This window comes from Trichogramma pretiosum, unplaced genomic scaffold (genome assembly GCF_000599845.2).
Source record: "Trichogramma pretiosum strain Unisexual culture from Peru unplaced genomic scaffold, Tpre_2.0 scaffold118, whole genome shotgun sequence".
Lineage (NCBI taxonomy): Eukaryota > Metazoa > Arthropoda > Insecta > Hymenoptera > Trichogrammatidae > Trichogramma > Trichogramma pretiosum.
The window spans coordinates 87,168-215,114 of NW_019640840.1; the positions used below are offsets into that span (position 1 = coordinate 87,168).

At 37.1% G+C, this 127,947-nt stretch overlaps 9 protein-coding genes across 17 annotated transcripts in view; 2 read left to right on the top strand and 7 right to left on the bottom strand.

Moving 5' to 3' along the window:
- LOC106657471 (zinc finger protein OZF-like) overlaps nucleotides 1–1,009 on the top strand; it is a 1,662-nt gene extending 653 nt beyond the window's left edge. The window contains exon 2 of the mRNA XM_014379006.1: nucleotides 1–1,009. This exon is cut by the window's left edge and continues 283 nt beyond it. Coding sequence (XP_014234492.1) covers nucleotides 1–840 — 840 coding nt within the window. The 3' untranslated portion in view covers nucleotides 841–1,009.
- A 43,588-nt stretch (nucleotides 1,010–44,597) lies between these two features.
- On the bottom strand, nucleotides 44,598–46,263 carry LOC106657465. The gene is made up of 2 exons (XM_014379000.2): nucleotides 45,424–46,263; nucleotides 44,598–45,352 (listed from the first exon to the last, which is right to left on the bottom strand). Exons 1-2 carry the CDS (start codon nucleotides 46,226–46,228, stop codon nucleotides 44,793–44,795), a joined length of 1,365 nt encoding a protein of 454 aa, XP_014234486.1. The 5' UTR covers nucleotides 46,229–46,263; the 3' UTR covers nucleotides 44,598–44,792.
- Nucleotides 46,264–75,329: 29,066 nt separating this feature from the next.
- On the top strand, nucleotides 75,330–77,004 carry LOC106657468 (protein transport protein Sec61 subunit beta). Its single transcript, XM_014379002.2, has 4 exons — nucleotides 75,330–75,433; nucleotides 75,647–75,683; nucleotides 76,134–76,330; nucleotides 76,409–77,004. Exons 2-4 carry the CDS (start codon nucleotides 75,681–75,683, stop codon nucleotides 76,494–76,496), a joined length of 288 nt encoding a protein of 95 aa, XP_014234488.1. The 5' UTR covers nucleotides 75,330–75,433; nucleotides 75,647–75,680; the 3' UTR covers nucleotides 76,497–77,004.
- A 441-nt stretch (nucleotides 77,005–77,445) lies between these two features.
- Nucleotides 77,446–94,135, bottom strand: LOC106657523 (transcription factor Sp4). 5 transcript variants are annotated; one of them, XM_023463545.1, is made up of 9 exons: nucleotides 93,807–94,135; nucleotides 83,362–83,727; nucleotides 82,511–82,985; nucleotides 81,111–81,295; nucleotides 80,890–80,979; nucleotides 80,250–80,814; nucleotides 79,467–79,950; nucleotides 79,113–79,407; nucleotides 77,446–78,270 (listed from the first exon to the last, which is right to left on the bottom strand). In XM_023463545.1, the coding sequence occupies exons 1-9, from the start codon at nucleotides 94,035–94,037 to the stop codon at nucleotides 78,118–78,120; spliced, it is 2,844 nt and encodes a 947-aa protein (XP_023319313.1). In that variant the 5' UTR covers nucleotides 94,038–94,135; the 3' UTR covers nucleotides 77,446–78,117. The 5 variants fall into 5 exon arrangements, with proteins under 5 accessions (XP_023319313.1, XP_014234590.1, XP_023319312.1 ...); XM_014379104.2 differs by having other exon boundaries at nucleotides 80,890–80,982; XM_023463544.1 differs by having other exon boundaries at nucleotides 81,111–81,322.
- A 1,974-nt stretch (nucleotides 94,136–96,109) lies between these two features.
- Nucleotides 96,110–110,257, bottom strand: LOC106657513 (glycerol-3-phosphate dehydrogenase, mitochondrial). Of its 4 annotated transcripts, XM_014379085.2 has the most exons (10): nucleotides 109,929–110,256; nucleotides 102,467–102,592; nucleotides 102,225–102,375; nucleotides 101,919–102,141; nucleotides 101,667–101,830; nucleotides 100,628–101,574; nucleotides 100,191–100,538; nucleotides 99,833–99,931; nucleotides 99,678–99,779; nucleotides 96,110–98,299 (listed from the first exon to the last, which is right to left on the bottom strand). In XM_014379085.2, exons 2-10 carry the CDS (start codon nucleotides 102,554–102,556, stop codon nucleotides 98,165–98,167), a joined length of 2,259 nt encoding a protein of 752 aa, XP_014234571.1. In that variant the 5' UTR covers nucleotides 102,557–102,592; nucleotides 109,929–110,256; the 3' UTR covers nucleotides 96,110–98,164. The 4 variants fall into 4 exon arrangements, with proteins under 4 accessions (XP_014234571.1, XP_014234570.1, XP_014234566.1 ...); XM_014379084.2 differs by lacking the exon at nucleotides 99,678–99,779 and having other exon boundaries at nucleotides 109,929–110,257; XM_014379080.2 differs by lacking the exon at nucleotides 99,833–99,931 and having other exon boundaries at nucleotides 109,929–110,255.
- Nucleotides 110,258–110,604: 347 nt separating this feature from the next.
- LOC106657457 (DEAD-box helicase Dbp80) lies at nucleotides 110,605–113,469 on the bottom strand. The gene is made up of 8 exons (XM_014378993.2): nucleotides 113,240–113,469; nucleotides 112,347–112,552; nucleotides 112,173–112,265; nucleotides 111,882–112,099; nucleotides 111,636–111,813; nucleotides 111,334–111,577; nucleotides 111,088–111,250; nucleotides 110,605–111,004 (listed from the first exon to the last, which is right to left on the bottom strand). Exons 1-8 carry the CDS (start codon nucleotides 113,288–113,290, stop codon nucleotides 110,751–110,753), a joined length of 1,407 nt encoding a protein of 468 aa, XP_014234479.1. The 5' UTR covers nucleotides 113,291–113,469; the 3' UTR covers nucleotides 110,605–110,750.
- A 385-nt stretch (nucleotides 113,470–113,854) lies between these two features.
- Nucleotides 113,855–116,565, bottom strand: LOC106657461 (deformed epidermal autoregulatory factor 1). 2 transcript variants are annotated; one of them, XM_014378995.2, is made up of 4 exons: nucleotides 116,038–116,565; nucleotides 115,161–115,646; nucleotides 114,699–115,103; nucleotides 113,855–114,612 (listed from the first exon to the last, which is right to left on the bottom strand). In XM_014378995.2, the coding sequence occupies exons 1-4, from the start codon at nucleotides 116,308–116,310 to the stop codon at nucleotides 114,379–114,381; spliced, it is 1,398 nt and encodes a 465-aa protein (XP_014234481.1). In that variant the 5' UTR covers nucleotides 116,311–116,565; the 3' UTR covers nucleotides 113,855–114,378. The 2 variants fall into 2 exon arrangements, with proteins under 2 accessions (XP_014234481.1, XP_023319311.1); XM_023463543.1 differs by lacking the exon at nucleotides 116,038–116,565 and adding an exon at nucleotides 115,706–115,801.
- Nucleotides 116,566–117,808: 1,243 nt separating this feature from the next.
- LOC106657463 (choline transporter-like protein 5) lies at nucleotides 117,809–121,106 on the bottom strand. Its single transcript, XM_014378997.2, has 7 exons — nucleotides 120,798–121,106; nucleotides 120,203–120,359; nucleotides 120,014–120,101; nucleotides 119,662–119,934; nucleotides 119,286–119,582; nucleotides 118,736–119,009; nucleotides 117,809–118,666 (listed from the first exon to the last, which is right to left on the bottom strand). Exons 2-7 carry the CDS (start codon nucleotides 120,345–120,347, stop codon nucleotides 118,331–118,333), a joined length of 1,413 nt encoding a protein of 470 aa, XP_014234483.1. The 5' UTR covers nucleotides 120,348–120,359; nucleotides 120,798–121,106; the 3' UTR covers nucleotides 117,809–118,330.
- A 1,761-nt stretch (nucleotides 121,107–122,867) lies between these two features.
- On the bottom strand, nucleotides 122,868–124,231 carry LOC111694640. The gene is made up of 2 exons (XM_023463548.1): nucleotides 123,418–124,231; nucleotides 122,868–123,349 (listed from the first exon to the last, which is right to left on the bottom strand). Exons 1-2 carry the CDS (start codon nucleotides 124,229–124,231, stop codon nucleotides 122,868–122,870), a joined length of 1,296 nt encoding a protein of 431 aa, XP_023319316.1.
- Nucleotides 124,232–127,947: the final 3,716 nt, after the last annotated feature.

The following is a 127,947-nucleotide window of genomic DNA, read 5'->3' on the forward strand; positions in this document are numbered from 1 at the left end:
TGTCTCACGTGTGAAAAGACATTTACACGAAAAAGTACTTTGAAAACCCATATTGATTCAGTACACAATCGTAGCAAATATTCGTGTGATATTTGTAAAAAGACATTAAAAAGTAAAAAGGATATCAAGATGCACATGGATTCAGTTCACAATGGTACGACACATCACAATTGTGATGAATGCAGCAAGTCATATGCACGAAGAAGTGATTTAAAAAAGCATACCGATTCGGTGCATGATCTTATCAAACACCCATGTAACACTTGTGGGAAGACTTTCTCACGAAAAGGTTATGTAAAAATCCATATTGAATCAGTGCATAACGATCAGAAACCTCACAAATGTGTTAAATGCGACAAGTCATTTGCACAAAAAAATGATATGAAAATCCATATTGATTCGGTACATGATCGTATCAAATACCCATGCAACACTTGTGGAAAGATTTTTGCACGAAAAAGTTATTTAAAAACCCATATTGATTCAGTACACAATGATAGGAAACCTCTCAATTGTGATACTTGCGGAAAAACATATACATATAAAATTGCTTTGAAATATCATATCGATTCGGTGCATAATCTTATCAAATACCCATGTCAAACTTGCGGAAAGTTATTTGCACAAAAAGCTCATCTCAGAATCCACATTGCTTCAGTACATAATCGTATTACTTACCCGTGTGACATTTGTGATAAGACATTTTCACAAAAGAGTAATCTCAAAATTCATGTTGGTTCAGTGCATAATCGTATCAAACACCCATGTCAAAAGTGTGAAAAGATATTTACAACTAAAGCTTATCTTAAAGTTCATACGGATTCAAAGCATAAAGATTAGAAATCTTAAAAATGTAATTGATGCGGAAAGTTATTTTCGCAAAAGTGTAATCTAAAAAACTAGATTCATTAAAAGTATAATTATATGATTTACCTGTTGAAATCTAAAATTTCACAGCATATGTTAAAATGTAAATTATCGAAAATAAATTCATGTTCACACTATTTAATTTTTGTGGTAAGTTTTTTGCTACTTCATTATTCCTAGAGAACTAATAATCCCAAATACAAAGATTACAAAAATTAAAACAAATATTAAATCGTTGCAAAAAATAAGAAATCAAAGATAAACATCATTTTTTAGGATGTAACTTATTCGTCTTCAATTAAAGATTTACTGCTATAAAAATACAAGAAATAATTCTAGAAAATCCTTGAACAATATAAAACAACAGAAAATAATTTTTTGGAAAATTTAAAAAAAATTTCAAATATCGTGAAGAATGTTTTTCATTTGAATTACTAAATACATTTTTCCAGTTTCATAATTAAGACAATCGAAAATAAATACAATTAAAACTACTTTTCCGAGATATTACTATACACGCGAATACATACAAATCCACACACGCCAAATCATTTTCGGGCCTATAACAAATTGCTCTAGGCGAAACCAATAACAAAGCTGACATCAGTAATTTTTATATTTGTTTTATATTTTTTATTTAAATTATGAATGTGATTGTGGTTAATGGATTAAACTGTAACTAATTTATGTAACGATAACGTGTACATATAAACTAAACAAGTAAATGACAGATACGGGTAACATATAAATTAATTTTTTTATTTACTTCGTCTGCAAAAAATATTAACAGTCCTATACGCACACTCATAGCGATATTACTACACATTGCAAGCTCAATAGTACCTCACTGCGTCGCGTGGAATTTCAAAAACATTAAACCTTTGAGTAGAGTGAGAAATTGAGAAAGCTTTTATCATGTATTGTGTAAGCTGAAAAGTTGGCACGGCGAAGCAACCCTATGTTTAATCAAAGAAATTATTTATTAGACGCGTAAAGTGCATATATACTTTTCCCCGCGATCAAAATGACATTCATCCGCATAGCGTAATATGTGAGCCGTAGCGAAAAACCGATACGGTAGGAGCGTTGATGATATCTACCAGGACTCGTTCGATTATTTATCGTACATATATATTTGGTTACATTATTTATGCATTTAATTAACCCATGATAAATGAGATTATTGTGTTTATCTACAATTTATACGAAAATCGTGCCGCCAAACATTTAATAATTTTAATAAATATCCGCGAGAATGAGGTCAATTTGTAAAGCAAATACTTTCAATATTTCACGTAAATTTGCGGCTCGTTGATGATTGAAGGTGTATTATTTTTTCAATGAAAATTACATGTTATACATTTGCGCAAAAAATTCAGGTGCCTTCAGCGATAGTTTTTATTCCATGCAAATCGTTTTATCCGACAATATTAAATTTTTTCCGAGCTCATTATACAATGAGAAAAGAAAAAAGAGCGAAAAAAAAGGAACGCAAATACACGATGACACGAGCTTAAGGCCGAGCGCTTCTTTTATCAACTCTCATTTTATCAGCCTTACGTGGCTCAATCGTCGTCCTCGTCCTCGTCGTCGACTTGTTTATTTTAATCGCAACGTGGAAAAGTCTGCGTGTATTGCCACCCTAATCTCCTCTTTCTTTTTCTCGTCTCTCGAAGCTGTATACTATCTCTGTTTCAAGACCCGCTTACAATCTTCTCCAAACTCATCCTACTTTTTCTCCGTTTTTTTTTGCTGCTGCCTTCTTCAATTTCTATTTTTTTGCTTTTATACGCGCAACCACCTTCCTGCGCGACAACACACAGTCTCTCTAATTTATTTACGCTTCCATGCCCTTCATGCGATACACACAGATATATAAAGCATCGTAACAGCGACGTTTAAGAAAGCTTTCTCAGCATTTCGTACGTAAGTATAGAGGCCAATGAATTTTTTTGCTGTTGTACTTTTTACGGATAGGGGGCGAATTCGCGCTTGAAAAATTCAACGGGAGAGGGCAATAATTTGCTTGAGCTGATTTCAACTCCAAAGATCTCTAGGACAGCGAGATACGCTACTTTTTTTCTCTGTCGACAAGTTAATGATACACGACTAGGGATCACACATAATTTATGCGTCATCAAAAATATCAGGCATATTTAATTCAATAATCAATACGAACAAATGAGTCATTTCTCAACTTACGCTTTTGGTAAAAATCACATTCCGAGGCGCATCTCAACTTACAGCTGCACCTACCTGCAATCAGAAAAAATAGCAAAACAAGTTACAAAACGAAGCAGAGAATCATTTGGCTGGCAATAAATTAGTTAAGATAGCGCTCAATAATTCTGGTGCACAAATGGAGTCATAAAGCGCTCGAGGAATAAACAAGAGTGAAGAGCTCTTCAGACAGCAATAAAGATACCCTCTCTGGTCTGACCCGCGCGGTGCTACATAGTAAGAGCCGCTCGCGCGCAAGTAACCCAAGTAATGGCCCTAACGCAACTATACAAGTTCGCCGCAACGCTCGCGCGCGCGCATCCATTCGTTACTCCAGGAGCGAAAAACAATCAATGTTTCACATACATCTACCTAATACTTGCCCTTTCACGCACTTTGCCGCACGATGCGGGGGAGTAAGTATACACACGTATATAGTTCGTGGAGTACGCAGTACACACTAACGCACACCCTGCGCGCGCGATTCCACAGGCTGCCGCTACCGCGCGCGCAGTGCTTCTTTCATAATGCACGAGTCTCTCGTCTCATCAATACGCGCGACATAAATAAAGCCGGGCGTACTTGGGCGCCGCGTCTGCTTCAGCCACGCTCCTGTACTTACTCTTTCATGCTTCTCCGGAGAATTGTCTTCGGCACCTAAAATCATGAATGTTTCACTGTGTGAGGGATTTTCATTTTCTTCCTTATACGCGCGCGCGCCTTCCGAGCACACTGGCAACGCACGAATTCAGCAGCAACGAGGAGAAATAGATTCTGTGATTTTCATGCGAATATATTTGCAAAAATGTCCTGACGCGCAACTCCGTGCTCGTTACTGCCGCTTCGTGCGACTTGGATTTTTCGATACGTATGCGGTACATAATATGCACGTACGAAATATCAAGAGGAAGCAATATTTCCGTGAATTAAAATGTGACTTCGAGATTTGTTGTATATTAAACATTAACCAGCTGGTTATAAGTGGGCTCTTGCGTGGGGGATCGGTACGCGTCTACGATTGTGATTCCGGCACTGCGAGCGTATAATAGAAATTTATGACTGTCGTTACGAATGATCGATACACCGGAACCCTCATTATTTTCCCTTTTGTTTGGTGATCTTCTGCTCGAATGCTCGACAAAAAAAGCATCTCTCGCGTTAGATCATCAAGTTATTAACTACTTGCTGCGTTTGAAAGTTTCATTGTGCAGCTGGAGGGGAGGGCGTCGAACATCGACTCACACACACTAACTAACGGACAAAAGTCATCGCTACGCGATCATTTCACCCTCGTGCAACGTGAAAAAGTTCGCAAGAGCAAAAATATTCGAGCGCAACAAAAGTTCAGTAGTACACGCAAGAGCACGGATATTCGAGCAAAACAGCGCCACGGAGGATATGCACGCTGCCGATGTATATATAAGACAAGCACTTGTTTCGCCTAAGCGCGCGCTCGCTCAAAACAAGGTAACCATGCCGTCGTGTGTATTCCACTAAAATAAATCCCTCTCTCGGCTACACTTAAGCGCCGGCGCTCGTTGCGAGCATCTGATCTGCATTTTTTATAGCGCATCCTGTGTTCGTATGTGGGTGCATAGCGCTAGGCGATATACCAGCAGCCGAGGTGAAATGGAAATCGATGCCTTGCTGCATTATTCAGTATTGTAAGCGGTTTTTTTCTCTGCTTTCAATAAATGCATGTAAACACAATATCGCGATGTATGTATAACGCGTTGTCAAGCGAGAGGGAAATATTTAAGAGTTTTTCGTCGATGCGCTGTGCACGAGACGACTACGACGATGATGCACAAACGGCAGAAAATTCCAAGAGTCTTTGACTGCGCTTTCGATGCGCTTATGCCATATTTATGCAGAGCCGAGCAATGCTTTGCATCGGAGAGGCGAGGCTTTGCCGGAAATTTTCATACTTTCAAAGGATTTCATGCGAAAAAAGACTAGGATACTTATAAACGTTAGTTATACCGAATGATTTTGTGTATGACGTTTTTCGTGTCTCTGCGTTTTACTCTTCATGAATCTATGGTCTTCCTTTCAGCTTGATACCTAAAAGAAAGGGGGGAAAAATCGAAAGAAAGAATCCATTAAGATATAAAAAAGGTGAACACATACACAATTAGCCATAGACCGTACAGATATATTTCAAAAACGATTAAGTTTCTCATGACGAAACAAAAGGTCTACTGCGCATTTCGTTGCCTTCCTTCTCCATTTCTGGTTTTCCTTCCGTGCACTATTTACTTATTCCTCGAGGCATGGGTTGATCTTATTTCATTTTCTTCTGCGATGGTTTCCTCAACTATTTAGGATTATATACGACGCATAGGGGGAAAAGCGACTCTCTGCAGAGGTATGCCTCTTGTGTATATAGACATTACACGCAAGAGGGTTGCTGTGGCAATGAAGTCTTTTCTGAAAGGAATTCAGCGATACAAGTGATGCAGAGGGATGTGGTGTGTGTGTGTGTGTGTGTGTGTGTGTGTGTGTGTGTGTGTACGTGCGAGTATACATATGCGTGATTCGAGCACTCTTATCTTCGCAAGAGTGGAAAGGGAATCGAGATTTACAGCGAGTTTCTCACTGAAATTTTTATCACAAGCAAAAATAGAATTTCACGAATTTCATCGAAAGGGAAATCATCTCTACTTTTTTTTAATAATTTAGATTTTCTATTAAAATTTCATTATAAAAACTCCAATAGAGTTAACTCGCTAATGTAATAGAATAAGAAGTGTGAGAAACAAGTAATCTTTCCCCTTTCACAGGTATGTAGTACGTCATACGTGACGTTTATTCAGCGATGAAGAGAATCAAATGCTCGACCCATATACGATATGTATTACGATGCCATACGATGTACATTACAATCTCTCTGTTTTCGCGTAAGAAAAATCTCCCCAAGCTGCCCCAATAGAATACAACAATGAATGCAATCGATACCTCGACGGCCGCCCGAGCAACTACCCTTAACGCGATCGAGTCAAACGCATATAATGTTATAAAAGTACGTGGCATCGTCGACAGTACATCGAGAGTGTATATTGTACATCCGTAACCCGAACCCATGCAACACCGAAAGTGACCCAGGCGCGATCGTTTCGCGTTTCGAGGGGGGAATGAGAATTTATACGTAATACAGATAATGAGTCCCTCATGATATAGTCGGTGACGGTTCGGGCGTCGGGCGCGGCGCGCACGATGTGCACGCAGCGAATTGACTGCAGGAAATTTATATAATCAGCGTGGTGTCGCTCGAACGCATTGCGTCGACGAGCTCGGCGCTTCGACTCGTGTGTACTACCGATAGCATAATGCGCGCGCGTGCCCCGATGACAGGACAACCATTGAAGATGTCGCGCACGATGCGCTCGCGCAAAGTAATGCTCTTCCGAGAGCTAGGCAGCTATAACGCACGAGCGTATACCGCGTAAACAGATCCCTATAAGCCTACGTCAACAAGCGGCATAGAAATGATTCGGCGTTTCTGGACAAACCGCGCGATGATCGTTCGCGCGACTAATATACCTTATCGTCGTCGTCTATATTTATAACGTTAAGCCAGACTCATTGAACCGCGCGCGTTACATACACGAGATAAAGGTCTGACAGCTCCTCTGTAGTTAATGAAAAGTATATGTGTGTCTTCTCTGCGTGAGCTTTTATTGGAAATTCGCGCTCAATCGATTTAAGTTTAAAGGCTTCAAAGCTTTTATGCACTTGACCGATAATAACCTCCATTGAATTTTAATTTATGCATTTTAATATTGGTTTTATTGGGCGATGTTAAATCAGCTCGATTCAAAACAAATTATGTTGGCCGTGTTTATTTTAAGTTCTAATAATGGAACTATGCTTCATAAATTAAAATGAAAGTTTTATGGTGAACTTTGATCGAATCGAAATTTTGACTTGATATAATTATGAACTATAGCGCAAAAAGTCATCCTAAAATCGTGACATGAGAAAATAAGCTCTCAAAGAACAAATTTGCTTTTAGAAATAGCAGTAGGAATGGTAATTAGCCGAACCGGATGAAAAATTTTAAATATAATATTGTAAATTGTCACTAGTTAGACTACTTTACATTTTCATAGACATGTACTTTACTTTACTGATTATAAAATTAATTTAATCAGTATTAAAAATATTTAGGTCAGGCATAACAATTCAACAATATTTTTGCTCATTACACATTCTATTATTGGATTTCGTGTACTATTTGCTGGATTATAGTGGTTTTGTATTGAAACGCATAGGAATCACGGATTAAAAATGTTCTTTCATAAGTATAACATGATTTATTCCAATATTGTCTACTTATAAACAAATAATATTTAAATTTTAAATAATTAATAAATTTTTTATGAATATTTATACAAGCATCCGATCTATGTGATATAGAATAAATACATCTAATTTTTTTATGAAGAAGTTTCATACTTAGTGCAAACGTTTAGGTACATTTAAAAGTTATTCGCTTTAAGGTAAGGTTAAACATAGGACACTGCAAATTTCAATACTCATTACTCATTCCATTAAGCATGTTTTAATTTGCAAAAGTTATAAGTAAAGATAAAGAATAAGCCTGAGTTGAGTTCTATTTTAGCTGCGGTGATGATGAGAAAAGGGTGTGCCACGATGATCGATTATGTTGGCATTTGTACATACCTACCTGCTTCATGATACCGAAGCTAAACAAAAAAGTTAAAGAGAAACTTTATATTTGCAGTAGTCGTCTTCATTAGCTGGGGACGCCTAATGGCACTCGCTGGCTAATTACATAAAAATACTAATGGAAATTTTTGTCTCCTCAACTTTTTATTCTGACAAAGTATTGATTATTTTACGCATAAAAAAATTAAAATTCAATAAAAAATGTTACAATGTGATCAAAATTTCGATATCGACGGATAAAATTCCAAATAAAAATATTATTTGTAAATTTTTCAGGTGGCACAATTGCCAGAGTTTAATTAAATTATTGCAGTGAAAATTGCAGGGGGCAAATTATTGTACGTTATGAGGCAACTTTATTTTCGCTGAGCTAAACAAAAGCTCCATACGTAAAATTGAAGTCGATATTGCTGGTCATTTGTGTAGCGCATAATATACCCTACTTTCATGATAGCAAAAAATGCTCAGGTTGGCATAATACATGTCTGAGTTTTTACCCTGTTTGAAATTGAAGCCTATTTTTTTCCTCTTTTTTTCGTAAAATCAGAGGTCAAATTGATTATTATCTCCTTCGAAAGTATTTCAATTTCGTCCATGTATTGTTTTCTTTTGTGATGGTTATTTGGTGAGTTGAATTTGAAAATAATACACTGCAAGAGGGTCACTAGTCTTTACACGTACGACATTATACGTTCAGCATCTAGTTTTTCTATATTCTGGCATAAGCCGTAATAAACACTTTTTACTCAATTTACGTGCTCGACGAAACTGACCAGATATTACAAAAAGTTAAAATGACTTCTTCCCCAAAAAAGTAGTGAAACACTTCAAGATCAAAATGATCAATTATAAAGATCAGATTTCAGCAGTTTCAATTCGAATTTTGTATGCAATTAATTTTTTTCAAATAAAAGTTAATTATTCTATTGTCTTCAACTCGAGATTCCGAAATTTTACCCGCGCACAGAAATTCTCAACGAGCGTGTTAGTGGAGAATCCGAACTTGGTGAGGACTTTAAAAAAGTTAAGTGTCGAAGAAAGAAAAAGTGTGATTGCTGCCGCAGCGGAAAATGAGATGCAAAAACGAAACAGCCCCAAGGCCAAAAGACGAGAGAGAAGCTCTCGGAGTATTTTTTAATTTTTTTTTTCGACTTGTTCTCTCCTCCGCGCTCAACCCCTTTCGAGCCGGTCCTCGCGCAATGCCCCGCTTATATGCGCGGGCGTGTATGTGTAAGTATATACACAATATGCACGCAGACAAGGTGGAGAACGCTAGTTCGCACTAATTGCTGCACCCAAGTTTTACCCCGGAGCGGTGGCGCACCGGCAGCCGCTTGTTAATATGCGCTTCGTAACTTCCGCGAGCGTTTCGTTCCACGAGCGCAATAAATTCGATTACGCGAGAGGATGTACCGAGAGAGTGAGAGAGAGAAAGAGCGACTCGCCGTGTATATGCTTGGCCGATTAACTCGAGGCCGTCGCTGCTACTTGCACCGACCAAATTATGGACAACAGATGTATATTGCTGATGAGTGCATTTATTTTTCGTTGCGAGCTACTTCAGCTTTCGAGTTATCGTCATTAACGCCGAACGTAATTTAAACTTTACACCCGCGAATTTCCATGAGAAATTTTCGTACTCGTTTTTTTTTTCATTTTGCAAAACTTCGTATCGATTAATTGAATGAATTGGTAAATCATTAAAGCACGCTAGACGAGCGTTATATAGCTCTCGAGTATTCTCGCTCTCGAGTATCTTCGCGCTTATATACGCGTATAAATTCACCATTCGAAGCGGCATTAATAATTCGCGCGAATGTTGCCTCGTGCGACGCGCGCGGCCAACATGGATAATGCAGTGGTTGAGCTCGCGCGATATAAATACTGCGCGCACGTTGTATGATGCATTAAAAATTATTTCGAGCGTGATGGTAAGAAAAAAATACATGCCGCTCGTGTTGCATCTATAAATCCGTATACGGAGACGGAAGTAAATAGCCGAGGGTCATCGACTCGACGTTTCACATAAACACTGAATGTCTTTGACGTATTATACATATCTATGAATGTATACGTGTGGTCTATCGGCACATTCTGTGTATATATGCACGCTCGCACGAGCGCAAAACGTTAAAATGTATTCGTATATGAACGAGAGTATACGGTATACTTCGATGTCGGTGTATGTGCGAAGCGAGTAAAATTGTACGTATGATTTATAAATTAGAAAAAGTATGGTAATAAAACAATATGACAGGTTCTATTCTTTGTATCAATATTCACACTCAATAAAGAGGAGAAGAGAAAAAGGAGAAATGTTTCATCTAATTCGATTGAATATTTCAATTATTTTACAATGAAAAAATGAAGAATTTGATTTACTATCACTTACCCCAAATTCCAGATAAATTGCCACGATCATTGTCACGGTTTTAGAGCTATCGTAAATTTGAAATAAGAAAGTACTATTTATTACAGCGATTGCGCTTATAGAAAGCTGATGATGATGTTTCATGCAAACAAATTTTCACGTGTCTTGGCAAAATGGGTTATATCATTTATGCATTTATGACAGGATCTTGGGTGCCAAGCACGACTTTCTTATTGGATTAGAAGTTCCATAGATATTTGTGGAACCGTGGGCAAATTTTCAATTATTACTATCACCACACGAAATTTCAAATGTGTGCTAAACAGTGACGCTTACTCAATTAATTCGAAAGATTCAAAGGGCGTATGAGAAATGCAATTAACTCAGATTTGTATAAAAGCTCAAAATAAATTAAAAACAAATAATTTGTACGTTCAAACTATGTCATAAAGATAATTTACTCGATTGTTTTATTACTAATGGCCGTGTCGATAGATACTCAAAGTTTTCGATATATTTGTATGAAACCTGGCATGTTCGCGAATGCAATAAGCTATGTCAAATTTACTGGCAGCGGTTGGCCTTTGTAATGAAATATCACACTCACCATCGAATTCATTGCAACATTTATTTGATATTTCAAATATTTCACTTCAAAGTTAAATGAAAAGCAAATTGTGACATTAGAGCTAGATGTTGACTAGAAATATCTTGTTGCCAATCATTGAACTTTTCAAAGGGGGTGTTACTATTCGGTGTAGTACTTCACTGAAAATTGGATGGAAACCGTAAAAAATTAAAAAATATTTGAGGCAATGAATTTCAATTTCGTTTCTTTTAAATTTTTATAGTATTGGGTTTTATAATTTTATCGATGTGCATAGTTTAATTGGTATTTCGATAATGAACATTATTTCAATATTTTATCGATTAAATTAAGCGTTTGAAATTTCATAATTCTCTAATAATTCGAAATTTATGTATTAAGTTATTATAATTTCAAAATCTTATTTGGATTTTATTTGGCAATTAATTCATAATGAAAAATTTTTGAATACTGTCTAAAAGGTCATAGAAACGAAATGAAAAACTTCCCTCGTAAATAATTCGTTCATAAACGGTACAGAAATATTTTAAAAAACAACTAACGTATAAAGTTTTTCTCAAGAGCCTCTTTCGATAGTTTACAACTTATATTACTCTGTTCGTCTAAAAAAGTGCGCGAGTTTTTTTTAATAAATCTTCTATTAAATGTCGATCGCTCATACTTCGACAAATGATAAGTTAAATGTATAAATTTTATCCTACACACCCGATGGACAGCATTTATCATTTCGATGTCATCACCGTAACGTAACGATCTTAAAATATGCGTGATATCATTTTGACGCGACATGATGTCGATTTTTTTTGCGATCCTAGGCGTAGCACAATTATCATAGTGCGTAAACTATGCGTTATACGATGAAACTTCTTTGTTTCACTTTATATGGCAATGGTTGTTTGGAACGTAGAATTGCGTCGACACGCATCGAGCTTAACGACTCCCGAATGAATCATTCAACCCTCTACGAGTGTACGCTCGCATAATAATAATTGACCGTTCGTCATTTTTCATTTTTTTTTTCATACGCGTACTGAAGGGTGTGCGCGCCCGCGATGACAAAAGTTTCGAACGTCTGCTGCTAAAATGGTTAGGGTAGTATGGGTTGAAAAGTGACGAATTTAACGACTCGCCCGGCTTCAAAGTATCGCTATGAAAAATAGTTATTCAAACATAAAAATTGCTTGTCGAAGCAATGGAAATTTAAAAGAATTTTTCCATTGAATTCGTTGAAATAAAAAATTTAAATTATATTCTGCGCAGCACACGCGGCATTGAAAAAAATCTCCTTAGTTGAAAGTGCGAGTTATGTAATTATATGAAAATTCTGCGTGAGACAGCTAATAGTAACCGCAAACGTTGCACTTTTGCCGTAAGCTCGCACACACGAGCCATCCGCGCTCTTAAAGCGTGCACGCACATTTATACATTGTACATTTTTTGTACGCGTATAAGTTGCGGTGTGCGTATGCACGAACACATTTTATTCTTGTGCTTTGGCGCGTGAAATTCGCTCTCTTTCTCGCACGCGCGCACGAGCCTCGAACTTGTTTCAACCGCATTTCGTTGCGCGATATATCTATATTTTTCGCCGTTTGAAAATTATGTGTTTTTGCACTCTTTGTTCGCTGGCTTGTATACAGTCAGCTGTCATTCCGAAATTCGACTCAATGAAAATAAAATAAAACAAAATTAAAGCCGTACAATTAACATTTGTTTTCAGAAGTTATTCAATTAAAAGTTGCCAGTGCTCATCAAGAATTACAGTCTTTGAATTCATCATCCACCCATAAATAGCAATGGAAATATTCGTTGAATGTATTGGCGAAAAATTAAACCTTCTACATTCTGATTTTGAGAATGAATCTGAGAGTTCATAGCCACCTCGGTTGAAGCTGTTATTAAAAGGTACAAATGTGGTACAGCGAATTCACATCAAACAAATACAATATATGCGTATGGCAGCCGCGAGAGAGTTTGATGTTTAGCGTAAGTATATATAGACGCAGAAATATTTAGCGAAACTTTCGCGAAAATGCCTCTGGCAATGTTGTACGCGAAGGAAGGTTGAAAATGCTAGGAAAACAGTGAGTTGCCAAGCATTAAGGGAGGGCCCAAGAAAATGTTTATTCGTATTGTATATTCATATACGTGTGTGCTTACCGTACTTAAGAATATTTAAGCCGTGATGCATCTCTCTGGGAGGTCTTTTATGACTCAAATAAGTGTTTGTAGATGAATAGTAGATCATATTGAATACTATGTAGAAATCACTTACACAAAACTTAAAAATTAAAACTAAATATTTCTTTACGCTATTTGTATAAGTTTGATGGTACTTATAAAATGCTTTTTAATTCATCACTCCATTCATTCAATTTTTATTTTAATTCAAAGTAAATAATAATTTATTTATCTATTTGTGTTATGTTTCCCAAACAGATTCATAAATTAACAAAAACAGGCGGTCGGAATCCTCTTGAAAAAGAAGTAAAGAGAAAAAAAAAATAGAAAGTGGTAATGGGTCACGAGCAGACGCACACTTGCATAGAAAAAACGAGGGTGAAACAAAGCGCGCACATACGCAGGATAACCGACCGGCAGTATACAAAATGTCCGTTTTAGAGCCGTAAATATTTGGAATATCCAACGACAACAGAGGCCCATTGAGGGAAAAGGGGCGTCGTCTCTGAGTTATTTACAAAAGCTCGCCGTGCATGTCTTGTCCGAGGACAGGGTTGATCGCTACTGGGAATAATTAGCTCAACCGCTGTTCAGCTTAGTAGAACAATTCGGTAAAGCCTGCGCCTGATCTTTACATCTACATTCATCACTAGAATTTTCAACTTTTTTCATATGGGGAGCTTTTTTCAGATAAAGTTGTTCTTTAACTGTGGTTTTACTGTCGAGGCTTCTTTATTTTTAACGTTTGGATTATGAATTTCGATAAAGAATAAAACGTGATACAAGAAACATAGGCCAAAAGTAGTGTATTTAACAAATGAAAAAAACACACATTAAGCAAATAATTAAAAAAAAAAGAATTTCATGAAAAACTAATACACTGATATGCATTTTTACTTTCAATCGATTTCAGATTTTAGTAGTTCACGAAATCCAATTTTTTAACTGACCATATTTACTAATTAGATGTAAACTGACAATGTTTACTAATTAGATGGTTGTATTTCCTTAATTTATTATCGTGACTAAACGATTTAGAGGTCATCCATAAGTGCCAAAATAGTCAACATCAAGAAGAATCGAAAATATATAAAGATGATTTTTCAACTCCGCTATTATTTTCAAACACGATGGCCGATATTCACCACTTGTACAATTCCAATAATGGAAATTTTGAAGAAATTTCAATAATTTTTATTTCCCCGTTTTAAACTCAAGTTTTTTATTTTTCAATAATTTCTTTATAACTCAATACCATTACCAAAAAGAAATTATTCGGATTCTACAAATCGGTGGTTCTTTCTTTTCAAATTATTGATGGAATTTCATGATAAAATTGGCATATTTCTTAATGCTACCGAGTAATCTGACTACGCCGAAGTACAAACGAATATTTCACGTAGTACATCAGTATAAATGTACAAGGAAAACATCTCCCGAGCATGTTGCAACATATAAAAAGCCCGTAGGCTAATGCATAAGGAAAGAAGCATCGAGACTTGGTAAAAAAAAAAGTTTTTTCGGCATCTGATGACGGGGTGAAAAGTGTATAGTCGTATTTTTTTTTTGGAACGGAAAAGAAGAATAGTAAGCTGCGTGTCCTTAACGCGCCACTTTTCCCTTTTGTGCGTTTGCTACTGTACTTTCTCTTACTACCCCTACCCCCTATTTCTCCTCTCCCTTCATTCCATCAGTCGTAAACTCGTCTTTCCCGGGGCTATCCCTTTCAACTGTGCGAGCTTTATGGCAAAGACTAACCACCACTGCCTAGCGCGACCATGCCTCAAGCAAAAGTGTGCAAACGTGCATGTGTGGAAGGGATAATTCAATGTTGTCATTTTACATTTTAAATTATATATAATCCAGCGATCGTGCATATAATAAGGCAAATTTTGTGTAAATTTTGCAATCATTATTAATTAGGGAATAATAGTGTGCAAACGGTTATAATAATTAACTTCAGATTTGTATGTTTTGTTAGAATCAATGCTACAGTTAGAAACTGATATTTTAATAAAGTATAACCAAAATGTTAAAATACTACATTCGGCAAATTACAATAACTAAATTATTTCAATACTCTTATTCGATTATCGATTCTTAAATTACTATTATGATCAATTGATATGATTTTTAGCCAATATTGATCGGCTTTCAAAGCATTATAATGTAATAAGTAACCCATTGTTTCTTTTATTCTTCTCAAACATAAAAGTAGCTCGCACGCCCATTTTTTCTCTCCTTTTATGTGCATGTGACACGAATACGCCAGAGGCATTAATGCTTTTCAAGGTACAGCAACGAAATCAAAAACTGCGAGGACAATATCCTGGAAAATCAATTTTGTTTCTGACACACTGTTTTTTTTAAATATTAAAAAATAAATTATAAAAATTTCTTGAAAAATCGATGTTTTCGCTTGAACAGTCAGCAGATAAATTTTAAAAATGATTTATAACGTTTAATTACAATAATTCATAATTAGTAAAAAGTTCTATTAGTAACATCACATAATGTATACACATTATGTGACTCTTATTCCTTTTATAGTATTCTTGAAATTTGCAAAGTATCTTTTGCATCATAATACCCATCAGTTGGCTAAAATCATCTTCAGTTGATTTTTTTTATTTAGTTGTAGTACGATTGCTTTGATTTACTAATAACTTCAAATTATTTTACTTGTTGAACTTTTTATACATGTAGTTCAAAATATTAAATAATTTTTGTTGATGACTTTACATTATAATAAGAGAGCGGGGTTTCAAGTAAAAGTTATATAGCTGTTTTTTGGTATAGAAACTAATGTCTTTGTCATGTTCCACTGTTGTCTGGCAACTGTCGTCCCTTTATTCAGTACATTGTACGAATGTATTAGAAGAAAGATTGGGTATAAAACGACGTCTACGATATAGACTAGGGTACTCAGGGAAAAAGCAAGTAAAAAGAAACTCATCTGTGTGTGTGTCTCTCTTTTGAAATTCTCAAGCGTGTAATAAGCTAATTTTCCTAGAGCATCGTTCACCTTCTTCTTCTTTGGTCAATTAAACGTTCGAACTTTGAATAAAATTTCTTCAAGTTTCAAACTTTTAATTTGTATACGTAAAAGTAGCGGTTCCGACTAACCGAAAATGCATCTTAATTCTACTCTAAATGAAAATAAGATCACACTTTAATTTTTCTTTAAGGGGAGGCTCTCATGAGACTCGATCAAAAAATAAATTTTTTTTTTTTGCTTACTTAGTTAGCAAAAATCCCGTAGAATACATCCCCCGAAACCCTTTTTACCAAAATCGATTTAGTTAAAAAGTTATAGGCAAAAAACCGAAGCTGTCTTTTTACGAAGGAACGATGTATGTATGTATGTACATTCACTTTCTAAAACTTTGAACACGTTTTTCTCGAAACCAGGTTTTCTGAATCGGGCGGCAAGATATCTCGAAAAGTACTGCACTTGGAGATACGCTTCTTTTTTTAATTTAAAGCTAATTAAATTGTCTGGAGGTTGAACCTATAAAATTTTTAATTTTTTCATTATTATTACTTTTTACAGCCCTTAAAAGAGCCACAAAAGGGCAAAAAAAATTTTTTTTTCCGAAGTCCGCCATTTTATCAATTTTTAATTTTTTTGCAATTATTTAGGTTCAACCTCCAGCAAATGTCATCTAGTTTAAGAGGAGCTTTGAATTTTTAGTTTCGGGCAAAAACTGAAGGCGCTAGCTTGCCGCTCGTTGAGGTACCTTTTTTTAACACGACCGCCATCAAACGCTGCTAGGCAATAAATAATTCTATATTTTGGTCTGAAAAAATTTGTAAATATTGTTAAATACATACTTTATAAGTACCAAAAAAACTTGACTGCATTATTCACTTCCATCCACGAAAAAAAAATCACGAAAAACACGTCATTTTTGAGGCGCTAGATGAGAGCCTTCCCTTAATATACACGATGAAACGTACTTATCCGTAAGTGGAATTGTATCGGAATAAGCAGCTATTTGTATTTCAAAATTTACCATGAATACTTGAGGGTTTCAAATTTAAATTATTACTGCATCTCTGTGCTGGATCTTTACTTAGGTAAATAATTACTAATAATTCGCTAGTATATACTAATGAGTATCACGTAGAATTTTTTATTCCATCAATAACCAAGCACATGCATCGCTTGCCCTTACACATTATAGTTAGCAATATCTTTTAAAAGGTCAAACTCAAATGAGTATCAGCTTTTCTTGTAGTGAACTAAAATTATAAATCCAAGTGCTTTATCACAAAATTACTTCACCGCGGTTCAATATTTGATGTTAGAATCACCTACACCCGAGTAAACTGTAGCCTCCATTTTTCGCTTACGTCAGAATCAAGGTCACCGAGCCCCTGAACAACGTTTTACTGTCAATGTATTTGACCAGTATGTAATCCAGTCTTTAATTAAATAGTACTTTACGATACTACTGCCATAAGTAACATTTTTTAGCACGGTGTAGGGGCCGAGCGCAGCGAGGGTCCTAATAGCTGGGCCGAAAAGTGTCTCCTATGTCACGAGTATCGTACAACATTTTATAGCACTGTGCAAAGTTCACATTTATGCCCCCTTTTCCGAGCCATGAGTCGCACTTCTGGTAGCGCGAAGTGAGGTTAGCGCACGAGCGTATGCGATGCCACAGAAAAGCGTGCCATAAATGTGAACCTATGCCACACAGTGCTATAAAAGCTATTAATAAATCTTTTTGTAAGCTATTTCATAATTAATCATTGCAAGTTTTATTTCGATACATCTTCAAAACATAAAATTTGATATTACTTTTTATTTCAACTACAATTTTTGTTGCTTATATAAAATATTTGTTCATCATATCGCCGTTGCTTACGAGTAAAAACACAGTGAAAAACGCTACGAAAAAAAACATACTGATAAAATGCCCCGAAAAAAAACACAGCTCATTGAATGCTGTGAAAAAAAACACACCTCATCGGAGCGCCACGAAAAAAAACACACCTCATTGAATGCCATGAAAAAAAACACAGCACATTGGATACCGTGAAAAAAAACACAGCTCATTGGACGCCGCGAAAAAAAAACACACCTCAATGGATGCCGCGAACAGCAGAATAAAAACGCAACAAATTTCGATTCGGTGTGTTTTTTTTTTCGCGGCATCCAGTGAGTTGTGTTTTTTTCGCGGCATCCAATGTGCTGTGTTTTTTTTCATGGCATTCTATGAGGTGTGTTTTTTTTTCGCAGCGCTCCGATGAGGTGTGTTTTTTTTCGCAGCGTTCCAAAGAGGTGTGTTTTTTTTCACGGCGCTTCGATGATGTGTGTTTTTACTCGTAAGCAACAGCGATATATATTTCTCACATCCCACATGGTTAACGCAAATAAAATTAACACTATTGTAACATTTGCGACGATCGTAATTTCACGCGTTGGCCTACGAGCGAGAAATCAGCGCGTCACGCGACGAAAAACAGCTGTTTTCCGTCGACAGCAGAAGAAGATGCGTGAAAGGACAAAACCACATGCGCGCGAGGAGACGCAGCAGAGACGAGTGAGGCAGTCTGATCCAAGCAGCCGAAGTCGATTGATGGATCCGGACGTACGAGCCAAAGAGGCTTCCTTGTAAGTATAACGTACGTCCCTGGTGCGACGAGGCAGGTGTAATTCCACCGGAAACCAACGACTCAACGTGTGTCGAATTGGTACCGTGCCAGTGCGCCCGGACGTACGACCTATTCACTCAATGCAGGTTCCCTCGATCCGTGTGTGTGTTGGCAACGCGAATCGCGCCCCATTATATCTTCGCTAAACAATCTTAACTTCATTCCACGCGTGTGTGCGTTGTTCGTTTTATTTGTTGCAGCAAAATCGCGTTAACGACCAATACGGCAGAACCTCATCAATTCACGAACATAAAAATAGAGAGCCTTATTTCTTTCACTAATAAATGAATTACTTATTATAAACATGAATCTTGTTATTTCACGCTCCTCTCACATTTCAGGGTCCCAATTATTGAGAACTCTCAAAGAGGGAAATAAAAGGTAAAAGAACATTACAAATTATTAACGTTTTGTAGACATGTGCTTATAACTTTCTAAATAAAACAATACAGTCACAATAAACATTATGATCACAATGATCGTATTGTTTTGCTTAAAACGTTAGACACGTGTCTACGAAAATTTGCTTTTATAATATAATACATTTTTGATACAGACTTTTTATATGTTCTATGGCTTTTTTCCACGAATTATGTTTATTTTATTTGCATTCACTATATGGGTTGTTATAATCATTTATAAAGAACAAATATTTTATGATAACATCAAAAAAATAATAGAAGCCGAAATTTCTTACTTTTACTTTTTTTTGAACGATTTTTTTTCCGTCGGGGACTCTAAAATCAATCAAACACTGAAAAAAATGTTCACCTTTGGCTCAAGGAGACTAGTTCTGTTGGGATAGCAGAAACGAGATCACCTTGGATAAGTGAAATTTCTCTTTGTAGCAGGGAGAATCATCACTTGCCAATGAGTAGTTGTGTACGCGGCTAATTGATAAGTATCAACTTGCACTTGTGAAAATGAATTTTTTTATCAGACGAATTCAGACGCATTGGCTTACGACCGATGAACAGTTTCAAAGTTATGAAAAAGCAGCACTGGACCGCAAAAAGTGCCGCCCCCACTCAAACTTCCATTTGCTGTTCACATAATTCTAATACAATTATGAGAGCTTTTACTAATTAAGGAAAAATTTAGTCAACATTTTTTAGTTTAAATTAAACTGTTTAAGAGGTTTCCACGGTAGTCTTTTTCTGGATAGAACACATTGCTCTTATAGATCACTTATCTTGTAGCAAAAATAATCTGTCTGTCAGCAAATTTATCTAAATCTTTCGCTAGTACATGTTTGATCGATTCGGAAGTTTATCAAAAATTTAGAAGCCAATTAAATCCTCGCCCCATTCAAAACTCCAAACAAGACGCACAAGAACTCGGGGCTGATCATGGAACGAAGAACTATAGGAACTATGTAGTCAAAAAATAAACAAAGAACAGTGATTAGTAGTACGCAAAATCTGAAAACACCTCAACGTCAGTGTGCAAAGATGTAATTACATGTGAACGTCTGAGGTTCAGGTATTATATAATTATCATTTCAGTACAATTTTTATTGAAATTTTAGAAAAACATATGCATGAGCATCTATAAATATTTACAATTCTCAATTATCATTTCTTTTTGTATTTGTTTCAAGCAAAATCTTTGCGACTTTCATGGACCGTCCTTTGATGTAAGAGCAAAGACTGTTAATGTACATCCAATTTTTTCTTGCACTCTTCGCAAGCGTAATCTTTGCGACTTTCATGGACCGTCCCTTGATGTAAGAGCAAAGACTGTTTATATCCAAATGTTTTCATGCACTCTTGGCAAGCGTAATCTTTGCGACCCTCGTGTACTATCTTTTGGTGCTTCAGCAAATTTGATTTTAGTCCAAATTTTTTCTCGCAATTGTCACACGCGTAATCTTTGCGATTTTCGTGGACTACACGTTGATGGGAGAGCAAATTCGATTTATGTGCAAATTTTCGCTCGTAATGATAACAAGCGTAATCTTTGCGACCTTCATGGATTGTCTGTTAGTGAAAAAACATATGTGATTTTCGTCCAGATTTTTCTTCACACTTGGCGCACGCGTAATCTTTGCGACCTTCGTGTACTGTCTTTTGGTGCTGCAACAAAATCGATTTCAGTCCAAACTTCTTCTCGCATTTGTAGCAAGCAAAATCCTTCCGACCTTCATGTACTGTTTTTATGTGTAGGAACAAGCTCGATTTTTGTCCAAATTTCTGCTCACAATTATCGCATGCGTGATCTTTCCGACCATCGTGAACTGTCTTTTGGCTCTCTAGAGGGCTTTGCCCAAGTGCTAAAGCAGCCGTGTCCGAGTTTTTCATAACCACCCGAGAGTCGGTAACTTGTCGACTTTTGTCGACAAGGCTAAGTAGCTGGTTATTGCTAATAGTCGAATCTTGGGTTACCAGGCCAAGAGTTCGCTTTGTCGTTGGCTCAAGGAATAGTAATAGATACTTCTGTGGATCAAGTGATCCACCGCTGGCGGACCCTCGGGTCAATCGGATCGCCAGCCCAGCGGCAGCAAATACGCGAGATGATGCCGATGCAGCAGAGGCAGAAAGGGCATCAGTAAATTTCACCTGTACTGTCTGCAGCAGAGTTTTTACCACGCAGCGTGGTCTTAGTGTACATTTCCGACAACACCCGAATGCAGCCAATGCGCGGATTGAGATATCGAGTAGTGGAAAACATTGGAAAGAAGATGAGATGCAAATACTTGCAAAGGAGGAGGCGCGGGCGGCGATTGATGGAGTTCGCTTCCTCAATCAGCCCCTCTGCCGACGCTTTAATGTTGATCTTGTGAGGGTCCAAGGCCTTCGAAGGAAAGACACCTATAAGCAAATGGTACATGACTACAAAGCCGTGCTGCAGGCCTCAAGTGACGCAAATGACAATACCTTAGCGTCCTCCTCATCTTCTAGCGTAGAGGTCATCGTTACGCCACGGAACATCGATTCCAATAATAATGAAGTGGACGGCAGTTCGTCCGGCTGCGATTCTTTCAGGCAACGCTCGATCTTCGAAGCGATTGGTGCCTTGATTCGCAGATCGGCGAACATTACCACGCATAAGGCTGATGTAATTAGGGGCATCGCCGAAGCCGTCCTAAGGGAAGACCAAATTTCATCTGTCGACGTCTGTGTATGGCTCGACCAGGTCTTCCCTTCCGCTACTACGCCTTATCCTCGTCGTCGGTGTTATAGTCGGCGACAGAGGAAGAAGATCTCGAAGCGAAGGGCTTCTGACGGGTGGAGAAAGAGGCGAAGAGAGTACGCAAAGATGCAGGAGCTGTTTGGCAGCAAAATGTCAGCAGCCGCGAAATTAGTCCTGGATGGCCTTATTAGGTCGGTGTTCCCTTCGATGGAAGAGATGGTTTCTTTTTGGGAGCCAATTCTCACTACTCCTTTTAAGGAGCTTGACGGTGTCACAGCCGTCGAGAATAGGGACCTCCAGCGGATAGCGGACCCTGTATCGATGCGTGAACTCCTAGCCTGCGAGGTGCCTTTGTCATCTGCACCCAGTCCTGACATTTTTACGTCGCGTCAGTGGCGTTCTATTCCGATCTCTTTTAGAGCGTTGTTCCTGAATGTTATCCTCGCGCTTGGCAGTTTTCCATCAGACCCCCTGTTGAGCCGGACGATATTTATACCTAAGAAAGACGGCAGCTCACTACCATCAGAGTTCCGTCCCATTAGTGTCTCCTCTGTTGTCGTTCGTCATCTACACAAGGTCTTCGCTTCGCGTCTTATGCAAGCAAATCTTGTGGACGAGCGGCAGAGAGACATGCATGATGGCTGCGCAGAGAATATCACTGTGCTTAGCACAATTCTCCGCGACGCAAAGTCATCGTTGAAGGAACTGCACGTCATTTCGCTCGACGTTGCAAAAGCCTTCGACAGCGTCTGTCTTCATACGATAACATCGACACTCAAAAGGTTAGGCTTACCATCCGCTTTCGTCCGGTATATCGAGGATACATATAGGAGCAGCTCTACTGTGCTCACCATTAAGCGTTTGAAGTCGGAACCCATCAGGGTGACAAGAGGTGTTCGCCAAGGCGACCCTTTATCGTCACTCCTGTTTTCTCTCGTGGTTGATCGGGTTCTGACTTCCCTGCTTTCTTCGGTAGGATACCATCTGGGTGAGCACAAGATCGACGCATTGGCGTACGCAGACGATATCGTACTTTTTAGCTCGTCAATATTGGGTATGAAAGAAATGTTGCGAACCGCCGGGGACGAGGCTTCCAAATACGGTCTGCAGTTCAACGCGGCCGAGTGCATCGCGATGTCAATCTTGATTTCCAGTAAGCGGAAGACATATAAAGTGTCGACTGCTGAAAGCTTTCAGATTGGCGGAGAGCCTATTCGTCAGCTTGGCCCTACCGAGCACTTTAGTTACCTTGGGGTGCATTTTTCTCCCCGTGGTATCCGGAAGCCCGGGGGTACTTTAGTTCGGGAGTTGGCTAACATCGCCTCGGCTCCTCTAAAGCCCCAGCAGCGTTTAAAGATCTTACGCTGCTTCCTCGTGCCGCGATTTTACCATCAGTTAGTCTTGTCGAGATGCCATCTTCAAACTCTTAAGAGTCTTGACCGACAAGTACGCGCTGCGGTTCGCAAGTGGTTACGGCTACCAAAAGATGTTTCCATTGGATACTTCCACGCGCGGTGTTTAGACGGGGGACTCGGAATTCCATCTTTCCGAACAGCCATTCCGACCTTGGTTCATTCAAGGCCTTCGGATATGGCTGAGTCTTCCTGTGCCGCCGTTAGAGGTGTCTTTTGTCATCGCTCGGTGCAGGCTTCGATCCGATGGGCCGAAATGGTGCTGTCCTTTCATGGGCGGCCCCTTATCGGCCAGGAGACTCGTGGCAAGTACTGGGCTTCGCTACTTCATCAAGCAAATGATGGCAAGGAGCTCTCCGAGTGTGCTCGTGTTCGTGCGAGCCACTCGTGGGTAGACCGTAACAGCGCGGCCCTCTCCGGACGAGACTACGTACAATTCCATCGCGTACGGGTCAATACTCTCCCAACTCGCATTCGAACATCACGCGGCAGACGCGTAGTCGGTGGCCCGCCTATCGAGTGTCGAGCGGGCTGTGGTACTACTGAAACCGCAGCTCACGTCATTCAGGGCTGTCACCGCACTCATGGAGGCCGAGTACTGCGATACGATGCAATTTGCCGTATCGCAGTCAGTAGCCTCCGGCAGTTGGGATGGAGTGTCCGGCAGGAGCCGCACTTTCATACCAGAGGAGGCTTGCGGAAGCCAGATATCGTCGCTGTAAAGGATCAGGTTGTCAAGGTGATCGATGCGCAAGTCATCAGCGCTTCGTCGTCCCTTGACGACTCGCACCGTCGGAAAGTCGCCAAATATGATACCCCTGACATTCGTCATCAGGTCGCCAGTGAGTATGGGGTCGAGAACGATAACATCTCGTTCTCTTCGATCACGATCTACTGGCGGGGTATCTAGTCCGCTGCTTCCGCCGCGAGTCTGTGCGAACTCGGATTGAGCAAATGTTTGGATTCCATCCCGTTTAGAGCTCTCCGTGGTTTGTACATGAATTGGCTCCGGTGGAATAAAATGATCACGCACATCAGTGGTTATACAGGTATTGACTCTGCAGGTCGAAGAGAAGGCATAGGGTAGCCTTGACATCATCTCGCGCACATTTTTTGGAGAACGTGGTCTCCCACCATCTAGGACGGCACCACGAAATAAAGCCGCGTCCGAGCACTTCCATCGCTCGGGCAGATAGAGTTTTCGGGTCATGGATTTTGCCCAAACTTTTTTTGGTGATTCAGGATAGTTAGAAAACATGCCCTGTTATGTTAGTTTATGTGAATATGCCACAGAAGCCTTAGATAAAAAATAAAGGGCCAAATAATAAAAATAAGCGTATATAGTGCAATAAATATTCATTTCCTATCCTTACACTATTTTTGTCACTTATTTTAAACACTTGGTTCTGTTTAGGTACTTGAAGTGTTAAATTAGTTAGTGAAAAGTGTTTTGATAAGAACTTGTCGGATCTCCAGTGCTTGTATTAAAATAATAATTATTTGAAGCGTTTAAGGCCATACGTATTGAAATTAAGCGCTTTATAATGTCATAACTTACGCAATATTGCAATGTTTTGTGTCATGAGTGAGATCCAACAACTTCATAACAATGAAATGTAATGTTTCCAAAAACCAGGTGTTTAAAATAAGTGACAAAAATAGTTTGAGGATAGGAAATGAATATTTATTGCACTATATATGCTTATTTTTATTATTTGGACCTTTATTTTTTATCTAAGGCTTCTGGGGCATATTCCCATAAACTAACATAACAGGGCATGTTTTCTAACTGTCCTGAATCACCAAAAAAAGTTTGGGCCAAATCCATGACCCGAAGGTGAGAAGGTCTCCTTGTTAGTACTTCCAAACAAACGCCCGACAGGCAACATCGAGTTGAAGTTAAAAACATTGAGTAAATAGGTCCACGTCACGCCATGGCGTGATTGTTATGTCCCATAATCAACCACTGAGTGTTAATACTTATCAGTCAGCTGCATGAAAAACTGCTCATTGCCGAGTGGTCATTCTCCATGACACAAGGAGAACTTTCACTTATCCTAGGGAAACTCGTTTTTGCTATCACAACAGAACTAGTCTGCTTGAGCCGAGGGTAAACTTTTTTCTCAGTGAAAACATAAAAAAAGTTGCGGCTTCGCCTCATCCGATACTTACACGTGCTTTTAGGCTTACCAGTTTTTCGCTTCCTAAACACGTAATATACTATTACGCTCTTGTGCGCGCCACTGGGGCATCTATTTCGATTCTCCCTAATTATTATCAAGTACAAATTTATTATTTTCAGTTTTATTTCGAGCAGAACAAACAGTTACTTTTTTCAGTTAGTTGTCCTTTTCGGCCTACCAGTCTTAATGCAGACCAGTTTTGAATCGTTTTATTATCTCCTTTTACACCATAAACAATGTCGAGATCGGGTAGCCGAGATGGTCCACGATCAACCATTTCTGTACAATTAAGTGGACGACCAAAATTTGTTGACGTTTGATAGTCAACAGGCTTTAGGAGACATCGAGAATGCTATTGTTGTAGAAAATGCTCAGCTCCAAAATATGTAATTTTTACTCTTTTAGCAACACGGTCATCGTCGAGTGCCTCGGTATAATCTAGTTGACAGCGTAAAGATGGAGATCGCGTTTTGCAAACGATCTTCCTATGGAATAAGCGTGGGGTAGAAATTTGGGAATGAGAAAAATAAGTTATGAGCAGTTACTTGGAGCTATCGAACGCCTCCAAAGTGAGCCCTTCCGAAGTTTAAAAAGCTTTAATCGAGATGAAAATTTTAGCGTTATGACGAAAAGACTGTCAAGAGTCATTTAGGCAAATGTGCAAGCAAAAATTTATTAAAAATTTATCAACCAGGAAGTGTTGCCTATGGCCTTTACTTCATAAAATACTATAGTATTAATTAAGAAATAGTATTTTCCCTCGCAAAAACATAAAGTGTCTCATTTCATTGTGGATTTTGCATGTAATTAACGTCTCATCATTCACGGTGTGCGATGTTTTCACTGTCACACGGTATTTAAGTGCGAACAGCGTGTGACGTGCACGCTGCATTACTGCGCATGTGCTTAGTGAAAGCAACACGTGCGAGTCAGGTGATAAATTTTGAACTTATGCGAGGAAAAATCTATTTGCGACAAAGCAACGCTTTGTATAAACAAAAGCATTTGTTAAAAAAGAAATGAATTCTTTATTAAGTATGTATATGAGTCAGTTACTTTCAACGTACACCGACGTATAAAACGAACTGTATAATATCACGTATGGCAGTATCAACGAGCATTAGCTGAATTTTTCTATCAAAAAAATGGTATACAAAAAAATCATCGATAAGAATGAGATAACTTCAACAATGATAAAACAATTAAAACTACATCGATTTCCACTCGAAGTGAAAGTTATGCGGTTTTTTTCTATACTACCGGGTCAAGATAAATGTATTCATTGGATTGAGAGATTTTTAACTATCGTTCTACTTTTTATTACCTCTATTTGTACGGTGAGTATTTATAATACATTGAGAACAATCGCTATAATCGTGGATTTCTTTATCAGGGCATAAAAATATCTCAAGAAGTTAAAGAAGTTAAAATCAGCATCACCTGCTTGGGGGAATGTGTCGTTCAAATTACTTACGTGTTATGGTTCTTATTTTCTTATATTCATGTGATCAAAAATTCTGACAAGGTAATTACTCGTAAAATATTCGATTATAGCTATAAAAAAATGGACCAGTATTATCCTATTTTTTAGATGGCAAGAATTATGACGATAATTGTACAAGCATACGAAAGTAATGATAAAATAAGACGACAAATGCTTGAAAAAATAATTGGAACAGCATTTGAAATTACACATTATCCAGCTGGTAAAAATTTTATTTTATTGAAAAAATGTTTCACAAAAAAAACTCAATACATTTCTTACAGTGGTGTTTTGTTTATTTTGTGGTTGCTATGCCATTTCTCCAGTACTTGTTCCAATTTTATTATCATGGAAATCGTCCCAAAATCAAACATTTCAAATACCTTTACCTCTCAAATTAGAATTGTTTGTCGATGAAAATGAAAACTTTCATTTTATTTTCGCATTTCAGTTTATAATTATAGCACTTGTTTGTTTATTTCCAATAACTTTCCAATACTGTCAGTGCGTGGTTATTGGATTTATCATTGGTCAACTTCGTTGCTTACGGTTTGTTATGTATTTTTATCAATTTTTTAAATAAGTTTACCTAACTACTGATTAAATATTTGAAATCATCAAATCCTTACGAATATTTGGATGCTAGATATTTATTACATTTCACGCAGGAATTGAAAATATTCTTTATAAAACAAAAAATACGAATCTATTTGTAATGAGTTAAACTAATAAAAATTAACTTGAAAAAAATGAATAGGTTCGATTGAAACTTTTGAGATTGTTCCCAAAATCTCATTTATTAGGTCTAATGAATATTTCAATCTCCTGCTCATTTCATAATTGGCATTAATTTGCGTTTATAACTTATTCTTATTTAAATTACACTATGTCTTATCACACCTACATACCACATATGTCGAACTAACGAAATTTATGATTTAATCACGGTAAGAATAAAATGACTTTCTATTATTATTGTATCATTTTTTAAAGACAAGACTAGCAAACTTTTTCTATTCACTCCTTGTTCACATACCTTGCCGTTTATGATTCAATCTTAAAAACATATTCTGGCGGTACTTAAAATTGAATAAGAGTAGTCTAATATTTATAAAAGCCGTTCATTAGACACTTGGGCTTGCGTTCTATGATTTAGTTTTATAATTTTAATATTCCATTTAGATATAGTTTACAAGAAATAGATATTCAATATGACTTGAGTATTGGCATGAGAAAAAAACCACCAAGCAATTTAATTTACAGAAAACTAAAAGAAATAGTTCGTCAGCATCAAATTTGTATTGAGTGAGTAAATTTTTAAGTAAAAAATCTAAAAATAATAGTTATTTATGCAACGAGTGTGGATATGCTTTTTATGCAAAACCAGAGGTTGCAGCAGTATCCGAAGGTGGATCATGTCTTTGTCGCTCATATCAGGCATAGCCAGCACTCGTGCATACACTGCGTAAAAAAACGCTTTTTTGGCACTTGTGGCGTAAATAACTTATTTTATAATATACAAGTACTTAAAGTTTCAAATTTTGATCATATTTTTCATTAATATATGGATTTTTCATAAAAGTATTTATTCATTTGGATTCAAGGCTGTTAGAGCAACTGCAGTCCCTAGGAAATCTTCTATTTTTTGCTGCGATCATGGTCATTTCGTTTAACTTCGTTTTTGTTGGTACAGCAGTAAGTATCAAAATCATATACTCATCACGCCTAAGCAATCATACAAGTAGACTCGAAAAAATCAACATTTCGGTAGTTTAAACTAATAATTCGAAACTGTCTGGGTGGAATTAGTTACTACATCTCTAATCAAGTAATAAAAAGAATGAATACCCGCTAAACATTTTTTTGTTACGAAAATTAAAGATTTCACCCTTGAAGGTTGCAAGCCACTTGGTATTAAACAAATAAGCAAAAATAGCATTTATTAAATTCGTTTGTTTTTCTTCATTGTTGGTTGGAATTTGTTCTTCTTCGCCATTTTTTTAAAAACATAATTCAACGCGTAGAGAATACAAAAAAGTTTACGTAAACAGCTGTATTTCAGTAGATTATCAAAAATTTTGTATTTAAAAAACAATGGGAAGAAAAAGAAAAACCTCATTTAAAAATAAAATAAAAAAAATTCGATTTAAGGGTGTATGTAACCCCCCTTAAATCTAGAAACACATCTCTTATTATTTATATTTGGATCACATACAATTCTAATATATATTTCGAAAAAAGAAAAATTTTCATTCGATTAATTTTCAATATGTAAATGAAGATGGTCATTTTATTTGATTCGGATAAATATGGAGCTGCGAGAATGTTTGCTGCTTATTCATTTACAATGGTCATATTGCTTTGTGTTTCTATTCCAAGTCAATTAATTAGTAATGCTAGCTATGATTTGTTCATTAAGAGGTAAAAGAGCCGTTACAAAATCAATGGACAAATGATCAGAAAAAAATGCTAATAATTTTTCAATATATGACTTAGTTATTGTATCAATTGGTACAATTATCCCCCAAAATCCAGGCTCATGTTGATGTTGACGATGACGAAAGCAATGAAAACTCTGGTAATCCGAGCTGGACCGATATTAGATTTGAATTTTGAATCGTTCAGCGAAGTAAGTAGATTATTTGCATTGTAAAAAAGTCTAAGAACTACTTTTTAAGATATTTTTTTTATAGGTCATGAAACGATCAATGTCATTCATAGCAGCTTTTCGATCATTATATGCGCTATTTCAAGAAAAGGAGCGCGAGTAAGACGTTTTGTAAGCAAAATTTATTTTCTAAAAAATGTGTGAAAGTAAATATTTAATAACTGTAAAAATCATTAATCTTTTTTTTCTTGCAGTATTTATTTATAAAACAACTTTACAATTTCTAAGTTGCAAGTTTTCTGCATCTAATAAATTTTATATGTGTACATTCATGGTGTATACAAATGATATCATTGTTTAAGTATTCATACTATTCCTTTTTTTATTGCAAGTTTCAAGCATTATTGACTTTAAAGCAGTGCTAGTCGTACTTTTATCGTCCATTTCTATCTTTTCTAATTTTGCCATTTTATAATATTTGAAATAAAATAAAAGAAGATTATAATTTAAATTTTAAAAATATTCAATGAACCAGCTTTTTTGTACTAACATACCCTCTATACAATCAATTATGATTTGTCTAAAGCCATCAATAGACTAATAAACTACCTTTTCCCTTGACCTCAGAATTTATAAGCGCGTGCCACTAAACGGCCCATGAAATTATAAATGAAAATAACAGAAAAATTATTTTCCCCACTCTAACCTAAAATACGCAACTTTGCCGCTAATTTTAGGCTCTCGTAGGAAAAAATAGTATCTCAAACTGGTGCAGGTATGGTTTTTTAACAAAACTCGTTACAGCACTCTCCTTCGGCTCGTGCTATAATCCCTCGTTTTGCTAAAAAACCATATGGGCACCCGTTGAGAAATATACTATTCTTATATCCGAAATAAATTCTGAGAAAAAAATATTACAATAAAATTTTCTTTTAAATTCAAAATGACATTCTTTTTCAAGATATAAATTATATTATAATCGATCAATTGATACACGATTAAAAATTTCTTGATAAGAATCAACAGCTTCATCTCTGTTTTTTATCTAACAGAAAACTTCATTCAAAGGAAATGCAAAAGAAAGGGATGCGAAACATAAAAGTACTAAGAAACTATGATCGAATATATCTTTGTCTCTTTTCTTCTTGCAAGGAGGCCTCGCTCAGCTAAGTAGGGTTCTATTTCATGGAACTGACGTAAGTATTCTTTCTTTCGGCAAGCGTGCACAAGCATTTTTTCCTTTTTTTTTATAAGTGGGGAAAAAATTCACGATTATCTACTGTCACGACGCGCCGGCTAGACTGAGTGTTCTCTGACATGTGAGCTTTATCGTTTGAGATGACATAGTTTGGGTCATTTTTCTTTCTGCACTTTCATTTTTATTTTCATATTACATTTGGAAAATATTTAATGGATAAATCAGTTCCAAGTAAGTAATTTCATGAAAAAATTTTTAGTACTTTTTACCATTGTCATTAAATAATTGTAATTGAAAAAGGACCCATCACGAGATGAAAAGTATAAAATTGTAAATTATCTAGAAAATCATTTTCCACCGAATACATCTAAGTTCTTAATAATGGAATAATTGCTGCTGTAGCGATATCCAACTTAGCAAGTTAATGTATTTCCATCTCCGAACAAGTGTAAGGTTCATGCACTTAAAAAGCACATCACTTTTCACAAAAATGATGTTGCTCAATTAAAATAACGTTTAGACACTGCTGAACGACACCATGATTAAAATCTGAGATGTCCATGAAAATAAAACCATTATCCAATTAAATCATTTTCCAAGAAAGCGAGACTACTATCGTCGTTATCCGTTTGAATTACACGTTTCCTCTGCGTCCAGTATACGACGAAGACGAAGGAAAGAAATACACGTGCGAGTGCAGTGGTCGGAAGAACGCCGCAAAAGTAGGGAAAAAGAATTATTTGACGATAAAGACAGCGTCGCCGCCAAGGCGGCACACAACACTACTTCTGTACGTATGTATATATACGTTATATATATATATATGGTATATAGTGTGACGATGCTGATGCACCGGAACGCCAAGGCAGAGATAATGGCTCGCCCCCAAGATTTATTCTCTTAGAGCCTCTTATTCTTCTCTTACCCTCTGTCGCTCTCTCTCTCTCTCTCTCTCTCTCTCTCTCTCTCTCTCTCTCTCTTGTGAACTCGTTAAACTATTACGCTTTATACGAGGATTGAGTTGCGCTGCTTTTTCATTACCGAGAGAAATGCTGATTTATCGGCTCGCGCGCATGGCGCTTTTTGTGCTTTCGCACCAGTGGTATTAAGGAAAGTTGAGGCAGAAGTTTGTTTGGTCACGCGGATTTCTGCAACAATCGAAGGAAGGATTTGGTGATTCCTCGAGAGGTAAATATTGGGTCTGTAGAAAGATTAAAGGATTTCTCTCGAGTTGAGTGGGTCGTACGACGCTAAAGAACGCTTAAAATTAGATTATACTCGAACATTAAGTTTTTTCATCTTTACAATTTTCTGACGTTTTTAATATGAAAATAGCTGCATCCGATTTACAATGGCGCAATGGTAAGCCTTTATAATGAATCAAGTAATAACGAAATCTCCAAGCATCAGCATTGGCAGTTTACAATGGAAATAATTATATAATAGATGAACACGCGAGCGAGCAGCTACAGAAAACAGCAAGCTGCCCTTGCCCTCTCGTATACTCACCACCCGGGCACACGCAACAATTCTCGATGAATTTGCAATGAACTAATGAAGCGTTCTTGTTCAGTTCGCGTGTATATGTATTTTGTATATAAAGGTCGATTAAATTGAATACCTTTGTGTATATGGTAACCGGCATTTCGCGCAATACGTAAAAATCACGTTCCAGCGGACAGCGCGGCCCCCGGTAAGTTAACGAAAGCAGGATGAATTAACTGGTAACTCGGAAACACGCGATGCGCATGAAATCCGGCCAGTAACGGCAGCAGCAGCAGCAGATTTTTATATTCAACGAAGCGCTACATCGCACAGACCGGCGAGTACGAGCTTATGGAGGATTTGCGCGGAAGCATGCCATCGAAACGAATTCGACGGATTATAACCGATCTCTTTCTCATGGTCAGATTTGACATGTTTCACTCGTCCGAGTATGCGCGAGTCCGGGTGCTCGTGTATGCGCGACTGCGACTGTGTATGAGTAGCAGCACCACCGCTTGACTGCGTAAAAAATAATTTCACTTCTCGACCCCGCTGGGGGTGAGGGGGAATTTTTTTAACTTTTTCGTATATACACACTTTTTGAGATTATATTCGAGTTATAATGCCAATAAAACTTTACAATCAGCTTTTATGAATCGCTTTTTATAATTCAAATTCAATTCGTTTGAATTGTCCACATTATATCCGAGCAGTCTCCAGACAGTTGCAATACAACATGGAATCTCGAAAAAAAATAGACAGCTCGAAAGAGTCGCTGCAGTGATTGAATAAATAACATCTTTTATATAAATATAACACGTCTGACATAAAGCCGATTCATTCTACTACAATTACTTTCACATCATTTTATGTACTGGTGTACGTACGTAGTTCGGGTCCGTTATGCACGTTGGCAGAGAGAAAGGGTGAGACGTTCGTCGCCTACTTTCCTATGAATTCAGAGACTTGCCAAATCTTTTTTTCTCTTTCTCTCCCTCTCTCTCTCTCTCCCTCTTTTGCGCGTTCCAAGAAAATAGCCGAGCATAAAATGCTGCAATGCACACGAGTTGTTGTTTTTTCACGACGAGCTTTTACCATTCTCTCTCCGTATACACGCGTCTATTTGCATGTATATACTATATACCGGGATTACGCTCGGTGCGCGTAAATATATACCAATCGCAGCGCGCAGTCGTATAGCGTCTCGACGCCTCGCTTTTGGCTTATATAAGTCATGCATATATCGAATTAAAGCTCGAATAAAGCATTCCTATTCGACGACGATACTCGATAATTTAATGTCTTGCACTGCTGCCTGCGCAGTAAATGTATTCTTGAAATTTTTGTTGCTCTGGAAAGCGGAGATAATTTGTTCACATGATTTCCGATAATACACTCGTGTACGCGCGTTCGAATGTACATGCTATACGCTCTCAAAGGAGTGCACGAGTGCACGAGTATGTACGTGCCAGGCGTGTGTCGATCTCTCGAGATAGTTCGGTTACCTCTTGAATTTCCACGCTGATGAGCCGCGACGGCGTAGCCATATACACACCCACCCACATGCACACACACACACACACACACACATGGATGGAGCAAAGCTTAACGGAGAAATTTCAAGGTAGCAGTGGTCAGTTAGAGCTCGAAGAGTCCTCCTGCTGCTGTACTACTGTACCGTTAGATACAGGTATGGGATTCGCTGCGCGGTGCCTTCGTTGACCCCCGCACCGAGCCAAAACCGCTTTTCACGGCGGGTTAGTACGCTCGGTATGTAGCTAGCGCTTATCCTTGCTTAGTTGAACTTCACTATCTCCGGGCATGTCTCTCGTTTCGCCGAGGAGGAGCGCGTGATCCTATCGGGCCTCGTTTGAATTTCGGCGATTTCGCAGCGTCATGCGAATGTACAGCTTTCTATAGAGAAAAAAAGGCCGTGGCCGTGTACAGCGTCTTATTATCTCGTCCTTAGGTATACTTGCGCATCAAAGAGACACGGGCTTTATCAATGTTCGTGCGCTTGCGAGGGAGCTTTCGATATATTATATACATGAAATTAAACGATTTAAACTTTTTGCCGGATCTCCAAAGTAATTTGGACCGAGTTAATTGGATTTTGTTGCTTCGGGAAGAGTAAGATGAAGTAAGAAATGCACTGGCGGGTGCGCTCGATAAAAAAGACAGTGCAGTTGCAGCGAATAAAATTTATCCTAACGAGTATATGCAGTGATAAAGTAACAAATACGCGTGTGCACATAGCCACGTAGTTATGTGTACCTGCAAAAACGATGCAGTTATAACGTTGCATCGATCGACCACTATATATGGACAAAGTCGTCGATCCTTGTCGTTGTCGTTTCTCTGCCTCTCTCTCACTCACTCTCTTTCTCTCTTTATTTTTGTTATTTTTCATTTGTTTTGCCAATCGATTTCTCATTCGAAGCTGGGTAAAGAAGACACGCGTTATATTCCATCTACCTTTTTTTCAACTTTTTGTATAATACGCTCGTACGTGTACTATAATACGCGTTTTGAGGTCGTAGTCCAGTTGTGCTTGATGCTTACTTTTTCATTCTCTCTCTCTCTCTCTCTCTCTTCCCCATGCACTATATATATATGTGTGATCTTTATACGAATCTCTATCCTTTTTATGCCCTCGAGAGTGCAGCTTATACCATTGTTATCTTTTAGGAGTTTATGGTATTTTATTCGCTTCATCTCTCGGCGCTGTACTGCTGCAACCGGCTCACTCTACAAAATGAGCGTACTTTTGAATGAAATTTTTATCGACAATTCCAAACGTTATATCTTCCAATTGTCTGCGTGAACATGACTTTGGAATTACGTAGCGCCAGGACGATAAATGTAACGTCGAATGAAATTCTCATGTTAAATAAAATCGGATTCGAATGTTCAATACTTCACTTTACAAAAATTACGGTGCGAAACAAAATTTAATCATTACAATGAACTGCGACCTGTAATGTATTTTTCAAATCGATAAACATCATGGTTAGTATCAGCGGCACATCGTCATCACAATCTATTACAATCAATCGAATCACACCTTCTTTTTCCAATAAGACTAATGTTGGTTTATAAGAGGCATGAGCGCAAGTACGCACCATACATTTCAATTAAGCTCATGCTCTTTTGAATTATATATAGGTATGGATATGGTCCCACTGTTACATAAATTACTTGAATCCCATCTCGACCTAAAAACTTAAATAAGAAATATTCTCCATCCTCGTTAATACGGCCAATAAGCCAGCTACGACTCGTAAGAGGCACGAATCGGCAATTACACGAGTTGAATAAAAAAAATGAAAGAAGCAGAAACGTTCAGTCGTGCTATGGCCAGTTCCTCCACTTCTTCTTCATCGAATCGAATTAGCTCACCGCTTCGAGATGAGCATTTAGAAATTAGATTTTCCAACGCCAGATGTTTCTTCATTGCTGATTGCATCGCGAGAATATAATAAAAGTCGCCAAGGGGCTGCTGTCGCTGCTGCTGCTGCTTTTGCCGTTGTTACGCGCGAAATACAGAGAAAATAGAGATAAAATGAACGAAAGTCTCTGATTTATGATGTTAAAAATTTTTCCCTCTTTTTCCTCTCTCAAACTCATATAAGTACGTATACGAGCACTGCAGTAGTTGATATTGGCGATTTTTGGCTTGCAATACACACATATGCTATAAAAAAGGGACTTTAACTGTAGCCTGGCTTTTCTAATGTTTTTCAACTTATTTAATAAACTATTTGGGTGGATTTTTCAATGTTTTTCTTTTTTAAATTGTTTGCCATTTGTTTCTTTGTGAATTTTTTAAATAAAAGACAAATTAATAACTTTTTTTCGTATGTTTTTTGAGGACTTGAGCAATTTCATCAAAGTACTGCAAAAACATAAATTAATAATATTCTTAATCTTTTGAAAACTAATATGTACACTGTACAGTATGAAGTCCCTTATGTACTACGTTGAAAATTTTCTACATAGGGCATCTTTAAAAATAAGTATAGTATAATAATGAATCGTAGTATTTGCGGTGGAGTCAAAAAACTGCTTGGACTAACTTATACAATTTTCGTACATGCAGATTTACAGATAAAGGTATTAACCATCTAGTAGTGGAGACTTTAAGTAGCATAAATGATTGAAAAATATTCTGATTTTTTTTAAACAATTGAAATGTCCCATTCAGGACACTTAAAACGCATTTAATATTTTTAAATAATTGTAAAACAAAAATAGTCAAAAACAAGCCAATTGTTCATCAGGACATTATTTATTAAGAACTTTTCTATCAGGAAAGATGTCAAATCTAAAATGAAAATAAAACCATATTCCTGTTTCTAAATTTGTTATCTAATAATTAAGCCTTGTTCACTCTATTGATTATTGATAATTATTGTTTATAAAAGAAATAGCAAATTATTTTATATGATAAAAAATTTTTAATTTGATTGTAACCCCAATAGATAGAGTCTGTAAAGCCTGAAATCAGCGTAACTTTTTTCCAGACAGATGTCCATATGAAAAAATCCTACCCGGAAATAGCAAATAAGATAAACACTGGGGGGATCCTTTTTTCGTACGCCTACCCCCTGAGCTAAATGTTTTTTTCATTTCTTACGCACCCAGATACACCGATGTTAAAATTTGTGAGGATGGTAAAATAAAAGTGCGCACACGTAAAACTTATTTTTTGAAATGCACTAAGACATTGATAGAATGGGTGACGCAATATAAGATTTAATTTTATAAAATCCATCCTCACTGAGTATTTTAAGTATACATAAGATACCAGTTTATTATCAGTCAAAATAATGCCTTCAATCATTTATCACATAGAAGATAACAGTTCAATAGTTGCAACTAAATCCATTTCTGATCGCATCCTTTTATTCTTTATGTACAAATTGATTTTACTAAATCGACGAGTAATTCATTTTTTTTTTTTTCGACAAGATTGAGTATAGTTTATTCGTGCGTGAAAAAGTACCGTCAGTTTATTTGGATTGTCCGTATGTCTTTTTTACTAGTAAATCGCATAGCATGCTAACTTACGTTTGCTGACGTCGGCAGAATGCGTCTCGTCTACACAATCAAGTCGAAGGACACCCTTCTTTCTTTTTTTGAATCACACTGCCTGTCACTTTCAATTGGATTCGATCAATGGGTATTTTCTCATTTAGTAAGAAATTATCGTGATGTAACTTCATTTTTTTAACGGTCTATATTCAACACGAGCCTCAAATTAACCGTTTAATATACATTTGAATCAGTATACCAATCATTTCAACATCGTCTTTTGTTATGACTATAATAAGGAATTAGACATATTCAAGTTATAAGTGGAGAAAATTGAAGATGTAACTTAGTTGCAGTTCATCTATAATGTTAATCAAATTTTTAATTGAATTCGTTTTGAATTGAACTAATATTCAGAATACTGATCAACTTATAGAATACTGATAAATTGTTTGACTAAATCGTTTACTAAAATTGATTAAATGTTTCAAAATGTAAGCTATGTACCATAAATGCCTTATGAGTGGTATTCCGAAAAAAATAAAGGCCACGGCATATTTTGTGAAAAACTCGGTACATTGACTTTACAATATTCGAACCAGTTTAAAATTTTAACTTGGCCACAATTTCATCGAGATATTGTTTTGACTTTCTAACATGAAGTACTTGAAAAATTTCTCTGTAATTTCGAGTAAATAGATCCTTATAATTATTACAATATGCATTTATAATTTTATCTCTAACTTTTCCATCCATATGTCCAATACAATCTAACGAGCGATCAATAATTATTACTACCAATAAACGCAGTTAAAAATGTACTCGAGGAAGAATCACGATAGTAAAGCGCTTAAATATTATACGAACAGAAATTACGCGTAATCGAATGGAGTGTATTTGCGCACCTGTATTATAAGCCGCACGCAGCGCAACCGCATGGCTATCTCGTCTTTTTGTATTTATGCGATAGTCCTCGATAGCATCTCTTGCAATCGTGTGCTTTAAAGAGGCAAAAAACCCCAGTGCGACCTTAATACTTTTTCGAAATGCACCGAGCCACTGCACACGAGAGCGTAATAGATTTCGGAGTTTGGGTTATTACAATTGCAGGAGGCAGCTTTAATAACGCACTCCTGCACCACTGTCGAGAGGGAGAGATATTGCAGTCTGCGAGAACGGTTTATAATTCACCTTTCCAGTGGACCGAGAGACTAGAATTACTTTTGCAAGCTACACATATAAATGATAGAGTTTGATGCACTTTAAGATATATAGACTGAGAGATATCGAACGTATATGAAGTAAAACCCTTCAATTCAGATTTTTTTTAATTTTTAACCACGTAACGCATTTTATTACATTAAGGTATAATTTATCGTCATGCAAAAAAATAAAACATAAAATTAAATCAAGTAGTAAAAGCTCTCGAGGGCATCTCATTAACGCACTGCGCTTGTATATCCGCTCTTTCTCTTGCGGGTCTTGCACATTATAATCTAATGTACGCTAAGTTACAAAAGAAAGACTGAGAATTTGTGCAAGGAACTTTTGAAAGTTTGAATGTACACCTTTGCAAGCTCGATGCAGCGCTTTCCAGTTAATACTAATTAAAAAGATATCACAACAAGTGTTTGACATTAATTGGAAAAACAATCTGATGAATCATGATTACTATTTATATTACTATGATGTACACTTATTGTTTTAAGAAATAAACTCGTCGTATTGCAGCTAATTCGATATAGCAGATGGCACCCAATTCTGAATGATCCAAAATATAAGTCAGTACTGGTAATTAAAAGTAAAATTATTTCGTTATGCAGAGTTATGAGAGTCTTTTAGAGTTTTTTTAAGTACCATGTAAAATTTAAACGAAATTTTTGATCTTATCAAATTTTGACATTAATTAATTATTTCTTCATAGAAATAAAAAATGTCACATAATTGGGAAAAAAGGTCCTAACTGAAATGTTAAGTTGTGTCATTTAGTCAGCTGGTTCATAAAGCAGAACGAACAACAAAATAAATTAAAATGAGAAGTTTAGTAACAAGCAAATTTACTTATTGTTTTTGATTCTTAATTAGGGCATTGTAAGAAAATATTAACGAGTCCTTGATACTTCAAAAATGAATATAATAATTATCTCTCCTTGTTAATTTAAAAATGTACTGCTCAGCTATAAAAAAAAGGATTATTATAAAGTATTATCAAGATACTAAAAAAATCTACGTTAATCTTATTGAGGTAGCTGATAAATTTCAAACAACTATTAAAAATCTATTTCATTAAATTTGAACGTTATATTCTAATTATTCTTTTTATAGTTTAAAATAGTTTCACAAGGAGTGTTGAAACTGTATATTTCATTACAAACATTAATAATGGCATAGTAACTAAAAAATTACGATTCAAAATGTTTTAAAATGCACTATCAATTTTTTGGCAATTTTTATGTTATAATTGTATTACAAATATTAAGCACTTAAAATATACACTGATTTTCAAACACTTTTAATGCGATAATACCAGTTTAGGCATCCACCACTAGATGGCGAGTACCTTTATTTTCCAATCTGGAAGTGGCAAAGTAAAAAAAATGGTATAAGTCAAAGCATGGGTTTCAATCATCGTTATGGTAAATATTGGGTTTCAGCTTCATAGAAACTCAATGAAGTTTTATGTAGATCTATACCGTTGTTGGTAATATGCGCCGTAGTAAAATTCATTACTAACAAGAACAATAAGCGGAAGTATTAATGGTAATGTTATTAAAAGAAATGAAGAAATTCAGTATCATACAAATTTTATATTTCAAGTGTAAAAAATTACAAATAAATATTAAAAAAACTTTCAAATGGTAATTTATAATAAATTTCATATAATCGAACAATTGTAAAATAAAAAAAATAAATTAATTAATATAACAATTGAAAAATCAATTGTTTGTCTGTATATAAAACAGCAGAATCGTGAATGCGATTAAAAATTATTTCAATTTCATATAATCAAAAAGTGACCTTCAGAAAAAATTGAAACATTATATAGCAATCAAATGTTGAATAAAATTGTACACTTTTGGTTAGTAAATGTTCAGTCCTAAAGTCGTTTTAAATACACAGAAACTTTTTCTTTGACCAAAAACTAGCCACAAAATGTTGATAATTTCTACTAAGGTATTGGCATATGAATAATGCTACCATCAGGTTATAAATTTATAATAGGAAATAAGTTAATTCTCCATTAAATACGTACTATCTAACATCATAAACTATCGAGTGGTAAATACTCTATCTTTTATCCTTAAAAAGATATAGAAAACGTAAAAAATTTACAGTAAAAAATTAAAAAAATATTTATTATTTTAGCTCAAATTTATAAAAACAATAATTATTTTTGAAATTTCTATAACTGATGATTCTTCGCAAATATTCTTGAAAGTTTTAATGGTGAATAATATTTTTGTTTTTATTAAATTACACCCAAACCAACAATTTCAGTATAAACCAAGTCTACTGAAATGGAGCAACAACAACCGCTGCAACTTCATCGAAGTATTCGCAAATTCCACTCGGTAGCTATATAGCATACATACATCGACAATCGTACACTGCGCTCTTATACCCACGATATAAGCGCACATAAACGCATTTACAAGAGCAATTATCACGATTTATTCGAGCTCTAAAATCGGTCGCAGCTGCGCGACGCACGAGTATCGACCCACGCCATTGTACTAACGACGATCGCGGAAGGTAGAAAAAAAAGAAGGGAAAAATAATAAGAGGTCGCAACTGCAAAATCAGGGTCGAGGTAAATCTTTAATCGAGATGCAATAACCGCAACTTCGGCAGAGGGAGAGACAGACTATTCGTTCGTATGTTTACGCGCTCGGAGGCATGTTTAACGAGACTTCCGCGAGGGTCGCATCGATCCTTCTTCTGCATGCTCCTTTGCACGCGAGACGACGACGTCTGCGACTGCGACGCATTCGACTATACCTGAAACGATGGAGTGCCTTTGAACTTGAAAAGAGCTACTGCGACGAAGAAACGCATGTACCGTATAGCAGATTCATTAAAAGTTGACAGAGTAAATATCAAATATAAGTAATCCATAAATAATATTAATTTATTTCCAAAAATTGAAATCATCCATACACCATATCATTTTATATTTATCATTAAAAGTTTTATCTTTCAAATCAATTATTCTCTACAAATTAAGTATTTCGGAATGAAAAAAAAAAATATTTTCCGGAAAGTAATATCTGCGAACAAGTCTAGCTCGTTATTGTTGACGATCGAGATCTCATTTTCCGTTGCATCGAGGTAGAGTTCGCGTCTTTAGAGTCCATTACTCACCATATATACTAGTTTGACCTTTATGATAATAGAGTTAGTGTAAGTACCCTCGGTCACGATATGGCAATTCATTGCAATTATTACAGTCGCACTCGTACGCCTCTGTTACCACGTATATTTCGTATATATCGCGTAGCCTGTTAACGATCAATTTATATTCGATAATAGTTAATTCACTTTTCGCTCGTGCATAGTTTCGAGAAGTTGTGTACCCACGAATATATTACATTTGCCGGAAAGTGCAAAAGCTTCGCAATCAAGTCACCTCGTAGATATAAATACATTTATAAAGTCTGCAACTGCAAATTTATCGAGAAAGTCGATACAATAACGTATTTAAGTTATTTCAATTTTTCCGCGCGATTATATGATACAGCGTATCGCTATTGAAATATTGTCGATTTTATATACACAAAGAAAGCCTCTTGCGTTTATTCATTGCCCCGGGCCGCGAACTAACTATACGAGCGATATAAAAACATTAGAATATTGCGCTAAAAATCGATAATAATATTATTGTTTGCTCTGCGCTATACCTTTGCGCTAGGAAAATGAATAATAAGCGTCGATGTATCGATGCCGATGCATTACGATCGCGACGAAGGCTGCCGTTAAAAAGAAATTATCTCGCTTCTTTCTTCGAGTCTATCGCATCGTTCCATCATCGTTACAAACGAACGTGGAGCTATTCAAGCATGAGCAATAGGTGTAGTAGGCCTACGCCGACGAGATAGAAGCAGCAACAGCAGTGGCAGCCGTCGCAGCAGTCCGCAATCGATATCGTCTATATTCCGATCGGCGAAGCACATCGCTTAGGGTTTTCGCGTGACGTAACTCCGAGAGCCAAGAGATGGGCCTAATCGGGCGCGCGGTCGTATACGGAACTTCCGCTTCTGCAGCTAAATACATTTGCATAGAGAAATGGACTCCTCGTGCTCGGCTAGTAGGCTGTTTGTGCAAGATCGTGTCATATCGAGCCGCAGGAACGTGACTGACTTTCTTGTTTATGCGAAATTCAATCACAATCGTACTCGTCAAATCTTCATCAAGCTAGTCGTGTTTGGTGTAAAAACTTTTTAATGAATTCCAGTAAGTTTGGAAAAAAAATTCGAATGAAATGAAAGATTTTATCAAACATTATACATGGGCAGTCATGAACTAGTTCAAATTCATACCGCGTCCGGTACAATGAGAATTTGAGCAGTCTGTGACCATTGGTCAGTGAGCTCTACATCTAAACGAAAAAAATCCCTTCATTATTTGCACATTTATCACTAGGGCGCGTATCAGCCGTATAATATGATACATAGCTCTGTACTAAATACTCAAACACTTTATTCTCCAGCACATCGGAACCGAGGAAAGTGAAATCCGAAAATCAGGGATACATATAGAGAGAACCTACATACGAAATGTAGCGAAGCTCCCCACGATGCATTATTCAGCTGGCTTATAATCTACGAGTAGCATGTACTCGCGTGCATGCCATAATAGTCTCCTTGCTCTTTCTCGCTACGCACCTATTACTTCCGAAAGATTAAACTTGCATATTATATACATACGCGAACCCCTTGCGCGTGAGATGCAGCACGCGACTCTCGATGTACGATGTATTATGCTTATAAAATAAGCGCGTGCCATTTCCTTTTTCTTCTCGTATGCACATGCACTTATAGGCGTGTATGTGCGTTGGACAATGACAAAAGCAAAAGTGGTTCTAGGGCGTCACTTCTGCACAATACGCTAATACACTGATGGAAAAATGAGCTTAATACCAAGAATCAGCACCGGTTAATACGGCGAAAATTGAACAATTTTTTATCTAAACAAGAGTATGAGAGAGTGCGTCTAAAAGATTTACCCTATAAATTACCATTTCGAAATTCTGTGGGGTGATATTAGAAATTTTTCGTAAATTTGCAGAAGTTATCCCGTATTTCTAAACCCATGATATGATAACTCACGCTTTGCGCAAAGATTTTTATTACCTCTTTGATGAAACCGATGCACGGATTATTTTATTATTATCACTCATTCATTGTACGTGTCATATCAAGAACTCGAGTATATAGTGAGAAGAGCTCGATGTAACTTTGAATTTGAGAAATCAAAGAATATGAATTTTAAATTAATTTGTTTGCAAAGAATAGCTTTGAAGAAATGATACAATGTTCAGAAAAAAGCTACTTGACAATGAATTCGCAGTGTTTTCATTAAATAATCATAGACGTTTTTATATGGCTTTGAAATAGCGACTAATCATACGAATGGTAAACTAATTTTCCATATGACCTGACAAAATCACATACTTCTCTAAGCTCTGCGATCAAAAGTCTTTGCGTAAATCAATCAGCAGCAAACACTCGTGCACATATATTGTACGAAACAGTCGCACACGGTACCGACATAAGAAGAAAAGATACCGACACAGCGCACGTGGCCTGCAATTGAAACGAACAAATAAGATGCCGCGCAGATCATCATCTGAATTTAAAAACCCTTACGGAGTATGGGGCGCATAAGCTGCGATAAAACGCACCACAGGACAGCAGCACACGTTTCGCATACGGGGATAATAATAATACCCGAAAAATCCCGCGCACCCGTTACAGTTTTGCGCGATGTAGAATAAAAAAACCAAACAAAGAAAACAATAAAAAAAATCTGCGTGTACGACGCGATGCTTTTACGGCGCAGCAGGGGTTGCGAAGTATAATATCGTTTATAAGGCACTGAGAAGATATGAATCTCAAGAAAAATAAACAATCGACAGGAATATATACATGTTTTTACATCTGAGTAGATGCCGACCGTGTTCAATTATATATTTATAATGTTTATACATAGATACAGGTAATAATGTGTCACTGACCGAGTACTGACCAAGGCAGGGTCTTATCGTCTTAGTACGCGCTTATAGGCAGAAAAAAAGATAGAATTAATGGAAATCCAAAATTATTATCCAGAAAAATAAAATCCAATAATTATACCAAACACAAACCTTTTATACTGGAGCATTCTATTGCTTAAGTACGAGCTAGGCCCAGTATTTTTTAAAGTACTGATCGGATTTTGAAATCAAGTACATAACCATTATATATTTATCGGAATTTTTTATTTGTCTATGCCCTTTATTTGTATTTATTTCGAGATACTAACTAAATTCAGTAGAAAGTCAAGAATATTAAAAGACATACGTACGAATTAAAAATTGTTTTTACATTGAATAATAGATCTATCAAAAAAAAATGTACCACATACAAATGCTTCAACATAAGGGTAATTGACAATTATCATTCGAGTACTAGCTTGTTCAAAAATTCATCGCTAATTATCTCGTATTTTGAAACATTTTTAAAATCGTCCGGTTCGAAGCACTTTGTGTGCAATTTCACGTAACTCGATTCGAAGTCATAATTAGGGTATAAAACTCTCACGCAGGTAGTGCTTACGCAATAATTGCCTTGATCATCTAGGAAAATTTTATTGAAACCGGCCTCCACGGGCTCATTCTTGCACCTCATATCAGGATCCAGGAATTGCTTGGTTTTTCCATCTAGACCGATTTTCAGCAGGTACTTGTCGCCTATGAAGACGTCTGTTTGTCCGAAGTTGTTGGAGAAGTGAGTCAGAAATCCTTCACCTTCCGGCAAATTGTAGATAGCTCGTTTCTGACCAGAAGAATCCAAGATGATACTGACTGAAAACCAGTTGATCTCTTCGTCACCGAGCTTGAATTGCGTGCATTTCATCATTGTAAAGTTCTGTGGAGCACATATGCCGATCAATCCGTTAGCCAACGAGACCAAAGGTGCGAACGTGCATTCGATATGAGTTAAATTTTGTCTTTGACCTAAAGACGTGAAACGTTTCTCATTAATATTAAATTAATTTACGAGAATTAAAAAATATTTTATCAATTACCATTTGGCTGAATGAGAGCTACAGTAAGCGTATGGTTTTCCGGCCAATTGCGAGGTGGAATTTCGAATAACAAATATCCCTTGTCCTTTGACAATGATAAGATAAGTGGCTCGTAACCCGGTTCAGTCGGATAAGGGAGCCACGTATCGACCTTCGAAGCAACTCCTTCAGAGTCGACTGTTGTTTTTTTAACGTCCATAAGGTCAAATGATACAACTTCGAAATCATCTTCTCCTTTGAGATAGACCGGTTTGTTGAAATCATCATACAGATAGCCAGAAAATTGCCAATTTGTGCCCTTATTCCATGGCGAATGCTCTTTTTTGATCAGCTGATTGAGATCTTTTGAAAGTTCGGTAGTTTTGACTTTGCAATTAGAAAAATCGACGATGGTAAATCGCAAATGATTATACTTCTCGCCAAAGTGGCCGGGCGTCTCGTACCAACGCACGATCGCTCGATCTTTGCCAAGCGTATCGATTTTAATTTCATCTCTTCTGATGAAGCCGCCAGACTCGGAGCGCAGCGCAATGTTGCACTCGTCCTCCTTCGGGTAGCCTCCCGAGAAATTCGCCTGCACTCGGCGCACAATACATTCTTTCTCCGTCTGCTCCGTGGCCCTGCCGCACACACCGTAATAGACGGTGGTATTTTCGAAGGCACCATCACTGAACACTAGGTAATTTTCACCAATGTCGCGTTCCAAAGATAAACTTCTATAGGCACTCGCGGGTGAAACTAAACCGAGTAAGATTGTACCATTCAGAATAGCAATGATCGCTAAAAACGTCACGAGTATCGACATCGTTGTTGATATTATATGTGCTGCTCTTAACTCGTTTCTCGCCAAAACGACATTGAGCTTCTGCTTATTTTTCATCTTCGTTATATGTACATAACAACACATAAAAAACTCAATACACGTAAAATTATTCAAGTGATTCACTAACGAAATAATTAGCATACATGATAGTTGATATTTGTTGTCGAATTATTACTTCCTCATTGAGTAAGCTCTGTGATATGCTCGACAATAAATTTTTAAACCAGATTCCGTAAAGCAATTTGGTTGGCAGGTTTGTAAATTAAATGGAATTTTCTGCAACTACCTGTGTGTATGTGCCAATATCATCATATCAATATCTTAAAAAAAGAATGTTAAACCTTGTCGTATTAAATTACTTTTATCGACGATTGCGCAATGATAAAGCTCGAAAAACTTTTATTTTTTTAATTTTTCTTAACTTTTCCAACACCAGGAATCATTTATAATTTGCTCTTATAGTAACTGAGCAAAATAATGAAGACCAATTATTTCTGCTGAAAGAAAAGTGATTGGTAATAAGAATACGTTCTCACTGAAAAAACCAACCAAAAAATTATTTTTTACGCTTCCTCGCTATTAGTTTTTACTTTTTTTAGTTCTATATCAATCCCAAAATCTTTAATTAATTCCCTTCGAATTGCGTATGCGGTAAATGAAAGTTTGCGTCAGGGCGACACTTTTTCTGATCCGACACTTCCCCTTCCCCTTTCCACTCAGACCCCCCGAACCTACTTAATATATCAATACTAATATTAGTTTAGAAACGAGATTAAAGGTAAGGTTACGCAACGGCTACCTCTGGAGCACTTGTCATCATAAGTAACAGAGGCCGGTGATCACTGAATCATTTGGTTCAAATTTGATTTATTTCCTCTAATACTTATGATTATTTTGAGTATTTTAAATGTAAAACTTGCTGCAAATCAATTTAGAAATAATAATAATAACCTGGTAACCACTTTTTCACAAACAGAAAAAGGAATTATTGCTTTTTCTGTTCTTCGTCGAAAATCTTCTCTCCAGAAACGAAGTTGAACGTCGCAAAAAAGTAATGTTAGCTTACACTTTCTCTCTTTCTGTCTTATATTTCTAGAAGAGGTTGTGAAATAAGAACGCATTCGTGGCCTATATTCACCGTGCCAAGGTCTACTTGGAATTCGGTTCACGATACTGCACTGCCGTCGTTTGCAGCTACATGTATATGGAATATATCGATACTTGTTGGCTTTTTTCTCCTTTGCTCGTTACTTTTAAAAGAAATTCGTAGTGTCCAGTTTTCAGGTCCATATGATTTTTTCTTTTCAAGGGACGCTGACGCATGTCATTGGTACATTTGTTTTATTTAAAAAAATTTTTTTTTTATTTAATCTTTTAACAGTTTGAACAGGGATAACTAAAAAGTTTAAAATCTTGAATTGCGACGAACATTTTCAGCCTACCACTGTATCTACCTTATTTAAAATTGAACTATTTTTTATTTGTATGCTTAACTACCCACATTTTCTTATTTGTCTTATTTGCATTTAATCCAATATTCAGTAAGCTTAAAAAAGAAAAATGTGTTTAGTACATCATTCATCGTATACTCAGGTACTGCTTAAATTTTTGAATATGTACATAATGATTTGATAAAACATAAAATAACTATACATCAACATCTAAAAGTATCAGTCATTTATATTTGATGAATTCTGAACTTCATTTTTTGAACAAGAATTAGTTTTTTTTAATTATAAGTTTCGAATAAAATGTTATTTTTAATCTGATTTTAATCGAATCTACGAATTATACGCGAATATAACATAAAATGTGATAAGCTAGCTCTTCTAGTATTGCACAAGGTGTTCAAACAGTAGTGGCGCTTTGAAATTAAAATACCCTCGTGAAATATTCAATTGATAGATAAAGGCTAGCGAGTACACGGATATCGAAAGAGACGGCGCAGAGAAAGTAGAAGAAAGAAAGAGTAGAAAAGAAAAGAGGCGGAAAGTTCATGCGAGGATCACTATACAAGGCACGAGAGGCTCTCTTACTTTGCATGTTTTATAATGCCATATTATTCCACGTTACGTTTAATGCGATATTGAACACGAGCGATAAATTAATTCTACAATGCAGTGGAAATCTTTGTTTAAGAAGAAGGCCCCGTAATCCAATCGTACTTTGCAGATCTACTGAGTACATTAATAGAATAGATGGTACACGAAGTTTTAGTAAGGTATTACAACGAAGAATTATTCGTTAAGAAAAGTACTTGTAAATTATGAAAACATTTTTCAGTGTTTATTTATAAGAATTTTAAAGAGGATACTTACAAACTTTATTAAAAACAATCTTAAGTATTGAAAATTGAATATTCTCGGTTCGATACAATGGTTTTAGTAATTTATTTTCTTGATGCTAAGACTGTTTAAGTTTTAATTCACGTGGATCTTGCCAAATCAAGATTGAAAAAATACTAAACTTTACGTTGTCTGCGTGCACAAATCTAATAACCCCTACAAGACTCAACGATTTCTCTCTCTCTCTCTCTCTCTCTCTCTCTCTCTTCCTTACTCTCTACGTAGCGACAAACGGATATTGAAACGAATACAACACGGGTATTATATGTAAACTGGGTTTGTATATGAGTGCCTTACCAAATGCATGAAATGAAAGTATGCTCCATAGATACTTTTCAGCCAAGGGGGAGATCAGTAGACACATAGAAGAAGGGATCATTCTCCAAAATTGAGTAAAGCATAGTGACTAGATTTTGGGTATAATTTCGATGTATTCTTAAGTAAGCTCAAATTGTTATTTTCTATATAATATAGAAATTATGTTTCATTTATTAAATATTTCAACAAAAAGTATAATGCAGAAAAGTTTCATGAAAAATTGTTTTAATTGCGATTTCATCGACAATTCTATTATTCAAAACTATAGATATCTGTTTGAATTCTTATATAATAATTCAGAAATTATAAAGAGTATACACAATATGAGTTTTTTTCATCCACCATGGATCATCGTTCAATTTTTAAAAATAATGTAACAATAACTGGTAAAAGCAAAATATACAGCCTGTGTGTGTGCATATGTTTATACGTATGAAGTTTACGTAGCGTACAACTCGTTGCTGGATTACGAGAGTGCAAATATACATTTGGATGCATTCCACGAGTTGGATTATTCTCAAGCGAAAGCTCAGAGTTGAAAAAATATCTCGTCCACCTCAAAACTCATCGTCGCTTCTTTCGATGCTTATTTTGCCCGACGCTCAATGTTATGGCTTTCCGCGCGAAACAATGGCAATAGTAACAGCTTGAAACAATCCTCCCGCAGAGCAAGCTCGTACAAGCGAAAATGATGATCTTTTTTTTTCTCTTCGATGTTCCAACAGAGTGGTGCTGTATGTTTAAAGATATTGAAAAATTCGTACAGGATTCATCGACGGATGGAACAGGAAATAGCTATGGTTATTTGTATTATACTTTTGCATTCTTTGTCTCTCAGCAGGAAAATATTTACCTTTTATAGCGATTCGAGCTTTCATTACTTTAATGGCAAAAGCACTACACTTTGTGCTTTTCACTATTTTCTTTGTCCTCGCAGTAATAATTTACCGCGAAACGTAAGAAATCTTATTATTGCGTTGTCTAAACTCGAGCTTACAAGAGTTACATTATCAAAAACGCGAATAATAAATAAATTGATGTTATTCTGATATGGGAGAATAGGTAAGTGTATAAAATGTATAAAAATGGTCGATGCAAAATATCATAACGTAACATAAAACTATACGAATGCAACGAGTGAGTTACACCTGGACTTACTAAACTAAAAACGAGATGCGTTAGACGTGTCTCGATATCGGCCTGCCGTTATTCGACTCGTTAAATGCTCTCGGCTCTCACTTGCAGCGATCTAACTGACTGTTGATTGACTGAACTACAGCGGCTGCCCAGATGGAAAATTTCATTTTATCCCGCATGGTAAAATCGAATACAAGTTGCGAAAAACTATACTCACTATGTAAAGTAATAAAAGCTCCACACGCAGGTTAAGCTAGTAGAAAAATTAATCGTGGTTCCTCGAGGAAATAAAAGGATGAATAGACATCAAACTTTTATTCGATTTACGAAAATGTTTCGTTTCCTGATTTCGTTTAACATATTGCACGCAACACAACACACATAAATTCAATAAGTGGTGTTCTTCAAAAGAGACTCTTCTTCTGCTGCAGTTCTCGTAATACACGATTTATCGTGATGATAATCGTGAGACTCAATGATCGTTGGCTACGTAAAAGAAATGTCTATTCTGACCACGATGCTATTATCATAAAAACATGCGGCGCACCCCGACGCGGATAAAAGTTTATTCCGTGCCGAGCGAGGCTTCATATGTGTCTTATATACACCTACGAACCATATGTACACATGGTAGATTCTCTGTCAAATCGAATGGTCCAATTTTTTTTATGATACAATAAGCATATCGTTGGTCATGTCAAGAATGGTTAAAAAATTGCTAAATTTAAAAAACTAAAAGCTCCCTCACATTATCAAGCAGTACCCCCAAAATATTGATAATCAATGGAGAATTTTTCGACAAGCAAAAACTAAAAAAATCGTTGAAACATTCAATTCAACAGGGAATCAGCCATATATAAACATACGAAGAGCTTACCAGTGAAAATTGAGGTTTACATCGGTGTAAGTCAGGGGTATACTTCTTTTCTCCGTGAGAAAATGTTTTTCATGGCTGCATACTGGTTTTTTTGGGTGAAAGGATATAGGGATGGTTTATCTTGCCTTTACAGTACGGAAATAGACGGAAAAGATCGTATTTTTTATGTTCGTTCACGCAACTGGCAGATGATTTACATATTTTGATTATGTAATAACAAAGATTGTAAAAGTACTTTATATTTGTTTATAGGGCTATACATCGTTTTTACGCATAGAAGAAAATAAAGTTTCATCTGGAACTCGTCACAAATAAACCAGCCAATACACTCGTGACGTCTGGTCTGCATTCATTCACTGTTCTCACCAGACCCAGTACATGTGTGCCACTTGTACTCTTAATTGCAAGGTATATGTTAGTCCGAAATTTATTGTCAATAATTAATTTTCTTAGTTCAATTATCAAATATGATGATATTAGCTATGATTAAACCTATGCTAATGAGGAGTTAATATCAATTTTTAACGTATGATCTGAGAAATACTTTTGACGAATTTTTTTATTCACATTTTAGAAAATAAAGTAATACGATTTAATTTTAACTTAATTTAACCGAGATAGGACAATTATCTAAAAATTAAATCTATAATATCAATTTTATAGTTGTACTGTTTCTATTTTTTTCCCAATTAGAATACTCAAAAGTAGGAAGAAGTTTTCTCTCAATCTCTTGTCAGCAAGTTATCTTTATATCTGATAGTTAAAACGTATTTTCACTATTGTTTTGAATTTAGCAAAATTTATATTCTCCTACTGGTAAAGTTTTCATCACTGTTGGCGTTTCTATACAGTACTTACATTCTGAATTCATTTGAACAACTACCTAATGAATTAGAAGATTTCTTAAAAAGTTTTGATTTATTTGGCGAGAACAAAAAAAAACAGGTTTTAATGAAAGATGTAGAAAAATGTTATAAATAAAAGATGATTATTCTTTTTTAATAGAATTTAGCTTGGAAGATATTTATCGCACTCGATGAAAAATTATTTTGTTTCACATATGCACTTTTTTCTAGTAAAGTATACAAATATTTTACTGATTTATTTCTCAGAACTAAAACTCTAGTAATTTAAATTGAATTCTGTTCCTTAGTATATTATACTAAGGAAAAACTCAAAACAAGCATTATTATTTAATAAATTAATCCAGATTTAAATAAAATTCCATCGTCATTTAGCGGGATTGCTAAATGTATGCTCGATTCAAACTTGATTTATCTTGAAAACTTATGAGAGATGAAAAATGATTGTTTGTAACCGTTTGTTTCACATTAATCCGATGGCTCATACTTTTTTACGTGGGTATTGTAAACAATGATGTATCGTAAACGAGAGGCAATGATGAATGATATGCGACTTATGTTGATCAAAAGGTAGAATAAATGCTACTTTTTTAATCGGATTGCATGTGTTAAATTCAGTAAAATAATGCTGCAATTTCATCATTCATAACAAAGTTGATTTGAATCAAAATAATGAGAATCAGAAGGACATTCGAGAATTCAATAAAATTTTTACATCTCACCAGAATAATTTTGATGAATAGAGATATTTTTATTAATTTAGAAATTGTTAATTTTTCATCATACAGATATTCATTTACAGTCGAACAGGCATCATCCATTTGTTCGAAAGCTAAAGTAAATTTATCGGCACAGCAAATCCTTCCAAATGACAGGTTTTTCTCAAGCCGCACTCGTATGTTTAACTAAAATCAATCATTGCTCATCAGGCAAAGTCACTGATTTTTCCTTTAGAGTGCAGGTCGAATAATTTTTAAACATTCAATCTACCGCTGTGGACGCATGTCCTCTATTAGCCGACGTCCCCCTTCTCCACATGTTCTACCAATCGTGCATGTGACTAAAAGTGCGCGACTCGATGGCATATGTATCTGGCATTGTCAAGTATGCATTGGTACTGAAGGTGCATGGCATATAAGGGTCTTTCTACCTCGTAGAATCCGCCTGTAATTCGTGCAGCTCTCAAGGTTCCCTCAACCGCGCGTTAATTCAATTCCAGGGGCTAATTAAGGGCCCCCCGGCCACCGCCATGCTCCTTCGCTAATTCAATTTGAATACAGTTATAGCTCTACGTGCACACACGCCTGCAGCTCTCTTTGCGCTTTGGGCGAACGACGCGCGCGCACGCTCGCTCGATCGTTCTTTCCTTTTTATTTTGGCGTATTTTTTTTTGTTTTCATTTCGCGCACGGGCGAGGGTATAGATTTGTCGCTGACAATGTGTACGTGGGCGAAAGTGCCAGTGTATTTTTAGATGCGCAATGCCTACGTGAAATTCAAAATGAGAAATATGATTGCTTTTTTCGCGAAAACTGTGTGGATTTTTGAGTGCCCTTTAATATATACATGCAAGCGCTACGGCATATACGCAGCAGATATGCGTATGCATGCTACGGAATATGAATATTTATTTTGAAATGCATGACTTTGAAATTGTATCCATTGTCTGGGAAAACTTACATTTTTAAACCTCTCAAATAATACTACATTATCTTCTTTCATATACATTCTTCATGCGATGAAAAAGATATAATTTTTATAATTTGTTTGTTAAAGTACTATAAAAAATTAATGTTGACATTTGAAATGCTTAAAATTACATATCAATACTAAGATAACTTTGGCATTTTTGTACGTAACGACAAGACAAGTCAAGCTTACACAGTGAAACGTTGAAAATAATTTTTTTAAATATTTATCTTAATGTCCTATCTATTTTTAGACAGACCAAACTAAGAATGTCAGCAAGTAAGTAACATCTTTTTTATAAGGTTCTGAACACATATTATGTGCAATTCAAAATAAGGAAATACTTGAAAAGGTCCTATATTAGTTGTGTCTTTTTGGAGGTAGTTATAATGCAGATTTCAACCTAGTTTACCTATCTCTGTGTACCATGACGAGACTTCTCTTTGACTTGTTTATTGCTTTTGCGAAAATTACTTTTTGAGAATAAAGTGTTCGTTGAGCGCATATACGCTCGGTGTTCTGCTATCTTTTGCAAAACGCGCAATAGCACGTGACCGGGCGTATCTAGAAAATTATCGAGTATCGAAATTCGCCGATGATACTGATAAAATAATATTGGCCGAATAAGGCTATGCAACGATCAGTGTCATGTTATAACTGAAAAAGAAAAGAATGAAAACATAAAATGTCCTTCGTCAAAAAATTGAATTTTTTCTCTCATACATAATAATTATCAGTAACGATATTTATCAGACCAATTCAATTGTAGTAAAACTCTACATTTGCGTTTGGAAATATTTTTATTATAAATGATTCCATCTTTTCCCTTATTTATTGAATTTTTCATTATAACTTTTACAGCTTTTTATATGTGACGATCTAACGTAAAAAGACCAAAAACTAAAGTACACGCGTCGATTTAAAATGATTCTCTATTTCAAAGTGAGCTAACAAGAGACATGCACATACGTGCACGACCCACACGCGTACGGTTTTGTTCACCTTTTCCCTCGTCAGCTTGGAAATTGGCTGAAAGAGACCAAAAGCCATTGCACGTCTATGGGAGAAAAAGAGGGGGAGTAAAGGCATTATGTATATAAGTCGTCGCTAGACCAAAAGAATCCGTGCAAAGCCGCTGACAATGCGACAAGGACGACGTGGACGACGATGCGAAGCGTCTACCGAAAAACTTGTGCAGAGAGCCATGCGCATCGATGCGGAAGGACCGAGCCACATTATTATATGGGGATACTCCGTAGCTAACACATACAGACGCTGGTGCATACACGCATGTATGAACGTGTGTGTAATAAAATGTATATAGTGCACACGCAGGCAGATCTCGTGGCTCCAAATCAAGGCAGCTGTGTGTGAATCCTTGTGCGAGCAACAGAACGAGACAAAGATGTTTTTGTATCTATATGCGTGAATCATACTTTATTATAATTATGTTCATTGAATTTGAAGTGCTGCCCACTTCGGTCTTCACTGATGAATGTCATAATGAATTTGAATTTATTGAGATTTCATTGGAATCAAATGTTAATCAATTAGAAAATAACATTTTATTCAAGCTGTGAGAGAAATTAAGTGAAATAAAGAAAAGTTTTACGAGCATACGTAGGACTAAATTTTTGGTGAAAAAAGCATTAATAAGTGCTTCTTAAATACGTAATTATGGAAGTCATTGCAAAAAAACGTGGGATAGATAGGAACTTTTATCTTGAATTTTTACAAGGAATTAAAAAAGCAGCAATGGACAAGAAAAAACGATTCGTTATGCAAGTCGCGTAAATTTCAATTTCAATTTAGATTCACGTAGTGGCGGTCTCCACGGTGTCGGCGCCGTCAAAAATCACTTCGATCAACTGCGACTGTTTTTGCTTTTTTCGTCGCACTACTGATCTATAGATGTATACGAGTACGGCCCGAAGCTTTCAACACTTTTCAAACTTGTTTTCTGAACGTCAGACTTTGATATCGGAAATTTTTCATCGAGCTCAGCTCTGATAATATCGGACAGCGTTATATAGAGAGCTTTCTCATCAGGAAAACTTCTCCTAAATAGTATCTTTCATTCAATACTGAGCGTAAGTTTCAACAATTATACAAATTTCAATTTCAAAGAGAAAAATAAAAAAGGCAATCAGTTGCAAGTTTGCTGTAAAAATGTATCCTTCTTCAATTGTTTACACAAACGTATTTCCAATTTTCAAGTATAAAGTTTTCAAAGTAAGCAACATTGTTTGCGAAATAACAGAAATACTGCTTTTACAGAAACATAGCTCAGGAACAAAACTATCCTCAATTTTACGCTTATATTTGTAAGAAATAATAATAAACTTGCAGATTAATAATTTAGAAAAATCTATCAAATAAACAATGCGCTCCAAATTACAATGTTGAAACTAAATATAAGAGAAAAAAGTCAATCATCTTTGCAACGTCTTGTTTTTGTTTGACGTTTTTCGTTTTGTTTGACGTTCTTATGATATTTGAAGAAAAATTCAATGGTTCACAACAAGTTGGAATGTCAAATTAAAAACAGGGAATTGTTGTATTCGATAAAAATAACAATATCTAGCTCGAAAGAATACAATTTTCGAATTTTCGCGTGAACGTTTGCGCATAGTACACAATATAAAAGTGTATACGCGATAGCAGCGCGTATAACTCACAATACGTATCCTGTCTAGGCTAATTTCCCCGCAGACTCGTGTACTAAAAGAAAACGGCTCACCCCCCGGAAAACATCAAGATTTGCTGTATTCATAAGTCATCTCTTGACTCTCGTGCACTTTCGGCACTTTTGTTTTGATTAGCCTGGCCTACAGTTTTTTAAGATGAAAAAATATTGGGATGCATCTACACGTAAACACGTATATACATTATGTATGCATACATACGCACACATGCATCGCGGATTAAGGAATTAAGTAAGGCCGTTCAAGTTATGCGTTGTGCAGCTTCATGTTTTATTACTCGAGTATTATACGCATTTATAATACCGGAGCGCAAATGCGGCTTTTGCTTTGCTGAAGTAGGATCGAATTTAATACAAAACACAGGTACGCGCCGCTAGTCCGTGGGCGCGAATTTTTTTCAGGCGATCCACGCGCGACATTGTACGCGGTGGTCTAGTTTATTATAAAAACGTATTAAAATTATGAATGTGCAAAATCTGATACGTATACAGATTAACATTTAATTAAGCTTATTAAATGCTTTAAACAACAGTATTGCCGGTAGTAAAGTAAAGAAAAATAATGAAATTAAAAAGTACCTATCTCTCGTAAGCCTGCAGTGGACGTTATTCTACCTCTCTCTCGCTCACTCTCACACACGCGCGCAAATCTATAACGATAACAAAGAGCCATTTTTACTATGTACACGCGTGAATGTATATCTATAACAAGGGCCAGCCCAGGCCACAAGCGCGATTCTTTCAAGTCTCCTCGCGGAGATTATTCCGGCTCGTTTGCGCTTAGCACGCGGACTAAATTTCTTTGTTCGTTCTTTTATGCAGACACGCGCTTATATATACGCGCACTTATACGTATACGTTTCGTTTATACATAAATACACGAGTATCTCTTCGCTCTCTTTTTCATTCTTCAACTCCACGCGCGGAATTATGAATTATGATCTGGCTCGTTATGTATGTTTTTTTCCTCGTGCTTCCAACGTGGGTCGAGAGGTGCTCGCCATGAGCTACTGTTTTCTTAATGCAATGAGTGAATGTAGGCGAGCTTCATTATTTCAATGCTACTTTTAGCGCCACCAACATTTGTTGTAATGCTTATACAGAATATTATTTTTAAGATTTTAATGAGTAAATACCATCATACCATACCATCATACCTTACATTTCACTTTTACAACAATAATAATAATAATAATTATAACTTTTGAATGTTAATCGAATATAAAAATGGTACTATTACTCGTTCAAATCTAGTTTTTTGAAATTTCCACTGAATATTTTGCCAAAAGGCTCTATGGCGACCTTAAGAACATCAAAATGGAGGTCACCATCGAGCATTTTCGAGAAATATTCAATAGTAGTTTCAAAAAACTGGATTGAAATTTTGATATTTCGGCTGGCTTCTATATATCCTTAATCAATTTTACAAGAAAAGAGATTTTTTTTATAAAATTCACATGACGTATTTATGTGCAAATGCGCAATGACCTGAGAGAGATAGAGATAAAAGCATACCTATATAGCGAAAAAAGAGAGAAGGAAAAGAGTCGAATACACAAGAAGAGATGTCTTTCGAACGTCGTTATATTGTATAGAAAATGCGGCTGTTCTACAGAAGAGTGAGACGAGCAGTATAAGAATGCTTCAGTGCATTTCGACGATGCTCGCGTCGTCGCTTGTAACATTTGTTCCGGTTCTTCTGTCTTCGCATTTAATGCTCATAATTCGGAAAAATTTCGTGTAATGATAAGAAGACGAAAGGAAAGCATCGAAAGTGACTCAAGCTCATCTAGATTTAAAAAAAAACGAGCCAGAAAGTTCATAACAATCTCTAACAAATTACAAGGTCGTATAGCCATAGATATTCTAATAACTCTCTTCAATTTATATTGCTCTTAACATCCAAATGGCTAAATAGAACGTTGCAAAAAAACATTCTCATCTGCTTATGCGTAATCGGACTTTTTAATCTACTATTTGCTCGTCAAAAAGTACGTTCCAGTGCGGGGAGAAAAATCTTTACAACGAAAATGACATCAGCACGTGGTTGAGATTACATCTGTCACCTTCTCTTTACATACGTTTATATGACGTTCTGCACCCGTATACCCTTATATACGTGGCTTTTGCCCAGAACACAATGCGTTATAGTACTATAAACGCTCGAATTGGAAAGGTGAGGGCAGGTGGTAGATTATGATTTGTAATAATATGCTGATGCTTTCTTTTTTGGCTTCTTTTATGCAGTCTGCGCGTGTATAATATACACGCGTATACACAATGTGTATTACACATTGTGCAACGAGAGGGGCGTATGAATTTCTCCTAGGTTCCCTGCTTGCGAGCATCTGGCGAGCGCATACATATAACTATATCTCTTTCGACTCATCTCTCGGGATGCATGTATACTGTTGTTATGCATGCTCGCATAACGTCTCGATGCTGATTGTAGCGCACCGGATAATTGTTTGCAAGGTTTTCTTAAAATGGTATGAATTAAATAATTATAGAATTAAATACAGTTAAATCTCATCAAAGACTTCACCAATTTATAAAGTAGCAATATATAATTTTTCTTGAAAATTGTATACTTTTAAAAAAGATTTCGCTCTAATACTGGACGAGTGAGTTCCCACAAAAAAGTTTTACATTTATTCATAAGCTTTCAACAGGGAACCCATTAAAATGAAAACTTGAAAAAAAATTCAGGGTAAACAACTGTGCTGAAAAAGCTTCAATGTAATACTGCAATTAGAACTGAGGATATCAGAAAATTCGATCCTCCGTTTACGCAGTTCTATTTATCACTTCATCTAATCTCAAATGAATGCTGGCCACGTGTGACCAAAAATCCCCTTAGCGCATGTATAATTTGATGATCTTTATCTCATAGAATTTACCCAGTTGCATCGGAATTTTTGGCCAAATAACCAATTATTGGGCGGCGATCGAATCTGCGAAAATATATGAGTTATACTGGCAGCCCATTTGAGGTTGAGCGCGAAAATATGAATTTGAAGTGAGCAATACCACTTGAAGCATTTTATTAAACGCAAAATTCGATTCTAACTCATTGGTAGAACATTGTAAAAAAATGAATAATAATAACAAAAAAAATTCTTCAAATACACAAAAAAAATGTTAAAAATTGAATTAAAGCTCTCGTAACGACTCAAATACATTTATTGAATTATTAATTGATGAATTGTATTGTTAAGAAATTCAAAATATGATTTCATCATTTTTTTATACAGTTTTAGAGGAAAATTCGTCGAAATTGAGCAAAAAATGAGGAAAAAGCTATACTCGCTTTCAGGAGGCATAGCAGAAAAAATCGTTAGCGTCTGCATTGCGCGTGCCTTTTTTTTATAGTATCCTTAAAGAAAATTGCTATTATGTGTCGATTTTCAAAAATCGTCTGAAAACGGCCCACCGTATTGGATATTTCATATAATCGACAAACGTTTTTCTGTATTTAATACCAATGTTTAAAATGTATGTAGTTATTAATTATGAGTTGACAACTTCAATGCAATAAGAAAAAAATTATCTGTAGAAGCTCTGGTCAACTTTTTTAGTGCGATACATTCTGAAACATTGTACATTTTTATAATATCATGAATTAATTTTATTCAACGCGATTTTATTTCTACCCTTATAAGTATATTATTGGGAACCAATATTATCATCTTCTATACTCCCAATCTATTTTCCAAGAAGAACTGAAGTGATGAGTAACTAGACATTTTCACTATCGATTCCTTATTACATGTGCATTGCGCTATATAAAACTATTGTAACTAAATATTTCCTTATAAATAGGATTTTAGATTTTGGATTAGATTTATTTATTTCTAATTGATACAGATGTATAGAAATTGATTCTTATAGTCCAACTCAGCACTTATAGCACTTGCATCCTAATAGTAATAAAGGTCGATTATTATGATACAAATCATATTACTTTATTTTGGACAGTCAGTTAATAGAAAATGATAAGATCCCACTTCTATTGAATGAGAAATGCAATAAATCAAATCTTGATGAATCCAAAGTAAGTACTATTTAATTAATTACCATAACATTAATATTTGACATCACTGCAAATCGAAGTAAGTTAAATTTTTTTCTTTTTTCATAAATCGAGCATGTAAAACGAAAACGCTTTTCTGCAGTAATAATGAGCGTGCTTAATGATCTTATTGTCGCAAAAAAAATGTTATCGAAATCTCTTTCTCCACACCTATAAATAATAAAGCTAGCACAAAAAAATTGCATCCGGTCTTTCACTTTGAACACGCATGCTACAATAATTGGTTCTCATGTTAAGCTCGACCGCACACGGTCGGTGCATCATCGTTTGAGTGTATGCTCATTTACGGCTACCCTAGTTTCACGATTATACTGTTATTTTCGTCTTTTATAACACATTAGCTCAATCAAATCGATATGTCCTCCTGCGTTGGATCGCACGCATTAGAACATCTATTGTTTCAATGGTTCATAAGTGTAGATATAAAATATACGAGAAAAAAGTCAAGGCAGTTGCCATGGTCATTGTGCGAATAGAGGCTAGCCGTCATCTCTTCTCGAATGTAAACCTATTAGATTGGAACTCTCGCGCCCTCGAAACAACCTCTTTTTCTTTTTGTCCCCAGCTGACGCTGTTACATGAGCTCTGTGCAATGTAAACGCTCATTTAACTTTTCTTTGCTCTCTCAGAGAGCAGCACAAGATGAAGCTAAAAATGAACGACAAGGGGCGATTTTAATGTGGTCCAGCTATACATATAAGAAGAAAGAAAGTAGGAGGGTCGGCATTGTACGCTTTTTACAATCTGCACACGTGGACATCATTTATTTTTAAAATGCCTTTACGCGCGCGTATTCTACACTTTTCAAACTTTAACCGTGTATATGCTAGTAAATATGCGGCTTTTGAAGATAATCGCGAAAATTTTATGGATCTCGTTTTCAGAGGAGCTTACGCTCATGCATTTTTCTGGTTCAAATGATTCCCTATAATATGTAAAAGAAAATAGTACATTATTCATTTTTTCATTCATGAGGAATAGTTTGAATCTTTGCTTATTTTGCATTACAACATATATCTGAAATTGTTTCAAGTAACAATTAAAAAAAAATTAAAATAACAACAGATCTGTAACTTAATTATGTTTTATTTTGACTAAAATATTCTACTAACGGCATATCGACTTGAAAATCTAATTTCGTTTATCACATCGGCCTGACGCTACTCGATAACTTGTAGACCATATACTTAAGAAAATTTAAATAGAAATTTTTTACAGTCGACGTAAATACTAAGAGTAGGTGGCCCTGCGACCGATTGCAAAAGCTAAGAGTAAAAGAAAGAGACTCTGTGTGACCATAAAACTTGGTGCTTTAAATAGCGTCTTTTATTCCCGGATTTAAGTGTATTTATATAAGATGGCAGAAACGTGAGAAAATGTCATACAGCACATCCGGAAAAAAGGAAAGGGACACTATCACGATTTCAAAGGGATGTATTCTCATATATATGTATAAAGTGAGTGTGAAGCCATACAATTGTAAAGTACTGCTCGTTCTTCTAAAATGTACCCGATAAGTACTTTTATCATATAGTAAATAGTAAATTTGAACACATTCGTGTACTCAACTGCGCATATTTCATATTTCAAAAAGTGTATTAAATAAAATAATAAAAGTAATAAAATTGTGATTAGTAATAAAATTATGATTATTATTAGTATTTACACATTTGACAATATGTTTCATAGTAAGGATGTATTTCATTGATCAACTTAATTGCTACGCTCGGGCACTTTGTTCTTTCCTCTTCCATTGCATTCTTCTGAACTTCGAATTGTTGATTTTTTACCGAGATATAGATGCTTTCGTGAGCATTTTTCGAACACGTAGTACTCTGCTCGTGTCGCAAAATAAATTTTTTGTTACAATTTTCTCAGAAGCGCGAAAATACAAAAAACAAAAGAATTTATTGTCAGAATTATTTATATTTTATTTATAAAACTCATATTCTTTATTGAGAATGTGTTACAAACTTATAATTGTTTTCTAGTATGTAATTGATGAGAGGACTTCAACAAGCTATTATAAAACACACAATTGTAAGTTTGGGATAGGGACAAATTTTACTGTTCTATACCGAAAAAAAATATCTATTGACACCTTATGGATTAAATATTGATTGAAATATGTGTAAAGATAAAACTTTTTTGTTATATGTAACAGAACTATTTTATAATACTGATTACGACTGTAATGAACCATGAATATTAGTTCATTAAACACATAAAATACAACCAAATACGTTTTTAGAGTAATTATAAATGGATTGTAGGTTTCCATGTATTAGACAACATATACATTTGAATTAATGTATGAATTCATGGAGAACGTAAGAATCTTACGTTCAATTATAAATGAAACTTTATATTTATTTAAAATTATTTACCCTTAAAATTTCGTATACGCGCTAATGTAGTTTTATAACATCGCGCCCTATCTTATAATAATTTTTAATAATATTTCATAAATATGTTTAAATTCCTTGGTTTAATCATGAAGATATTTATTAACAATTTAATTATTAAAAAATTTAAATTGCTCTAGGGAGATAATTAATAAAAAAAAACAAAAATGTTTAGTTTGAAATTTCAATGCGTGCACTGGACGCAATGAAGAATTTAAAATTGAAAATTTCTCATTATCGACGGATAAAATAATCGAATTAAAAATTAACCTAGGGATAACCAAACGAGAAGCCTTTTGATCAATCAATTAAAAGCCCAAAGCATAGAATTACTGATCCGCGGAGATAAAGATATAAGTACACAGGAATTCCATTGGAGGAATTAAATAAATTGCCTTCACATACATGTGAAAACCAGGACAGTTGATACGAAGGGAGAGAGCGAGAAAGAAAAAAATCCACACGTAGAAGAGTGCTAGGCAGACGCTATATCTCACGTATATAGAGATGCTATGTCGCAAGTGTGTGTGTGCATGAAACCGAAGTACGCATATAGGAGTATCGGTGCAGTTACTACGCGTGAGCCCTGCCCGAGTATCAGTTAATTTTCGGAACTTGAAATCATACGAGCGTGGAACATCGAAGCGAGAAAAGGATATGCATGTATGTGTTTATACGAGCCTGCGTTACAGAAAAGCCGTGCAGCACTTCGTTTGGTATGCAGTCTGCAGGTATATATACGCACCTGCACGCGCCCAACACACTTGCGTATATAAAGCGAGTGTGTGTACACAACATAGCCGATGGCGCTTAATTTGTTGCTTTCATTTTCCGAAAACAAAATACGCTATAGAGCTTTTCACGTATGCGTATACGCGCGCGCGAACGAGGGAAAGAGAGAAAGAGAGAAAAAGAGAGAAAGCGAGGCCATAAGAGAGAACGTAAAATGGCATTGCACAATTGTACCTGCCTTGAAAACTTCATTTTAATCTCCGAGCATTTATCGCTCGTGTGCAATTCGTTTTTCACCCCTATACCAATGATATCGTTATTCGCTTACTTTTTTCGTGATTGAGACTCTGAAATTTTGCGCAAGAAAAATTAAATCCAATTAGCTTATTTTTATATGATGTGCAAAGGTACGTTTACACGATTACGCAGAATTATAAAAACGTTAATTCTCTAATTAGGTAGTTAATATTATTCTTATTAATCTATAATAACTAGTAAAATGTTCCATTTGTTGTCGGAGTATGACGTAAAAATAGGACAAAAGAAGCGTACCAGTGAACCACCAGAAGAAGTTTAATTACGAGTGACCCAATTCGATTAACAGTATTACACACACTTGGCTTGTTTTTCTGTCGACAATGAGACACCACCGATATAGTCACGTCCTTATTTTGACACTGCAGGAGTCGACAAAATAGTTGTACCTATAGTTGTATATGATACAAAAACACGACGAAAGGGGAACATATCGACCATATAATTTTTCTTTTAAACGTAACTATTAAATTATTTCAAGTATTAAATGAAGGAATGCAATATTAATTTGCGAAAGTGCTATAAATTCAAAACAATTTTAATAGGTGTTTGGCGAATTTAACGGTTAAACGTAATTTTCCAAAAATTCCTTGAGTAACTGATGAGTAATCTTTTCTGTCCTTATTTCAAGCGGATGTTTTTCTAAGTTTGAAGGCATAAGTTTCTTAAAATACAAAAACACTCGCGTCAGGATTATAAGCACAAGCGAAAAAACAAAGTTTTTTTTTTGTAAATTCATGTGCATTTACGCAGATGTGATCTAAAAAAACGATCAATATTGGTCATCAATCTAAGATTCAATAAGTTTTTTTTCAAATTAACACAAAGATAGCTTAAATACATACATATTTGTAACAGAAATGTGCGATGATCGGAAAAAGGTTTTCAAATCAAAGTTGCATCAACAAGATTTCCGTATAGGTAATAAATAAAATTTAAAATAATAATATAAACTTTTTTAATATGTTCTATTTTCAAAGGTGGTAGCGTCAAAACTTTCAAGTTATTATCGGACTGTCGGTTTGTAAACTCACAAAAAAAAATTAAAAACTTTCGAAGCTTTCAAAGTTTAAAATCCGATTACTTTTGCAATTTTTTTTATTACATTTAAGCGTTGGCACTACACCAAGTCAATCAACAAGTTTATAGCTGTCCCAGCGTGAATATCAAGTACACAATGTGCATCGCTGAAAATTCGGAGAAAAAAATCCTTAGTCCATAAAGTAAAAACATAGCTCACACGTACACATATTATCTATATGGAAAGTTGCATTATATTAAGTATTAGATAATGAAAATGCCGAGAACAAATCGAAGCCGCTCGAGAATATAATATTTTAATTAATACCCTATATGGTAAAATATAACACACATCCTCTGCGGACGTACTGGCGATCCGTCTACAAAATCACGGTTAGTTGCATGTAGCTGAGAGTTGGAAGCTCCGACGTGCAGTAGCTACATTCGCTCGTGCAGTGCCAGCGAAAATTTCCGGTATTTATCGGCTTAACGTAACGCACAATACATGCGAGTCACCCACGTGATTTTCTCTAAATATATCAACTGCACGCGCGCCTGTGTGTGTGCGTGTGTGTTTACGCGTAAATGTGTGTATGGTGTGCCTGCGCCGATAACCACGTATGAATGGGCTGCTTTTGCGCCCCATACCCTTTTTCCTACCTAAACATGTCGCTTCGTGCATAAATACACGTGCTGCGTCATATAATCCCTTCGAACGAGCTTCCCGCTTGTATTGCGCCAAGATCTAGGAGCGACCCGAGCATATATGCGCATATTTACAAAGTGTCAATTGATCCCTGTAGTCTGGCGAGGTTATATGCATTATACTCTAAATAAGCAAGATGCAATTAATGAAAAGTACGCACAGATGCACGTGAGTGTATGTGCTATATAAATGCGAATTAGTCTGTTGGCCACAGCAGTCATCCTTCAATAATTCTGCGACGTTATGACGACGCATATATAGGCTGATTATTCGTTGTGGCGATTAAAAACATATGAATATCTCGGTCATGGTTAATTTATTGTGAATGTATGCATTTCTCTACACATATAGTTTGTTACTTTTATTTAACCGACTATAATGTAAACTATAATATTTTATTTCGCGATTTCATCATTGCCCGGTTAAGGAAAATTAAATGCATTAAAGTCAATTTCATAAAAACAAGTGCAAGCGAAACAGTCAACGAATCAAAATGATAAAATGTTGATTAATGAAAGTAACAAACTACAATACCTAATTTTGCAATATTTTCTTGAAAAAAATTAACTCAAACAAAATCGATCATTAGAGTTGTAGCAATACAAGTTGAATAAAAGTGTGTACGTGAGCAGAGCCTCTGCTACAAAACGTAGCAAATCTTCGAGTAAACCCCTCCGTGTATACTTGGCTTGTATAGTTCCATCAGAAAAATATCGCTGGCCGCCAATTTCAGGCAGGCAGATGAAGCGCCTAATGAGAAAGAGAGAGAGAGAGAGAGATCTAGACACATAAAATATTCACGCATGCATCGAAAGGAATCGAAATACGATGCCACTGCCGATATTTATGAACGCTGAAAAGTTCATATCAAGAGTCATTGAGCACTTGATGGTCTTGGCGACCAGCAATCAAAAAAGCCTTCTTTCTCGTCTGTATATTTATACTCCAAATGCACTACTATCAGAAAGCTGAATTCTGTTTTCCAACAGTTTTTTCTCGATCTCTAGACTGTAAGTAACGTGTTCGAACTATACGTATGTGTATGCAAAGATGCATGAAAGTTAGCCAAAAAATGCCAAATAGTAATGGTTGATCTCGTGTCATGTGTGTGATGCCGCGCTTAAAGAGAATCACTTATCACTAAAAACACACCGCATCACTGTCTTGTGCCAACATATAAATAGATATGCAGCAAAATAGTTTAAGACGCTCTGAAACAAATTATCCTACCTGATTCATAGCTAAGTTCTGATTTCGCTGCGAGCCGGCCATAATTCCAGAGTCCCAACCGTTGCGTTCACTGAATGGCACACGTTTTTACATATCTCACAATCAGTCGTGTTACACTACTTGCACTATGACTCGCACTGATTGCACTACTATAAAATAAAACACTCGTTCATAAGAAATTTCATTACACATTCACACACTGGCACTTGGCTTTAACGATATATTTGATATTTGAATACTGAGAAAATTTAAATGAACTATCAACGTTTATAGATATTATAGATTCGAACTTTACAATTTCAAAAGGACGACTAATCCATAGCAAATTAAGCATTCGCGAAATAAACAACGCAAAACCACGTTGGTCAGACTCGCACATTAAATTATCAATTAGCCCTCGTGTGGGTACTTATGACTTGAAGTGGCGGTTGCAATACTTTTTCGTGAGCTTTTATCTATAGTTTGAACTTCGACTTGAACTTGAATATAGTTTTATTGGCAACACAAAGAAATTTGTACATAGCCACTTGAACTTCGACTCGTTAAACCGTCGCTTGTCGCCATCTTGCGGAATAGTCTCATACTCAGCAGGCATTGAACTGCCTACTCGGAGGTGGTAAGACAGTTGAGTACTTGTAACGGAAAAATTCAAATGAATAAAATTTTGGAATTCTTTGACTTTGTTTCTGTCATAAAATTTTCTTTGATTATAAAATTTTTCCTTAAAATATTAATAATATAAAGTAGATACGTTTATGTCCTATTTTCAACAATTCTTAACAACAATTTTTATATAAATTCACGCTTTACGAATAAATGCTGAAGCATTGACCATTCAGTGTGAAGCCAATAAAACAATTCATCCTAACTGAAAATTATCGGTCAAAATTCAATAATAAACAAAAGTAGAAATTTTATTTTATTATCAACAAGTATGAACCTGGTTTTTTTATTTTTATGAATAAAATGAGTCTGAATAAAAGCAAAAAACCAATTCTAAATAAATCCTTGTGTGCCTTATTATGCTTCAATCACAAGCATTTTCAATTAATTATACCAACCTGAAACCAGGCGATATGAAATTTAATCTAAAAGACCAAAACCTGTGTTTTCTTTTGCATTTGTTCTCTTTTTTTTTTTTCTTCAGTTGAAAATTAGCTTAAGTCTGTGATATATTTCTTTTATTGTGACTGCTTCAGAGAAGTCAATAACAGCAGCTACAAATAGAAAGTCTTGATGCCGTTGGGGTAATAAAGAGAGGAGCCTTTAGAATGAGGACAAAAGAAGGAAGGAGGCAATTTTAGAATAACCAGAGAATGAAAAAAAATGTTAATTTAAAAACTCAAGCCATAAATATTTCACAAAAATTTTCTCACTTAATATTTAAAATTCAGTTACAAAGAAAGTTCTATAAAGAAAGAAAATTTTATACTTATTCAACAATTAAACCATATGTTAATAAAAAAATGTGTCGCCTTGTTTAATGGTATAATTTTTCTGAAATTCCACCTGTTTCAAGATGTGTTTATTAGTTTAAAATAAAAATTACAGACAATACATATAGGTGTACTTTCTGGATTTGATATTGAATAAAAAATATATTCAACAACAATAGTTTCAATAGTACCCTCAAAATCTTGGTTGGAATATTCAAAGAAAAAAAAGTTTTCCATGGTTTAAACAAATATTTTAAGCTGGGATAATCATTACTTCATGGAGCATTAGTTCTTGTCCTAGCTAGGATACAGATTTAGTTCTTAAGAATATATAAACTTTAACAAGATCTTGAGAAGAAAAGGCAAGGCCTTTATTACTTTTGCTGCAAGTAAGAATTTTTTCAAAGCCAGGTCGCATTTGGGATGTCCACCAATTGATATTCTCATTATTGTTTTCTATAGACATTCAAGCAGCACCTCACAAAAACAGACAAATATGCTGCATTTGCTTTAAACTAACATTGATTGCATTAATATGAAAGCATTTTGAATAATAATTAAGGTGCTGTAAAAAAATAATAAAATAAATATTTTGTAAAAATAACTAGCATACTAATGTAATTTGAAACTTATGATTTGACTGATTCAAACGCCTTTTTCTTTTTGAGTAGCTGCATTCAGAGGGCTTCAGCTATTTCTAGTTCACCAAGTACATATCAGTACTTTAGACTTCAAAGTAAGTCATTATTTATAAAATAAACGTAAATGATTAATAAAAAATAATGTTTAATGATAGATTGTATTAACATATAATAACTTGGCAATATCTAGGTGAAATAACTGGCTCTTGTGGTTCTTCTTGCTACCTTTTATGAAAAGCATGGCGATAAATTGATATAAAAAGGTTTTGAGATGATAAAAAATAGTCACAACTTGAAATTAAATATTAATATTTACATGTTGATTTGGTTTATACTGTATATAATGCATTTGTCATCAGTGAAATGAGCTTCTGCTATTTCCAGCTCTCTGTAATCTGTATGTGAACCAGTACATACGACCTAACAACTTAAGTCATTCTTTTAATAAATACATAATAAAATGTATACAATAAACATTAACAAAGATACACCCAAGTCAAGTGGTTAAGTCAAGCCATCTTTTAATGAAATTATTTTTTAAGCCTTCGACACGGTTAAATCTTTTTAGCATTAAAAATAAGGTTTAAAATAAATTAATCGAAAATATACGCAGCAGAGCCATATTATATCGTTGTGCTCGAAAGTCAAAGAACGAAAAACACTTGAAAAGTGTCTAGCCCATACCATGTTCATTGCTTGCGTAACTAAGCGTACTTATGTCTCTTATCCGAGCCCTAAGTCACCGACTCATCACTACGCATACGCACGTGTTTGACTAGTTCGCCATGCTGGCCTGAAGCAGGCACAGATAGCTAAAGGTGTCGTTGCCTTAGAGTTTGTACTTTGTAACAAGTGACCAGCGGCCCTCACCGAACTAAATTTTTTCTCATAAGAAATAACATAGGGAATGCTTTCATAGTGATGGCGCCACGGGAGTCACACACCGCCAATACCAAAAAAGCGAGGGCAATCTGAATCTAAGTAGATACAGATGGCAGACGTTACAGTTTTACCTCCCGAGTTCACCGTCTCGCTACTCAAGATCGTGCTGCCAACTTATATCAATATTTTATGTATAATCCTCTAGGCCTCAGGCCGGACTCAAGGTGAGCTGATATTTTTCGTTCGGTGTACAATAATTAATTCTGTGGTGGAAAGGGAGAACCGACCAACTCCATTTTTCATGTTTTCGAGAAAAACGTGTTTGAAGTTGCGGAATTCGTAGCTAGACGCGGGTGGCTAGAAGTCTGTAAGTATGGTATTTTAACATACTATGAGGTATCTTTTGGGCCATGTATCTATGAAATTGAAAGGTGCACTAGAGCGTGAGCACGAAGCAAAAAGTATGGACTTGGTCGGTTTGTTCAGGAAACGTTTGTGCGACCAAGTCCACTGGTCGCGGCAACTGATGACTTCAAAATGAATATTTCTCCATAGTTTTGTATTGATTACGTGTTATTCATATTCTGACTTGAAAAAATAACTCTTAATCAATACGATTGTGTCGAGTGGAGAATCGAGACGCCGCACATCACTAGGCCGCGACGCGCCTCGGAGTGAGCCAATTGTCGCACTGCGATAGGCCGGTATAGCATCCAATGACGCGAAAATTATACTTACACGTCGTCCTAATATCATTTTCTATTATTTTAAACAAAAGTATATTCGATTACACGTTGTGTGTTTCGTTCGAGGTGGACTTGGTCGGTTTGACCGGTCATTGTTTCTCATGAAATGGACTTGGTCGGTTTGGCATTGTTCTGTACCAAGCGATTAAAGCGATTTTCGGCCATTCAGACACTTGCACATCAAAGTTGACACTAAATGTACATGTTTAACGTCATAAACTCGATTTCGAAAAAAATTGAGTTGGTCGGTTCTCCCTTTCCACCACAGAATTGAATATTGAAAATCATCGTTCAGACGCTCCTATTCAATCGGGTATATTAAAAGTAACTTTTCGCGAGTTTTCCAAGGAGAATACGTATATTAGTTTCCAATAATCGCGAAGTTAAATAAAAAAAAATCCTGAACTTCAGGCCTCGCCTGTGTGGGTATAATGGTAATTGGTACGGCGTTGTTACTACTGAAATAATCTTAATAATAAATTGATATTTTGGGCGCGTAAAGGTAAAATTAAATTATCTTAGGATGTCTATTCAATCACTGGGTAAAACATTGGTTATGTCTATTTTACCCAGTGATTGAATGATTTATTTGTGATATATAGTGGACCCTATAATGATAATGACAAATCTACAGAATTATATGAAAATTTAAGAATTATATAAGAATTACAGAATTATGTGAAAATTACAGAATTATATGAAAATTACAGAACTATATGAAAATTACAGAATTATATGAGAAATTAAAAAAGCTGATGGATATTATTATTCTATTATTTTTCTTTTATATGGATTTTTGTGACATCCGATCTACGTTACTATTGTTCCGCATTCGCTTGCAACATCGAAGGGACATCTAACTTTAGGCCTGCAGCGGCCAAGTAAATATTATATAAATCTTCGTTTTCCAGGTGCTCGATGATCATCTCACAGCAAAGAATTGGCAGTCGGTTGTGAATCAGTTCAATAAAACAATCTAGGGCCCAGCTCTGAAAAAATTCCCTCGATTTTATTTCGCACAGATACAGTGTAAAAGCACTGCGAAATCCCGTGGGAAGATGTGACAATTGGTAATACACCAAATTGATATAGTCCTCGTGCGCAAGTAATTTCGCGGCCTCTTTCGGTCGCATCTGGATCAGGTCGTGGAGAGACTGAGTCGGATTTATCATTATTTCTTTTGCTCTGTCCACGATTTCTTCGTCGCCGTACCAAAATTTCTCCAAGTTCGAAGACTTTCGAAATAAATCGTTGTCAGAGAAAAATTTCATGATCATCAGGGCGTCGCTTCAGTCCAGTTCGTATCCTCTTCTTTCGAGCTGTCGAACGATGGCCTGGGCATCGGCCGCTAGTCCAAATTTAAACTCATTTATTCGATCGCTTGGACATTCTCCGCCGCAATCGATCTTGGTGGGAAAAACGAAGCCGGACAGATCGGCGCCATGATTCATGATTACGTCGAACACACACGGCAACAGACTCGCCACGGCCCTTTGCAACGGCGTCCGGCCCTCATTGTCGCGGACATCGATCTGCACCGGCCGATCGACCTCCTTGCTTATCTTAAACAACAGCTCCAGCAATTCGCAGTCGCCGTAATGATCCTCGCTGATGACGTGCAACGGTACGCGTCCCTTCTCGTCCGCCAAGTTTGGATCCGCGCCTTTTCTCAGCAGAATTATGGTCACGCTCTTGTGGCCTTTAAGCACGGCTCGATACAGCGGAGTCCGACCCGACTTATCCTGAGCATCGACTCTCACCGGCCGATCAAGCTCGCCGTTGACGTCGAAAAATTTTTTCACCGTCTCAAGGTCGTCGCCGTCTTTCGCGCACACAATATGCAGAGGAGTCTCTCCTTTATCGTTGGTCGAGTGCGGATCAGCGCCTTTCCTCAATACTAGTTCTGCCATGCTCTTGTTGCCGTGCTTCATGGCCCAGTGCAACGGTGTGTTACCGGACTTATCTCGAGGATCGACCTGGACCAGCTTATTGACGTCAACACCGATCTCGAAAAATCTCTTCATCAATTCATCTTCATCGACGTCTCTCTTACAACTGTAGTGCAAAGGAGTCCATCCAATATTGTTGGCCAAATTTGGATTGGCGCCTCTTCTCATTAAAATTTCTACCAATTTTATGTTGCCTTTCGTTATTGCTACGTGCAATGGTGTCTCACCCTTTTTGTCCTGAGCATCGACCGGCATCGACTGATGTTTTTCGTCGCAGATCTTGAATAGCCTTTCTACCGTGAGATCGTCGATGTTTGCCTCACAAATTCTGTGCAGAGGAGTCTCTCCATCCTTGTTGGGCGAATTTGGATCGCACCTCTTCTCAGCAAAAATCCGACCAAGTTTACGTGGTCTCTGTGTATCGCCACGTGCAACGGTGTGTTGCCATCCTCGTCCCGAGAGTCGATCCGGACCGGCTTATTGAATTTTTCACCGATCTCGAAAAATCTCCGCGCCAAGTCGACATCGTCGTATTCTCTCTGACATACAACGTGCAGAGGAGTGAAACCGTTCTCGTCCGCCAAGTTGGGACGCGCGCCTCTACTCACCAAAATGTCCACCAAGTTGATATTGCCATTGAATATCGCCGCGTGCAACGCAGTCCGACGCTCGTTGTCCCGGGCATCTATCTGCACCGTCTGATTCAATCATTTACAAAAATTTTCAAACTTTGTGCCGATAAACGGCGCCAACGCATATCTGACTAGACACCACAATGAGAGGAGGTTGCAGTATCAATGCACATGTGGAGTGATTTTATATCTGTTTTACCTATAAAGAAACATGAAAACTAAGTTTTGATTTTTTTACATGATAAAAATTCGATCTTATATCATCTGCCATCCTAAATGTCAGGAGGAATTTTGGCAGCGCTCAGCCGGTAGGAGAGGAGGTAACAAGAGACGACGAGAATAGACGCGCGCGGCAGTAAAACCACGTTTTTGCTACTTAATTGTTCATACCTTTTGAATCGTTTGAGTCTCCAACTTGAAATTTTAAACAAACCTTCGTTATTAGATCACCTATCGATTGAGATAGCTTCGAACAAAATCGAAAAGGGTATACTTGTCAAAAAATTGAGTTAACTTTAAAGTCAATTTGCTTCTTGAAAATTAACTTTTATTAAAAAACTGATACCAATATTGGAAAGAACAAACAAAAATCTGTCGAAACGCATAGGGGCAATATTTGTCTAAGCCCAATTGCGCTAGCCACGGCGAGTTAAAAAAATTGCAATTCATGTCTGATTTAGTGGTTTTTTTTGGTTTAACCGTTTAACGCCCACTCTCTCAGCGCCATACTCAGCATAGGTGCAGGAAGTAAAGTATCTGTACTAACACTGGACATAAGGAAACGATTTTTATGAATTATGAAAAAAATGTTATATTAATCGGAAAAAGAAAATACAGGAAGATGACTTAATATATCTCTTCAATTGAGCAAATTTTTTGCATGATTTTGTAATGATTAGATGAGCAAATGCATTGTAGACGAATTAAATGAAAGACTACTAATAAAACGACGAAAACTTTAAAAACTATATTTTGTATGCATTATCATTTCACTTATCACTGTAGTAATTGAAAATTGAATAATAGTTACTATTTTATTTTATAGCAAAAAAAGGTTCATGTTAATAATAAATAATAAATAATAAATTAAAAATTATAGTTTGCAATACATAAGAATAGTATATTTTGTAACAAGTGCGCGAAGCAGTTGACTCATCCAGGAGTTGTTTTCACCCGAGCGTAGCGAGGGTGCAAAGACTCCTGGGTGAGTCAACTTCCTCGCGGACTAGTTGCAAACGATATTTTTTAACTCTGCTTGCGAGAAACTAGGGTTTTCTGACGATTTAAGGTTAGAAAGCCCGTGTTTCGCGCACGCAGTGTTAAAAATAAACATTCTATCGTCAGCGAGCAATTTCATCTTTACTGCATCGTTGATGAATTAAACGTTGGAAAACGGATCTGGGTTTTTGATAATACTTACGAATAAAATTATTTATAAGTGTACAATTATTGAAGTTACTAGTACGTAAAAAATATTGTAAAAATGTTGTTCCAAGTAAAATTATAATCAATGCGCGAGGGAACATTGATTCTTCGGCGGTTGCACCGGGGGCCATGTGGTTTATCTTCATAAAGATAGGGTTGCCTATTTCCTGGCGTTTTTGGGTTTTCGATTTTTTTAAAGTTAATCGTACTTTTAAAGGCGATTTCACAATTACTATCATAGTTACGTAATTAATAAATGGTGGACTGAGATTAAGAGTTTCATTAATTTGAAAAAGAAAGAATTTTAAATTTAGGCTCAAAGGAAAAGGATCCCTCTTGCCCCTACTTAAAATTTTGAAAAAAATATTACTGCGATTTTGAATAATTCTATTGTAAACATTTCTAATACTAGCTAACAGTTTACTAACAGTTTGAATAGTATATAGACAGGGGCTTTTGATACTTTGTCTTATTCACATTGATACGCATAATCAGATTAGTAGGTTTGGATTCAGAATTCAGAACCTTTTTTTGAAGTATAGAACAACAACGTATACAAAATTTTACGATGAATTATAATAAGTTTTGACTGACCCTTATTAAAAATTGAAATTTCCAGGCAAATTCCGACGCCTGCGCAGAAACTACTGTATCCAGACTTATCGCTGACGTGTATATTAAGTTTGTCGCATATTACATATGTGGACTTAATATGCCTGTAAATGCAAACAAATAATGTTTAATCAAATGAATAACGGAGCCAGTCGAAGGGTCCCGCTTCATTGAAGCAGCTTTGGCCCGGTATGTTTTTATAGCTTCGCTTTAGATAATGCACATGTTATATATAGTTGTATGGACACGTCGATGTCGTGCTCTCGCCGCTACACCGCACAGTCGTGGAGCTATCCCCTCTACTTAGCGGCTATTTTATACATAACAGCTCTTTGTAGTGCGTAGCTTACGGGAATCCGTGCCCACGTCGCTCGTTTTGCCAGACACAGAGTGTTAGACCGCGCAGGCTGACGCATACGTTTCATTCACAGGTGGGTTTTCGCAATTGTTTTTAAAAGATTTTTACATGGTTTGTGAATCTCTCAATTACACACATTGGAATATTGATAAATAAATTTATTTTTATTTTTCTGTGACGGCTCGGATTACCCTTTCATCGATGAAAAACTGTTTGTGCATCGACGCTTTCCACAACTGACACGCGTTTCATTTACATTTTGCTGATTCGACGTTAATTGCCACAGATTCTGCTTCTCATTTGTTTAAAATAACTACAAAATGGTGAGTAACTGTTAAAACAATAATTGCATTCATTTCTGAATAGATAAAAATATAGCCTGTGCAGCTTATGAGTTATGACATATGGTATATTTTGATTTTTCTTCCACCATATTTATATACTTCTACCGTTGATGCATCTATTGTTAAAAATTTATGTTTCTGATGAAATGATTTGTTAAAACTATGACTACCTATGATATTCTTATAGTCAATGTAAATTCATTACTCAAAGCATTATACATTTTCAAGACTTTTTAACCAAAAAAATAATAAAGTATTGCTGATATGGAAAGAATGCACTTGTTAGATCATGAGACAAGTTTTTTTAATATCATTTTATTATAGTATTATTTCAATTAGTCTCTAATGACTTGCAAGTGGCTATTGAAATAATTTTGATAAATAAACATGAGAAACGAAGTAAAATTATTTTTAATTATCATTCATTAGCCAGCTGCTCCAAGTTCTACTTCTGTGGGAGCTGCCAGTCGCTCTCCAAGCAAGGCTGTAGCCCCTCGTGCTGGATTGGGTGGTACTGTAAGGCAACGTAAAACAGCACCCACAACTGCTGCAAGAAATCGTAATACTGGTACCAATTCTGGTGGTATGTGGAGATTCTACACAGATGACTCTCCTGGAATCAAAGTGTGAGTATAAACTATTTTAATTATTTATTACTTTTTTCTAAAAATGTATTTTATGATTTTTCTCCGTATGTATTTCAGTGGACCAGTACCTGTTTTGGTCATGTCTCTACTTTTCATTGCATCAGTTTTCATGCTTCATATCTGGGGCAAATACACCAGGTCTTAAATCACAAAATCTTTAGTTTTAAGCATAAAAAACTTATAAAAACAAAATATTAGCTATTAAATAAAAAGATTTATACAATTTTTTTCTATTGAAATATGTTTTTCATTGCATGAACTTTAACTTGTTACTTTTAACCAATTTGTTTTATTTATAAATGTTTGAGAACTAGTTGAATATTTTGTTGAACGTTTTATAACTTGAAAAGTTATGTATCAATCAATTCTTTTTGGTTTTTTATTAAATTAGTGAAATTATAAGGCAAGTTTAAAATGAAATTAATTGGCAATATTTTAAACTTGTATGTGATCATATATTGATAATTAAAACTGGAAAAAATTATACAGAAGTAAATTTTCATCTTTTTTATTATTTTCAATATCTATAAATATATATTGTATCAACTATTAGTAAAAATTTAATTGTGATATTTTACATCCATAATGCATCAATGATGTAGCACCTTTCGTTATCTTCAAGAAATAAATCACCGCTCTGCATTTTTCTACAATTAACTAAAAATCTATTTTTACTTTATTTATTTCATACTTTTGAAAAGTTTTCATTCACGAAATACAAAGATTAATCTTAGGTAAAATTTTAGAAGAAAGACACTCGAATTTACAGTATATCGGTACTGAAATCAAAACAGTTTAAATAAATTTTCATTGAAAATATTCTCATCAGAAGAAAATAAAACTCAATGCATCAATTCTGTCTTCCACTTGAATTTACTTTTATCCTTGAAACAATGTATTGGATCATCAGAGTATCACTTGAAATAAAACAAAATAAAATGTAGAAATAAATCTTGTAGAATTATTTCGTACAAAAATTTTACCTGCGATTAATTTGAGAACTTTTGTTACATGATTTTCATCAATTTGTTTCCTCAACCTATTTTTAATTTTTTCTTGATTTCTCAATCATCAATTCAAAATTCTGCACGGTTGTTTTTTTACAAACAAATTTAGGCTATAACTTCATTTTTTAATAAAGAACGAAATACTTATTTAAAAAATTTTCTGTACATTATTTCGTTTTGTACAGATATACACATGATTATAATATTTATAAAATTATAAATTTTCTCCTCCCTAATTTATGCATTAACTTAAAAGCATTTACATATTAATTTTACACTTCATTACTTGAATATTCACATCAAAACTTTGTACATCGTTGTATATGAAAAGGATTGGCTAAATTAAATTTTTTTCATGCAAAAACATTTCTAAAAATTTGAATCCTGCTTAAAAATTGTATCGTGTACACTCTACATCCTTAATTAAAAATCGAATTTAAATATCTATATTTACATTATAGACCTTAGTTTAAAAATCAAGGTGAGTACAAGACAATCTTACATATTGTTTATCCGTAGAAATTTAAAAAGTTGCAAAGTAAAAAAATATATTCAATAATAAAAACGGGTACCTCAGTAACACCTCGAGTAAATACCAACACTTTTATGACTAGTGCATCAAGGTTTACTTATTACCACCGAAAGCGACAGCTTTAATTACTTTATCCTGGTCAAAAATTCCTCCAGTCCTAAAAATTACCCCCTAGCTTCGTTTTAATAAATTGCCAGAGAAATTTGTTCGCCAGGAGTAAATAATATCTATTCATTTGCTACTTGAGAAATATCCATCTCCAAAGGATCGGCCAAAATCAATTCTGACGTCTCGTTGTCTTTTTGGAAAGATATAATGATTTTATCTTCATTGGACGATTGACTGTCGGAGCTTCCTTCTTGCGTGGATGTAGCTGCTTCCTGTGTTCACATATGAAATTAACCATAACTACATATTTTTCAAACAAAGATAGTTATTAGTATTTTTTATCTTCAACTTTCGATAGCGACAATGCGATGCCAGGTTAGGATTAATTGTTCACGGTTTCTAAGGTACCCAGTGGTTGTACTAACTGAATTTGCTGTGATGGGACAAAAAAAAGGTTCGTTAATAAAATTTCATTTTTCTACATTCATTCAAGTTTTTTCAAGATGATGTAAAGATGGAATTTATTCGAATGCATAGTTGAGATTAGTAATGTAGAATAAGAATTGAAATTTCTTTTTCCAAAAAGGAGCGCAAAACAGATGATCTACTAAGTATTCAAATAATATGGTGAATCCATATCGATTGACTTGATGATCATTTCGTCTTTCAAGCCTGAAGCTTCAAGCTTCACGGCTTTTTCGCCTCTGCATAGTATGTACGTTTTTAGATATGGAAAATAATTTAAAATCTTCACTGGGTAACTTTAGATTTTAAAAATCGTGGATATTAATATTGTATATACATGAAAAATAACTTTAAGAGCAGAAGATGCAAGATTCATTAAAATGTTTCAACCCATTTTCTGAAATTACTAATTATTATAAAAAAACAAAGTGGTACATCATTATTTTCTAAATGCTCATACATCTTTCAGAAATCATATGAAGTAGAAGTATCAAATATTGTGTTAAAATATTTTAATGCTCATCTTGACTTTGGTATATCTTTGCTAAGTATGAATAAAAATGGTCGAAAGATAAAAAATTTAAAGTAAAAAATTTTTAAAAGAAAATGAATAAAAAAAACATGAAACATTGTATTAAATTTTACTGACCGTGTTTCTAACTTTTGAGTGCGTTTTTATATGTTTTGTTAAGTGATCGGACCGCATGAATTTTTTGGTACACTCTGGACATTGAAATCTCTTTTCGCCCGTATGTGTGCGTCTATGTCGTTGCAACTCGTCTGAACGGGTGAATTTTTTTCCACAAAAGATCCAGTTACAGACAAATGGCCGTTCACCTGTATGCCATCTTAAGTGAGCCCGCAAATGCGAGGTCTTTCCATAAACCTTAGTACATCCTGGTATATGGCAAATGTGCTGTCTCTTTCGCCCAGAATCACGATTTCTGAAAACATTAATACATTATAATATGTTATGCTTCAATAAAAAAAAATATTTAGTTACCTTTCGCTATCACCACAGTTTGGACATGTGCAAGCTACGCGACGTCGATGTTGCTTAGTACCTTCTTCACCCGACTGCGTTGATTGATTCTGTCGAGGCGATGACTGCGACTGCTGTGTTTGCTGCTGTGATTGACTTGTAGTAACAGCAGCAGGTGCAGGCGTACAATTGGCCGGTATTGTTTGAACAATTTGCCATTTTTGATCGGATTTATTATCAACCTGCAATCTCGGTGTAACCGCGGCAGCAGGTCTCAATGCTTGGACGGCAGTAGGCTGCAAGGTCGATATGACCTGGACGTTACCGAGACCAGGTATATTTTGAACGGGAATCGATTGCAAAAAGTTACTGTTGATTCCCGTCGCAGGCTGCAATTGCATAACACCACCGCCAACATTAACTCCTCGTACCATCCCTGCTTGCCCGCCCGCGAGAGACGTCAAAGCTGTGGTTGGGATCAATGTTATTTGTTGTCCTTGCGCACCTATCAATTGTAAAAAAACATATTGTTACTGACTGCTATTTAAAATAGAATCCCTATCGTGATCTTTTATATATTTATTATTATGCCTCGTAAACATAATAAATATAAAACATAGTAAGTCTTCTGAATCATTTATATGAAAATTATATATACTATAATTGAAAGTCATGGTATATTTGAAGAGTAGTGATTATTTATAAATTCATTCTTATCGAATGAGTTCGATATTGTCTATCTAACAAATATATAAAATCACTGATATGTAATATACATCGTTCAATGATTCCAAAAGACCTTACCAGTTATGCTTATTGGCTGGGTTGCTTGCTGCATAGCTTGTGCGGCAGGAATTTGTATAACTTGTCCATTGGCGAGCTGTGAGGCATCGATGTTTGTGACTTGAATCTCGTTGTCTTGAACTTCTTGTTGAGGCCTTATTGCAGTGAGCGTTTGAACGTCAATTTTCTGTCCGTCCTTTGTTGTTATCACGCTTGAATTTGCTCCACCACGACCGATCGATCCTATACCGACAACCTGAACATTAGCTGGCGGAGCTCCGTTATTACTCCACGTGGTTGCAGTCGAGGCCGGCGTAGTAGAAGTTGCCTGTTGTGCAACTTGATGTGCTTGTTGCTGTTGTTGCTGTTGCTGCTGTTGCTGCTGTTGCTGCTGTTGTTGCTGTTGCTGTTGTTGCTGTTGTTGACTTTGTTGAACTTGTTGGACTTGTTGTGCCTGCTGTACTTGTTGAGCTTGCTGAACGGCTGCAACTTGCTGCACAACGGCCGCTTGTTGTTGTTGGGCTGCTGCTGCTGCGGCTGCTTGTTGAACCGCCACTTGCTGCACCACTTGTTGGCCTTGCAATTGCTGAAATGGTTGTTGGTGATGGTTGAATTTAATTTACTTACTAAGATTAAATAATTTTAGAATATATTGACTTACCTGTAAACCTTGTAGTTGGGCCAAGTTGGCGATTTGAACTTGCTGGATCTGCCCATTAGGTGTTATGATTTGGGCTATTTGCGGGATTTGCTGCTGTGTTAGGAAAAATAATTGGTTTTCAAATCAAAAGGCAATTTTGGATAAAAATATTACAAATTATTAGATCAATATTGAAAAATGATTAGACGTTTTTGTTTCATATTAAATTTATCTCAGCTTACCTGCGTGATCTGCGGTATCATTTGAGCAGTGGGCATATTGAAAACATTGGACAGAGCCTGGACAGGAAAATGAAGCGTTTGATAAACCGTCTGGCCGTTGACTTGAACTGGAACCTGAACCGGTACGGTTTGCTGCAACTGCTGTGGCATTGGGAATTGCAGCGGCCGCACTTGAACACTCTGACCTGTAACATCCGAATTGGCCTCGGGTTCTGTCGTAGCAATTTCGCATTCGATCGGAGATGATTTATGAAGGGTTTTATTGAGCGATAGCGAAACGACAGTTGCGTGAGGTTACACCAAATGTGACCAAAACATAAAAACCAAACCATTAGTTACATTGTTGCAGACAGTTAAAGAGGAAAAATATTAGCAAAGCAGTGTGTTGAGGATGATGGTGAGTTTTTGAAGGTTGAATTTTGAAACTATGTAAAATAAATATTTTCTATACTTGTAACTAAAAGTTGCAATTATTTGGCTTCATTCGATATCCGTGCATTATAAGCTTTTGAATTGCATATTATGTTTACTGAATTAGAGCGTACGCTTTGATTCATCATTTAAATTAAAAGGTCTATTCGGCGTCCAAAATAACCGATGTATGTGTATCTAAAAATTGTTTATAGTACACAACAAAAAATCTATGCAAGTTGAAAAACCTCTACTAATTGAATATTAACGCCACGTATTTTCGTCTTAAAATTCAACGATCTCGCGAAAACTGTAAGCTCGTAACCATAATATATTGTACTTGTATTGTATGATAGTGACTATAGTTAATAATTTAATAGTTGTTATTGTCATCTATACCGTTAATATCATTTTTTCACCAACCCTTCAAACAACATGCATAACTCGTGATCGCGAGACACCATAATGTATAATAGTTCATTTTGAACGCCAACTAAACACTCAGTTTAAATAAAAATATAGCTGTAATTGTATCATGCTTGCAATCATTGTTAAAATACATTGTGCATTAGTTAAATAGGATCATTATTCTTAAGGGTTCATAAGTTATATACATTAAATAAGTGAATTATAATGATATGGAATTTTTCGACATTCAGATAGATGAAGCTACAACAGAGATTAATTTTATGAAAAATTATTTATGGCTCTCGCAAAAAATAAAAATAAATCTCTTACTAATTCGTAGCTAAAAATTCTTTATGAAAATGACGAAAATGTTTCGTTACCAACCCAATGCCACCACGTTTAATGAACATTTTAAAAGAGTCAAACGTCACCTACATGCGAAAGTATACATCTCAATTTTGTATGAATTCAAATTTCAAGAGGCTCGATCAACTCTTTCAAAAACCCAAGCAGTCCCACACTTATAAATTTAACAAGATAAGTTTGAAACTATATACGAAGGGACAGAGTTTATTACACACCTGTCGGTATCTGGACCGTTTGCCCGTTGATGTTTTGGATGATCGAGGTCGGAAATATATTCGGATTTCTCATCAAGTTAACCGGATGCGGCTGTATCAGCGTCTGGCCGTTGGACAATTGTATCTGTTGACCCGCGGCCAGCTGCAGATGCTGACCGTTGGCAGTAGTGAACTGCATCGTCGGCTGGGCTTGCTGCAAGCCAGCCGCCGACGCAGACGGTATAAAAAGTGCCTCCTGTCCGTCTATGCTAACGGTTTGCATTTGCGGTATCACGCTGTAGCTCAGTTGCTGGCCCTGTTGAACTTGCTGGACTTGCTGCTGCGCCTGCTGTGGCTGAGGCTGGCCCTGGCTCTGTTGCTGCTGTTGCTGTTGCTGTTGCGCCTGCTGCTGTTGCTGCTGCTGAATGGCCTGAGCGGTGGCCTGTGCAACCAATTGATTTCCCTGAGCATCTACCGCTTGTGAAGCGTTCAATACCTTTTGCAAAAGCGTAAAAAAGTGCGGTTGTGATTATTCGTGAGATTTTACGCCATACTTTGAGTGAAAAACTAGTGCTGGTGTACAGTGCAAATATATAAGTTACGCCATATATTGGCAAGCTTTGTAATAATTACAAACAAACTTATGTAAAAAAAATCGTTGAAAATTGATTGTATGTGCACAGAAAAACTTCGCAAATAAAAATTACGATGCTGTGTTTTACTCTGCGGCTACTTGATATTGTAACATAGTAAATTTTTACTGAATTTTCACGTTATTTTCATTTTATAAGATTCTCAGTGGGTAAAAAGTTAAACTCAAGATATTAAAATAACATGGATTTCCAGCATATATAATTCAAGTGCTGACTTACTTGTAAGAATTGTTGGGGTAAACCTTGCATCGAGATTGTCTGTCCGCGTTGCTGGTCCTGCTGAAGTTGCTGCTGTTGCTGTATCGGAATGAAATTCTGTAGCTGCTGCAACGTTATGACTTGAGGCTGCGCTTGTTGCTGTTGCTGTTGTGCGTCTTGCTGTTGTTGCTGCTGCTGTTGCTGGGCCTGCTGCGCCGCCACAACGGCGGCCTGTTGCTGCTGCAGCTGTTGCAGCACATTGGCATTCAAGAAGCGTATCTGTGCATTTTGCTGCTCTATTTGCTGCTGTTGCTGCTGTTGCTGCTGCTGATCAACGGCATCTTGTTGCTGTTGTTGCTGCTGATCTGATTCTTCCATGATTTCTTCCTGCAAAGATAAAAATGACAGATTAATAAACGGTGTTTGAGATAGTATTCATTATTTAATATTTTCAGAAGACCCAAATAAGCTAAATATTAATTTGATAAACAATTATTTTGCGTTTAAAAACCTTTGACTTCACTGTCAAGCATGAAGAATCTTTTATCACTCTAAAAAATATCAAAATTATTGTAGTGCATAAATTATACACTAATAATGTGAGTTAAGCATAAAGCGAAAAGTAAGAGTTATTTTAAAAGAAATATTTTATAGTCACGATGGCACTGATTAAACAAATTGATTGAAACGGATTGAAAAAGATGATTATTCGATTGGATATTACATTCCGTTTAAGATAAAAGAAATTAAATGTTTAGTTAGACAGTGACATCTAAAATTAGTGCTCTTTTTTTTAACAAAGCCCATTCACATTTGATAAAAATTTTACCAAGACATTGGACTCGAAATACTTGAAATTGCTTTAATTGATGGAAAATCAAAATTATGCGACATAAGGCACACGAGGACAATCGACAAACTCAAAACTGCTGAGTGTCTGCGAATGAGATCAATACACGTAGATCGATACATGAAGACGAATGATGGGAAGTTGAAAATCAGTTGTAACATGCAGATCTTGAACGCAATATCGACTCTCGTGCATCGTATCACGTACACGCGTGACGGGGTGGTAATCTATATAGCGGAATGGTTTCTTTTTGATCATCGTCAGACTTACTCGTGAAGCCCGTGCAATGTCAAGAGATCAACAAGTTAAAAGGCACCGCCGCTTTATGTAGTTTTGTATATTACCTCGCAAACCGCGGGAGGCATGACACAGGAGTATAAGTCAACCCTCAGTACTGTGCATTAGTATACACGAGGTAGGCATGTGCACATAGAGTATAGTGTAGATTCGAGCAGTAGTCAAAGTCTCTCTTTCTCTCTCACTCTCTTTAGGAATGATTCTGCGTGGCACGTTTTATGTAATACGTATCCACCCACTTCGATAAAGATAGCTCCTCGTGCAACGCCCCTCGAAGCGGTGCCTCTCCCGTGCTCTGCTCCGTTTTCTCTCTCTCTCTCTCTCTCTCTCTCTTTTGCGCGACTACTCGGGGTACGAAGCACGTGTTGTTTGTATGTACACAGAGACCGCGTGCGACGAGGCACCCCATTAGGTATATACTCGCCGCTCCAAAATCTTCAACGCGCGGTAAATTTGCATGCTGAATCGGCGCAGCGCAAGACGACACTCCCCCGCGCGCATTAGGCTCTCTCTCTCTCTTATCTTGATCGTCGCTCGTCCCCCACTTTTCCTATCGCTGTGACCAGGGCATTTTAAGTTGCCAAATGTGCGCGCGTGATATGCGGCGAGACGCAACGTGGGTACACGGCACCGGGTAACGCCCCCGTTCCTCTAAATCGCCGGCTCCGATTTTATTCTCTTGCCCTGCATGCGGCGCGCGAGTGGATATTCGCGTTCGAGATTTACGTTCCAAGAGCGAGCGGATGAACGCACGAGAGACGTCGAAAACGAGCTTTTTATTTTTTTTAATATGCGGCGTATATATAAGAGCACCCCATGTAGTATTGTAACGTCGACCAGAGACCACTAAAAAAAAAGATCGTAAAAATTAGCCCAGCTGTATAAATTTGGTTGAGCAATTTACTCGTAGGCCGGAGCGTGGATGAAATTCGATCGGATCAGCGCGCGGCAGCTTCGTGTACGACTTTATTCCAAGAGTTCGGAGGGAGAGTCGCAGTCTGGAGTATTTGCATGTAATCAGCGAATAAAAGAAACCGGCAAAAGTCAAATCCGAGAACGTCTGCCTCGAAGGTCGCTTTTACAAAAGGGTATATAAGCCATCTGCGTTTACGCGTATATATTTAGAAGCTATATACGCGCGTCTCTCGAAAGCCCGCGTTTATTTTCAAACCCACGTTATACCGCGAGAAGAAGAAGAAGTAGGGAAGAGAAAGAGAGACAGAAATGCCGAGCGCTCGTGAAATTCCGAGTCATGCGTTATAGGTATACAGCAGAGATCGTCGCCTCTTGTATTATACAGAACCAGTCGGGGCAGTCTCGTCTCTTGCGCGCTCGGCCTTTCTCCGTATACGAAAAAAGAGGCAGAAGAAAAAGGAAAGGGAGTTGCGTCGCTGGTGCGCTTCTTCGCTCGGGAGCCTCTCTCTCTTACGTTGCTCCCTTTCTCTCGATTCTTGTCTCGCTCGGCTATAGCAGCATACATATATATAGGTATGTAAGTTTGAATGTACGTGTATATATCGGAGAGACGACGATGCGCATCGAAGCTCTCGGCTGCGCGCATACAACACACCCGCCCACCTTTGCTCGCCTACACCGAGCTATATACCTACATGTAGCCTATGGCTGGAGCTGCAACAGAACTCGACGCGACCCTCGCTTCCGGTATGTTTATAATGTGGACATGTGTGTGTGTGCGCTCACGAGCAACTCCTCTCTCTTTCTCTCTTGTACGTACACGTTAGAACGTGCGATGCTTTCAAGGTAATCCGACTATTCGCGAGCTTTTCCTGATATTCGTCGTAAGTTTATATGTTGTATATTTTACGCCGAGTTGCTGCTGCGGTGGCTCTATGATAGATTATGTTGGTGTGTATCGTGAAAAAATAAATAAAGAAAAAATAGGGTTTCCGACGCGCGCGCATCCACCCACGTATCTATCTGTCTTTTCTCTGCGGTGTAAAGCAGCGATAGCGTTCGACGTTCGTATCTCGTTCTCGCCCTCTACGTGTGTGCCATGTACTATATAGGTGCACACAATGATGAATGGCCTATTGGTATTGATTTTTTGTTCTGCTTCGTCCCTCGCTTACGACACGGTGTTTTTTTTTTTGTATCGCTTCCGTTTATTTTTTTTCGTGTATTGTATGATGGGGCTTCTCTGTTTACCATTACACGTGGTGTTTTTAAAATATGACGATGATCCAAGAATCAAGGGATTCGCAGTGATCAGGGATCGACACCGTACACCTCGTATGCGAAATCGACATCGGCGTGACCGGTATGGGAGACAGATCCGAGCTGTATGCAGGAGTTTCGGTACATGTGCCGCTGAATAGGAAACTGGGAGGACCCAGACAGAAACCGAGGGAAAAGAGAGAGAGAGAGAGAAGCAGTGTGTATATAGCGCATGCAACACGCGGTGCAAAAAGCGCGATGCCGCCGCCGCCGCTATATACTACAACACGCGCTTCGGGGGATGATTTTACGCGGCGCGCAAGCAGACCGCCCACCGGGCGTTGTTGAAACCCCCCTCGAGTACGACGCGAGGCAGCAGCAGCGGTAGTAGCGGTGCCAGCGACTGCCTGCCTGCCTCGTGCCTCGTGCCTGTTAGCCTGCGCGACTGCGTGTCTCTCTCTCTCTCTTTTCTTTGTGTCTGTGTATACGTGTGTACGTGCGTGAGCCCCGCGTGTACTCACGTAGAGTATATATTTCGCAGGCAGGCGATAACGCCAAGTCATAGGAACGAAAAGAGGCCTCCACCCACTTCGGAGCAGAGGCCAGAGGGACTCTTTTATATATACACGTATATATACACCGGCATCAATGTTTCAAAGCCGCCGAGCGAGCGAGAGAGAGAGAGAGAGAGAGAGAGCCCCGTTTCGCTGCTCCGTTAAGCTCCGGTATAGACTCCACCTATGTGGGCACGTTATCGCAGCCAAGAGCACGTGGCTCGGGAGTCTCTCACTGCCTCCTCGCACACCTATATCTATATATAAATAGTCAGGAGTCAACGTGCACATGACACACGCGGGTGCACGAGAGAGAAAGAGAGAGAGTACCGATCGAGGAGCAAATCAAAACAAATTCAGAACGAAAGAGTAGAACATATTATTACTGTCGTGGGTAGCTTTGACGTTTGGTGACAAGTGTCATTGCAAACATACGCGCGTTGTTTATCGTAGCATCGATCCGGAGATCTACAGTTATAATTTTATGCTTTTTCCATATACCTGCTCATCGTTACACGTTTTCAGTACACGCAAGCATGTACAGTAAACGTCAGGCCGAGGTGAGTGGCGCGAATAGATCATTTAATTATTTATACCTCAGTCGCACGCTTTTCAGATAAGAAAGTAGAGCTCGGCTGATAAAAAAATAGTGCCACACCGCAGCACGAGTCTTTGACCGACTCGATCGTCATAACAAACGGATAGTCACCGACTCTACAATAGTGAAAGAGAAAAAAGTCTGCACACTGTCACGTGCTTAACCTAAAACGCACGAGCTACAATTCTAAAAACGAGTTCCATGCCCGATATTATTTTTCTAACGTCGAATGTTGCAGGATTAGGGTCAGCGAGCGTGAACGATGATGTAGGTGTCGTATTACAACAGGAAGCAGACGCCACAACCGCCGTCATACATGATAAAAAAAATTTACGAAAAAAGCGCGAGCCGAAAATGAGGATGTGTGCGTGTGTGTCTGTGAAGCACGAGTGCAACATGTACAGCGGACTTACCTTCGTTTTCGCAATTTGAGCCATGACGACGAAGGTTTGAGAGAAGAAAGCTCCGTAATTCGCGTATCTGTATACCTATATGTATGTACAGTCTCTCGAGAGCGCAGCAGAATGCTTTATCTGTGTCTACAATCGCTGAATTCATGTGAAAAATTCGTGTACACGATCGACGCGCACTGCGTTAATAATCTCCGTTTCCTTTTTTTCACTGCATCCCGTGCATGTGTACGTAAACCCAACTGCAGCGATATCAAAATATTTCGGAGCAGCGAAGAAGGTCTATTATGGATTGCTACAGTAGTAGTGGTGGTGGTACTGTAGTAGTAGTAGTAATAGTAGTAGTATTAGTAGTAGTAGTGTATAGTTCCTATGTAGCTCGGCTGCTTCTATACATATACCGCTGCTTACAGGCTCCGCTCACACTGACGCAGATGCACATATATGAACACGCTCTTGTATATACGTATATATAATTACCGAGTCGGAGCTCGGTGTTATTTCGAGAGCATGTATAGAGGTACGAAATTCGGCAGATGCACGATAAACACGAGTTTGTGTAGGAAGGCGCGCTTACATACACACACAGAGGCATAGAATATAACTGCAACTCTCGGCGCACCTGCACATGCAAATGTACAAAATGTAAGAGTGTGTATGTGTACGTGGATATTACAACGCGAGAATATTGTATTGCAGTAAATGGACAGCATTTGCTTGGATGATTTGGGAAGTATTGTGTACACACCTACGCAATTGCTAAAGATAGAGAAAGAGAGTAGCAGAGGACAGTCTTGCTCTCGCGTGTAAAATGTTTCAGGGTAAATATCCAGATCTACTAGAAGCATTACTACTTGGCACACTCACACTCTCTCACACACATACAGCGCATATATAATGTATGTATAAATGTACACATTACTGTACACTGAAACTCACCTAATGTGGCTGGTTTTCACCTACACAGACGAGAATTTGCACTCACACACTGAATGGCACACACATGCACACGCGCTCACTCGTCGGCGCTCGGCGAGCGAGAGAGAAAGATGATATAGGTGTGTCGCTTCTGGGAGGACGCCTTCTTGGGTTGTTGCCGCCGCCGCTGCTGCTGCTATACGAATGCTATATAGCTGGCGTTGACCGTCTCTCCGTGAGAGTGTGTGCGTGTCTGTGCGACGCTGCAACTGTTCGACGCTACTGCCGCTGCTGCTGCTGCTGCTCCGAAAACTCGCCCAAACTAGTAACGAGCGTACACTGACGCGGCGAGAATTTAATGGAGTCGCGCGAGGCTGAACCCACCGCTGCACCGCCGCTCACCGCTCGGAGTTGCCGCCGCCACCGCCACCGCCACGGTATACGTGGTAATAATGCCGCGCGCAGCAACGCCTGCCTTTCCCCGCTTTTCACGGGCACTTCCCCTTCGCTGCTAGCTACACTGCGGAGGCTTGCGTGGCTTCTCGCAGTACAATGTGTGCTGCCTTCGTTACGTCAGCGAGACGAACAAACTCGATGGGTGACTGTCACATTTCACGTTAGAAAGAGATACAGACCGATGCATTTGCTGCAAGTACTTTGTTCCATTTTACCGAGTAATTAACAATATATGAAAATGCATAAATGATGATACTGAAACAACGAGTGAACTATTTTCACGATGCCTAAGTTTTTGTTTTTCCAATCAAAGAATTTTTACAAAATTCTTGAGTTAAATCGAAAAAAATATTAAAAACAAAATTCTAGAGTGTATAGATAAGATCAGAGTTGCAGCATAACAATTATAAGATTACGCAATGAGTCTATAAGAAAGAACAATCGAAAAATCTAACTAGTGCATGAGATCGAGAGCAGCGATTTCTCATATGCCACCTGCAGCTGTGTGAATTTTGCACATCAAATAAAGTAACTTGCGTTGCATAATTTCTCTGTCTGATTGTCAAATAAGTATAGGAAATTAGAATTGTTCTACTCTTTCATTAAATAGGGAAAGAATAAACAAGAAAACAAATCTTACAGTCCCCGATTGAGTAAAAAAAAAATAAATATTTGATTTAAATAAAAAAGGATATCTTTTTATTCATTGCTTTTCAGTAAAATTTATTTGAAATAGAAATACTATTTAGATATTGGGTCTATAGGCTACGATTGTATTTTACTATTATTTTTTACTGTTCTTCCAAACAGAGCTACTTCCTGGAATGAGAATATTTTTATTGTCGAAAACGGCCCGATCACAGAACAGAGCGAATGCTCGAGTTACTTTTTTGAAATATAAGATATTTTAAAAACCAAACGTAATCATTATTTTTTTGGAAGAATTTTCTCACGATATTTAATCGCGAATTTCTAAAAATTCAATCCAATCGAGCGCTTTATTTTTTTTGACTGCTCCTATATTTACATCGTTGGTACTGTGTGACGTTAAAATTCAAACGCTTGAATTTCCCGCTGCTTTCGAAGCGTGACAAAGCACGAAATACACCAAATCGCTGCACGCGCAAGATAAGTGCGTATTCACCGGCAAGGCATGGATATACTACATAATGAGAGCAAGTCAGCACGGCCCGGTTACAAGTGCGCGTCATGTACACGCCCTCGCGGACTGTTTTGCCGATCCGCCGTACCCTATCGCACAAATACATAGGCACGCATCGCGTGGTAACTCGATTCAATGTTCGAGTCCCTCGGCTCGACGAGGCGGCCTTCTCTCTCTCTATACTTTTGTGCTGCTGCTCATAAAGAGCAACGCGAGTTCCTCTAAAAATAAGATACGACCCGCGGCGGCGGCGGCAGCAGCGCACAAAAGCCCCGCAGACACAAGAGTGGGAAGAAACGAACGAGGGGGGTCTGTCTCTCTCTCTCTCTGCTCGCAGACACACAGCCCGAGAGCCGAGCAAGGCCTTTTTTCGTTTCCCGCGTGTATTACGTGCCACATGTTGGAATTCGACGGCGTCCGCCGGTTTCGCCTCCCTCGTTCAGCCCACTGTCCAATCGATAGATTTACACGGTGACTCGAGAAATACGCCTGCATTATATGCGACCTCCGTGAATCGCTTCTTCCTCTTCTTCGTTTTAATTCAAAAAAATTCAAAGAAATAGATCGGCGAAGAGCATAGGCCGAGGCTTGACTTTTGTCGTGGCTGGACCGAGAAAGTGGGCTGGTACATTCGAACGTGTCACCTTACGAATTTTTTAATGACTCCCAGAGGAATCGTCGTTTAAGATAAGAATATGGATACCTAGCATTTGTTTTCTTTTCCTCTAAAAAATTTGACCTTTACATCGTTTGTTTGGAAAAAGAGAAATTTGGAATGTCATGTTCTGCGTTTTTTCTTAAGAAGATAAGGAACGGAAAATCTTTGACGTCTTCTCTGAAAAGCTTATAGCTTCAATATAAATTACTTTAAAATTTACTTTCGTATATAAAGAAAAATGCCTAACTAATAATTTTATCTTCCTCGATACAAGATACAATTTTTTTCAAATCAGGATTAAATCCTGATCCAGGTTAAATACTGTCATTGAAGGATAAATTAATCCACACTCTACATGCATTATGTTATTTTTGACCATCTTATTTATAATTCTAAATTTATGTTGAATGAGGGAAATAAGCCTGAGCAGCGTTTAGAAATTAAAAAGTCAATAAAAAACATTCATTTGACGATGTTTACACGACGTTTTAAAAGTAAGCGTCTTCATTAGCGCAGACGTATGAAATGCACTTTAAACAGTTCCAGACCAAAATAAATATTGTTCAATACTATTTTCGGGTCGCTTTCAATGTCATGTCGTGAGACGAGATAAAGCAAAATAAGTTTAAATGGCGATAAGTTTAGCTCGATTATCTGTTAAAGGGTGTACGACAGTTTCAAGAAAAAAAATTCTTAACAGCTCATAAATCGTTTTTACCTATGTCGCGATCGGTCGATCAATGGCATGTAACAACGCACTCGATCTTAATTAGCGATATTTTCCTACACATGAAATCTAATTCTATTAAATCTACTTTTTACAGCAAATCAAAATCTACGAAAATTGACTGGGTGATCACTGGGTCATTCACTTTTATCAATTATCATTCATAAAGCATAAAGTGCTTCTTTGTTATTGTATCACTTTAAATCACGACGTTTATGGGGCGTTCAGAGCGACTAAATGTACGCAATTATTGTACACGCAATCTCAGTTATAGGTAAAAATGTAGGTGGAAGAAATTCCATTCATAATACACCGACTCGCACATTATCGTGCACCGAGAAGACTCGTAAAATTGATCGGTTATTTCGATGATAGTTACAAGACTCATGAAAGTTCACGTTTCTTCGAGCTTTGAACGTAACAAGGGAAAAGTAGATGGTCGATAGATTCGATTGATATCGAAAAAACGCAGCGCGTCCGTCATAGAAACTGGACATTTCCGAATAGACCAGGGGATCTCTTTCCATGCTGTAATCGCGTTCTCTCGTCGCAAAGAGGGACCAGACTTTAAAGCTCTCTCTCTCGGTGTTTTGCGAGTTCGAAGCTGGGGCGGTACCTCGCGCCATTGGCAAAGAGGCAGCAAGCCCCCCGCGATATTTTATACATATATACCGGCACAGGCCGGACCATCCCCCTCGCGATGCGCCGGCTATGCGATGCGAATGTATATACGCGTGCACAATATAATACTCTGCAGAGGCTGCACGCGAAATAGCGACGTGTGGCAGATCTCAGCTTCGTTTAAATCATTAGGCAGACAATATATCGATATTAGAGCTTGATCGATTTATTTCATATGGTACTTTTAATAAAAAGTCGTAATGATGGGATTTTAGCCGATTCATGCACTGACGAAGTTAATTACGACTCCGTGTCTAACAGATTTAGATTAAAAGTATGCTTCAGTTATTGTGAGCAGTTATTGATTTGTAACAGGATGGATCTTTTCTGTGACTTTCGTGGAGTGAATAAAAAACTTGAAGATAACACGAATGTATGATTATAAGACACGAATACATTTGCATACGAGTAATTTTCGTCTCGACAACTTGGAAACTGTACCGGTATAAATAAGCGAAATGAAAAAAAATTTGTTTTATTTCGAGCATACCATCATCAAATTTGATAAATATAGTAAATTTTCAGTACAATTATAAACTTTCATATATTTGTTTCGTGCAGCTAAGGACGTTGATTGAATATTCGTATTGTAAATGAAAGCATCAAATCACGTGATATTTAAATGAAAAATAAGAATCACATTTATCAAATCACCACTATAGGTAAATTAGATTTACTATTAAAAATTGTATGAACTTGGATCAAAAGAGTTGCTCAATCGCATTGTAATACTCTAAGGCTGTATCTTTGGGATTACTCATAAGTACACACACACACGCGTATTCATACACATACAAAAGTCCCACCTGGTCGAGAACTCGTATACCTACACGAATATAAAACCCTAAATAGACTTCCAATTAGTTTCTTTACAATCTTATAATCAGACTTCGCAGCTTTTCTCTTCAAATTACACAACATTTTTAAAAACATTTTGTTCGCGTAAAAAAGTAACCATATAGTAATAAAAACCAACATACTTTTTCAATCATTTCATCAGTGCTTTTGTGATCAGGAGAACGTTCGTGATGTGTTTCTTGTGGAGTTTCATCTTCTTCTTGTGGACTCTTTTGTGGAACTTCAGATCTTTTTTGTGAATCTTTTTGGAGAACTTCAGATCCTTTTTGTGAACCCCCCAGTGAAACTTCATTTTCTTCATCGATACATAATTGAGCTTCCTCATATTCTGTATATATTATAGGTATAACCATGGTTATACACTTTTATATTGCCAAATTTGAAAATTTATTTTTAATTATATACGAGTAGTCGTTTCGTTCAATAACAGCTGTAAACGTTATTCGACTACTTTGAGCGGTGTGACGACGAAAACTGTCTACCTATTTCATACAGTCAACAAAACAGACGTTCACGAGATTTCCCTTTCCGCGGAATTACACAAACCATCGAGCAATCATTTTAATTGAAAATTCACATGAGTGATGTTGCTACTGATATTTACTAGAAAAAAATAGCATTGAAAAATCAGAAATAATACATTTGAAAAAAATATTAGAAAAATGATCTCTTAGAAAAATAATAAGTTATAAATATTTTATTAGGAATTTTGTGTTAAAAAAAAATGACCCGCAACGGTAGAGAGGCATGCATGATCGGACCAGTCGCACCCGCGTTTCATAGCTTGTCATACACACCAATGATGTAAGTATAAGCGAGCGATGGCATATGCTAATGGGATTTTTGACGAAAGAAAAAAAAAGAAAGGGGGATCGAAGCCCAGGAAAAATGTCAAGTAAGTGGCGATCGCAGAGTGATTTCAATGCAGAATAGTCACGCATGAAACTCTTTTTTAACTTGAAGATTTGATGCGATGCATATTTTTACCGAAAAGCTTGTTAGTGTGACGCTTGTGGGAGCTAATCGACGTTTCGAGGGAAAAATTGAATACAATCTTGATCCACGTGTCGAATGAGCGTTTATTGAAACTTCCATCTGAATTAATTAACTTTTTTCTGACAATTGTGGATCACCCACCCACGCACGGCTTGAATAGACTTTTCGTGAAAACCACTCGTTATACTTACTGTCTCAGGACAAATTCAGCGGGATTTACGATGACTCGCGCACCCTTCGTATTCGATATAATCTGCGGAGAAAAATCAATAAGAGTCATTTGGCTGATGGGCTCGTGCCGTCAGTCTTTGGCGATCGAGGAAGCCCGAGGACTCGCGGCTACATTTAGCTCGCGTCTCTCCGTTTTTCGTTATACGCATCGTTGAAAAAGTCGCAAGTACAGGTCGGCCTGTGCTTGCGCAAAATTTTCACTGCACGAGAGTCGAGGTTGCTTTTGAAATACACAGACTGCAGCTCTGCTATATACATAGGAAAACCCGCCCCGTTGGCGTGTACCGCGCTAGTAGCAGCCTTGCCGCAGCATCACGCGGTCGCCGCAGCTGATGAGAATATGAAGGGGGACGAACGAACTTGAACACACCCTAACAGACGCACGTGGCTTGTCAGAGCAGATGGCAATTTCAGTCGCGCCGACTTTTTTGCTTTGTGTGCACGTTCGAATTTGCGTCGGTGTGCGTACGTGTGTCTGTGTTTGTGTGTGTGCCTGAGCCACCCTTGGCTCTCTGATATTTTTGAAGGGGGCTCACTTCGCGCTGGATTGACTATGATATCAGGACTAACGTTCGTCCGAGTACTGACTCGAATATAGAAGTTTGCTGGCCACTCTAATTTATAATGCACGAAGAATTGAAATATGTTTTCTGATTATCCAAATGAAAATTCAAATCCTTAATTAAATAGACTGGATCACATAATTTTTTAATCCAGCTTATCGATCAAGTAACAATTTTTTTCAATTAATTTATCGATCTAAGACAAACTTTACAACATTGAAATTTCAAATTTTGTTTAAATTTGTATTTAAGTTGTAGCTAATTTTTTTACTTTACCGCTCGAGTCTCCGTAAATTTTTTGTGTGGTCAATCAATATTAATCGAAATATCTAAAACATTCCGTCCATTGTATTTTGAATGAATTGTAATTGAGTTTTGTACTTTGTGGTTGCTAGAAAAAGATTCTCAGGTCATTGAGTTAATTGTGTCATCAGTTCTTTGATGATGAAAGACTTTTCTCACATTTTTCACATTTAACTGTTCGTCACTGAAAATATGTGGCAAACAAGTATATATTTCAAAATTTTCAACAAATAATAAGAAAAAAATTGAAACGTTTCTTATTTATTGATTTCATGTAAAACAGTCATATTTTTAGAAATAAATAAAAGGTATGGAAATAAAAAAGACTTAAGTTACGTAGAATTTTTGATATATATTTCATATTTGTTAGATAGCTTTTCCGAATTGTTCCAGCGAATGTATAATGACGATCATTTTGATCACAAACACTTACAAACAATAATAACTTTTTATAAATTTGGTAAATTTTTTTCTCAATTTAATATATAATATATAATACAATATACAACACATTTAATTCTGCTAAAACAAGTATAATTGCATATTGCACTTTTTTCACAAAAATCCACGTAAGATAACTATCGCATTTTAAAGCATATAATAATTAACTATATTATCATTTCATTTTTTATAATTATATAAATGGAGCAACTTTCTCTGTGTTGCTGCTCGCTTAAATTTTCAAATTTTGCCTAATGTTTAGAAACTCACAGTAACTGGAGTTTCAATAAACAACTTAAAAAAATGTATTCAAGTTACAATGAAATCTTTTATGTACACACACAATATCATAGTCTTTTGTCATATTATCTTAAAAATGACAAGCACTGATCTTCAAGTTGAATGGTTTTTTTAACCTTTTTTTTATTCTTTTAATATCGAAAGAGACGACTTGCATAAGAAAACTACACCTTAGATAGTCATAAACAAGATTTTAAGTTTCAAGGTCTGACGTACATCCCTTTCGACCAAGAACATTTTTGTTGAACATACAAAATAATATTGCTCTAGATTTATATTCATACAATGTAATTGTTGAAAGGGTTATACAATGAGAAGACATAATCGTGTAACTCAAAAGCGCAGGTGCAGGAAGAGAAATCAAAGTTATATTCAGGTACTTTTTAACTCTACAATGGAATTAGAACTTTTACAACTCCGAATACTTGAATTATAATGAACAATGAGTATTCGAAGTAAATTACAACTTTTTAATCGTTTTTTTTTTCAATCGCACTAAGTTTTCATAATTTACACTTAATGATTTTACTTTGCTAATAATAGGACAGAAGTATATGTTTCAGTTTATCGTAACGGTTCGTAATACTTGTCAAGAAAATATAATCATAAGTGGATTATCGAACGATGATTCGATTTTCGATCGATCGGGTATATCGCAATCAATTTTTTCGTCGCAAGATCGGTTGTACACATTGTAGGACTATCGTTTTCGTTTTGTATACAAATTCAATTTACAGCCGTTAATTCAATCGATTTTGTCGTACACGAAAGATATACAATAAAATCGGCAAATTGGCGACTGTTCGGTGAAACGCCACGTATGCACATGTTCAGTTTTAATCGTCGATTTACTTTCATTTTGTAAACTAGCTTTTTTCATTCGTGGTCAATTGAATGGTGTTATTCTTGTTTACAAAATAGCTAAAGCTGTTTCGACTCAAATTCACATTAGACTAAATGATTACCGTTCCGTTAGAAAGTATATCAATATTGGAGCTACAGTAAGGCTAGTTGAGTGAATTTTGATATTAAAATCTCGTTGACATTCAACATAGTTATTTATGTTAGATCGCACGCGTTATGTTACGACGTCGCTGATTAGTACAATCATAAAATGATGCGAGGCTCTCGTGTATATTTTCCTTTGCAGTTACCTGCCTATCGTTACAATCTCTTTTCATTATTCCATCTGTAATTTTTCATCATGCACGTGTACATGATATAAGATGTAAGTACACATGTATCTATATGAATTTTATCTTTGAACTTGCTCAAAACAAAGATGAATAAATGTATTAATTGACAAAAAGCTGTGAGCTGTTGTCACGGGGACTTTAAGGCCCTGCAGTCAATTACATTTAATCTTCAACAATTAAGGCTAAGTAAGACTCCCTTTTTTTCTTCGGGCTTTTACCGCGAGCGCGCTATCGAACAGATTTTTCCTTTCTCTTGCAAAATCCTCTAATTCGCTAATATGCAAAAAAAGTAATAATATGTTACAGATTTTTCGCGACGGCAACGTGACAGATATGTTCACGCGTCGCGTCGATGAGGTTTATAATATAACGACAATGATCGAAGAGAATAGAAAGGGGATGAATTGCACTAAACATTATATGTAGATTATGATCAAGGAGGCGAATCGTTTAGAGACCACCACCCGATCGCTCGACGCTGATCTTCTTCTGCAATGCATCCTTTTCTGCCTTGGCCTCCTCCATCTCAGCCATCCTGGCGAATCTCGAGTATGCCACGTGGCCGGATTTAATTGCGGACATCATCTGTAAATCAATTAATTCAAATTTTAGCGATTGATACATCGAAAGACAAAAATAAAACATGCTGTTTCAAAAGATACTATGAGTTAATTTTCTAATAAAAACTATTTCAACTTTATGCAAAATGTTTTTTTTAAAAGTAAATTCTTTGAGAAGATTATAGATTTGTTATTTTTAATAATCAGCATCATGCTCAAACGCTTCAATTCGATCATAATATTCGATTGAAATATTCATGCGCAATAACAAAACTTGTGTCTAAGGTTTTATAAGTAGAACGCGTTTAATCCATGTATATTAGCTAAATTTAGTTTTCAAACATCGAATCATGTAAGATTCTATGTTCGCAAAGATTTACGCATCTTAAAAAAATAGAGGAAATCTATACTGGGTCTATTGATACATATTTGGATAAAAAGGCCGAATTCATTGTGCGAAGTAAAGATCTAAAACAAATCTATCAAATGAGTTTATACAGTAAAATAATCATAAAGAACACTGCCACCCTAAAACCGTTTTCAAATGTGTAGAAAAAATAAAAAGCTATCATTGAAATCAAAAACTACTAATTCTCAGCGTGAAGACATAATTGCAAAGTTTCGAAGCACAGTTAGAAAAGTAATTATTTTTGAAAAAAATGTTCAATCAATCTTCAAAGCGACATTACTTCACCGATAATCGTAACTATGTAATTATTTGCAAAAACAATCATAACTTTCTTAAGCTTAGTTATTAAAAAGATTACAAGAGAAAATAAGAAAACTTCGCAAACAAGGATTAGTGCACAGAGCCAGGATTCAATGTCTAGTGGAAAATTAAAAAGCACAGTGTCTATCTGTAAAAGCATTTTCTTCCTGGATTTTTTTTTAAATTAAGTTTTGTCTCGATTATTTTTCCCAAAATTGACGTATAAAAATGTCGCAAACAACTTTTGACAAATAGTCTCTTTGTACAAATTGTATGATGAGAAATTATTGAACAGTAATGATGAGAATTGACGAGCCAAACTCATAGCAGACGTTAAAACAAAAAACATTGACAATATAATTTTAGGAGAATCCGAGGCCATAGCAAAGGTATATAATTAATTAATGCACTTTCTGTAATTGATTATAAACATAAGAATAATAGTTAGAAAAAATTACAGAAATCTCATCGTGAATTTAAAAAATGCTTATGATTCGAATTCCCTTTAATTATGAATGTAGACGAATGTTAATTAAATCGCTAAGCTATGTAAAAACATCATATCCAGGAAAATGCGCATTTCACAACACTGTACAAAATGATCAGTCTCTCCTGATGTTAAGCGTTGTTTATAGTCTATTTTTTGCGGAGAGACTTTGTTTTAAATTCCACATTTGGTCAACTATAAACAGACCTGAAGGTACTCGTCCAGTTCGACTTGACCGTTCATGTTAGTGTCGATTTCTTTAAGAATTTCATGAAGCTCGTCACCGGGTACATCCTTGTCACCGAACAGCTGCGAAAGGCAAAAAAGAGAAAGCTTTAAAGTTTCTGTCAAGTTTCATTTACCTGAAGATAATCTTGGAGCTCCATTTGTCCGTTGTAAGTGAGATCAATTTCATTGAGCAACAAATGCATCTCTTCTTCTTTTAACCGTATGTTAAGCGCCTGATTTATGAAAAAATAGGTTAAAATAAAAGTGAATAATTATAAGAAAAAAAAAAATTGATTCCAAACGATATTCTACAATGAATTTATATAATATGAAAATTCCGTAATGAAAAGAAACTGATAAGAATCGCAAAAAACGATCAAAAATTAAAAGTAACTCGATGAAAGAAAATTCGGTTCGATTTTTACACTTCTGTCCAATCTTATCGAACTTGCTCAAAATAAATCATATCGGCGACGCGAATGGGCGCAGTACCTTGAGACCGCGTCTGATGTCGTTGATCGAGACGTAACCCTTGCGGTCCTTGTCGATGATCTGGAAACGCTTGATGTACAGCTGAATCTCGTCTTTGGTGAGATTGATCGGGATCTTGTCGCGCGACGTCCTGTTGACCATCATGCCCATCTCGTTGCTGATGAAGTCCATGGCCTCCTTGAGCTGCTTCTTCTTCTCGGCGTCGCTCCACTTGAGCTCCTCGGCCATGATGTCGACGATCATGGGCAGGGCCTCCTGTGCGGCCTGCGCGTTCAGGAAGGACAAGCGCAATCTGCGGGCGATCATGTCCACGGCGGTTCTAGCGTACTCGCGAACACCGTAGCGAACCTGCGAGCGAACAAAGATTGTCGTTAGCAACGATGAGCAAACGATCGAGCGAGAGAATCGGTAAAAAAAAATATGCGTCAATGTCCGACCTCGGCATCGATGTAGGGGAACTCGGCGTGCAATTTTTTGCCGATGATGGGCCATCTCTTGCCGGTGAGGGCGGCCATCTTGGCGACGGCGAAGGCGCGATCGCCGTAGCTGTTGGCCAGATGCTGGGCGACCTCGCACTCGAGGCCAAAGTCCTGCACGAGCCTGATGTACATGGTCGGGCCGAAGCCGTGGGCGCCCTCGAGCAGCAGGCCGTCGGTCTGGCAGCCCCGCTCGGGCTGCAGGTCGCAGGCCTTGATGGCGGCGTCGATCGTCTCCTCGGCCATGGATCTGTAGGTGGTCCACTTGCCGCCGGCGATCGTGATGAGCTTCGACGGGCTCACGTGGACGATGTGGTTACGCGCCAGGGACTGCGTGTTGGGCTTGTTGGGGTCGGACACGAGCGGCCGGATGCCGCTCCAGGCCGACAGGACGTCACCGCGGCGCACCTCCACGTCCGGATTCAGGTAGTTCTTCACCTCCTGCAGGATGAACATGATCTCGTCCTCGGTGGGCTTGGGATTGTGCGTGATGTTGCAGGGCAGATCGGTGGTGCCGGCGATCGTGTGCTTCTGCCAGGGCAGGAAGAAGATGACGCGGCCGTCGCTGGTGGCCGGATCGAGCAGGCCCATCTGGTCGGGACTATAGTAACCCGGCAGGACGATGTGCACGCCCGAGGACGGGCAGCAGATCTCGGGCACGTCCTGGTCGTCCATCTTGCGGATGCTGTCGGTGAAGGGCCCGGTGGCGTTGATGATGGCTCTGGCCTTGACGTCCCACTCCTCGCCGGTGAGCTCGTCGCGTACGCGGGCTCCGGTGAGGACGCGCTTGCCGTCCCTGTCGAGGCCCTTGAGCAGATTCACGACGCTCACGTGATTGACGACGGTCGCGCCGTGCCTCGATGCTGTCAGTGCGACGGCCAGATTCATTCGAGCGTCGTCTTGTTGTCCTGTATTGAAATAATAAAACATTTCATTTATTCATCATTTTACTCTCGATTTGAGAAGGGAGTGAAAAATTATATTCTTCAGCATAACTGACCATCGTAGTAAACAATGGCTCCGGTCAATTTGTCGCCTTTCAACATGGGGAAGAGCTCAAGGGCGTTTTGTTTGCTCAGGTAGTAGGATGATTTGACCGTCTTGCTGCCGGCGACGATATCGTAGGCCTTGATACCGACCCAGTAGTAGGGAATCTGCCACCATCTGCATTCAAAGTCATAGAGAAAAAAAATATTGATTTTTTTTGGACCTTAGAAAAAGTAAACAGTCGAATAAAGGTGTCGGAACGCACGTGTAAACGGGAAGCATAATGGGTAGGGGATGCGCCAGATGGGGCGCGTTGTGAATCATCGAGGCGCGCTCGTGCAGGGCCTCTTTGACCATTCTGTACTGCTCGATGTCGAGCTGCATTATCGCCTTCTGGAGGTAGCGCACACCGCCGTGGATGAGCTTCGTACTTCTCGACGACGTGCCGGACGCAAAGTCGTCGCCCTCGATCAGGGCCGTCTTCAGACCTGTCAAAATTTTCAGAGTCCGATTAGATGTGAGTTGTCGATCATTTAAAATTATTACTGATTCAATTAACATTGTCACATACCACGTGTGCAGGCGTCGAGTGCACATCCGGCGCCGGTGGCACCACCTCCGATAATCAGGACGTCGTAGGTTTCGGGTTTCTTCAGAGTTTTAACTTGTTCCTCTCGGCTGGGTAGGGGTCTTTTCGCGGGTCGTTCTTTTTCAGCCATCACCTGCATAAAAACATTTTCCCTTGTTTTACTTTTCCCTTGTTTTACATTCAATGACATGAAATAATAATAAAAATTTTATAAAATCACTTACAGGCTGTTCGGGCGAGAGTAAATAGTAGGACGTTAGGGCTCCGGTGGCAATGGCGCTGGCGCCTGCCGTAAATATTTTTCGAGCAGCCATCGTCGTTTTCTACTTAATTAAAGCTTAGCTGTATTTCTGAAATCATAAAAAAAAAACAATTTTATTAGTGTCTCAGATATTGATTTTGTTGTATGAGATAAAGTTTGCTTTCACTACACATTTTACACGATAGTTTCGATTGAGATCGACATGTTTAATTTTAAAACAAATATTGATTACGCCAGATAATATTTAGAATAATATAGACATATTTAGTTTTAACATTTTTATCTGAAATATAAGTGCTTAGAAGCATCAGTAGAATAAAATTAAGATGTATCTAGAAAAAGAAAGAGAGAAAGAAAGAGGTTGACGAGATCTTCGATAGTTTGACGAGGCTACTAAATAGTAGGTGCTATATAGAGTCAGAAGATACCTCAATAATTTGCTCATTTAAATTTTTAAGTTTTCAAGTTCTGCTGTAATATTTTTTTGGTCAAATTAACCTGCTGAATTTAAAAGAATTAAATGAAGAGTCATAAAAATTAGGAATTCTAACGATGTCTCACCAGCTAATTACGCATAAGATGAGCTATTTAAAAATTAAAAATAAAATATAAAATCTTATGAAAATTAATTTCCATAATTTAAGCTGAATATTTTTAAACTAAAAAATATTTTAAATTTTTCAACTAAAGTTTCTCTTTGCAAATACGTAGTGTACTTGGAAAACAAAAATAATAGTTCTTAGGAAATTATCAAGAGATCTATGAATCACCGGTACTCTCGGTCGAGCGATGAATTATTCACGCAGATAGTTAACTAAAACCGCCTTACCGCGCAATTGATTGCATGAAAAAATATGTAATTATTTATATTAGATTATTGTGGCAACGATGCAACAACTTTGACATTGTATGCGACTCGAATAATTTGGCAAGCTTTCGAGGCACGATCGCGTACCGATGAAAAAATGTTTTACGATATAGGCAATTTCGGCCGTCGCGATCGAATTTAATCTAATTTACGCATCGTGTTTGTGGTAGTCGCGTCAATAATTCAAGAGCAGTAAATGAAATGTTACTGCCCTAGACCGGTATGTAAAAATCTTTATTGAACCTATGCTTTTAGCGAGTGATAAAGCTTTAGGAAGCAATTTTAGATAGCATAATAAAGGTAATACGTGCTCACGAAGCGAATTATCACGAATATGACGAGGATCAAGAGAACAATGAGTGATTTCAATAGAATTAACGATGCACATCGAGCGAGTGAATAAAAAAAAAAAAATAATAATGCCGTATTACATCAATAAAATTTCTTCTATCTCGTTCGATCGTGCACTATTACTTTTTCTAATTTATAAAGCTTCTTATGTTGACTTATAACCTAGGGCATTGTAACCAGATAAATCTGGCTGTCCTTTGGCACTGTTTGCACTGCGCATAGCTCGCTTCGAATAATTTTTTTATATGCTTCTCACTCGTTCAAAAGTATTCTTATTACCCATGCATACCGCAAATTTGTCGCCAGTTCGATTCATAATAATATATATCATAATGAGAAAATATGTATATGCAAATAATAGGTCAGTCCGAGGAGGTGTGAATAATGTAGTGTAAAGAGCGACGTACAGTACGACTCGTGTATCGTTACACGCCGAGAGAGGGGTATAACATGCTCAAATTAAACGTCACCTTGGCAAAGCGTCTATATATATAATGAGACTATGAGACTATACGTATATATATAGCCGAGCACGTGGCCTTACGTAATATCGGTGCTAAACGTGCGAGCGCGCGAGACTTTCTGATTAGTCGGATGCGCGTTTTCATGACTTTATGCATGGTCTCCGCAACCACTTCAATAATTCATCTTCAAGTTCCGGTAAGTTACTTTTCTTTTCCGGACTGTTAATTTTCTTCGTCAAGGTATTGTATAGCATTGCTCATACCCCATATGACTTTGGAAAATTGTGCGTCTTAGACTCTTTAATGATTAATCAATGCGCTAGGCAATTCGTCAAAATCGAGCAAGCTATTCTCTTTTTACTCCGAAACCAGGAAATACGACATATTTCCAACTTTATCATTGAATCGAATTAACTATTTGTCATTAGATCTCCTGACAGGGGAATTTAACAGCCTTGCGCTGTCATTTCAATAATTTTTATATTCACAAGTAGTACGCGATTTACATTATTTGATGAGACTCTTCATTTTCAAACGAGTTTACCTCGGTTGCAAATTAAAAGAAAAAAATGGGTACACGGCTTAGAATCGAAATTATATTAGCCCAACCTCGAGCGAATTCTTTACCGAAGCACACTTTCGATTTAATAGTTTCCGCGCGTTTATTGAAGCAGCAGACTCGAGCAATTGATAAGCGCCGCGACGAGAGAAGCACGTCGATGGAAACTTCATGTAACTTACTCGTCGGGTTCATCTCGCGTGTGGCAACGTAAAATGCCACCTGTGGTGACTACAGTATATATAATAGAGCAGATGCGATAAGAAATTTCTAGCCGCGTCATTCATCTCGTGCTGTCACAGCCGTACTAAATACGGCGATAATAAAGAAAATAAAAAAAATACTATTTGAAAATATTTATTCTATCAACAAAGATAGTATTGACTAGTCGGAGAGAAATGTACAAGAGCATGTCCGTCGCTATTTGAAAGGCAATATTTCCATGCAAAGTGCTGGGATTATTCCAGTCGAACAACTGATTTTTAAATGCTAAGCACTGAAATAATTCCAGCGCTGGTAATATTGACGAAAAAATTCCGTAAAAATTTGATGCCGCATTGCAAGTGACAGGTATATTCCTGTTCATTTCTTTTCAAGTAAGTACACCAGTTGTACATGTAGGTCAATACTTTCGATTTTATTCATTTTCTAAATAGCATGATAGAACCATGTTTACAAAAAATCATCTACCTAAAAAAATTATTTAACATTGTATCGAGAATAGCCGGTGAAAATGTAGTCACGGCCTCAGGTACTCCCGGTGGAATCTTTTGCATTTGAAGTATGCACTACATAGATAGAAATACATAGTACGTGCACTTGACGTAATTGACTGCTAAAAAAAGTTCGCTCACGCGCGAATCTCGTGATTTCCCGCCTCGCTATGTTGTACCTACACGGAAAAAAAGCTCAGTAAAAGGTCCGAAAAAGGTAGTTATAACAACAAAATTCGTTTTTGTTACCACTGCCAAAATATTTCAGTTACGACAACTATTTTTCTTGTTGCTACCGACCGTCCTAATCGAGAAAATAGTTGTCTAAAAAATTTCGGTAGTGGTAATAAAAACGAATTCTGTCATTGCACCTATCATATTGAGTTCCCACTATTTACTGCACAATTATACCCAAACACACACGAACATTAGCATCTCACAGTCACTCTACGGATGCTAGACGCACACAAGTACAAACAACACATAAAAACCGACTTGATTCTCAAATTCACGAGCACTACGAACACTGCAAGCGAGCAGACAGCGAGCAGCTATAGCATGGAGTACAGGAGAGCAAGTAAACGTTACACTGCTATACTGGCGTTGGAAACTGGGGTATACTTGTGCAGTAGATAGCGGGAACTCAATGCGATAAATTGCAAATATAGAATTCGTTTTTGTTACCACAACCGAAATTTTTTAGTTACGACAACTATTTTCTCGGTTAGGACAACAAAAGTCTATTTTGTCGTAGCAACAAGGAAAATAGTTGTTGTAACTAAAATATTTTGGAAAAAAAAAACGAATTTTGTTGTTGTAGCTAACGTTTTCGTACCGTTTACTGAGCTTTTTCTTCCGCGTAGGTGCAACACAGCGAGGCGGGAAATCACGAAATTCGCGCGTGCGCGAACCTTTTTTAGTAGTCAATTACGCGTACTACGTTTGTACAGCGTAATGCATATACAAGCTTCTGTCTACCGAAATTTTTAATGTCGCTATCAGCGAAAATTAATTGGAAAAATAAGCAGCAGCGCTCGAGCGCGTGTGGCTTTTCTTATACGTGTGTATCGTCGTAAAAAGAAGAAAAAAAGTTTGCGAGAGTGACGAGGCACGTGCCGCCGACCGAGTTCCACGATCGCGTGAGCTCTAGCTCGGCTTGTGATAAAACGAAAAATTTTAAACTCTTATTCTGCGTGCCGACGACAACGATAATAATAATGCAGTACACAGCCGTATAGTAATGCGATCATTTGTTTAGTCAATGATTCTCGCGCTCGCCTATGTGAATCCTAGTCTATGTTCGTATATTGCTTATGTGTACGTATTATTGCGCAACCGACCACATAATCGTGCAGCCGTGACCTTGACAGTCGTAGAAGATATGCACATTATATATTGCCACGCTCATTTGCACTATTTCTCTTCCTCTTTGCTATTCCTTTCTGCCGTGTGTGTACGTTTGATATCGAGAGAAAAAAAACGTACACCTATATAATGTGTACGAGTTCTTTGCACAGACTAATCACGTCTCTTATATGCTCGTCGCCGCTATCGTCGCACGTTCGGCGCGCATGTGCATCTCGCGGTATCTCTCCTCCACAAAGCACATGCCGACAGAGGTACGCATGCTCACGCGCTCTTATGTCAGGCAGATCGCGATCTACAGCATCATTTGCACAATGTTACACTCTCGTTTACGCGGAGCGATGACTTTTTTCTTCCAAGTTTTTTTTTTTTTTTTTATTCGTGTGATTCGCTCGGACGTAATTTTGCCGACACGCGAGCTGTCGATGGAACGTGACGTTTAAGATTGCGCATTCGGAGTGGTAGCGGCGAAGCACGTGGGCCGCACAAAAGACCGTACTGTCAACTCGACGTAAAACTACACTCGCGTGATTTCGTGCGTGAATTTTTTTTTATTTCCATTCATATATTGTCGAGTGATTATATGATGCATTATTTCAAAAGTGTGATATTTCGAGTGCGTAAAATGGACAATATTGAAAAAATCAAAAAACTTACTTTCTTCTATTTTGAGTTTAATTTTTCCGGACCATCTAAATACATATTGCATGTTTATCCTGCTGGCAAATCAATGTGATCGTAATTTATGGAAATTTTATACTTGCGGAAGGTAGTATTCTGTAAAATGGAAGGTTCTACCTTCTTAGTTTTTATTCTTTTAAAGTTTTCCAATAGCTACGATAACAAGACATGTCATATCATGCTTTTGAAATAATGCACCACATACGCATATGGTGTATTTCCGTCCATCTGAAGCACGTGTCCGGGAGAAATTATCGCGAACGCTAAAATTTTTTCCCTCGTCGGCGTTTTTTTTCTAGTGACGAAATTTCAAAAAATTGAACCGGTTTTTTCCCGAACGACGATGACCGACGACGACATACAGTAGAGCGAGTTGTGTGTACAATGTGCGTAATATAGCTCGCGGGTCGACCGCGTGATCGATATACTTACGAGCGATTATGTGTACGAACGTGTGATGTGACTATGATGCCGAACGAACGACGACGACGAACCGTTATCGCGATCAGACGATCGAGCGTATATAGACTATAAGCGACAAATCTGTTTTTTCTTCTCTTTCACCCGATTACGTATGCAAACTCGCGCCGCGCAAGGGAAGAAGAAAAAAATCCATCCGAGTCGTGCTCGAAACCGGAGCCCACCGCAGCCGTGAAATAGGAGAAATTTTAGCACGTGCTCGTCGCATGATTTCTCTTTCTCGCTCGAGATTCCACGTGCGAGCGCGTGTATTATTTTTAGTGTACAAGAGTCGCTCTTTCATATTCTTCGTGTACAATATATACGACACTCGCTTCAACAGTTGCATTACTTTGCATAATTATGAAAGAAAAACGTATGCACGCAGAGAGTTCGTTATCGCGTTCCTGGCACGCTCGCGCGTACGCCGCATATTATTATGTATACTTTGAAAGGATCGGCCCGGCTGATTTCGAGCTGTATATAGCAAAGAAGAGACTATGTATAGGTATAATGTCCAGCGTAGCCCGAGCACACGACGCCAAAGTCAAGAGGTCAAAGCTCTACTTTTTTCGAGCGCCAAGCTGAAGACATCAAAGCATATTTAGCACGCTCGAAAGAGAGAGAATCGAATTACCCCCTCGTCTGTACAAGCTCGCATCCTCTGCATACGTACACACACACACACTCGTATGTACAGTTTCAACGTGTCTAGGTACATGTAGAGCAGCTGCAGTCGCGTGAATGGTTCTCGATTGTTACATTCGAGGTATAGGTATGTAGCTCGCGGAGCGTCGCGCGCAAGCTTGAAAAAGCTGCACTTGGCGTGCGGTAGGTTATGTAAAAAGCTCGTCGGGCGAACGGATCGCGCGCGAGTTGGTTGACATCATATCTGGTAACAAACTGACATAGCTGGGGGCAGCGAGCTTGAAAGCTCTCTCGCTCTCTCTTTTTGACCCACTCGCGTCGAACGCCCGCGCGTTACACAGCTCCGGCAGGTATTTACGCGTAGAAAATTTTTTCTACAATAGACTCATTACGATAGACTCGGTTCTTCGCATCGCTCCGTCGTTGATAGTCTATTAATAAACGCGAGCTAGTTGAGAGAGCAGGAGCAGTATACAACACGACGCGGTAAGCGCGCGCGCGCACACACACACATACAACGACTTGACAACAATACACCTGCAGAGACATATGAGAGAGAAGCGCTTGCAACGATTGCAAGCTGTACTATTTGCTACGCAACACACCTATGCACACTTACAGTCACGCATACAGATTCGGAGTTACGCTTGTATTGGTGTTGGGGATAGCACAATGTTTCAAAATCGCGGGAGAGAAAGAGAGAGAGAAAGATAGAGCTTTTGGCATGCGAGCGGAGCAATGATTCTCAAAAAAGAATCAAGCCATCTTCGTCGCAGGGCTATATACAGCAGATTAGGTCTATGTTAGATACACAACTCTCGAAGTCAGATAGTGGAGCACACTCATACGCACAGATACACGCTCAGAGCAATAGAAAGAGAGAGACAGGCCGAGAGACAGAACTAGAGCTAGAGCGAGAACGAGAAAAAAAGGTCGACGGACGGTCGTGCAGAAAAGCAATCGATATAGCCCATCGTACAGGTATACACACGGCTAAAGAACGAACGAGCACAAGATAGGAGCGCTTGCAGATCTTTAGGTAATACATCAGGTAGCGGCCGAGTGCAGCTGCAAGAGAGACAGAATAATCGCACTGCAGCAGCAGCAGCGGCGGCGGCGGCAGACTAGAGGTAGTAGTAGAGTAGAGCAGCGGGGCGTCATTCACCGAGCGCTCCCAATGTCAAACACGCACTCTTTAAATATTTTGCGCTATAACGACGCTGACACTTTGCGAAACTTGCAAAACTCGCAATTGCCATCGTCCCTCTGTACGTCCGAATCTCACACACGATTAATATATCTTTGCGTTTACTCACATTTCATGCGCGATTCTTATTTACCGTGCGTCGTCGCACTGCTGGAAGTCGGTGTGCCTCTTGTCACCCGGACACTCGACAGCGGCGGTGACGGCGATCTTCCTCGTAGAAAATAAATAAAATTATATATACACACTCGCACTCACTCGCGCTCCAATACAAGCGATGTATGTTTGCTCGTGTGTATATGTGCGCGCCCGCTAAGCACGTTGTTGTCAGTGTGTTGTTCAGCACCGCCCGACACTCGGCCTCAGACTGAGGTTCACACGCATCGAATAACACGCAGCTTGCCTACGGCCCGTCGTCTATATGCCCGAAGCAGAAAGCAAAAACCAATTCCCGACTGTGTGTGCCTATGTAAGCTGAGCAGATATATGTCGTCGTCGTCGTCGTCGTCGTCTGCAGCGCGCGCATACTCGTGGGTGGGGGCTTCGCAGCTGAGACACGATTCTATGTACATATAACGTGTAACGAGAGTCTAATACAAATTCTAGACACATGTTTAGAAGCGTATCTATGAAAATTCTTCAACGACACAATTTTCACTTCGAGTTTACTTGTAATCTGTCAGAGATTATCTTGGGTTGACTTATGGGAATGCTTGAGCGACGTGCAGCGAGTCACGATGCCCGAATGAGAAGCGCTAGTTGGGATACTGGAAAAAATTAGCCAGCGATTAATTTGTTTTTATGGAAAAGTTATATTTTAGTCATCTGTTCGTCACTTTTAGAATTTTATCATATTCTATACAATAATGCTTAAATTTATCTTATACTTGAGTAAGTAATAACTTCTGTACGTGCTTATATCAACAAAAGGAGCTTAAGCACCGATTTTTTCAATCTCATCGGGATCTTCGGTATTCAAGAAGTGAATCTTCTTCTTGAAATGCCGCTCGATTTCTCGACACAGTTGCATTGAATGCGGTGAGTCGATCAAATTAATTGCTATTCCAGATTTACCGAATCGGCCAGTTCTACCGATTCGATGCAGGTATGTTTCGCAGTCGGCTTTACGATTCTGATCCATGGGTAAATCAAAATTAACTACAATTGTTACTTGTTCTACGTCAATTCCTAGAAACAGCAATTTTTTAGTTATTTAAATGCATTCGAAATTCAAAAAAGTTGTCGAAAAAATGAACTTTTCAGTATCCTACCTCTAGCTAATACATTGGTAGTAATTAATACTTTTTCAAGCCCTTCTCTAAATCGATCAAGAACAACTATTCGGTCATTGACAGTAAGATCACCGGACAATATTGCTACAGTGTGTCCATCTTTTTGCATTTTATTTGCAAGCCAATTTGCAGTTTTTCGAGTCTGTAATAAAGTATTGAAAAATTATTCATCATTTTAAATTGAATAATACTTATAAATAAATGCGACATTTTTCCGAAACTCACATGACAAAAGATAATAGCTTGACCAATGGTAATAACGCCATAAATATTTGTTATGGCTTGATATTTATCATCAATATCTCCATCTTTACATTTAACATAGTATTGTTTAATATTATCTAAGCTTTCTTCTTCTTTCAGCAGTTTTATAATAATAGGATTGCTAACAATGATTTCAGCAAATTCCATAACTTCTGTTTCATAAGTTGCAGAGAAGAACATCATTTGGCAATTTTGAGGGAGCAATCTACACAAAAATGTCATGTTTTAGACATAGAAGTTTTATCAAAAGTTTTCAAACTTACTTATGAATTCTGATACATTGATCCTGATGCCCTTGTGTGGCAATCATAACATCTGCTTCATCAAGTACAAAAACAGATATTTTTTTAAGGTCAAAAAATTTAAATTTAATAGCCCAATCTAAAACTTTTCCTGGGGTTCCAATGATTATGTGATCAGATAATTTTGTTCCCCTTTGCACTGAAAATTTGTTCATCATTACATTAATTGTCAAGATCCTTTTAAAAATATCAAAAAATGATACTAACAATCTTCTCCTCTCACAGCATATTTAATTTTTATTTCCGGGCAGTGTTTTGACATTTTAGCAGCTACTTCTCCTGTTTGAATAGCAAGTTCATATGTTGGAGATAGGCAAAGTACTTGTGGATAATTTTTTGTCACATCTACACGACTTAACATGGCCAAGACAAATGCTGCTGTTTTTCCAGTACCAGATTGAGATTGGGCAATCATATTTTGTGGTCTGCAAAAAGAATTTTATTCATTTAAAATGATGAACTTAAATTGTACGTACAGACATAAATGTAGAAACTTACGGATCAGCCAATAAGGTAGGTAATGCGGTTTCTTGGATCTTTGATGGTGTATTGAATCCCATATCATACACACCTTTTAATAGCTCCGGTTTTCTGTAACATACATTTCATGATGTACATTTATTTGTATTGATGCTTGACATTAATAATACAGTTAAAAATAGAATCTCTTACAAATGCAAAGCTTCAAAAGTTTTTACACTGTACAACGGCGAGTTGGGATTTTTTCTTTGAATATCTAAGGGTTTTGTTGTTTCAACAAGTCCCTTTCTGATAATTTTCTGCAACAAGGATTTTTCAGCAACAGGGATTTCATCTTTTGAATCATCTTCTGAGTCAGTAGGAAGAGGTACTTTATCCGATATTCCCATGGTTCCCACCTGTAAATTGACCATTATAATTAAAGCCTCCAACTTATTTCAAGAAATAATTTTTAAATTGAAGTAAATTTCTATAGTTTGACACAGCAAAGAAAACATACCACTAAAAGCTTGCTGTATAGTTTTTATTTCCCTTTAATAAGAATTGTTTTTATGAATTCTGATTTTTTGGATTTATTTTTATGTAAAATTTTTAGATATCAGCAAAAAGTGAATATATTAATATATGAAGTTCAAATTTTTCAATAAAAATAATTTTAGTTCTAAGTACTTGACACATCATCAATAATAAGATTTTTTTTCAAAATTAATGCTACTAGTAATTATTAACCAAAATATGTAGCATAACTGAATATTGACATAGAATATAATTGGACTAGATTTGAATTATTCATAAAAATATCGAATCGAAGCCTTTTGATAATGAAATTTTTCTGATCAAAAATAATGTTCATTTTAACATCAGAGCAATAGCCTAATTATTTCAGTATCAAATTCCTTATCATATTTTTTTAGTTTTCCAAATGGCATAACTTTAGCATGAGCTTACGAAATATTAACATCGAGTGCACTCGAATGCACGATAAAAAAACAACGGTTCTTCTTAACAATTGAATCAAAGTAGTCAATGATTGTTGTGAGGGAGGTTATGACGGATTCGCTAAAATTCCAAGCAAAGTAGCTTACCTTATCAGCCTGCTCGAGGGCTAATTTTCCCCAATCCACTTGAGCCGACATTTTAAGAGTAATTTCGAATTAAACTGGAAAAATTCCGAATAGGAGGGTAACTTAATGTTATCGCACACTTTTTTGTGCAAAGAATGTGATGTGCCTGTTGTGCGGTCTGCGAAGCCCGAACTCTGCGTTTGCCGAATGCGACTTGTGTGCAAAAGCCAGAGCAGGATAACCAACCCGCGCTTTATTTACCACGAATCAAAGTGATGACTTGCTCGCGGTGCGCATGCCAATATTACCAATTCACGAATCGAGTGCGTTAAGTTGATAAAATTTAAAAATCCTCGGTGCTTCTTGGGCAAATACGAAGACTGTGATTCCTCGAAAGTAAGTCGTTAGTCGGATTAGACGATCGTGTCGATGAAAAACTCACGAGGGCGTTTATTATAAATATTTGTTTCAGAATTACCTTTATGCTTCAACAGTGAAATAAAAAGAACACTTTTTTGCAAGTTCATATCATATCATTTGGAAGTTATCAAATTGTTTCAACCGATTAGAATTGATAATTCAAATGCACAACTAGCAATATTACAAGTTTTAGATTCATCTTATTGAGAAATAGAATTTTTCATCAGATTTCATCTTTTTTATTGTATGTATATATTTTCATTAAAAATAATTTTGTCTATACATTAATTCATTATCGCCATTATTTCATCGTTTTGCATGAAATAATTATCTTCTCTCTTTAATGTACAATGAAAGTGTCTACTTGATTACTTAGGTAATCACTATCTTAGCATAATTCTACACAATTAAATAAAATATTATTTACATCGTACAAGACACAAACATAAAAAAAGACATAATACTTTTGATTTAAAGTAAAAGGAACATAAAATTTATATTTACAACATTTTTTCATTAACTGTTCAAAATAGTTATACCTAATTTCAAAACTATTGTTATACACATTATTTTTCATTTGTACAAAGACTTGGCCTAGATAAAAAGCTGCATTTATCGTGTATAATTATATAATTTCAGTCAAAAATTTCTAAAAAAAACTAACATTACTTGATCAACATTTTAAACAACATCCCAAAAATTTGTTCTAATTAATCACTAAGCATTTAAGAAACTATTAGTTAATTCGTGTCTGACTCAGGAGTTAGAACTAATAATTTTGAATCTGTTGTTTGGGCACTTAAGCAATTGTTGTCTGCACTGTTATCTACAATTAACATAACTGTTTCTGTAGACTCTCGAGTGCACTCTATCTGATGTTGATTCCAGTCTTTACGTTGGCAGAAAGCAGAACAATAAGGAGTTCTCCGACAAAGTGAACATTCTGCATAGGCATCTCTATTACAATTTACACACTGAAATAAAAATATTTATTTTCACATAATAGTTCAGAAAAATTTACTTTATTGTAAATATTTTAAATCAATTCTCATAACAATACCAGTTTTTTATTAGAGTTTGAAGCTGGTTCTAATCCAAACTTGTTGTTTGCAGTTTGTTGAGCAGTTTCTTCCAGTTTTTTCTCTTCTGCTTTATATTCCTCTACTATTTTTTTAAACTCATTTGCTATTTTAGTCATTTTATTAGCTATTTCTTCAAGTTTTTGATACCTGCTTTCTTTGTGACCATTTTGTAGACTTTGTGTTTTAGAATTTAATTCAATCTCCTGAGAGTTGTGTGACTGCGCATAGCTATGGACATTATAAGTTGATTTTTCATCAGCATCACTTTCTTCGCTGTAATCCCTAGAACCATCTTTATGCTTGTGTGCAGTGGAATCGTCTTCAAAATCATCTCTCATTTTTCTTTTTCTCTTATAAGGAGTGAACAATCGTATAGGTCCAGCCTGAAAATAAGAAACTTCAGAAATCAAAAGCTTACAAACAACTTACGTTCAACTTACAGCATTATCATCATCACAGCAAGCGGCACACGTGCAAGAGGTTGCATGAGGTCTTAAAATTTGTTCTTCTATTAAAGTCTGTAAACTTCTGCCCCCAAATCTGATACTTCTTTTCCAATCCTTACTAGAAGCTCTTCCGCATAAAGCCTCAAATTCACTAGGAGTGTACCATTCGTTTCCAAATTTTATGCATTTTCCTCTACCCCCAGAACCAAAACGACTTTTATGCAGTTCTGCATTTGTGTTCTTGCATCTTACAGGTAAAACTGGCATTTTGGCACTTTCTGTCCATGAGCAAGATTTTGCATTTCCACCCGTAGATATATGTATGGATTCATTAATAGTATCTTCTGCATTATTTTGAATAACAATGTGTGTTGCTTTTAGATCATTACCCCATGAATTATTTTTATCATTAGGTCTAGTTTCACATAAAAAACTATTGTCTACACATATCATTGGCTTGAATTGTGCATTGTTTGCCATCTGTAATTATAAAATGATATTTAAAAAAAGTTTTATGGAGAGTATATTGTTTTACTTACAAGAAAATAAGGCATATTTCAGTTATATTGTTAGTAAAACGCGAAAAAAAAATCACGACAGTAAGCGTTTCTGAAATGTTCGTTCGTAAAAGTATGAGAAATAACGAGAAAAAAAGTAAGTAGCTAGCAAGTGTGACAGAACAACGGCAGATGTGCTCATCAACCCCCCTTATAATGTACACTTTGAGGGCAGCTGGCATTATGTGCGCTCGATAAAGTCGCCCCCTCATTATGTAAACAAGCGCACACCGAGCAAGCGAAATCGATGGAATTTCATCAATACGAAACTTATTTGCGACGAGAGAAAAAAGTCGTGGTTTCGTGCTGCATACCTGCAATTGCTCGGACGTTATGACATTGAAAGTCGTCCCGTTGGCGATTATCGAGCCAACGGGCAGTGTCACCGGCACCCCAACGGTCGAGTTGGTGGAAACGACCGCCACCGGGTGCACCGTTGACACATCTTCCTCGTCGTCGTCGCCGCCGCCACCGCCGCCGCATGAGGCTACCTGCTGAGACCTCACCGCGATCGAGACTCGTTGTTGCTGCTGTTGTTCGTGATGTTGAATGTTGCCCGCGCTCGTCGACTCGGCTTCGGTCGCCATGGCTTCGGATATTTCCGCGACGTCGAATGTACTCTGGCAATGCTACACTTACTCCCGATATATCCGTCTCTTCGCGGCTCTACACGTTCGTGTATGCAGCGAAGTGGTATAAGTGCTGCGTAGGTGTGTGCACTGCGGTGGTGTGTGTACGCGTGCGATGCTGTTCGCAGTCTTTTACCGAAGTCTACGCCGACTGAGTTGTCAGAAACCAGTTACGAGAACGCACGATGATTGCCGAATCCCAGCAAAATAGTATTTTGGTCTGCACTGCAGTTGTGCGGCTACTGGCCTGTCAGTTATGACCTTTTTCGTGTGCAAATTGCATAATGCATATGCGACTGCGCTCGAAACTTGACGATTTTATCGGCTGAGCTACTATACTTGCCACGCACATTTCTATTATAAATGTAGCTGCAAGTAATATCTCAAACGTTTTTTAAATGGCATATTGGTCGGTTTGAGTCCTGAGAATTATGCACAAATCACCTCAACTAATCGTCAGAATTAAGAACAATTAAATTTTCTTTTCGTTACTAATAGTATAGATAGTACCTTCATTCTATTTTATATGTAACTATTGTTATGATGATCTATGTTTTGATTCTTGTAATCGGTTAATGCAATCATTAGATGGCAAAAATCGATTTATTCTCTTCCACATTTTGCCTGGTGAATTGAGACTCCTTAAAATATATCAACAAATAAAGAATTAGTATTAAATGTTTATTCATCATCAAACAGTTTTTAAAACTTGCTATAATGCAATTTTTTTTAATGTGCCCTAATTTTATTTTTAAAAGCGCTGCCAGGATTTTATTGTGTTTATTTATATTATAAAAATAAAAATACTTTGACCATTCCTTCGTTACTGTTTATATTTTTGTTTTGAAGGTCAGTCACCGACACTTGCCATTAGTTTGCATTTATTTTCAAATCGCAACGAACATATCCAGTCCGACTGCTACCTGCATAAATTGTATTATATTATTTTATCCAAAAATACATTTTCAAGAGCTTGCAAATGCGAATGTCATACTTATTTTCGTTATTGAATCACGCAAACGGGTATCGGTATTTCCCAATAAACGTTGCCTTAAATTAATAATACGAGAACTTTTTTTTACTTACCGATGCAAAGTTCGGAGCAGTGACTTACGGTGTATATAGTACTGTATAGTATACAAACACACATACAACATGCGTGCACGCCTATGTCTTGTTCAGAGCAATTATGGCAATTTGCGGTCAAACTAATTAGTAAGCGAGTAGGCTAATTGTCGGACGGCAGACGATTTGATTTTTTTTTTGTTCTTTTTATCTCACTTGGGAACGTTTGTCGGAAGATAATTCAGAAAATGTATCACGTAAGTGCCAGTCTTCTTATATGCTACTACATTGTGAGTCAACATGTATACGAGACACTGAAACTTTTCTATGGACTATGAAAATAAGATGTATTTTTAGTAGTTTATGAAATAATATTATTTTACGTGATTACTTAGAGTGGTAAAACTTTTTTGAAAAGTGTCTTTATTATTCGTGATTATTCAGTCTGGTTTTGATACATAAATTTTATAAAACTTTGGACAGCAGAGAAAGATAAAATTGGTATATTCCTTCGCAAAATCCTTTTAATATGGCAAGATAGAGCAGAATATTTGTAACTTTATTCTTTGTAATATTGCATAATGCATCGACTCTTGTTCGCGAGCTTGTTTGTAAAATAAAATGCTTCTTCTTCTAAGTACACATTGTCGGTTACTAAATTAGTGACTTTGTTATTAAATAACATATATAAAAAAATATAGTGTAAAAATTCAACGTTTTACAATACTGAAATTAGTCGTATTATTTGTACTAGGTTTTGTACTCGATAAACGTACCGCGAGTTAGTTAACTTTTGCAATCGTCAACATCAACAAAGTTAAATCTCCTCGTTACGCTTAACAATTAAAGAGTATATTTACAAGAAAAAAAAATTTCGAATTATATATTCCCTTTCTTTCACTTCATGGCTCATTTAGGAGTTCTCGTAATACGATTTGCGGGTCGCGCAGCACGCGTACCACCTCGGCGAGCCTCGGCGAATGAAGGCCATCCTCAGATCGTCGTGCATCACGTAAGGTCGCAGCGTGGTGCCGTCGTTGATCGTGCGGTCCTCGTAGCAGCTGATCAGAATCGCGTTGAAGCTGGCGTGAAGCGTCACCAGCAGCGAGAAGAGGAACATGTTCGTGCCGATGTAGATGATGACGGCCAGTGGCAAGGGGTAGGTGAAGTTCAGGGCGTACGGATAGATCGCCAGCCCCATGAGGCCCGACACCAACACATACGCCAGAATCAACACGTACTCGATGATCTGAAAAATTTTGCAAACGCGTGTAAGACTTTAGAACGAACAAAGAAATCGCTTGATCGTGCTATATACCTTTGTGGCGAGTAGAGTCTTCTTGATGTTTGACTCAAAATTGTCCAAGGTCCTGGAGGCGGACTCGGCGAAATCTTGGCCGTTGGTGATGCAATTGAGTACGGCACCGGCGGCCATGAATCGGCCCACCACCGCGTCCACCATGTGGTATAGAACGAGCCAAATTTTTCCGGCCTTGTTGCCTTCGTGATTGAGCAATCGCATGCCCAGGAGGTACAGTATGCTCATTGCTCCGAACATGGACGTGCTGTAGGCTACCGTGCCCAAGTGATATCTGACGACATTTGTTTGTTTTTGTATTACAGCGTCGTTTCGATACAGGATATCGTACGCGTTGTCGCTCTTTTGCGATCTCATTAAAATTATGCAAACGACATTTAAAATATTCAGACGGTAGTACGTCTTGCTATAGCCTACTGTTTTAGTCGATTTATATTTGAAATTCAAAAATTCAACGAGTAATATTTGCCGCGTGCGTTGACAATGTTTTTACGACTGGACATTTGGGAGGAATTTTGCGCGGTAAGCATCGAGCGCGTCATTATATTACCTGCTTATTATTTTGATGCATCTGAACACGGTGTACTTTGGAATGTCTGATTTGTGCTGGTGCCAGTACCAGGTGGCGAAGGCCCCGCTCGACACCATCTGGCCGAAAACGACGATGAAGAGAACGACCCAGAAGCCGACGAGCGAATTGATTATGTGCATGAGGAAGGTGAGGAAGCCCATTCCCTCGATTCCCTCGATGTTGATGTAGGTGGCGAAGGTGACGTAAGCGCAGCAAATACCCAGCACGTAGCAAAGAGCGCTGACTATGGAGACCGTCGGGTAAAACATAATCGCTCTGAAAAGTATGGAAAATCGCCGCGTTTAAGTCGAGCATTCTATAATAATGAGAAAATGAAGTAATATGTGTGGCTCACTTGCAAGATTCTTTGAGGACGGCGTCAGTTATGTGAAACCACTCTGTCGGTAAGAGGTAATGCACCAGAAATATGCTGGCCACCGCCGACACGAACATGAAGAAATAAACCAGGCTCGGCATCTTGATGAACGCAACGAGGAACACTATGGGCAACAGCCAGAGAACCAGGAAAGTTAGCCGGGTCATGACACTCGGGCAGTAGTAAGTCAGAACGAAGACGAGCCTCGTGATGAACGCGCCGAGTATGATGTAGCCGATCATCGCGATAATGCTGTTTCCCAAAACACAGGCAGAACGATAAGACTTTCAATGATCATTGTTCAAAAAAGATTTTTTTTCTCTCTTTGTACCTGGAAGCGCTGTTTATGTCGGTGGTTGTGCTGAAGATGTGGTCGAGAGGCGTGAAACACATTTTTTTATCCGTACACGTTATTGTTGCTGTAAAAAAAAAACGAATCGATCGCAAGTGCGCGAAGAATGAATTTACATTAATTAGAATTAGATGCATGAGAGATTTTGCATGAGAAATGTTTCAATACCAATGACTATTACGGGAATCCACACTAGAACTGCTATGATAAATATTACGAGTGCCCACTTGTCCGTGGCGACTCTTTTCTCGTTGATCATGTTGGTTTTTAATATATACGGGAGAAAACTCCGATCCTCCGCTGCGATATACATTTTGTGTGGATGCTGCAAAAATTAATAGCAATTAATAACTAAACACAATATTTTTGGTAACGTCATCAAAACGAATGAAAATGAAAAAAAAAAACAAAAAATAAAGATACTTCGATGATTATTTATGTTACCATCAAGATCTTTTCGAAAGTAGGTCACACCGACAAACGTTTATATTCAGCTGCAAAACGCAGCATCTCATTCAAGGTTTCACGCGCTTCGTGATTTTATAATTAAATATTGCGATACAAGAAGCGAACAAAATCATTCATAAAACGAGAGCTCGCTGGTAACGGAACCGAATTTTCAATTTTACTCGATACGATTTCGCTCTGCGCCGCATAATTTTCCACGAAACGCGGAGAAGTTTTCATTGAGACCTTGCGCTCTGCGCTCACTGTGTCGCTCATCTCGCTATTTATAGAAGTGAGCCGCCCGATTTGGACTTACGTTGAGACGGTGTGCGCTTGTGTCTGCTGTTGTTGTTGTTGTTGTTGTTGCGGTTTTTTTTTGGTATCTCCTACGCTCGTCGTCGGGTATTGTTCACTGAATAGCTGCCCACTTATTGTACGATAGCACTGCAACTTTACTGCAACGAATCATTTGTCGAACGAAATTCGTGAATTCGGAACTCGAGCGAAATTCGTATCGTCATTACATATTCGCGCGCGATGGAGATCTGATATACGGCTCGGACACAGGTACACTGTCAACTGGCGGAGATGATGTCGCACCGCGTGCAAGAAACTGCGAGACCGCGACCACACTGCGAGCGCTATAGTATGGTTAATATTATACGTTTCCGTTTCTCTCTCTCGCTCGCTCTCGATCGGTCTCTCCGCGCGTATATACTTACGCTATACGTGCAATGCTCATGAGAGCGCGACGACGTTCCCGCCCCCGCACGCAGTTTGCGTAATCCCACCTATGCCTTAATTTAGCCGAAGCTTTCACTTGTATCCGCACAAACGGTCTTGGCAGCGACCTTGAGATCGGCGCGTCATCGATCATCGGCATTTTCGATCGCGCGAGGTGTAACCGATTCAACATCCTGCCTTCTTCGCTCGCGATCGCCAATGGATCTTCCGAATTTGCATAGGAATTCGTTTGTCAACACAGAGCGATGAATGAAAAGTTATATGCGTGTTCTGAATTGCATATAGAATTATTGTCACTGCATTCATTCGTCAATTCATTAAAACTAATTGAAGTGAAAAATTTTTATGAAATAAATTTCATGTTTTTTTCTGAATTCAAATTAAAATAATGCCGTAAAGTTCTTATCTGCCGCTAATAATGAGTTCGTGAAGATATAAGATACCGAAAATGATCATTGCAGCAGTCAATGCACCGATGGCCAAATTCTCTTGAATAAAATGAAAAAAATGTATATGACTTATGCATAAATGATAACCGTTTTGCAAAATAATTTCATTTTATTAATAAAATATGTAATTGGTTGAGATGTATTTAATTCCATACATAATGTTCATGGTAAGTTTTTGAAATTACTTCACTAATTCAGCATGCAGGTTTAACGAGATTTTTGTTTTTAAACGAAATTACAGCTTTAATTTTTACTTAATGAAAATTAAATGTATGCCCCATTTTCAACGATTATATTTAAAAAAATAACTATTAAAAAGTTATGAAAGCCTTTTATAAAACCCATGACTATAGTATACATTGCAATAATTATCACGAAGCTATCACCATTTCATCTCACTATTAAATGAAATCTATTTCGATGGATTGAGTAAGAATTAGAAAAAATAAAAATTTTTTTCGAACATAATTTATACGTATTCAAGAAATCAATATCATTTGAAATAGAACTAATAATTTTTTTTAAATTGCTTTTGCGTGAAAAATGAAACTATAAATTTATTATAATTGTTATACAACATTTTTACAAAGATCAATCAAGTTAATGAGAGGGTTTTGAAGTGTTTAAAATATGCATTCTTTAAAATATGCGCAATGATATGAAAGTACCTTCAGTACATTGTCAAACTTTTAGTAGTGTCTATATTGTAAATAGTAAAATTAAATCAGTCCACAATTTTTCATATTAATTAGCATAGCCTGGCTTTGAAGTAGATTGAATTTTATTTATTCATCATCGCTTTGCCGTGGGTGTGACACTACGCGGGCCATCGCATTGCGACTGTGTATATATGCACAGCTTATTTGTGATTCTGCTTTTCTTTCGTTTTTCAATCAGCAACCCATTTCGGTGTTTATTCCCTCTTTCATTTATAAGTTCTCAAAAATAAACGCATGTACTGTAATCCTAATTGAATTTTAGAAGCCCCCGCATTTGAACTTATATTAACTTAGTACTAACAGCAGAGTTTTAATTTAGTTTAATTATCAAACCATTTACAAGGGTATAATTTTTATGATATTTATGTAAAAAAAAAATTGATAAAATTTTTTGAAACTGCACAAGAGTGATTATTATTAGAGTAAGATTAGCATAGATCAATATCCGGAATTTTCGTTCCGAAGGGCGTTGAATCAAATTGCATATATGTAATTTGAAAACCATAAATAATTTAAGGTGTTTTTATGGGTAGAGTATTGCACGCAGGCGCTGCTCAGCCGATAATGGCCCTCATCGTCTTGGAAAAGTTTGGTGAATGTGTGGTCCTGATTTTTTGCGCACCCCATACGGGAAAACACTAATTGCGTTGGTTTTCCATCCAGTCCGATTTTAACCGGATACTTGTCGACTATGAAGGGAAAAAGGCTTCTAGCCACGCTTCTGACGGTCAGAAATCCTTCACCTTCCGGCAAGTTGTAAATGATTCGTGGACACCCCACATAATCCTCACAACTGATGTTGGCAGAAAACCAGTCGATCTCTTTGTCGCCGAGCTTGAACTGTGTACATTTCATTGTAGTTTCGTTCTGTCGAGCGCATATGCCGATCAATCCGTTGGCCAATGAGACCAAAGGCGAATCCACACCTTCGATACGAGTTAAATTTTCTCTTTGACCTGTAAAAAATGTCACATAAATGTTAATGGGATTTTCGAAAATTAAAACGTATTTCTTTTTCAATTACCATTTGGCTGGATGAGAGCTACGGCCATCCTTTTTTTTCCGGTTGAATGGGGACTTGGTGATTCAATAAACAAATAGCCCTTGTCCTTTGACAATGGAACAATAAGAGGCTCGACCAAGACATCTTCGGGGTAAGTGAGCAATGTATCGACCGGCGAAGCAACTCCTTCGGCATCGATCGATGATCTATAAACTTTTCCCATGTTAGCTGACAAAACTTCAAACTCATCTTCTCCTTTAAGATATCTCAATTTGAAGAATTTATCATAATCAATTTTGGTAGCTTTAATAAAATCTAAATTGTAATCATTTTCACTCATAATTAGCCGATCGAGATCTTCCGAAACCTTGGTTGTTTTGACTTTGCAATTGGAAAAATTGACGATACTGAATCGCAAGTGAGACGTAACAATGGGCTTTTTATAGAAATACATTTCCGTGGTATATTCCCTTAAGAACCAACGCACGATTGCTCGATCTTTGCCAAGCGGTTCGATTGTAATGAGATGCGTTGGGATGAGGCTGCCAAGGGCTGATTCGAAGTGCAGTGTGATGTTGCACTTGGCATCTTCCGAGTAAACCTTACTTCGATGTAGAGTACATCCCCTCTTCCCTCGTCCCTGCATGTACCTGTCACAAAGGGCGTAATAGATGGTGGTATTTTCGACGCCACTTTCACTTAACACTAAATGATTTTCACCCCAGCGGTCGATGAACGTGGCCTCGTCTAAGATAGTTAAAAGTGAAACTGAGCTGACCATGATTATGCCGTATAGAGCCGCGAAGATCGCGCAAAACGTCCAGAATGTTGACATCGTGGCTGATACTGTAAAGTGTGCTGCTCTTAGCTCGTTGCTAGCCAAAACGATACTGAACTTTTGTGCTTTTTTCTCGTCAGCATTACGTACACGTGATGGGTTCAAAGTTAGAAAGGAGAATTAACGAGATGCTGCCCAGATGTAGTTGGTTGCTTACAGCTGTCCGTATATACTTTTACACAACTTGAACGCCACATGTCTTTGTTCACTTACACTGAGAAGCAGCCGTTAACTTACTATTGTACTTGCGCTCTCGTTCAATATTTTACATATAAATTTTCTTTCCTTATCTACGTTACTACACTACTATAAGCGGAATCTCGTTCATAATTTCATTTATACAATTACAGGTCCAAACAGTTAATAACTTAATCACTAATCGATTATTACACTTGGGTTTATATGTGAAAATTTTTATCGTTGCATCACGATACATTAATATGCAATTTTGCTGCACTCTTTAAAATAATGCTTATAACATGAAAATTTAACGTGACAATTTTTAAATATTAATGTTCCTAAGCCCAAATAGGAGCTCACCCGGACTCGATGTAAGCTAATATATGAATTTGAAACAGTGAGATGTTTCATGCGCGATTCCATGATCATAAACTATGATATTCAGATCATCCTCTCGCTTATAAAGTATAAAATTTCTTTAAGAATCGACGATTTCCACGGCTTTTTTTTAGTCGAAAACCGGGAAACATTTCATCAACAAAAAATCTAATATAGGGTGCGTCCACAGTAGCCATGTTAGCCGGGTTTCCTGGCATGGCTAGAGCTACGATACAAATAAAACCAAGTAATACGGTTATTGCAAACTGCTTATTTAAATTACTTTTTTTAATTTTATCCGGCTCGAAAATGTGCATAGTGCCCGGTGTTCTCCTACTCGCACTCATTTACTATATTGTTTTATAGAACGCATTCCAGTTTAGTGATAACCTGGGCTTTTAACTGATTCGCACCTCGGGTACGAACCGATTAAAATAGGTTTTAATCCTGAGCCTTGGTGTAAAACCAGGTATTTAACTAGATTTAATCTTACATTTAATCTATTTTTACCACCATCGGATACTCACCAGCTTTATAACCGGGTTTTAAACAGTTTTATATGATTTTTTACATCTGAGTATCGGCCAACATTCTATCGGGTTAAAGCTCGATTATTCACTGGTTTCTAACCAAGATTTTTACCTGGATTAAATTCGGGTTTTGACCTGGATTGAACTCAGATTTTTACCAGGATTAATCCTGGATTTTTAACCCGGATTAACCCTGGATTTATAACCCGGATTTTTAATCATGGATTTATAACCCGGATTAACCCTGGATTTATAACCCGGATTTTTAATCATGGATTTATAACCCGGATTTTTAAATCCTGGATTTATAACCCGGATTTTTAATCTTGGATTTATAACCCGGATTTTTAATCCTGGATTTTTAACCCGGATTATACATCCGATTAATCCTGGATTTTTAATCCTGGATTTATAACCCGGATTATACATCCGATTAATCCTGGATTTTTAACTCGGATTTTTAACCCGGATTTCCAAACCGGATTATGACCCGGATTTTCAACCTGGATTTTCAACCCGGATTTTTAACCCGGATTTTCAACCTGGATTGTCAACCCGGATTTTCAACCCGGATTTTAAACCCGGATTTTTAACCCGGATTTTCAACCTGGATTGTTAACCCGGATTGTTAACCCGGATTTTTAACCCGGATTTTCAACCTGGATTGTTAGCCCGGATTTTTAACCCGGATTGTTAACCTGGATTGTTAACCCGGATTTTTAACCCGGATTTTCAACCTGGATTGTTAACCCGGATTTTTAACCCGGATTTTCAACCTGGATTTTTAACCCGGATTTTCAACCTGGATTGTTAACCCGGATTTTCAACCCGGATTTTCAACCTGGATTTTTAACCCGGATTTTCAACCTGGATTGTTAACCCGGATTAATCCTGGATTTATAACCCGGATCACAACCCGGATTAATCCTGGTTTCATAACCTGGATTTTGACCCAGATTTTTACCCAGATTAAACCTGGATTAAACCCGGATTAAACCCGGATTGAACCTGGATTAAACCTGGATTAAACCCGGATTAAACCTGGTTTAAACCCGGATTAAACCTGGATTAAACCCGGATTAAACCTGGATTAAACCCGGACTAAACCTGGTTTAAACCTGGATTAAACCTGGATTAATCCCGGATTAGACCTGGATCAAACCTGGATTAAACACGGTTAAAACGCGGTTTTCTACTGGTTTTTCACCGTATTTAACTTTAGTTGTAAACAGTTTTCATCTTGGCTTTGACTAGGCTTATATGTAATTTTATTTTTCGAGTTTGACGCGACTAGAAGTATACTATTAGGGTTTGGTAAACTTAGTGATAGCACCGGACCGTATGGGATTTGTTGGTCTCGATAAGTACAAGCACCCTTAGGTGCGTAAGTTTTCGAGTGGTGGTTGAGGTAGAGGGATGGTTAGAAGGGTAGAAAAATCACATTCTCGTCCTTGTAGCTTTTCCATGAACAGCAATAAAAAAAAAGTTCAATTAAAAGTTGTAGCTTGTAATTAGACCTTTAATTTGAGCCTAACCACGATCAATTACGTTATTTATTTACCGAGAAAAGTGCAAAAAACCGTCTAAAATGTCCATTTTTTCATTGCATTTATTATAAACAATTTTAGTTCAATCGGAACTTACAATACATCAAAATGTCAGTCATTTCGCGACAAAAAAAGGAACTTTTAAAAGTTAAGATTGGACTAATAGTTTTCGAGAAACAGTCATTTGTCTGAAAAAGCTCTCCCTCGGACCTAGGCTATTTCCCTATTTTTAACAACAGTATCGAGTCCGTTCGACGCCAAAATGGAAGTTTAAGACTTGTACTTATACGTAGCAAAAAGTTTTAGACGGAAAATCGAAAAAAATACGTTAAAAAATGCGCCTCTTTGAAGGCCGATTAACAGGGCGCTAAAATTATCGTAGAGAGCTCTATTTTTTTTTTCATTACCCGTTGAAGGAGTACTTTATGATGATGTATGTAAGATTTTGATTAACAAATTTCTATAGTCCAGATGCAAGTCTAAGCCATCGATTTTACTTTTTTTTTTACCTTCAATTATTAATTGAGCTAACTTTAAAAAGAAAATAAAGGTATTTTCCTCTTCTTTTAAAAAATTTGTTTTGTTTCGATTGAGCAGTGATTTTTAAATTTTATTTGTCTCTGAATTTTCATTCCTTTAATTAATAGATGAAGATGTTTCACATCTTGCAGCTGTTCTTAAACAGCTGATTTTTTTCTGATTTTTTCAATTTTTAATTTGTCGTTAATTTGTTTTTTTTTACTTTTCTATTTTATTGGAAATCACATTTTCAAAAAAAAAATGACTCGTACTTTAATTATTTTCTTTAACTTTCAATTGTAGCTTCGAAAGTACATTTTTATTAATTAAATTAGTGCATTGAACGGTTATCGTTCGTTGTATGTTAATATAACATGATAAAAATGTCGACTTCCCTTAAGAAGACACACACTCATAGACACGTATACATGAATGCATTGTTGAACATCAGATTTGAAAACATGCATGATAGTGCGTAGAATCTCGCGACGTATACGCATATACGTATTCTATGTATTATCGTACACATAAGCAAGAGAGAGAAAGATATCTCAACGCA

Bases quoted from the DNA above. Each gene is read 5' to 3' on its own strand.
- LOC106657457 (XM_014378993.2), bottom strand. From the start codon at position 113,290: ATGTCGGCTCAAGTGGATTGGGGAAAATTAGCCCTCGAGCAGGCTGAT. The intron at 112,266-112,346 runs GTAAGAGATTCT...TGTATGTTACAG, and splicing joins ACTTTTGAAGCTTTGCATTT to AAAACCGGAGCTATTAAAAG. The intron at 111,251-111,333 runs GTGAGTTTCGGA...ACTTTATTACAG, and splicing joins AAGCTATTATCTTTTGTCAT to ACTCGAAAAACTGCAAATTG.
- LOC111694640 (XM_023463548.1), bottom strand. From the start codon at position 124,231: ATGTCAACATTCTGGACGTTTTGCGCGATCTTCGCGGCTCTATACGGC. The intron at 123,350-123,417 runs GTAATTGAAAAA...CATTTTTTACAG, and splicing joins AGCTCTCATCCAGCCAAATG to GTCAAAGAGAAAATTTAACT.
- LOC106657523 (XM_014379103.2), bottom strand. From the start codon at position 94,037: ATGGTTATACCTATAATATATACAGAATATGAGGAAGCTCAATTATGT. The intron at 80,983-81,110 runs GTAAGCTGAGAT...TTCCTAACACAG, and splicing joins TGATACCGCAGATCACGCAG to CAGCAAATCCCGCAAATAGC. The intron at 80,815-80,889 runs GTAAGTCAATAT...CAACCATTTCAG, and splicing joins CCCAACTACAAGGTTTACAG to CAATTGCAAGGCCAACAAGT.
- LOC106657465 (XM_014379000.2), bottom strand. From the start codon at position 46,228: ATGTCGATACTCGTGACGTTTTTAGCGATCATTGCTATTCTGAATGGT. The intron at 45,353-45,423 runs GTAATTGATAAA...TCACGTCTTTAG, and splicing joins AGCTCTCATTCAGCCAAATG to GTCAAAGACAAAATTTAACT.
- LOC106657461 (XM_014378995.2), bottom strand. From the start codon at position 116,310: ATGGCGACCGAAGCCGAGTCGACGAGCGCGGGCAACATTCAACATCAC. The intron at 115,647-116,037 runs GTATGCAGCACG...TTATAATTACAG, and splicing joins TAACGTCCGAGCAATTGCAG to ATGGCAAACAATGCACAATT. The intron at 115,104-115,160 runs GTAAGTTGAACG...TCTTATTTTCAG, and splicing joins GCTGTGATGATGATAATGCT to GCTGGACCTATACGATTGTT.
- LOC106657513 (XM_014379085.2), bottom strand. From the start codon at position 102,556: ATGGCTGCTCGAAAAATATTTACGGCAGGCGCCAGCGCCATTGCCACC. The intron at 102,142-102,224 runs GTATGTGACAAT...AAATTTTGACAG, and splicing joins ACTCGACGCCTGCACACGTG to GTCTGAAGACGGCCCTGATC. The intron at 99,780-99,832 runs GTAAATGAAACT...TGCCTTTCGCAG, and splicing joins AGCTCCAAGATTATCTTCAG to CTGTTCGGTGACAAGGATGT.
- LOC106657468 (XM_014379002.2), top strand. The intron at 76,331-76,408 runs GTGAGTATAAAC...TATGTATTTCAG, and splicing joins GACTCTCCTGGAATCAAAGT to TGGACCAGTACCTGTTTTGG.
- LOC106657463 (XM_014378997.2), bottom strand. From the start codon at position 120,347: ATGTATATCGCAGCGGAGGATCGGAGTTTTCTCCCGTATATATTAAAA. The intron at 120,102-120,202 runs GTATTGAAACAT...TTTTTTTTACAG, and splicing joins GATTCCCGTAATAGTCATTG to CAACAATAACGTGTACGGAT. The intron at 118,667-118,735 runs GTATATAGCACG...AAAATTTTTCAG, and splicing joins AGACTCTACTCGCCACAAAG to ATCATCGAGTACGTGTTGAT.